The following is a 142,243-nucleotide window of genomic DNA, read 5'->3' on the forward strand; positions in this document are numbered from 1 at the left end:
GACCAACAAAGTCAAGCTAATTGTTGAATGTTGCTTTACTTGCAACAAATATTAAAATGAAGGTACTGAAAAAGAGAGGCTGTTGTTTTTAGCAGTGCTACCACACTCAGTGTTTAAAATAAATAATGCGTCTGAGAGAATGATGTTTCGGGTTAAGGGTTAATAATGCTGTCTGTTTTTCATTCAACACTTGAGCAATACCACCTTATTTTACAGACTATAAGGTACACCTTAATTTTTTTTAAATAACATTTTTACCATTTGTATTATTAGACTGCAAAGCCAGGCTTTAAAAAAAATCTTAGTTCATAAAACTGAACTGACCCTCAAAATCCCTGAAAATCGTCATCTGAACCTCCTTCTTCATATACCTTTTATTTCTTTCCATTACAAAATTAGCTACTAACAAAAATATTGTACTGTTACTGATATCACAAATCACTTTCAAACTTTCAATTCAAGTTCAGTGTCACCATAGACTGCAGTGATGCATCATAAGCTAAGACAGTGTTTTGGGTTTGTGATGGTGGGGTGGGAGGGAGACAGTGTTAGCAAACTTGTGAATCACCACAACTCATGTTCATTGCATCAGTGCACTGCTGCTGCCAGTTGAATCCAGTGTGGCCAGGTAGAGATAGGCTTCCTGTGGCAGCAAATATATGGTCATTTTTTAGGACTGGTGGGAATTTTAAATCAAACACTGGACATTTTTAAATTAATTTTGGGTATAAGACACACCTGAATTTTGGAGGCAATTTTTTGGAGAAAAGAGGGCATCTTATAGTCTGTAAAATACAGTATATACAGCAGTATTGTAAACACCTAAATTTGGACTTAGGGCTAGGTGATAGCCTTTTTTTCTCAAAATACTGAAAAGTAATTATCTTTTACCAGTATAGTTAGTAGATAGTGCACCTAGTATATTAGACATCCTAGACTGCACTGTATAAATTAAAACAAATGACATACGTTTACATTTTCTGCTCCAGTGGCTTCACACATATCAAATGAAGAAGGAACAAAACAGGAAGAATTTCTCAGCAACAAAATGTTTATTTTTAAAATATTTCTTTGGGATGGAAATACAAGTACTGTTCTCATAACAAAATTAGGCATCTTGACATACACAATATTTAGCACACTCAAATACAAAACTGCTTAGCTGCTTTTCTTGCAATGTGTCCAACACAAAACAACCAAATAACAATACTTATACCACCATCAATGCCAGATGGCCATGAGAGAAATGCACCGAAAGGTTTCATCCAATTTGGTGGAAAAGTTGCAACAGGTACATGCTTATACATCCAGACAAAGCAGCAGGTAATGATGCCCTGTAAGTTAACAAGGCATTACTAAAGGAAACATATGGATAAATAAGTCGGAATATATGACAAAGATCTTGTTTCATTGTATCAAAGGAAAATTCCATTGAGAAAACTGCTGAATTACGAGACAGAATTGCTCGCCAGCACTTACTTTTAGGAGGCAACATACGGAATACTGCCTATCCAACACATGTAAAAGTGATACACTACCTATCTGTGGAACTAACAGTTCCTTCCTCAGAGAGGAGAGCGGGATAGATTGGAGAAGATTACAAGGTATGGGCAGGTGACTCAGACTATAGGATGAGAGGAACCCACCTACGTTGAGGACGCGGGTACTGGAAGTAATCAGTTCATAAATACACAATGTACTTTCGTTACAAATTCCTAGGTTACACATTATTGTCAAATATTTAAGTAGTCTAATCTTCTAGAACATATTGTCATGCCTGCTAAGGAGTACATCATTATGATAAGTGTTGTTCATACCAAGATTTATAAGTGATAGCAATAGAAACTCAAAATAATATGAGATACACACTCAGAACTAAAGTTTCTGTAACTTTCACACAGTGTTGCCAATATGTATTTTGATCATACCAGTCCACAGAATTTAACACACTCCCCCCCCCCGCTCTCTCTCTCTCTCTCTCTCTCTCTCTCTCTCTCTCTCTTGCCCTGTCTACAGAGTAGCATTGCCACGCTGACACAAAAAAGCGCATCCCAAAGTGAACTATAGTGAAACTCCTTGATAGTTTCAAAGCACATGCTGGGCTATCTCTGAAACCTGGACCCTTGCCTTTCACAGCCAATTTTCTTACTGACTGAATACCAATATACAAATTACATATATAATTATTCTACATGTTTTATGTTTCAAAGTTTCTTATTCAAACTCACCAACACCAATTGTGCAGCATATAAAACAGCAATTTTGGTTTTTGCTTGTGATTCCAGTCGTGAAGCAGCTGTAACAGAGGGGAAAAAATCGTAAGAATTATAGTGCACACACACAGAGCTCACTGATACCAGGGTTATAGTTCATAGTATTAGGTTTTTACACACACACACACACACACACACACACACACACACACACCCCCAGGGGGTCCACAACTCTTTTGTGGACACGTGCGTAGCGAGCACGGGACCCCGAGCTAATGTGGCCCTCCTTCCTTTCCGGGCTGCATACCTTCCCTTCCCTTTCCGCATCCCTCCCCGTCCCCCATCTTGGCCCCCCCCCCCCCTCACCACTGTCTCTTTCCTTCCCTTTCTCCCCCTCTGGGAGTATGGTTTGTGCCTACGTCCGGAGACGGACGCTTGAAACTGTTCCAAATTCCTTGCTTTTACACTTGCAAGTCCTCGTCCTTCCTCTGTCCTTCTCTTTTCCTTCCCTCTTCTCCTTGCCCTTTTCTCCGCTGCCGCGTTTGAGACCCCCTTTTCTTTCCTTTCCCTTTCTCTTTTTTCCTCCCTGTGCGTGTCTGAAGGCCGACCCACGCACTTCCATGCGTAGCCGGTGACGGGGTAACGCGTAATTCCCCGCCCCGGGTAGACAGGTAGGACACGTACGTACCCCCTGGTAACGGCCAGGCCCAGGGAGGGGTGATTACCCGAGCTGATACCTTCCGAAAGTGCCGATCGGTCCCTCCGTCCGTTTGTCGGGAGGTGTGACCTGAGGTGTGAACAATCACCTAAGGCGGGTGTGCCCTCGGTGAGGGCCCCCACAAGGGAGGAGCGCGCCATCGGAGACGCCGGTAATCATGGGGGATTCTTCCGCAATGGTTTCCTCACCTTCCACTATGTCTGCTCACAAACGTAAGTTCACTGAGTCTCAGCCACAGACGGTTCTTCCATCGTTGCCACAGTTCCTTGTTGTTTCTCGGTCTGACGAAGGTCACGACTTTTCCACGGTCAACCCTTTCATTATTCAGAAAGGTGTCGACGCAATTGCGGGTCCTGTAAAGTCTTGTTCCAGATTACGGAATGGTACCCTGTTGTTAGAAACACACAGTGCCCTCCAGGCTCAAAAATTGCTGCATACTTCTCTGCTCCACACCTTCCCTGTCCGGGTGGAACCGCACCGTACCTTAAATTCCTCGCGTGGAGTCGTTTATACACGCTCCCTCGATGGATTGTCTGACGAAGAAATTCAGCACTACCTGTCTGACCAGGGCGTCACCGCTGTTCATCGGGTTATGAAAAGGGTTGACTCGAACATCATTCCAACCCGCACTGTCTTCTTGACATTTGACAAAGTTCAACTCCCATCAAAAATCAAAGCAGGCTATGAGATAATTTCCGTTCGCCCTTATGTCCCAAACCCTACGCATTGCTATCGATGTCAGCGGTTCAATCACACCAGCCAGTCCTGTTCCAATCCGGCCAAATGTGTTACGTGTGGCAAGGATGCCCATGAGGGTGCTTGTCCACCTCCATCCCCTCACTGCATCAACTGTATGGGTGACCACGCTGCTTCCTCTCGAGATTGCCCCGTTTTTAAGGATGAAAAGCTCATCCAGGAAATAAGAGTGAAGGAAAAGGTGTCGACCTTTGCTGCTCGAAAGTTACTCGCCAGTCGACAGCCCACCGTGCCTCAGAAAGGAAAATACAGCACTGTCCTTGCTTCTCCTCGGCCAACAAAGGAGGCGGCCACGCAGACTTGCGACCTCACATTTAGTACCACGGTCGTCAGATCGGCCAGCGCAAAGATCGCCCGTTCAACCTCACCACTTTCGCCTGCCCACTCTATGGCTCACCCTTCGTCGGGTTCTGCTAAATCTCGAGCCCAAAAGTCAGACGCCAAGTCTTTGAAAAAAGAGCATTCTCGTGAAGAGTTTTTACGTACTGCAACTTCACAACCAACGGTTCCTCCTTCATCTAAACATCATACCTCCAAGAAGGCTACGAAGAAACACAGTTCCTCTCCTTCTCCGCCAAGGCGTGTCCCAACTACAGCACCACCTGGCGGAAATCGCCCTCGGCCATCTTCTGTGTCGCCGAGGCGCACTGCTGGTGGCCGGTCAACTGGCCGATCGTTGGTGGCAGGAGCTGCTCCTGACCAACCTATGGATCAGGATCTTCTGCCTTCGACTGAATGCCATTCCATGCTGTCGGTCGCAAGCTCTGAGCAGTCGTTGAGTTGACAGCACCCTTGGTCACGTTTCTCCATTTTCTGTTCACCCTATGTCCATTATCCACTGGAATATCCGCGGCATTCGAGCCAATCGGGATGAATTGTCGATCCTCTTACGATCCTACTCGCCGGTCATCTTCTGTCTTCAGGAAACAAAGCTGCGTCCCCATGACCGCTTTGTTCTCCCTCATTTTCAGACCGTCCGATATGACCTCCCCTCCGTTGAAGGCACTCCAGCCCATGGAGGACTCATGATTCTGCTCCATGATACTCTCCATTATCACCCAATCCCCTTAAACAGTTCCTTCCAAGCTGTCGCTGTCCGTCTTTCCCTTTCTGGATACACGTTCTCTCTATGTACGGTATACATTCCATCGTCTACACCACTGGCACGAGCTGATCTCCTTCATCTTCTTGATCAGCTTCCACCCCCCTATTTGCTGGTTGGGGACTTCAATGCCCACCACCCGCTTTGGGGATCTCCACATCCTTGTCCACGTGGCTCACTATTGCTAGACGTCTTCCACCAAGCGGATCTAGTCTGCCTCAACACTGGGGTCCCCACATTTTTGTCTGCCTCCACGGCAAATTTATCTCATTTGGACCTTGCGGTCGGTACTGTTCCGCTAGCTCGGCGCTTCGAATGGTTCGCCCTTGATGATACACACTCGAGTGACCACTTTCCATGTGTTCTTCGACTGCAGCCTCAACTGCCATATATGCGCTCGCGACGCTGGAAGTTTGCCCAAGCCGATTGGACACTTTTTTCGTCTCTAGCGACATTCGATGACCGTCGCTTTCCCAGCGTCGACGATGAGGTCACACATTTTACCGACGTTATTCTCACAGCTGCGGAACGTTCAATACCACGCACCTCCGAATTGCCCCGGCGCCCCCCAGTTCCTTGGTGGAACGAGGCATGCCGTGACGCAATACGTGAGCGGCGACGTGCTCTTCGCATTTTCCGTCACCATCCAACTTTGGCCAACTGTATCCGATATAAGCAGCTTCGTGCGCGATGCCGTCGCGTCATCCGCGATAGCAAGAAGGCAAGCTGGAAATTCTTTATTAGCTCATTTAACACCTTCACTCCCTCCTCGGAAGTTTGGAGTCGGCTTCGACGGTTCTCAGGCGCGCCTAGTTTCTCCCCGGTCTCTGGGCTCACTGTCGCGCATGATACCTTAGTGGACCCCGTCGCAATTTCTAACTCATTGGGTCAGCACTTTGCTGAGATTTCGAGCTCTTCAAATTACCCGCCAGCGTTTCTCCCGAAGAAACGTGCAGCGGAAGTGCGACATCTTGCTTTCTCCTCTCAAAATCGCGAAAGCTACAATACTGTTTTCTCCATGCGCGAACTCCAACATGCACTCTCTTCTTCTCGCTCCTCCGCCCCAGGACCGGATGGTATCCATGTCCAAATGTTGCTGCATTTATCAACCCATAGCCTGCGTTACCTCCTTCGCCTTTATAATCGAATTTGGACCGACAGTACCTTTCCCAGGCGATGGCGGGAAGCTATTGTCGTTCCCGTTCCGAAACCTGGAAAGGACAAACATCTCCCCTCTAGCTATCGCCCCATTTCTCTCACGAGTAGTGTCTGTAAGGTTTTGGAGCGTATGGTGAATTACCGTTTAGCTTGGTGGCTGGAATCCCGCAGTCTTTTAACACCAGCCCAATGCGGATTCCGACAACATCGTTCAGCCGTTGACCATCTTGTTGCTCTCTCCACTTATATCATGAACAATTTTCTCCGAAAACGCCAAACGGTAGCAATATTTTTTGATCTGGAGAGAGCATACGATACCTGTTGGAGGACAGGCATCCTTCGCACACTGTTCTCTTGGGGCTTTCGAGGCCGGCTGCCCCTTTTTCTTCGCGAATTTATAGCAGAGCGCACATTTAGGGTGCGGGTGAACACTACTCTCTCCCGTACTTTCTCCCAAGAAAACGGGGTACCCCAGGGCTCCGTGCTGAGTGTTGTACTGTTTGCCATCGCCATTAATCCAATTATGGATTGTCTCCTTCCTGATGTCTCGGGCTCCCTCTTTGTGGACGATTTTGCGATCTACTACAGCTCTCAACGGACCAGCCTTCTTGAACGACGTCTTCAAGGATGTCTCGATCGCCTCCACTCGTGGAGCATCGAAACCGGCTTCCGTTTCTCACCCAGTAAGACCGTTTGTGTTAATTTTTGGCGACGTAAGGAGTTTCTTCCGCCCTCCTTACATCTAGGTCCCGTCAACCTTCCGTTTTCCGACGTCGCTAAATTCTTGGGTCTTATGTTTGACAGAAAACTGTGCTGGTCCTCCCACGTTTCCTATCTTTCGGCTCGCTGTCTGCGTTCCCTTAACACCCTCCGTGTCCTGAATGGCACCTCTTGGGGAGCGGACCGAGTGGTCCTTCTCCGCCTCTATCGCGCCTTAGTGCGCTCGAAATTGGATTATGGAAGCATAGTCTACTCCTCTGCTCGGCCGTCTATTCTTCGGCGTCTCGACTCTCTCCACCACCGTGGATTACGTTTAGTGTCTGGAGCTTTTTACACCAGCCCTGTGGAAAGCCTTTATGCTGAGACTGCTGAACCTCCGCTATCCAATCGGCGGGCAGTCCTTCTGAGTCGTTATGCTAGCCATCTGTCTTCCATGCCTGCTAATCCAGCCCATGACCTTTTTTTTGACGCCTCCTTTGATGTCGGGTATGCAGGCCGCTCCTCCTCCCTACTACCCCCGGGAGTCCGCTTCCGTCAACTGCTCCATTCTCTTTCCTTCCGCTTTCCTAAAACCTTCTTGACAACTTGGGGTACAGCACCGCCTTGGCTCCGTCCCCGGATCGACTTGCTCAGAGACCTATGTCACTTTCCCAAGGATGGTACCCCTACACTTGCTTACCGTCGGGCATTTGCTGCTCTATGTGCACAAATGACGGAAGCCACATTTATTTACACCGATGGCTCGAAAACATCGTTAGGTGTAGGGAGTGCCTATATTGTTGGCGACACCCCAAATCACTTTCGGCTTCCCGACCAGTGTTCGGTTTATACTGCGGAGCTTTACGCTATTCTCCAAGCTGTCCACTACATCCGCAGCCATCGGCGGATACAGTACGTAATCTGCTCAGATTCTCTCAGCTCTCTCCTCAGTCTCAAAGCTCTTTACCCTGTGTACCCTCTGGTCCACCGGATTCAGGACTGTCTGCGCTTGCTCCACCTGGGGGGCGTCTCAGTGGCGTTCCTCTGGCTCCCGGGACACGCTGGTATCTGTGGAAATGAGGCGGCCGATATAGCGGCCAAGGCTGCAGTCTCTCTTCCTCGGCCAGCTATTCAGTCTCTTCCGTTTACCGATCTACGGAGCGGTTTATGTCGCCAAGTTGCTCATTTATGGCATGCGCATTGGTCAACACTTCCCCATAATAAATTGCGGGAAGTGAAAGCCCTTCCTTGCGCATGGACCTCTTCCTCCCGAACGCGTCGTCGGGAGGAGGTAATTTTAGCTAGACTCCGGATAGGGCACTGTCTTTTTAGTCATCGACATCTTTTAAGCGGTGATCCTCCCCCACTCTGTCCCCACTGCTCTCAGCCGTGGACGGTCAGACACCTTTTAATTGAATGCCCCTATTTTAATCCGTTACGCTCCCGTCTACAGCTATCGCCTGATCTATCGTCGATTTTAGCAGATGACACGCGCTCAGCTGATCGCGTTCTACAGTTTATTAGTGACAGTGAAATGACGTCAAGTCATTTGAACCCTTTTTTTTTGGGGGACGACCAACCCCTTTCTATAGTGGATTTTTAAGCATTCCTTCTGCCTTTAGTTTCTCAAATTTTATGACTTTGTTCCCATTGCTGCTGATTTTAAATTTCGTTTTTTTCCTGTTTTCTACGTCACGGGCTGGGCGCTAATGACCATAGAAGTTTTGCGCCCTAAAACCACAAAAAAAAAAAAAAAAAAACACACACACACACACACACACACACACACACACACACACACACACACACTTTTAGCAGAAATATCCAACCAAATATGAAAATGAGAATCATGTAATCATATTTAAATGTTCATATGCAGTCACAAACATTTATTATTATTATTATTATTATTATTACTACTGCTACTACTACTACTACTACTACTACTATTACTATCATTACTACTGTTACTATAATTGTATAATACCAGAAAATCCTGGATGGACACAAATGTTGCAACTCAACTTATGGAATTGTATTGTTATTCAGAGCGCACAGATTTGTCAGCTATATTTTCCACGGGGCCATACACTATGTGGAGATGGTGTAACTGCTATTATGTCAAAGACTGTTTATGTGCCTATCCAATGTGATGAAGGAACATTTATGATAGATGTGGTTTCAACGGTTCCCATTAATCTACTCTAAAAGATATACCGCAATCTCAGGTTACTTTGGCCCTTTGCGGGTAACTTTCGTTCCCTGGTCAGAAAAAGTTTTATTTTTTCCCCTGCTAAAATTATGCCCTTAGCATGGAGTAAACAAGGTAGTATGCATTTACAGTGTATGAAGATAGATCTACAACAGTTGCAGTCAATCTGGGCTTCATCACCCACTACTGTGCAATTTAGTTTTCGTCGTCAGCAGTAGGTAGTTGAAAGTTAATGATATATTCTTTGCAACAATATTATGAAAAGGAAGGTTGCTATTCACAATAAAGCGGAGATTCTGAGTTGCAGATAGATAGGCACAATAAAAAGACTGTCATAAATAAAGCTTTCGGCCAGTAAGGCCTTCGTCAAAATTAGACCGCACACACACAGACACACACAGACACACACACACACACACACACACACACACACACACACACACACACACACCTGCACTCTCAGGCAACTGAAGCCACACTGCAAGCAGCAGCACAAGTGCGTGATGGGAATGGCGACTGGGTGGGGTAAGGAGGAGGTTGGGGTGTGAAGATGGGGGGATAGTAGGGTAGGGGTAACAGACAGCGAAGTTCTGGAGGTTAGACGGAAGGCAGGCAAGAGATGGGGGAGGGAGGAGGTAGAGGAAAAGGAGAGAAGTAAAAAGACTAACTGGAATGTTGGAATGAGGTTAGTGTAGTGCCGGAATGGGAACAGGGAAGGGGCTGGATGGGTGAGCACCATGACTAACAAAGGTTGAGGCCAGAAGGATTGCAGTCATCCAAATGGAGGATGTCATGTTTTGCAGTGTGTTCAGCAACAGAGTGGTCGACTTGTTTCTTGGTCACAGTTTGACCGTGGCCATTCGTGCACACACACAGCTAGTTGGTTGTCATGCCCACATAGAATGCAGCACAGTGGTTGCACAGCTTAGTTTATAGATTACATTACTTGTTTCACAGGTAGCCCTGCCTTTGATGGGATAAGTGATGTTTGTGACTGGACTGGTGTAGGAGGTGGTGGTGGAGGATGTATAGGGCATGTCTTACATCTAGGTCTATTACAGGGTTATGACCCCTGAGGTAAGGGAGTGGGAGCAGGGGTTGTGTAGGGATGGACAAATATATTGTGAAGTTTTGGTGGTGGACAGAATGCCACTGTGGTAGGGGTGGGAAGGATAGTGGGCAGGACATTTCTCATTTCAAGGCACAACAAGAGCTAGTCAAAACCCTGGTGGAGAATGTAATTTAGTTGCTCCAGTACTGGGTGGTAGTGAGACACGAAGGGAATGCTCCTCTCTGGTGGGATGGTGGGACTCTGGGAGGTGGTGGGGGACTGGAAAGATAAGGCAAGGGAGATATGTTTTTGTACAAGGTTGGGAGGATAATTACAGTCTGTGAAGGCTTCAGTGAGACCCTCAGTACGTTGTGAGAGGAATCGCTCGTTACTGCAGATGTGGGCTTGGTTGATGTGGTTTTACAGGAGTGTGTGTGTGTGTGCGTGTGTGTGTGCGTGTGTGTGTGTGTGTAGTTCAAAATAGGCCTGAAGCTTATGTGTTCAGTAGTCCTTTTGTTGTGCCTCTCTGCAACTCAACAATTCCGCTACATGGTGAGTAGCAATCTTTTCTTTTCATAATTAGGTTTATGTTACGTTGCTGACAGGTCACTGCATTCAGTCATGTTGTTTTAAGCAGTTCCCAACTTCCTGCTAGTATTTCTTTGGCATGAATGACCCAGTAGAGCTAAGAACAGGTGGATGGGACATGAGGGGGAATATATCTACAATTTTAATAAAATAGCATCAGTGCTGAGGAAAATAGATTTACAGTGACAAAAAAATTAAATGCCATCAGCTATTCAAGCATTAAGCTGATCCTGTCTTGTCCTAAAACTTAATAGCAACACATTAAACAGAAATATAAAACATTGGCATTAAGTGGAAAGCAGGCATAATGCACAGAATACTACCAAGAAACTGAAAGATCAACTGGTATATCTGCAAATGTGTTATGCTTTTCAGAATATTAATAAACTAAGCCTATAGACCATGGTGGTTGCAAATTATGAACATACTGCTTGAGAATGAGCAAAAGGAAAGTGGAGTTAGCAACAAGCACAAAACCAGAATTTCTTATCTTCATGAGTGGTGTGTTCAAAAGCTCTTTGCATCCTGTGACACATCACAGTATTTTGAACACAAAAGGTAGTTGTTGGCAGACTGAAAAGTGAAACCAAACCTTCTGATTTGCACATTCATGCACTGCCAGCAACAGGCAAGGTTTGGTTCCAAACATTGGTACGATACACATTTTTTTCCCTTCTGGGATTTTTTGAATGGTTTTAAGTGCATCCCAAGACTGGAGAGAGCATTAATATCTAGTATGAATAATTGGAAATACTTATGAATGTCATATTACTGAAAGCCTCTGGACTTTTGCCATTGTTAACTCCAAATAAACTAGTCATGTAACTCATGTTATGTAGAACCTCATTTTACTATTACATCTTCAGGAAATTCTCCATAGCTGGCTCTAGTACATTTAATGAAGAATTAATGTTCAGCAGACTCACCTAAATTTCTTCAAATTATGATATAATAATTCAGGCTCTGTGAAGTGAAACATCATCACGGTAGTAGAGAAAAGACTTGTTGCCTCAGAAATAAAAAAAAAAAAAGTAATCATCTAAATTTTTTTGCAAACAACTGGATGTTTTGAATATTGATCAGAATTAATTAACAGAGCCTAACAAGGGAAAACAGTCCCAGATTTGCATACCATCATCCTAGAATTTCAATGTGGTCAGTAAATGACAGAAAATCATTACAGAAGTCAGCCACTATTCGCACTGTTGATTGTAATTTTCCATCTTGATCATGTTTTAATGTTGTTTAAACTATAAGCATTTACGAGTGTTAGATATTCAAAAAAGTTGTAAAGGCAGCAAAACAAATGGCAAACAATAAGTTTATTTTACAACATAACAGTAAGACAAAGGCAGTGTGGTCTGTTGTCAAATCTGAGTTAGATGTTAAAGTCAGTAGTAATGAAATAACTAAAATTAAAGTAGATGATAATGTTGTTGTAAACCCAGCTCAAATATCAGAGTGTTTAAATGAATTCTTCATAAATTTAGCAAAGTCAGAAGTTGATGTAGCAAGATATCAGAGTAAAGTAAATGCCTTTGGACTCGACCAAGAAGCTGAGTATCTCACAGATTTAAAAAAAAGTCACAATAAAGGATGTTAAAAATGTTATATTGTCATTAAAAAATAAAAATTCTGCTGGGTGGGATGGGACACCAAGTAAAGTGATTAAAGCAGTATATGACATAATAGCACCCCCGCTAGCTAAAATAATCAACCAATCTTTTGAACAGGGGTGCTTTCCTGATGTGTTAAAATATGTCAAAGTGAGACTCCTGTTCAAGAAAGGGTTGAGGGAAGATAGGGGAAACTATCGCCCTATTTCTATTCTCCCAATCCTGCCAAAAGTGTTGGAAAAAGTAGCTGCAAATCAGATAAAAAAATTTATCGTAAAACATGATATTATTGTCAGTAACCAATTTGGATTCCAACAAGGAAAAAACACACTGGATGCAGTAAATAACTTTATTGAGAAGATATGCAAATCATTGGATCAGAGGAGTAAAGTCGCAGGTATCTTCTGCGATCTTTCAAAAGCATTTTTGACTTGGTGAACCATGACTTGCTTATCTACAAATTAAACAAATATGGGATTAAGGACAAACCTCTGAAATGGCTCACATCATACTTGCACAACACAAAGCAAAGGGTAAGTGTCACATCAAATGCAGTGAATTATTATTCTAAATGGAGTACAGTATCACAAGGTGTGCCTCAAGGCTCTATTTTGGGGCCAATTCTGTTCCTATTCTATGTAAATGACTTGCCCATAAATATAAATTCCCCATCAGTTCTGTTTGCGGATGACACTTCTGTTGTAATTGAAGATGATGCAGAAAAAATTCAGAGCTCCATTGTGAGCACAATGGGTACTCTAGAAAACTGGTTCCAGTTAAATGGCTTGAAGCTGAATATTGCAAAAACCAATATGGTACATTTCAAAACCGAACATTTGAAATGTGTGGATCTTAAAATACATCATCACAATCATCCTATGGAAGAAGTTAACACAGTCAAATTCCTTGGACTAAATGTGGACAACAACTTAAACTGGAGTACACATAATGAGTTCCTATCAAATAAACTAAGCAGCTTTGCATTTGCAATGCAAATACTAGCAAACTCTACTGACATGAGTACACTAAAAATAGCATATCATAGTTATTTTGAATCTGTCATTAGGCATGGTATCATTTTCTGGGGAAATTCAAGTAGTATATCTCGAATACTGAAACTGCAAAAGAAAATAATAAGATACATGTGTAGTGCACAACAAACAGAATCTTGTCACCCATTATTTCGGAACCTGCAAATCCTAACAGTTCCCTCCATATACATTTATGAAATTATAATCTTTGTGCACAGCAGACAAAAGTTATTTGAGGAAAATCATTTTAACCACACATAAAACACAAGAAATAAAAATAATTTTATGTTACCCACACACCATTTGAAATTATATGCACGAACTCCACAGTATATGGGGATGACAATATATAACAAGCTAATGGGCAAAAATATATTTAATATGAAGCCAGAGAGTCTAAAAATAAGGCTACAGCAGATTCTGCGGGAGAAATGCTACTATTCAGTAGAGGAATTCATAGAGGATGACATGATAATTTGAGCAAGGGGTAATTAATTGTTAGTCTTTTATTGTATGTGTATTGTATTATTATTATGATACCATTTGTTAAAATCAACTGTTGTAATTAATTGTTAGTTTTTTATTGTACATGTATTTTTATATTGTATTATTGTTATGGTACCATTTGTTAAAATTAGGTGTTGTATGTATATGGTAAAACTTCCAAAATTTTGACGTGTCTCCTGTACCTGAATCAAATGATTTAGATTATGTACGTTATGAGACTAATAAACCACAATTCACAATGTCAATCTTCATCAGAAACACATGACAAGAATATTGATACAATTTCCATTTATAACCGTATCACGGAATAGAATATAATGCAACTATCACTGGAAATATGTTTATAAATCTATCTATTTTTGATGAATTACATTTTCACCAATAATAAATGGCTCTTTACATCACAACTGTGAAACAATAGCAGCAAACTGTCCTGCTCAATTTGGTAGAAGTACCTAGAATTTTCTGTCATTACCATATATAATTACGTCGACTGTGTAGATAAGAATTACAGGATACACTGTGCGAATGGCCTACAACCCAGCATTATAGGCAATAAGTTTAATACTTTGTTTTGCATATTATTCCACCATTTTTAATTTACTTTTCCAATAAGGCCTCGTCACCACCACCATTAATGCCAGTTGTCATGCTCATTGCTGTGCACACTGACCCCATAAACCAAGTGACTTGATCCCAGATGTTTACCATCTTCCCTCAAAGCCTGCTGAAGATTTAGACTGGAGATGATCTTGATTTGATGTGTCTATCTGCTTGGTGCTCTTCCCCTTAGTCTCTTGCCCTCAATCTTTCCTTCCGTGACTATTTTCTCTAGATTTTCTCCATGTCTTCTCACACTATAGCCAAAGAACTGGAGAATTTTTGGTTGACATGAGAATACCTATCTACCTATATCATAATCTGCAAGCAACCTAATAGTGTGAGGCAGAGGGTACTTTTTGTACCACCTCCAACCTCTTTCCACTCGCAAATAGTGCATGGAAGGAATGATTATTGGTACACCTCTGTATTGGTCCCAATTTCTCAAATTTTCTCCTTATCATCACTACACAAGATGTGTGTGTGGGGAAGTAATATATTGTCTGACTCTTCCAAGAAAGTGTTCTCTGGACATTTCAATAGTAAATCTCTCCATGATGCACAACGTCTCTTTGTAACATCTGCCAATGGAGTTTGTTGAGCATCTCTGTAACACTCTCACACTGGCTACACAATCCCTTGATGAAATTGGACCTTCTCTATCTCTTCTATCACACCTATCTGGTAGGGATCCCAGATAGATAAACAACACTGAAGAATCAGTTGAACAAGTGCCTTATAAGCCACTTCCTTCATGGATGAGTTACATTTCCTTAACATTCTTGCTATGAATCTGAGTTTGGCATCTACTATTTCCACTATTTGTTCTATTCCACTTAAGGTCGCTCTGGACAGTTACTAATAGATATTTTATGGTAGATACTGTTTCCAGCAGTCTGTCATCAATAGTGTAGCTGTGCAGTAGTGGACCTCTTTTCCTATGTATATGTTAAATTTATTTATGTTCAGTATCAACTACCAGAGCCTGTGCCATTCATCAATTCTCTGGAGATCATTCTGCAAATCATAACTATCTTCTGGCGTTGCTATTTTGTTACAGACAATAGCATCATCTGCAAAAGTCTTAAAGAGCATACAACACTTTCTACTAGATCATTTATATATATTGTAAACAGTAACAGTCCTGTCACACTTCCTTGAGGTACTCCGGAAGTTACCTTTACACCTGTCCATTTTGTTCCATTAAGACTGATGTATTGAGTGCTAACTGCAAGGAAGTCTTGAATCCAGCCGTAAATTTGGATAGATGAAAGAATGCGTGACTTTCAGTTCTTTTAATTGACTTGCAAGTTGAACCTGTGCTCTTCAATCAGTTAGCACAAGTTTTGACTCGCTGAGGCTGGTGTCTAATTCATATGGTAAACCAATGTACTTTATTTTTCTTAGTTTCTCAGAAAGTTAATCATCACTGCTGACTAAAGCACAGTGTCATCACCAAATCAGAGATTGTTAATAGTTCTACCACCAACTGATATGCCTTTAGTCCAACCATTGTGGACATTCCTAGTGACATAGGTTCCGCACTGATGTCATACAGTTGGAGGAATAGAACACAATCCTGTTTGACAACTTTTGCTTCCCTGAAGAAATCAGACATGCCAGAACTTGTCTGTGTTTTCCTAGAAAACACAATCAAAAGTTTCTCCTTTTCCTTCATTAAAATGTGTGGATATGTGAGGCTGAATGTACGGCTTGAAATGCTGGTTCAAGATGTAGAGCAAAATGTTGTTTGCATGGGATATGAGAGCAATAGTTCATTTGTTGGAGCAGTTCCTGATTGACACTTTCTTGTATATGGGGTGGAAGAGAGAGTGCGACCAGTCTTCTGGCCACTCCACAGCTTCCCATAATGTTGCACACAATGAATGCAGCATATTAATCCCTTCTTGCCCCATTTCTTTACTCATCTCCCCAGATATAATTTCCACACCAGGGGATTTACACTTATTCAAATGTTGAATTGCATTCTCTATTTTTCTGTGTAAGATTGTAGGTTCCAATGTAAGTTGCTCAACTGCTTGACCATCCACTCTGTTGTTAATTCCAGAATACAATTTTTCACAGTACTGATTCCACCTCAAAACAGCAATGTCCTTGTCTCTGATAGGGTAGGCATTCTCATCGGCTGCCTCCCACATACAAAAATTAAATTCACTGGCTCTGATGCTATTAAGTTTTTTGAAGAGATCACATACTTGATTTGTTTGTGATGTTATTCTATTTCATCACAGATACTGCTACTGAAGTGGATCTGTCTTTTCTACAATTCCATTGTATTTCCCAGCACAGGTTCTTATACCTGCCTTGATCCTGGGTATTGTGGATACCAGTTTTCCTCAGACTGCTTCTCTCCTCAGTTGCCTATAGTGAAAACTTTGATATCCCAAGAATGTTTTGGACTTTGTGGTCATTCTGATGTCGGAAGTGACAAGGAAACAAACTTCTCCATTTAGTCCCATATTTTTAATACTGGTGCTTCCTTATCAAGACTGATCTTTCGGAGTTTGGTCTTACAAGATCACCAAATTCCCAAAGTGCTTCCTTATCCACTCTTCTTGGTGAATTCGAGGTTAATCCTCATTTTTATGGACAGCAAATTGTGATCATTTCCACAGTCTTGGCTTAAGCGTGTATGACCCCAGTTCCACCCCTCCCCCTAAAATAATGTTCATGGCAATAAAATGTATGAGTTACTTTCTATTTTTAATTACACAAAAACACATTTCCAAACAACAAAGGATGACTTGACACAAAGTAACTTCAGAGATGAACTTTATATCAGTGGTAACAAACACTACAGTCCATTCTGTATTGATTAGACACACACAGCCTTCTCCTCCCAAACCCCATTCCTCCCCCCCCCCCCCCCCCCAATAATGTGAGTCACCTGAAATGTAAGGAAATTTGAACTTTATTTGCCAGATGGGTTTTGTCTGGTCTGTTGACACAACAATGGTGCAGCTGCTGGGTGGTGGAAGAGGCTGATAACAACCGGTGATGTCTGCATGGGTGTCTCCAGTGTGGTGAGACTAATGACGTCAACATGGTAAGGATGTAGGTAGGACTTATGCTGGCTTGACTCATTAGATCTTTGTGATTTTGACATTTTAACGATCTCCATGGTATTGGAGTCCTAGTCACATCAGAAAGTGATCAGTCTGTGTAGTAGGAGCAGCAATCTGATTAGATCTGTGTTGAGTGGAATATGAGTACTGTAATCCAAAGCTTTCTGGATGAAAATAGGAGTTTGGCATGGCGTGAAGCAGGTAGGTGTTGGATCTTAGCCTTGTGGTCTCAGCTATACTGCACCAGATGTGGTAGTTCTGCTGTGGATGGCAGCAGTGCACATGTCAGATCATCTTCCAGAATGCATAACTGCTCCCCGTACACTATTTCTGCTAGTGATGCCTCCATCTCCAGCTTTTACACTGTGCAAAGGCCTAAAAGGACCAATGAAAGGGGGTTTTCCATTTCTCAAGGTAGCACACGATGGCTGTGTCTGATGTCACTTTTCTACCATCCTGCTGATGGCAGGATGGTAGTTTGTCATATGATGATGTTGGGAGCCACACAACTTTGACAATTATTAGAACGAAACGGTTTGGAATTCCCAACTCTATTAGGTAGATATGTGGAGGGGGGCAATCAAATCATACTAACGAGGTGGCAATTATAGTCTTTGCTGTTGTCTCGACAGAAACTTCTGTGAGGGTGTAGCTTCTGCCCACTGAGTACACCCGTCAACTGCTGTGGAATGTATCAGTAGCTGTCCAATGCTGAAAGGGAGTCTGCAAGATGAACGGGGACATGGCTTAGAACCTTGAAACTGCCCAATGTCAGCTCATATGTGCCATTTCATTTTGCATAGTTGATGTTGAATATACGAATGAGCCCAAGCACCAAGCATCTTTTTTAATTGATGGACAAACAAAACTGTGTGTCAGTAACTTGATGATCGTGTTTGCTCCTGGATGTAACAGATTGTGAGCAATGCCAAAAGCAGCTTTGTGAAATTTTGGCAAAATGTAGAGCCTTTGATTCTGCTAGGAGATGTAACACAATAGTGACAATCTGATGCCTCGCACTGAGATTTGGGTGAGTCACAGTCCTGTGGAAGGGTCAGAAATAAATGCCGTAGTTGTGAATCTGTAATCTGAGTGCTGGCGAGTTCTTGTAGTCCACGGCATTTGCCAAACTACCAGCATCCAAAAAGTAATCAGCACCAACATTACCTGCTCCTTTTATGTGATGCACATCCATTGTAAACTGGCTGACAAACTCTATACATCTGAACTGCCAAGAGGAGCACTCATCACTGGTGTGCTGTGCTGGTTGCTACTTTTGAAAGAAAATTTAACGGTTGCCAATGTTGGTCGATCCACTGCACATATTGCTGTTTGGTTAACATCAATGAATATTGCTAGGAGCACAAATGGCACTCGGTGAGCAAAGATCACTGCACTAGTTAGGCTCACCTGAAGATCACAGGTAACAGTAATGAATAACTGCCATTAGTTGAAATCATATGTCCTAGGAAGGTGAGGTTGCTTTGCCAATGACACACTTCTCTCCATTCAGTACTATGCCACAGTCTCACAACTGCCATTGTGTTTCCTACGCATGTTGTTCGTGTAGCCATACATTTGGTGAGAACACTAGAATGTCATCAAGGTATGGGAAGGAAAATGGAAGTACCTTTAACACTTCATTCATAGAACTTTGTGATGTCTGTGTGGCATTTTTGAGACCAAATGGCATAAATAAAAATTAAAATTTGTCGAAGAGCACAACTACCACCATCTTCAGGAGTTCACAAAGTGGCACAAGTATTTGGCTGTACGCTTTGTGACAATCTATAATGCAGTAAAATTTTCCACCAGCTAAAGTACATGTAAAACCTTGAATGTTTTGCATAAGGTACCTGTTTGGAACTATCTAGGTGTTTAAAGTGCAGTAATCCCCACAGAGACACCACAAGCCATCTTTATTGCGAACGAGAAGCAAAGGTGAAAATCAAGGGCTGTTGGAATGACGGGTTTTCTGCTTGGAGCATTTCTTCAAATATGTGCTTTTTTCGAAGAGTTCTCGGGCTTCCAGCCGGGTGGCGGTGTCTTCAAACTGCAGTTTGAAGACACCGCCACCCGGCTGGAAGCCCGAGAATTCTTCGAAAGCTGTATACGCCGGGAAAGCATACATTCACATGTGCTTTTTTATGTTATATGCTGAAGTATCCTTTGATTGAGGAGATAGCGTTTAACAAAACTTGAAAGTTTACTTGCAGCTTGCAAAGTTCCAGAAAAATGGCTATGTTAACAAAAGTTTGCATTTATTGCACTTTTGTATGCAGTACTACCTAAACGGGACTCCCAAACTTAATAACAGAAACACTACCACGATACTTTACTTGTGTGGTCTCAAGTCTGGAACACGGCACTTGTTCAGAAAAAAACAATCTTGGAAAATTAGCACAGTGCCACACTGCACTTGACTAAAGTCGTCAAATCACAATCACCTGACAACCAAACAAGGAAACAGTGAGTAAAAGAATAACATTGTCCTAAGTATCACATCGCCTAGCAAAGTCAAGTACTAGGAGCGAGTGCCGTGACAATATTCTTTACAGGTGATGGCACGTAGAGTGTGAGCCCCTCACTGAAGAAGTACTAATGTACTCAGCACCTGGCTCAGTCCACTCACTCTGACGGAAGTGGCTAACTGTGGGTAGTGTGTCAGCTTAAACACTTACTGAGTGGCAGGATATGTGGCAAACTATTTGCAGCACGTGTCTGGTGGGAGAAAATAGTTCTGTGCGGCCAGCGACATATCTGAGCACCACTAGTGCCACCTGCTAGCCTGGAATTGGTGCCAAAACCACCACCTTGTGGTGGATGCAATCTTCTGCAGGACTTTGCTGTCAAATGTTCTGCTGATGGAAGACAAGCCATAATTCGTGCTGTGTGATGGTTGCACTGGTTGCTGACTATGCTGGCATCCATTGGCATGAAAGCAAATGTTTTGCGAGAATTCTGTGGACAAGTTGCAAAATGGGTTGGTCACATGCACGGACATTGTGTACATTGTTGTGTTTGACACTGCAATGCTGAGCTAGTATCCATAAATCAATCAGGAGACTTCACTTCCTGAACCTCCAGGGTTCTCACAAGTTTCCCCAAGTGAAATTCCCTGACATTTCTCTGCCTTCCAAACACATTTTAGCATTTTTCCCTGTCAAATTTTGAGACTGATTGATTGATTAATTTCTGGGGCCAAATGGTGAGGTCATCAGTCCCACGAATCCAAAGTTACTCACAGAGGAAAGAGGGTCAGCTAAAAGTGGATGGATCCAGTCAGGGGAGTCAAACTACAAGACAAGGAAGTTAAAACATACACAGTAAAAGGCATAAAAGGTTAGACCAAATCCAAAAACTGGAAAAAAATTTTACAAGGGGAGGGGTTATGGGGACCCGCACTGAGAAAACGTGAAGAGAGGCCCCAACCCAACCACCCTGCCTCTGCTCCAGGAGTAGAGAAAAACCTTATATTTGGAAATAACCACTTTCACAGAGGAAAGTGAGGACCAGTTCAACCATATGTGAATTGTCTACTAATAATAAAATTAAGGAAGACTATACTTAGCACGAAGGAGACATTCTTTCAGTATGTGAGATATTGTCAGTCTGGTTTCACAACTACACTGTGGCAGTGGTTCGTTACACAGGAGGGCACAATGGGTGAGCCTGGTATAACCAATGTATAGATGGCATAAAGCAGTGGATTCCTTCTGAGAGGAGTGGAAGGTAGAGCACTGAACTGCAGCAGTGGACTCCTTCCAAGAGGAGCAAAAGGAAGAGCATCAAAGTGCAGCAGTCTCCTTGATTGTGCGGAGTTTATTACTGAGAGCAGTAGCACACCAAATGTCATTCCACTTTTGGGCAAAGAGAGATCTGACAAAGATCTGCATATCCGCAGTTGGAGTCATGAAAGGGAAGGGAGATTGAGTATCAGCTTATCTAGCCAAACAGTCAGCCCGTTCATTCCCTGGGGTACCCACATGACTTGGGACTCAGAGAAAGACAAATGAGCGGATGTCACAGCCAAGGAAGGAGAAGTGGTCATGGACTGCAGAGACCAAAGGATGACAAGAGTAGCAGGATGCTCAATGAGTCAGTACATATTAACACACTGTGGAGGGAGGCCCAAGTAACAAAATGGAGGGTCCTGGTAACACCTAGCAGCTCTGCTGTGAACAACTACACGATTCCGGCAATAAATGGTGTTCTAAGCCAGGAGGAGACGTGAAAGTGTAACCTGCCTTGTCTGTTATCTTAGAACCATCAGTGTAGAAAATGGTAGCACCCTGGAACTCTTTCAGGATGCAATGTACAAGATGCCGGAAGACCATAGGGGCGACAGAGACCTTAGGACCCTTCAATAGGCTGGTCCTAATCTGTGGTCTAGGCACCATTCAAGAGGGGGTGTGAGGGGGAAATACACAGGGCACATTTCAGTGAATCGAGATGGAGATCCCAACAGAGGGAAGTGAGACACATTCCAACCGGCAATCCCACCCATGGGCAGTGATCAGGAGTAAGACATCCTACACTTCCAAATAGGCCAGGATACATGGAATGGTCAGGGAATCTGCGAATGATGATTGTGTAAGAAACTAGGAGTTGGCTTCATCATATTTGTAGAGGGGGAATCCCGCTTCCGGGAGGAAACTGTTAACAGAACTAGTGCGAAAGGCATCAATAGCCAGACACACCCCACAATGGTGAACAGGATCAAGTATTTTCAGAGCGGGAGGAGCCACTGAGCCATAAACCTGACTTCCATAACCTAGTCTGAACAAGACCAGAGCACTGTAAAGATAGAGAAGAGTAGCATGGTCTGCACCCCAAGATGTGTGAGCCAGGAGGCAGAGAGCATTAAGCTTCCGCGTGCATTTCATCTTCAGGCGGCAAATATGGGGCACCCATGTCAGCTTTTCATAAAAAAAAAGGGCCCAAGAAACAGGATTGTGCTGTAACATCTACGGTATGGTCACCTACATAAAGTTCTGGATCAGGGTGTACTATGAATTGATGACAAAAATGCATAATCCATGTTTTGGAGCGAGAAAATTGGAAGCCATGGGAGACAGCCCATGCAGAGGTCTGTCGGACAGCCCCTTGAAACCAGCACCCAGCAGACACTACCAAGTGGGATCTGCACTAGATGCAAAAATTGTCAACATACAACGCGGGGTAACCTGAGGGCCAACAGAGGTTACAATCCCATTGATGGCTATGAGGAAGAGTGTGACACTTAATACAGAACCCTATGGGATACCATTCTCCTGAATATGAAGGGTGCTGAGTGAAGTGCCAACTGGAACCCAGAAGAGCCGGTGGGATAAAAAAAATCATGAATAAAAATTGGAAGGGGGCTGCGAAAGCCCCTGTCGTGGGAGAGGGGTAACTGAAATACGATGGTGCCAAGCCATGTCATATGCCTTGTGTGTGTCAAAGAAGATGGTGACAAGGCGCCTACAGTTAATAAATTCCAGTCAGACTGCAGTTTCAAATCTGAGTAAATTGTCAGTGTTGAAGATCATCCTTCCCAGAAGCTACACTGATATGGAGACAAAAGGCCCCAAAATTCGAGTACCCAGCATAATCGGAAACTAACCATCCTCTCAAGCAGTTTACAAAGTATGTTCATTGAGCTAACTGGGCAGTAGCTGTCGTTGGGTTCTTCCCAGGCTTAAGGATGGGGATAACTATACTGCCACACTGTTGTGAGGCGAAGGCACATGTGACCCAAATGTGGTTAAAGATCCTGAGTAGATATTGTGTTTGTGTAATGTGCAAGTGTTGGATCATCTGGTTGTGGATGGAATCTGAGCTTGGGGCCGTGTCATGTGAAGCGGTAAGTCTGCAAGAATTCCCATTAGTGAAGGGTTCATTATAGGGTTCAGCTTGGTGAGGGTTGAAACAGCCCTGAGTTTCTGCTGGAGAAAGGTGGCAGTATAGGAAGAGAATACTGACGCTGTCGAAAAGTGTGTCGCGAGGTGTTCTGCAAGGACCAACGGATCAGTAGACAGAGCACCTCGGAGGATAAGCCACTGGACAGCTGCCTGTCGCTGGTGGCCCAGAAGGCTACAGAGGTTGAACCAAACCTGCGATGAAGAGCCATACGCCCCAGGGAGGAAACATAGCGAGCATTCCTTTTTAGTCTGCTTAATAAGGTAACAAGCCTTAGCACAGAGATGCTTAAAAGCGAGGAGGTTGGTCTGTGAAGGATGTCATTTAAATCATTGCGGCACCTGTTGGCAGTCCTGGACAGCGACTGTTATGTCCTTGGTCCACCATGGTACTGGTCGATGATTAGGGGGACCTGTAGATAGGGGGACAGCAGTACCAGCAGCATGAAGAATAGTGGCAGAAATACCTTGCACAACCACATCAATGCAGTTCGTGAGAGAGGTGTCGAAGTGCACAGCAGACGTATATAAAGGCCAATTGGCCCTGCGGATTGCCCAGCATGGAGGGCCTATCTGCCTGGCGGTGGCAGGGGAATGACAGAATCACTGGAAAGTGGTCACTGTCACAAAGATCATCACGGGGTGACCAATGTAGGCAAGCCATGAGAGCAGAGGAGGAGACTGAAATCGACAGCAATAAAGGTTCCATGAGTGCCACTGAAGTGGGTAGGGGAACCATCATTGAGGAGACACTAATCAAAGTCTGTAGTAAGTTGGTCAAGTAGAAGACCCCTGCTGAATGCAGTGGCACTCCCCCACAGAGGGATGGTGTGCATTGAAGTACCCAAGGAGGAAATACGGGGGTGGGAGTTGCTGTATTAAGGTAAACAGTTCAACACAAGGAAGCGACCTACCTGGAGGGAGGTAGACGTTGCAAATGGTGATTGCCACAGTCATCTGCACTCTAACTGCTATTGCTTCCAGGTTGGTATGAAGGGGGATCCAGTCACTAATGACATTGGTGCAAACCCACATGCAGACCCCTCCAGACGCTATCCCAGGGCAGGCACAGTTCCAAGAGAATGCTCAATAACACAAAACTTTAGCAAGTGATCACCACAAAAGTGAGTTTCTTGAAGAGCAAGACAGAATGAATAGTAGGAGGAAACAAGGCATTGTATTTCTGGGAGGTGGCGATAATATCTGTTGCAATTCCACTGGATTACCGTGTGGTGAGAGTCCAGGAGAGTCATAAAGAAGTTGAGGGAAGGTCAAGTCACTTGGTCGGTGGTCTTCACCAATGAGGATGGTGTAACATCCATAAAAACTGGGCCTTGATTCAGTATGAGGTGAAGAGATTCAAGCCCCCCAGAAAGCTGCGGAAGCTTCAACTTTTGACTTGTTCTGCTTCTTCTTCTTCCTCAGAGAGAATAGATGGTGGTGATATCGGGATGGATCTGACAGAGAGCGAGTGGCCTTGGGGCCCTCAGAGCGCGTGTCTCTCCTCTAGCCTGAACGCAAGCTTCCTGTCCTGAGAACACCAGGGAGGGGTATTCTGAGATGGAGCCCCATCCCTAGCAGAAGCCAGAGAAGAGGATGTCTTCCATGTCGGAGGAGGAGGAGGAGGAGGAGGAGCGGTTCCTGGAGGGAAAGGGATGGGAGCTGCCGAGGGTGAGGAAACTGAAGGGGGGCAGGATGGGGGTAAGGGTGAGGGGTGAGGAGGGGAAGGCATAACTAAGGCATACATAGATGAGAGATTTACAGGGTGAAATCTGTCAAATTTCTTCCAGACTTCGAAGAAGCTGTGAAGGTCAAGGGTCTTTATTTCCTGAATTCTTTTTTCCTTCATGTACACTGGACACTCCGGTGAGTGGGAAGAATGGAGACCAGATCAATTTACACAGTTAGGCAGTAGGGTGCAAGGGCTCCCCACATGAAGAGGGTAGCCACATTCACCACAGATGGGTGTGTCATCGCATCGCGAGGACATGGGGCCAAACTTGATACAATGGAAGTAATGCATGGGAGGTGGAATGTAGGGTTTGACATCGCATCTGTACATCATTACCCTGACCTTCTCAGGCAGGCTATGCCCCTCAAATGCCATGATGAGAGCACCAGTGTCTACGCAATGGTCCTTAGGGCCTTTCTGGACATGCAAGACAAAATGAATGCCATGTTGTTCCAGATTTGCCATAAGTTCATCATCGAACTCAAGGAGAAGGTCCCTATGGAACATTACATCCTGTGTCATACTGAGAGACTTGTGAGGAGCAATAGCCATGAGGTTGTCTCCTAAACGGTTGCAGGCACAGAGGGATGTTGGCTGACTGGCAGAAGTTGTCTTTATAAGGAGAGAGCCAGAGCTCATCTTGCTTAATGACTCGAACTTCGCCGAACTTGTCCTCACTATGTTCCACAAAGAAAAGGGGTTTGGTGGTGGCAAAAGTCCCCCTGTCAGTCCTGTTACAGACCAGGAACCATGGAAAAGGCCTCACTCCAAGTCGGCATGTGTGGCCCTCCTCCCAGGTTGGAAAGGCAGAAACAGGAACTGAGACAGAACTACGTTAAGGAAGAGACACAGCCGCAGTAGAGCAGCCAGAGTGTTTAACACATTTCATGTGCCAAACGTCCACCCTGGCAATACCCACTCCGAACAGGTGCTCACCTTGTGGGCGCCACCCAGCCACAGCAATGGCCGCCTAGTGGGCCAGTTATTGCCACGAGTTACAATGCCCCGAAAAGATTGGCAACCACTCCTAGGCTTGCACAAGGTGTTCACTGCGCAGGTACTGGCAGTGTGACTCCTGTGGTATCAGAGGCTTAGCCAGATGGGTACATAACAGGTTCACCACATGGAATGGCTACCTAGCTGGTGACCTAGCATGGGGGCAAAAGGGCTTTGGCGGGGAGGGAGGGGAAGGGGTAAAAGGGAGAGGGAGAGGGAGAGGGAGAGGGAGAGGGAGAGGAGGAGGAGAGAAATCCAAGCCAAAGACACTAGGAAGGAGTTCTTTCCCATCTGGCTCACCCTACAGATTTCAGAGATGGAGGTCAAACACCTGAGGGGGACCAAAAAATAAAAGCCAAAAAGGAGGAGGGAAAGCAACCAACATCACAAGATGAAGCAAAGTCATGAGAATAGTCAGGCTGACATAAAGAAGAACACCAAGAGAAGGAACGGCAGGGGCAAAGGGAAAGGAAGATGGTCAGCTAAGGAGAAGGAAGGGGAAGGGAAAGCAGCCCAGAAAAGAATAAAGGCTGCAGTAGCTAAGGGACCCATGAGCGCCACCCATATACCCACCAAAGAGTTGTTGGCCCCCTGGGGGGACAAATTTTGAGATCTCAAGGCATAAGTTGACAAAAGAATGTAAGGGCTTCTGTATTTCTAAATATGTGAGCAAAAATCTTATGTACTAAAATCAACACCTTTTACTATGAACTGTTTTTAGATTGAGAAAGCAAGTCAAATGTAATTAATGTATATTTCATTAACACCGGAGATGTTATTTTATTTCAATAAAACAAAACACATTTGGTGAGAAAAATATGTATGTCATTGGAATCGCAAGACAGATTTAAAATATCTTCACTGATTTGAGAAATAACCTGAGAAGAAAGTAGGCCTCTTGAAAGTAATGTATAAGGCAGGGAAGAGTTGTGTAAACCAATACTATAGGTGACTGCCAATAAAATGTTGGTTCTACTACGTTTGTTATTGTTGGTTATTGCCCACTGTGATATGTCTATTATTTTACAGGTATTGTGTGGTTTTTCTTTCACAAAACATATGAGTACGTAGTGTACAAACTGCCAGTGACTGCCACTATTTTGTTTCTCTTATCAACCATACTTTCTAATATACATTTTGGCACTGTTGGTCCAGATTGTCCCACTCGTCAATGGCGATTCGGCATAGATCCTTCAGAGTGTTTGGTGGGATACGTCGTCCATAAACAGCCCTTTTCAATCTATCGTGGCATGTTCAATAGGGTTCACGTCTAGAGAACAAGCTAGCCACTGTAGTCAATCGATGTCGTTATCCTGAAGGAAGTCATTCGCGAGAGGCCGTCGTTGGATAAGCAGCTGCAGCAGCAAGTCGTATACTCCTAGCTCACTCATTTGCTACATAGTTTAGTTCTTAATTTCTTTGCATGTTTTTGGTACTTGCATTGTCTAATTCATAAATTTCTGGCGTATTATAGTATTTGAGAGTTGTAGCATTGCGTTTTAGTACCTGGATAGTGTAAATTCGCGTAGTCGTTTGTCTTCTGTTTTTGTTTTGAACGGCCAGCGTCGGTTGGTCACAGTCAGTGTGCTCCCTGCCGCCGTTGGATAAGCAGCTGCAGCAGCAAGTCGTATGCTCCTAGCTCACTCATTTGTTACATAGTTTAATTCTTAATTTCTTTACGTGTTTTTGGTACTTGCATTGTCTAATTCATAAATTTCTGGCGTATTATACACTCCTGGAAATGGAAAAAAGAACACATTGACACCGGTGTGTCAGACCCACCATACTTGCTCCGAACACTGCGAGAGGGCTGTACAAGCAATCATCACACGCACGGCACAGCGGACACACCAGGAACCGCGGTGTTGGCCGTCGAATGGCGCTAGCTGCGCAGCATTTGTGCACCGCCGCCGTCAGTGTCAGCCAGTTTGCCGTGGCATACGGAGCTCCATCGCAGTCTTTAACACTGGTAGCATGCCGCGACAGCGTGGACGTGAACCGTATGTGCAGTTGACGGACTTTGAGCGAGGGCGTATAGTGGGCATGCGGGAGGCCGGGTGGACGTACCACCGAATTGCTCAACACGTGGGGCGTGAGGTCTCCACAGTACATCGATGTTGTCGCCAGTGGTCGGCGGAAGGTGCATGTGCCCGTCGACCTGGGACCGGACCGCAGCGACGCACGGATGCACGCCAAGACCGTAGGATCCTACGCAGTGCCGTAGGGGACAGCACCGCCACTTCCCAGCAAATTAGGGACACTGTTGCTCCTGGGGTATCGGCGAGGACCATTCGTAACCGTCTCCATGAAGCTAGGCTACGGTCCCGCACACCGTTAGGCCGTCTTCCGCTCACGCCCCAACATTGTGCAGCCCGCCTCCAGTGGTGTCGCGACAGGCGTGAATGGAGGGACGAATGGAGACGTGTCGTCTTCAGCGATGAGAGTCGCTTCTGCCTTGGTGCCAATGATGGTCGTGTGCGTGTTTGGCGCCGTGCAGGTGAGCGCCACAATCAGGACTGCATACGACCGAGGCACACAGGGCCAACACCCGGCATCATGGTGTGGGGAGCGATCTCCTACACTGGCCGTACACCACTGGTGATCGTCGAGGGGACACTGAATAGTGCACGGTACATCCAAACCGTCATCGAACCCATCGTTCTACCATTCCTAGACCGGCAAGGGAACTTGCTGTTCCAACAGGACAATGCACGTCCGCATGTATCCCGTGCCACCCAACGTGCTCTAGAAGGTGTAAGTCAACTACCCTGGCCAGCAAGATCTCCGGATCTGTCCCCCATTGAGCATGTTTGGGACTGGATGAAGCGTCGTCTCACGTGGTGTGCACGTCCAGCACGAACGCTGGTCCAACTGAGGCGCCAGGTGGAAATGGCATGGCAAGCCGTTCCACAGGACTACATCCAGCATCTCTACGATCGTCTCCATGGGAGAATAGCAGCCTGCATTGCTGTGAAAGGTGGATATACACTGTACTAGTGCCGACATTGTGCATGCTCTGTTGCCTGTGTCTATGTGCCTGTGGTTCTGTCAGTGTGATCATGTGATGTATCTGACCCCAGGAATGTGTCAATAAAGTTTCCCCTTCCTGGGACAATGAATTCACGGTGTTCTTATTTCAATTTCCAGGAGTGTAGTATTTGAGAGTTGTAGCATCGCGTTTTAGTACCTGGATAGTGTAAATTCGCGTAGTCGTTTGTCTTCTGTTTTTGTTTTGAACGGCCAGTGTTGGTTGGTCACAGTCAGTGTGCTCCCTGCCGCCGTTGGACAAGCAGCTGCAGCAGCAAGTCGTATACTCCTAGCTCACTCATTTGTTACATAGTTTAATTCTTAATTTCTTTGCGTGTTTCTGGTACTTGCATTGTTTAATTCATAAATTTCGGGCGTTTTATAGTATTTGAGAGTTGTAGCATCGCGTTTTAGTACCTGAATAGTGTAAAATCGCGTAGTCTCCTTCCGTCGCCGAGCAGTGTGTCCGCAGTGCGCAAATAGCAGCATTACTGCATTTACTAGGCAATCTTGTATTTTAATAACCGTTTAAATTTTGTGTCGATTTGTTTGCGCTCTCTGTAGATTAGTTCAGATGTTCTTTGCACAACAGTTTTTAGCATGGATACGGACTGCAGCTGCTGTGTTCGGATGCAGGCTGAGTTGGCATCCCTTCACTCCCAGCTTCAGGCAGTGTTGGCTTCGGTCACACAGCTTGAGGCTGTTGCCAATGGGCATCACTGTGGGGTTCCGGATGGGGGTTTGTCGGGGACGGCCAGCTCGTCCCACGCATCCCCCGATCAGACTACGACTGTGGTTGCCCATGATACTGCCCGCATTGAGGCTGATCCCTCACCTATGGTAGAGTGGGAGGTCGTCTCAAGGTGTGGCAGGGGGCGAAAGACATTCCGGAGGGCTGAACGGAAGGCCTCTCCCGTTTGTCTGATGAACCAGTTTCAGGCTCTGTCTCAGGCTGGTACAGATCTTCGGCCTGACATGGCTGCTTGTCCTGTTCCAGAGGTTGCCCCTCAGTCTGCAAGATCCGGGCGGTCGCAGAGGGTGGGCTTACTGGTAGTTGGGAGCTCCAACGTCAGGCGCGTAATGGGGCCCCTTAGGGATAGGGCAGCAAGAGAGGGGAAGAAAACCAATGTGCACTCCGTGTGCATTCCGGGGGGAGTCATTCCAGATGTGGAAAGGGTCCTTCCGGATGCCATGAAGGGTACAGGGTGCACCCATCTGCAGGTGGTCACTCATGTCGGCACCAATGATGTGTGTCGCTATGGATCCGAGGAAATCCTCTCTGGCTTCCGGCGGCTATCTGATTTGGTGAAGACTGCCAGTCTTGCTAGCGGGATGAAAGCAGAGCTCACCATCTGCAGCATCGTCGACAGGGCTGACTGCGGACCTTTGGTACAGAGCCGAGTGGAGGGTCTGAATCAGAGGCTGAGACGGTTCTGCGACCGTGTGGGCTGCAGATTCCTCGACTTGCGCCATAGGGTGGTGGGGTTTCGGGTTCCGCTGGATAGGTCAGGAGTCCACTACACGCAACAAGCGGCTACACGGGTAGCAGGGGTTGTGTGGCGTGGGCTGGGCTGTTTTTTAGGTTAGATGGCCTTGGGCAAGTACAGAAAGGGCAACAGCCTCAACGGGTGCAGGGCAAAGTCAGGACATGCGGGGACCAAGCAGCAATCGGTATTGTAGTCGTAAACTGTCGAAGCTGCATTGGTAAAGTACCAGAACTTCAAGCGCTGATAGAAAGCACCGAATCCGAAATCATTATAGGTACAGAAAGCTGGTTGAAGCCAGAGATAAATTCTGCCAAAATTTTTACAAAGGTACAGACGGTGTTTAGAAAGGATAGATTGCATGCAACCGGTGGTGGAGTGTTCGTTGCTGTTAGTAGTAGTTTATCCTGTAGTGAAATAGAAGTGGATAGTTCCTGTGAATTATTATGGGTGGAGGTTACACTCCGAGCTAGGTTAATAATTGGCTCCTTTTACCGACCTCCCGACTCAGCAGAATTAGTGGCATAACAACTGAGAGAAAATTTGGAATACATTTCACATAAATTTTCTCAGCATGTTATAGTCTTAGGTGGAGATTTCTATTTACCAGATATAGACTGGGACACTCAGATGTTTAGGACGGGTGGTAGGGACAGAGCATCGAGTGACATTATACTGAGTGCACTATCCGAAAATTACCTCGAGCAATTAAACAGAGAACCGACTCGTGGAGATAACATCTTGGACCTACTGATAACAAACAGACCCGAACTTTTCGACTCTGTATGTACAGAACAGGGAATCAGTGATCATAAGGCCGTTGCAGCATCCCTGAATATGGAAGTTAGTAGGTATATAAAAAAAGGGAGGAAGGTTTATCTGTTTAGCAAGAGTAATAGAAGGCAAATTTCAGACTACCTAACAGATCAAAACGAAAATTTCTGTTCCGACATTGACAATGTTGAGTGTTTATGGAAAAAGTTCAAGGCAATCGTAAAATGCGTTTTAGACAGGTACGTGCCGAGTAAAACTGTGAGGGACAGGAAAAACCCACCGTGGTACAACAACAAAGTTAGGAAACTACTGCGAAAGCAAAGAGAGCTTCACTCTAAGTTTAAACGCAGCCAAAACCTCTCAGACAAACAGAAGCTAAACAATGTCAAAGTTAGCGTAAGGAGGGCTATGTGTGAAGCGTTCAGTGAATTCGAAAGTAAAATTCTATGTACCAACTTGACAGAAAATCCTAGGAAGTTCTGGTCTTACGTTAAATCAGTAAGTGGCTCGAAACAGCATACCCAGACACTCCGGAATGATGATGGCATTGAAACAGAGGATGACATGCATAAAGCTGAAATACTAAACACCTTTTTCCAAAGCTGTTTCACAGAGGAAGACCGCACTGCAGTTCCTTCTCTAAATCCTTGCACAAACGAAAAAATGGCTGACATCGAAATAAGTGTCCAAGGAATAGAAAAGCAACTGGAATCACTCAACAGAGGAAAGTCCACTGGACCTGACGGGATACCAATTCGATTCTACACAGAGTACGCGAAAGAACTTGCCCCCCTTCTAACAGCCGTGTACCGCAAGTCTCTAGAGGAATGGAAGGTTCCAAATGAGTGGAAAAGAGCACAGGTAGTCCCAGTCTTCAAGAAGGGTCGTCGAGCAGATGCGGAAAACTATAGACCTATATCTCTGACGTCGATCTGTTGTAGAATTTTAGAACATGTTTTTTGCTCGAGTATCACGTCGTTTTTGGAAACCCAGAATCTAGTAAGTAGGAATCAACATGGATTCTGGAAACAGCGATCGTGTGAGACCCAACTCGCTTTATTTGTTCATGAGACCCAGAAAATATTAGATACAGGCTCCCAGGTAGACGCTATTTTTCTTGACTTCCGGAAGGCGTTCGATACAGTTCCGCACTGTCGCCTGATAAACAAAGTAAGAGCCTACGGAATATCAGACCAGCTGTGTGGCTGGATTGAAGAGCTTTTAGCAAACAGAACACAGCATGTTGTTATCAATGGAGAGACATATACAGACGTTAAAGTAACCTCTGGCGTGCCACAGGGGAGTGTTATGGGGCCACTGCTTTTCACAATATATATAAATGACCTAGCAGATAGTGTCGGAAGTCCCATGCAGCTTTTCGCGGATGATTCTGTAGTATACAGAGAAGTTGCAGCATTAGAAAATTGTAGCGAAATGCAGGAAGATCTGCAGCGGATAGGCACTTGGTGCAGGGAGTGGCAACTGACCCTTAACATAGAAAAATGTAATGTATTGCGAATACATAGATAGAAGGAGCCTTTATTGTATGATTACATGATAGCGGAACAAACACTGGTAGCAGTTACTTCTGTAAAATATCTGGGAGTATGCGTGCGGAAAGATTTGAAGTGGAATGATCAAATAAAATTAATTGTTGGTAAGGCGGGTACCAGGTTGAGATTCATTGGGAGAGTCCTTAGAAAATGTAGTCCATCAACAAAGGAGGTGGCTTACAAAACACTCGTTCGACCTATACTTGAGTATTGCTCATCAGTGTGGGATCCGTACCAGATCGGGTTGACGGAGGAGATAGAGAAGATCCAAAGAAGAGCGGCGCGTTTCGTCACAGGGTTATTTGGTAACCGTGATAGCGTTACGGAGATGTTTAACAAACTCAAGTGGCAGATTCTGCAAGAGAGCCGCTCTGCATCGCAGTGTAGCTTGCTCGCCAGGTTTCGAGAGGGTGCGTTTCCGGATGAGGTATCGAATATATTGCTTCCCCCTACTTATACCTCCCGAGGAGATCACGAATGTAAAATTAGAGAGATTAGAGCGCGTACGGAGGCTTTAGACAGTCGTTCTTCCCGCAAACCATACGCGACTGGAACAGGAAAGGGAGGTAATGACAGTGGCATGTAAAGTGCCCTCCGCCACACACCGTTGGGTGGCTTGCGGAGTATAAATGTAGATGTAGATGTAGATGGGGGCGCGAACTGTTGTCCATGAACATGAATGCCTCGCCAATACAGTTGCACTAACGGTCGGAGGATGGCTTTCACATATTGTACAGCCATTATGGTGCTGTCCATGACCACCAATGGCATACGTCAGCCCCACATAATGGCACCCCAAAACAGCAGGGAATCTCCACCTTGCTGCACTCACTGGACAGTGTGTCTAAGGCGTTCATCCTAGCTGGATTGCCTCCAAACATGTCTCCGATGATTATCTGGTTGAAGGCATATGCGAAACTCATCAGTAAAGAGAACGTGATGCCAATCCTGAGTGGTCCATTCAGCATGTTATTGGGCCCATCTGTACCACGCTGCATGGTGTCGTGGTTGCAAAGATGGACCTTGCCATGGACGTCGGGAGTGTAGTTGCGCATCATGCAGCCTATTGCAAACAGTTTGAGTCGTAACATGACATCCTGTGGCTGCATAAAAAGCGTTATTCAACATGGTGGCACTGCTGTCAGGGTTCCTCCGAGCCATAATCCATAGGTAGCGGTCATCCACTGCATCCTTGGGTGGCCTGAGTGAGGCATATCATCGACAGTTCCTGTCTCTCTGTATCTCCTCGATGTCCAAACAACATCGTTTTGGTTCACTCCAAGATGCCTGGACACTTCCCTTGCTGAGAGCCCTTCCTGGCAGAAAGTAATAATGCAGATGTGATCGAACCTTGGTATTGACCGTCTAGGCATGGTTGAACTACAGACAACACGAGCCGTGTACCCCTTCCTGGTGGAATGATTGGAACTTATTGGCTGTTACACCCCCTCCATTTCATAGATGGTTGTTTACACCTTGGGGAAGGTTTAGTGACATCTCTAAACAGTCAAAGGGACTGTGTCTGTGATACAATATCCAACTCTTATCTTCAGGAGTTCTGGGAACCGGGTTGATGCAATACTTTTTTTGATGTGTGTATAATCTACTTTCAAAGTGCCAAAATGTACTAGAATAAATAAAATGTCTATAAAATGCCACACTGTACAATGTTCTTGCGGTGAGACAGCTGCAATTCCTGAAATGCATTACATGTGGCCTCTGGCCTGCCGAGGAGGACCGCAGTCCTGAGTCCACGGATAAACCACGAAAATCTGGCACATTACACCACACACAAATAGACCTGGGCTGCAGTCAGATTGTTGAGATTAGATCTGATGGGCAGGGCCTGCACATTAGTGGGAAATTTGGGGCTTCAGATTGGCAGGCCCGATCTGATAGAGATACCCGCAGAAATGGCCTGCTATTTTGGCCTGTCATAGAAGACCACTGATGTGGCCAGCTACTTACATGTCACAGACACCATGTTGACAAAATGATACTGAAGTGATCAATCCATGCAATAGATAACTTGTGTGAATACTCTGAAAATCGATACTAATGAGGATTGGTTGCAACTCACCGTAAAGATGATTACTGAGCTGCAGACAGGCACATGAAAAGACAGTCACACTCTCACAACTAAATTTTTGGCCATAGCCTTTGTCAGAAAATGAGAGCACACACACATTCACACAATCATTCAGACACAACTCATGCACACATGACCGCTGTCTCTGGCCGCTGCATCAACAGTCTCTGAGAATCATATCCAAACAAACCTCTCCTGACACCTCCCTGCCTCTCATCCGCAGTTGCCAGGCTAGCAGCAAGAAGTGGTGGCAGCACTGACTGAAAGCTGAGGGGAGTGGCAGAAAGGGAAGAAGCAATAAGAATGAGGGATTCGGGAAGTGGCTCACATACTCAGCTGCGCCCAGCCAGTGACTATGCATGACATCTCACTAAACAAACCATTTCATCTACTGAGATAAAAACTAGATTTTTCCAATGTTTTTTTTTTTTTCAAATTTTCCTGATATTTCAATGATTTCCCTTAAATTCCCTTATTTCCAGAACTTGTGGCAACCCTGACCTCACATGATTTTCAGAGATAAGCCCTTCCCCTTTGAAATTTTTCTATTTCCATTTTAACAGTTCCAATTCCCTTTCCGTGGAAGACATTGTTAAATCTTGGTTTTTACCTTGTACTGGCTCCTTTTCTTTTTTCCAACTTCATACTTCTTTTCGTGGCATTTAGAGTAGATTTACTACCATGGCAATTATTCTTTAACTATGGAAGATCTTCTAGATTACATGCTGGAGGTTCAGGTTTCACCACAAGCACGTTTAGCTTCTATGTATTTGTAACAGCTCGGATGAAGTCACAATGTTTTCTTTGTTGCTGCTCTTAACTGATGGTTGTTGTGGGTTGACATATGTGTTCGTTGTGTCTATCTCTGTACGCTGCTATAAGCAGAGCATGCCCGTAGGTCAGTTACTGTGTTTTTCAAGACTACAAACCAGATTTGTGGTTGGTCAGGCATAAACAATGGGGCCTGTAACTGCAAACACAGTGCAGAAGGACTGCTTGAGCCAAGGACAGACAGTCTGTTGCCACTGAGAGCAGCTGTGAGTAGCTTGATTATATATTTAATACTTACTCAGAATTAAGTGTAGAAACATTTGACAAAAGTGTTTAAGCTCAAGGAAATAACACTGCAACTGCTTATTTGTTTGTTTTAAAGCCTTAGTTATTTATTGCAGAAATACATTACAGCTTTAACAACCAGTCCCCTACAAAAATTTCAGATTTATAGATCACTTCCAGCATTGTGGAAAGTGAAATCCAATGAGTGCATGAACAGTATCTTTTCTGTGCATAGATGGTGTAACAAAGTTCACCAATTTGATGGAAGATTTCTCTTTCATCCTTAAAAAATTCCAACAGTCATCTGGCTGTGTTGCAATTTCTTTTAGTGTGGTAGTATGGCCATATGTAGAACACTTTCCATGCCACTTTTTTGCCTATAGCTGCTCCCTCCTGCTTTTCTTTTTGCAGCATGTAGTGACAGCAATGACAATACATGTGAATCGTACATAATCAAGTGCTGATATGTTCGCTACAAAGGAAGTATTGTAACTGACTCTTCCCAGGCATAATTATTGCGCCATTCTTGGCCTTGCACTTTTGCATTTGGTCTTGCACTTTTGCACAGTATATCAATACAATATTATAGTGAAATAAATATTGAGCATGTGACATTAAAAGAGAGTAATAGAGAAGTACAAATAATGTCCAACTGAGAAAAGAAATAATATTTTTAATGTTCAATGAGATTCAGAACTTTTCCTCTCCTGCATATATTGCCTACCGGCTAACAACGAACAGCTTAAGACTTATTCTTACTAAAATCCACCTCGTATAAATGCACAGTAAACACAGAGGTCAAAGGTCCCAGAAATAAAGATTTTCTTAGTCACCAGATGATACTTCACCAGACAGACAATTTGCATGTGTAAAATTTCTTAGTGTAAAGATAGACAACAAATCAAAATGGAACAACCAAACTGAATGCTGGCCATTAAAACCCAGTTCAATGTGTTTTGACTATAGAATCATCTCTCACCACTGTGGAAAAAATACTAGCTTCCTTTGAGTACTATCACTATCTAATTAACTTTATACGAGAATCGCATGGAGCAATGAACCTAAGGTCAACAAGGTATTCATTAAACAAAAATGAGCTATAATTGCATAAGGACTCATCACTGGAATAAATTATGTTCATTATAACTTTGTCTCCATACAAACAGAAAGAAATAGGTACCAGTGTACACTCTTTGAAATTCTGAAGATAGCAGGCACAAAATGTAGGCAGCAAAACGTTATTTACATTTTGTACAGAAATTAGACTGCAGCTATAAGAGCCTAAGAGCATGAAAGGGAAGCAGATTTGTAGCCTATCCGGTACATTATTAAACCTGTATACTGAGCAAGTAGTAAAGAAAACCAAGAAAAAACATAAAATAGAAAATTGAAGTTCTGTGAGAAAAAGTAAAATCTTTGGGGTTTGCCAATAACATTGTAATTCTTCCAAAGATAGCAAAGGGGTAGAGTCTTGAAAAGAGGTTATAAGATAAATGGAATGTTGTTGTTGTTGTTGTGGTCTTCAGTCCTGAGACTGGTTTGATGCAGCTCTCCATGCTACTCTATCCTGTGCAAGCTTCTTCATCTCCCAGTACCTACTGCAACCAACATCCTTCTGAATCTGCTTAGTGTATTCATCTCTTGGTCTCCCTCTACGATTTTTACCCTCCACGCTGCCCTCGAATACTAAATTGGTGATCCCTTGATGCCTCAGAACATGTCCTACCAACCGATCCCTTCTTCTGGTCAAGTTGTGCCACAAACTTCTCTTCTCCCCAATCCTATTCAATACCTCCTCATTAGTTATGTGATCTACCCTTCTAATCTTCAGCATTCTTCTGCAGCACCACATTTCGAAAGCTTCTATTCTCTTCCTGTCCGAACTATTTATCGTCCATGTTTCACTTTCATACAAGGCCACACTCCATACAAATACTTTCAGAAACGACTTCCTGACACTTAAATCTATACTCGATGTTAACAAATTTCTCTTCTTCAGAAATGCTTTCCTTGCCATTGCCAGTCTACATTTTATATCCTCTCTACTTCGACCATCATCAGTTATTTTGCTCCCCAAATAGCAAAACTCCTTTACTACTTTAAGTGTCTCATTTCCTAATCTAATTCTCTCAGCATCACCCGACTTAATTCGACTACATTCCATTATCCTTGTTTTGCTTTTGTTGATGTTCATCTTATATTCTCCTTTCAAGACGCTATCCATTCCATTCAACTGCTCTTCCAAGTCCTTTGCTGTCTCTGACAGAATTACAATGTCATCAGCGAACCTCAAAGTTTTTATTTCTTCTCCATGGATTTTAATACCTACTCCGAATTTTTCTTTTGTTTCCTTTACTGCTTGCTCAATATACAGATTGAATAACATCGGGGAGAAGCTACAACCCTGTCTTACTCCCTTCCCAACAACTGCTTCCCTTCCATGTCCCTCGACTCTTATAACTGCCATCTGGTTTCTGTACAAATTATAAATAGCCTTTCGCTCCCTGTGTTTTACCCCTGCCACCTTTACAGTTTGAAAGAGAGTATTCCACTCAACATTGTCAAAAGCTTTCTCTAAGTCTACAAATGCTAGAAACGTAGGTTTGCCTCTCCTTAATCCTTCTTCTAAGATAAGTCGTAAGGTCAGTATTGCCTCACGTGTTCCAGTATTTCTACAGAATCCAAACTGATCTTCCCCGAGGTCGGCTTCTACTAGTTTTTCCATTCGTCTGTAAAGAATTCGTGTTAGTATTTTGCAGCTGTGGCTTATTAAACTGATTGTCCGGTAATTTTCACGTAAGTCAACAACTGCTTTCTTTGGGATTGGAATTATTATATTCTTCTTGAAGTCTGAGGGTATTTCGCCTGTTTCATACATCTTGCTCACCAGATGGTAGAGTTTTGTCAGGACTGGCTCTCCCAAGGCTGTCAGTAGTTCCAATGGAATGTTGTCTACTCCTGGGGCCTTGTTTCGACTCAGGTCTTTCAGTGCTCTGTCAAACTCTTCAGGCAGTATTGTATCTCCCATTTCATCTTCATCTACATCCTCTTCCATTTCCATAATATTGTCCTCAAGTACATCGCCCTTGTATAGACCTTCTATATACTCCTTCCACCTTTCTGCTTTCCCTTCTTTGCTTAGAACTGGGTTTCAATCTGAGCTCTTGATGTTCATACAAGTGATTCTCTTATCTCCAAAGGTCTCTTTAATTTTCCTGTAGGCAGTATCTATCTTACCCCTAGTAAGATAAGCCTCTACATCCTTACATTTGTCCTCTAGCCATCCCTGCTTAGCCATTTTGCACTTCCTGTCGATCTCATTTTTGAGGCGTTTGTATTCCTTTTTGCCTGCATCATTTACTGCATTTTTATATTTTCTCCTTTCATCAAATAAATTCAATATTTCTTCTGTTACCCAAGGATTTCTTCTAGCCCTCGTCTTTTTACCTCCTTGATCCTCTGCTGCCTTCACTACTTCATCCCTCAAAGCTACCCATTCTTCTTCTACTGTATTTCTTTCCCCCATTCCTGTCAATTGTTCCCTTATGCTCTCCCTGAAACTCTATACAACCTCTGGTTATCCAGGTCCCATCTCCTTAAATTCCCACCTTTTTGCAGTTTCTTCAGTTTTAATCTACAGGTCATAACCAATAGATTGTGGTCAGAGTCCACATCTGCCCCTGGAAATGTCTTACAATTTAAAACCTGGTTCCTAAATCTCTGTCTTACCATTATATAATCTATCTGATACCTTTTAGTATCTCCCGGGTTCTTCCATGTATACAACCTTCTTTCATGATTCTTAAACCAAGTGTTAGCTATGATTAAGTTGTGCTCTGTGCAAAATTCTACCAGGCAGCTTCCTCTTTCATTTCTTAGCCTCAATCCATATTCACCTACTACGTTTCCTTCTCTCCCTTTTCCTACTACCGAATTCCAGTCACCCATGACTATTAAATTTTCGTCACCCTTCACTATCTGAATAATTTCTTTTATTTCATCATACATTTCTTCAATTTCTTTGTCATCTGCAGAGCTAGTTGGCATATAAACATGTACTACTGTAGTAGATGTGGGCTTCGTATCTATCTTGGCCACAATAATGCATTCACTATGCTGTTTGTAGTAGCTTACCCGCATTCCTATTTTCCTATTCATTATTAAACCTACTCCTGCATTACCCCTACTTGATTGTGTGTTTATAGCCCTGTAGGCACCTGACCAGAAGTCTTGTTCCTCCTGCCACCGAACTTCACTAATTCCTACTATATCTAACTTTAACCTATCCATTTCCCTTTTTAAATTTTCTAACCTACCTGCCCGATTAAGTGGTCTGACATTCCACGCTCCGATCCGTAGTACGCCAGTTTTCTTTCTCCTGATAGCAACATCCTCGAGTAGTCCCTGCCCGGAGATCCGAATGGGGGACTATTTTACCTCTGGAATATTTTACGCAAGAGGACGCCATCATCATTTAATCATACAGTAAAGCTGCGTGCCCTCGGGAAAAATTACGGCCGTAGTTTCCCCTTGCTTTCAGCCATTCGCAGTACCAGCACAGCAAGGCCGTTTTGGTTATTGTTACAAGGCCAGATCAGTGAATCATCCAGACTGTTGCCCTTGCAACTACTGAAAAGGCTGCTGCCCCTCTTCAGGAACCACACGTTTGTCTGGCCTCTCAACAGATACCCCTCCGTTGTGGTTGCGCCTATGGTACAGCTATCTGTATCGCTGAGGCACACAAGCCTCCCCACCAACGGCAAGGTCCATGGTTCATGGGGGGAAATGGAATGTTGTCAAATTGAATGAGGTGATGGCGAGGAATTAAATTTTACAGGGAGACCAAGACTTGGATACACTAATCACCTTCAAATTATTGTAGATTGCAATAGCTATGCAAAGATAAGAGGCTTGCATAAGATAAACTAGTCTGAACATCTGTGTCAAACTAATCTTTGGACTGAAGGTATCAGCATATTCATATAATTGTTATGTTTATAGCAATAAATGAGCAACAACTATATATTGTAACTGGAAAATCAGCTGCTCATTTTTCCATCTCCAAAGTAAAGGCTGTCGTTCTAAATATGAAAGGCAAAAGTTTGTGATCTTTTTAGGTTTAAATAAGAGTATAACCATTGTCCTTAATATATAATATAAGCTACTTGTCATCAATGAATCATCACTGCTGCAGTCTACGGAGGCAGTTTCTAATAGCTGTGTCTTAGTGACAAACTATATCTTGACTCATTCCACATATATAAGGATTCCTCACATGATGTGATTTACCACACACAAAGTTTTAATTAAAAACAACAGTATTATTCTAAAGTTTCTTTTTAACTTTTTATGGGAGCTGTCTCAAGTGGAGACAGATACAATACATACCTCTATCAATATTGTGAAGTGTATTGAAATATTGCAGTATTTCGCCTTAAGGCTATAATTATTATATGACTTAGTTTGCTAATTGACAATTTTCTCAAGCACAGAAAGAAATATGTTAATAAGAAGTACATTCCCTTTGGGAGTAGGGAAAAAGAACTGCTATACTGAGTAGAACGTCTCAAATAATATCCTTCTTCTTAATACACAGAAAATAGAGACAAGTATTCTTTATATATTGAACACTTACCTACAGTTTTCAATTCATTCTGAATTTTGTTAAGTTTACGTTGCATTCGAGCATATTTCGCAAATTCATCAATCATTGAGATTGTTGCTAACTCTGCTTTTACATGTGCTTCTTCAGTCTTGAGTTCCCGTTCATGTGCTGATGCAACACATATACAGGACAACAGCTGTTAAATGAAATGATTATTAATGAGGCTGATGATATGAGGAATATAGTAATGTCCTGTAAAGCTCATTGTTATTGTTATAGTTGTAAAATGTAAGTACTGAATAAAAAAGATTAAATATTTATCTATTGTGGTATATGAATACATGTTAAAGTATGCCTCAATTAAAGTACACCCTAGACAAAACAGGCATGAATCACCAAACTAGTAAGGTTCTTTATCATAAATCATGTTCTTTATTGCACAAGTATTTGAACAAGTGTTGAATACAGACAGATAGGTTTCACAAAAAATAAGTGTTTTTGAATTCTATTCACGTAGTCATTGATACTTACCCACTTCCTCATCTGAACATCAGATCAAGAATAAAGCAGTCTTTGACACCAGCAGAACAAACCAACTAGTCAGCTGATATCCTGCTGTGTCTTGCCATCTTATAATGCTAATTAACTAGAATGCAAATTAACTAGAAACACACACTAGCAAATTCAGTATCAATATTTTCAAAGGCGAAAGTTCCACAGATTTGTTTTTTATCTGTCATGCCCTGATTCTTTTGAGCTTCATACAACATCAACAAGCCCTCGCTGCCACACAATGTGCAGCAGTTATCAAAATTTTGGTGTAGAGCTAATGTAATGTCACAGCAACTATAGAATGCAGATTCAAACACAGAACCTAGAAGAAATGGATATGATCTTTTTTGACAATTCTATATTATCCAGGCAGTGATAAGCCCAATCAACTGTAAATAGTGCTTCTAACTCACAACAACATGATTAAGTTCCACAACAGTACAAATGCAGGGGCTATATTGCTAAATGAAGAAGCTTAGAACCCATACAGTTATCTCAAACAAACAACAAATTTGAACTGTTTGATTACCAGAGCATGCCAATCATGCACGGACTTCAATGCGAGATGCCTTTAATAGGTTCCACAACAAAACATTGTTCAAAATTTGGTAGGAAATCCGAAGAAATTCTGGTCGTATGTAAAGTACACAAGCGGCAAGACGCAGTCAATACCTTCGCTGCACAGTGCCGATGGTACTGTTACCAATGACTGTACCGCTAAAGCGGAGTTATTGAACGCAGTTTTCCGAAATTCCTTCCCCAGGAAGATGAATGGAATATTTCAGAATTTGAAACACGAATAGCTGTTAGCATGAGTTTCTTAGAAGTAGATACCTTAGTGGTTGCGAAACAACTCAAATCGCTTGATATGGGCAAGTCTTCAGGTCCAGATTGTATACCGATTAGGTTCCTTTCAGATTACGCTGATACAATAGCTCCCTACTTAGCAATCATATACAACCGCTCGCTCACCGATAGATCTGTACCTACAGATTGGAAAATTGCGCAAGTCGCACCAGTGTTTAAGAAGGGTAGTAGGAGTAATCCATCGAACTACAGACCTATATCATTGACGTCGGTTTGCAGTACGGTTTTGGAGCATATACTGTATTAAAAAAACATTATGAATCACCTCGATGGGAACGATCTATTGATACATAATCAGTATGGTTTCAGAAAACATCGTTCTTGTGCAACGCAGCTAGCTCTTTATTCGCATGAAGTAATGGCCGCTATCGACAGGGGATCTCAAGTTGATTCCGTATTTCTAGATTTCCGGAAAGCTTTTGACACCGTTCCTCACAAGCGACTTCTAATCAAGCCTATGGGGTATCGTCTCAGTTGTGCAACTGAATTCGTGATTTCCTGTCAGGAAGGTCGCAGTTCGTGCTAATAGACGGCAAATCATCGAGTAAAACTGAAGTGATATCAGGTGTTCCCCAGGGAAGCGTCCTGGGGCCTCTGCTGTTCCTGATCTATATAAATGACCTGGGTGACAATCTGAGCAGTTCTCTTAGGTTGTTCGCAGATGATGCTGTAATTTACCGTCCAGTAAGGTCATCCGAAGACCAGTATCAGTTGCAAAGCGATTTAGAAAAGATTGCTGTATGGTGTGGCAGGTGGCAGTTGACGCTAAATAATGAAAAGTGTGAGGTGATCCACATGAGTTCCAAAAGAAATCCGTTGGTATTTGATTACTCGATAAATAGTACAATTCTCAAGGCTGTCAATTCAACTAAGTACCTGGGTGTTAAAATTACGAGCAACTTCAGTTGGAAAGACCACATAGATAATACTGTGGGGAAGGCGAGCCAAAGGTTGCGTTTAATAGGCAGGACACTTAGAAGATGCAACAAGTCCACTAAAGAGACAGCTTACACTACACTCGTTCGTCCTCTGTTAGGATATTGCTGCGCAGTGTGAGATCCTTACCAGGTGGGATTGACGGAGGACATCGAAAGGGTGCAAAAAAGGGCAGCTCGTTTTGTATTGTCACGTAATAGTGGAGAGAGTATGACAGATATGATACGCGTTTTGGGTTGGAAGTCATTAAAGCAAAGACGTTTTTCGTCACGGTGAGATCTATTTACGAAATTTCAGTCACCAACTTTCTCTTCCGAATGCGAAAATATTTTGTTGAGCCCAACCTACATAGGTAGGAATGATCATCAAAATAAAATAAGAGAAATCAGAGCTCGAACAGAAAGGTTTAGGTGTTCGTTTTTCCCGCGCGCTGTTCGGGAGTGGAATGGTAGAGAGATAGTATGATTGTGGTTCGATGAATCCTCTGCCAAGCACTTAAATGTGAATTGCAGAGTAGTCATGTAGATGTAGAGGTAGATGTAGATCAAATGGAAATTTTCTACGGTAGCTAAAAAACAAAAAAGTATCATGTTAATCAACTATTGTTCTCATAACATGGCCACAAGCCACAAATACTTTTTGCAGCTTTTCAGTTTAAGGCCCAAATTTTATACTGATGGCAACTCCTATAGTCTTTGAGACAAAACAAAATGGGTCCTTAAGGTTACATGATTAAAGTTTATGGCACAAGCTCATTACATTACTGACATTTATTTTGAAGCACTGCATGGTAGATGCTAGAAGTGGGTTCACAATTGTATAATCCAAGTTGTGTAATCAATTTTGTAATGGACAGTAAGCACTAAATCAATGCTGTGTGTGTATATTAAAAATGTATGTATTTTTGTACCTTTTATTATTGACATAATAATATTTCCTTCCTCGCACAATATTGATAGCAGAAACACGATTTTCCAAAACTGGTCTTCAAAAAATGTAGCTGTTTGGTGGCCCTTCATTCTTTACAAAACATTACTGACACCTACCTCATTTCCCATACAAAACAACTACTTTCCAAGCAAGCTCGCAGAAAAAAATTTTCAAAAATTTGATCGAAAGATGCACATTTGTAATTCTAATTGGATGACAAATGTAAATTAATGGTACTAGTCAACACATCATTATGTTTACAATAATACAAAAACCACTAGTTGAGGTAGAGAGTGCACCCATTATCTTTCAGAAGTCCTTACCGCATTTAACACATTACTCTAATTACCTGGCCAATATAAGTTGCCACAGGCACTCATTAGCAGAACCCATCATTGAATCTAAGGACTATGTCTGCTCATTACAAGCTAGATTAAAGTGCAATTGTATTATGTGTATGTTTTTCCACAGCCAAACTAAATATGTAAGTCACATTCTCAGTGTAAAAGATATGTGACTGACAGAATTATGTTTGGTTACAGCCAACATGATGACTCCGCTAAATGAGCTACAGCTGGGATACCATTCCAAAGATCACCCGTGTGTGACAAAACATTTGCTTCTCTCCAGCAAAATGTAAATGTAGCCACAACCCCAATACTGGGTAACTCATATAGTAGGTAAAACTCTGGTCCTTCCTGCTATTGACTTTCAGGCAGGCTATGACAAAGATGTGACAAATTAGGCCCAAAACAAAGTATTCAAAATTAAAGACAAGGCTCTACAAATCAGATACATAATATTTTGTAGTCAAGACACTCCATGTGGATCTCAGTGGGACCAAGTGCCTTTTGGTGACTTATAAGCCTTAGTGAGCATTTTTAGACTCCAAAACAATCTAAAAAGTTATTGGTGCAAAGCCCACAGTATTGAGAGCTTTTTTCCTCAGTTCGTATCACTGTGACATATACTGCAATCAACAATATGCCATGCTAATTCAGGAACATTCTCACATCTACAAATTAATCCAGAATATTTTTTGAGCAATGATAGGTTGTATGTAAGATGATCCCTGAATGGATAAATAAATAAATACACTTCCTCAGGGAATACCACCTTAATATAGCACTGTTTGTGTGGGCGAGGAGGTTTGCGTGCTCCATATCTGGAGTGCTACGCCAGCGGTAGCATAGCTACCAGCAGGATCACCCAAGCCAGACAGGCCAAAGGGGAGGAGCCAGACAAAGTGTGTCTCACAACGACCTATCAGTGCCGTTCTCTATCCCAAACCTGTCCTCAGCATATCACTTTCCTGTCATTCCCTGATATATGTACAAAACGGCAAAAAGATCTCAGGCATGGAGAAGCCAATCTTTCTACAGGAGGAAACCCCAAATGAAAAACCCTGGTCCTCCAGGTTGCGGGTTGGCGATGAGCTACCAACCTGTCCTACTCTCATATGTAAATTGTCATGCCCCAAACGAAGAAAGCAATGACAACAAAAAAGATATTTTCTATGAGGAATTAGAAACAGTTTTAGACAATGTACCAAGTGAACATTACAAAACTAATGCAAAAATAGGGAAAGAAGTAGCCTTCACGAGGACCATCAGAAAGCACAGTTTACATGATGAGAGCAGTAATAACGGCACTAGGCTGGTTAGCTTTGGGACTGCAAAAGGCTTGTTTATATGTAGTACTGATTTCGACAGGAAGAGAATAAATGAAGAAACCTGGGTTTCTCCAGATGGGAAGACAGTGAAACAAATAGACCATCTAATTGTAGAGACGAGAATAAAGAAGTGGATACAAAATGTCAAAAGGGCAAGAGGCGCAGAACGTGGATCAGACCACTTCCTTGTCAGGGGAACGATGAAAACAATATGGAGAGCCAGGAAGTACAAAAGAATGCAAACAGTCACTTGATGTTACCAGGAGAGTATGATTAAAGATAATATAAGAAGAACTTTCAAGATGGCACTGACAAACTGTTTTGAGGCTTTGAATGATGAGGAAGGATATACTGTGGAAGATCAGAACTGGAAGGCGATTGCAGAGACCATTAAAGAAACAGTCCAAGAAGTAATCCCTAAGTGAACTAAGGGAAAAAAGAGTGTGGTTTGATGAGGAGTGTGAGGAAGCCATCAGGGAGAGACAATGGGCCAAATTACTGTGGATACAAAGTACAGGGTTATTACAAATGATTGAAGCGATTTCACAGCTCTACAATAACTTTATTATTTGAGATATTTTCACAATGCTCTGCACACACATACAAAAACTCAAAAAGTTTTTTTAGGCATTCACAAATGTTCGATATGTGCCCCTTCAGTGATTCCGCAGACGTCAAGCCGATAATCAAGTTCCTCCCACACTCGGCGCAGCATGTTCCCATCAATGAGTTCGAAAGCATCGTTGATGCAAGCTCGCAGTTCTGGCACATTTCTTGGTAGAGGAGGTTTAAACACTTCACCATTAAGAAAAAATGTTGCTTCATCACTGGAAACAAGTTTCCATGAGCTGTTGCAACCGCGCCGAAAATTCAAAGCGTTTGACTTTGTCATCGGGTGTCAGGGCTTGTAGCAATTGTAAACGGTAAGGCTTCTGCTTTAGCCTTTTCCATAAGATTTTCCAAACCGTCGGCTGTGGTACGTTTAGCTCCCTGCTTGCTTTATTCGTTGACTTCCGCGGGCTACGCGTGAAACTTGCCCGCACGCGTTCAACCGTTTCTTCGCTCACTGCAGGCCGACCCGTTGATTTCCCCTTACAGAGGCATCCAGAAGCTTTAAACTGCGCATACCATCGCCGAATGGAGTTAGCAGTTGGTGGATCTTTGTTGAACTTCGTCCTGAAGTGTCGTTGCACTGTTATGACTGACTGATGTGAGTGCATTTCAAGCACGGCATACGCTTTCTCGGCTCCTGTCGCCATTTTGTCTCACTGCACTCTCGAGCGCTCTGGCGGCAGAAACCTGAAGTGCGGCTTCAGCCGAACAAAACTTTATGAGTTTTTCTACGTATCTGTAGTGTGTCGTGACCATATGTCAATGAATGGAGCTACAGTGAATTTATGAAATCGCTTCAATCATTTGTAATAGCCCTGTAATATGCAGGAAGAATAAAAATCAAAGATCGAAGAAATACAACAGCAGACACAAGCCACCATGAGGAAAGCAAGGAGAAAATATGTAAAAAGCATCATGGAGGAAGCTCAACAAGACTTTCATGGAAATAGGTATAAAGAGCTTTATAGAAAAGTGAAAAGTTTTAAAGGAAGGACATACCATCAACACGAACTCATAAAAGATGCCCATGGAAGAATGTTAACAGAAGATCAAAACATTGGGGGAAGATGGGTGGAATACTTCAGAGAATTATTAAACTCTGATGAGCTGACCGAACTACTCGAGTTTGATGACCCAGTAACAGTAGACTCAGAATATCCTCCACCCATCATTGAAGAGATAAGGAACCAAATAAAAAACCTTAAGAATGGTAAAAGTCCAGGAGAGGACGGAATTTCCGTTGAGCTTCTCAAGGCTGGAGACAAAATCCTCTGTTTCAAAATCCACAAGCTAATCGAGCAAATTTAGGCAAAACATGAAATACCAAAGGAATGGAAGGTAGCTGTGATATGCCCCATATACAAAAAGAAAGACAAATCATTATGTGACAACTATAGAGGCATGCGCTACTCAACATCTGTTATAAGATCTTCTCCAACTGCCTATTAGATCAAATAAAACCTCTAGCAACAGACATAATTGGAGGTTTTCAAGCATGCAATCAACCACGAACCAGATTTTTGTCCTAAAACAAGTCCGTGAAAAAATGAACGAATACAGCCGAGAGATACAGCTCCTGTTTGTAGAGTTGAAGAAGGCAGGAAGTATACATAGACCTAGCCTGATTAGAACTATGACAGAGCTTGGTATGCCAAAGAAATTGGTCAAACTGGTAGAGGTATGCCTAAATGACACAAAACTTAAAGTTAAGGTGCACAAGAAAAAGACAAAGCTTCCAAGTTGCAACAGGACTACACCAAAGTGATGGGCTATTATCACCTGTCCTCTTCAACCTGGCCCTTGAGAAAGAAATGTGGGATTTTAACAAAGAAAACTTCCAGGGCATTCAAATTGGCAATGAACACATTACATATCTGGCCTATGCAGACAACATTGCACCATTAGCATGCATTCAAGAAGATCTGAAAAAAAGTATCCAGACCTTGGAGTTGATGGCAGCTAGCATTGGTCTACAAATTAGCTCTGAAAAGACTGAGTATATAACCATAGGAAGAAAGATTCAAAACTCTCAAGATTTAATTGTGAACCACACCAGGTATAAGCATGTGAAAGGTTCAAATATCTCGGATCAATTTTTACAGAAGTAACATCAACTGAAACAGAGACAAAAGCATGACTGCAGGTGAGAAACAGATGCTATCACTCTCTAGACATGTAGAAGTGTCTCTCAACAACTAAAGCTATGGTTGTATAAGACATTAATAATGCCAGTAGTACTTTATGGTTCTCAAACCTGGAACATTCAAAACCAAAACCTTAACCGAGGGCTTACATTTGAAAGGAAGGTCCTCAGGAAAATATTTGGAACAGTCCGAGATCAGATTACTGGAGAATGGAGAAGATGCCATAACACAGAATTAGAAGAGTTGTACAAGCAGTCTAACATCTTGGGAGTGATGAAAAGCAAAAGACTGCAATGGGCTGAACATGAAGTTAGAATGAAGGCAACAAGGTGGCCCAAAACTGCAATGGACTGGATCCCGTCAAACAGCAGACCAGTGGGAAGACCTAGAACGAGGTGGACTGATGGAGTGAAAGAAGACTTGTTGTGGCTGGAAGTCATGGAAAACAGGAGACAGATAGCAGAAGACAGAGACAGATGGAGAGCTCTAACCGTGGTGGCGCGCAGACCACTGGGCCTGATCGCGTGAATCAATGAATGAATGAACATATAAATAAATGTTTTACACTGAACAAAGTGAGTGAGTGAATGGTAGAGAGATTTCCAATCCTATCAAGACTGATAGTTTGAGCAACCAAAGAAGACCTACCGGCAAAAGCAATGGCACTGACACAGAGACTCATCAGGGTTGCCACAGGTTTCCCCAAGTGAAATTCCCTGATTTCCAGACATGTTTTAGCATTTTTCCCTGACAAACTCTGAGATCTCAAGGGTAAATGAAGACATAAATAGACAAAAAAAATAAGGACTTCCGTATTTCTCTCCAGTTCAGTTTTGTTTTGTTTTAGGGCACAAAAACAACTAGGGTCGTATGTGCCAGGGACTTGGAGAAAGGTTTATAAAATACTTAATAGAGAAATAGAGATCCAGAACTAAAAATTAAATGGCCTTCGCCGTATTGCTACAATGGATAAAAAGTGAAATGCGGTCGGCAGCCCGCTCGTTGTTCACTAAAACAGCTGATATCTCAGATGACAAATTCAAACAGGAACATAACTGGTAAAAAAAAGGCATTCCATCAGGAAATGTGGACAGTTAAAAGTTGGGCACAATGTGCACAAAGTGTTGGGGGAGCACGACTTAACAAATGGTGATGGCTAAAAAGACAGTGCCCAAAACGCAATGTAGTTAAAATGACCTCAAGGTAGGAGGGGCAAAAGGTGGTCATCCAAGACGCTGAGAGAGGCTTAATAACCCAGAGCTTATTCCCATGACGGGAGGAACAGTGGCGATGCCAAAGTCACACCATCTCTTGACAGATGGCAACACAGAGATAGATAATCAATGGGAATGTAAGAACTAGTGGGCTGAGGTATGAGGACTGCAGCCTTGGCAGCAGCATCAGCATCCTTGTTTCCTGTCAGACCGACATGACCAGGAACCCACATAAACATCACAGGGGCTCCATCAAGAGTGAGCAGGTGCAAGCTTTGCTGGACCCGCTGCACTAATAGGTGGACAGTGCACTGTGTACAGAGGCTTTGAAGGGTGTTGAGAGTGTCTGAGCAGATGACACAATTGAAAAGCCTGGGTCATCGGATGTACTCCGTGGCCTGATAAAGGGCAAAGAGCTCTGCTGTAAATACTGAGCAGTGTGCCAGAAGCCAATACCAAAAAAATGTCAGCACCAACAACGAAGGCACGCCCGACGCCGTGATCGGTGTACGTAAAGGTAATACTGTGAAATTCCAAGTGAAAGTTGTGAAACTGAAGGCGACAGAGCAAGGCTGGTGTATTGTCCTTAGGCAGTGAATGAAGGCCAAGGTGTACATGGGCCGCCACATGAAGCCAAGGTGGAGAAGGGTCCACACCCACCAGGAAAGTTGCAGGGAGTGTGAAGTTAATCTGCTGGAGAAAGAGCCAAAAGCGAACTACAGGAGGTAACAGAGAAGAGGGATGCGCCCCATACTGGCGATCAAAGGAGTCATCAAAGAAGGAGGCATAGGATGGGTGGCCATGCATGGCAGACAAATGGCATGAATATCTGCTGAGGAGGAAGTCACAGCAGTAGTTCAGCAGCTTCTGCATACGGACTCTCAACCAGACTAGTGCAAAAGGTGCCAGTGGGCAAATGGATGCCACAATGGTGGATAGTACTGAGAGAGCATAAGAGGGACAGACATGCAGATGCATAAACAAAGCACCCATAGTCTATAGTTTTGAATGGAGAAGGGACAAGTACAAAAGGTGGAGGATGGTTCGATCTGTACCCCAGGAGGTACCATTGAAGACACAGGGGATTGAAGGACTGAGTACAGCGGGCTGCCAAGTAAGACATGTGGGAAGACCAAGAGAGTTTCCTATCGAGCATGAGACCCAGGAATTTCAAAGTTTCAGCCAATGGAAGAGTAACAGGCCCACGATGTAAAGGTGGTGGGAGAAACCAACTGTGCTCCCAGAAGTTCATACAAACGGTTTTGGCATAGGAAAAATGAAAGCCATTGTGAAAGCTCCATGAGTAAAGACAATCAAGACATTGCTGAAGATGCCACTCAATGAGACAGGTCTATGAACAACTGCAATAGTGTGCAAAATTGCCAACAAAAAGGGAGCCGGAGATGCCCAGCAGGAGACAGGGCATTATAGGGTTAATGACGATAGCAAAGACAACATTTGCTCAGGGGGGGGGAACACTGAGGCACATCGTTTTCCTGGATAAAGGTGTCCGACAAGGCAGAACCCACGCATACTTTGAAACTTGGTCTTTTAAAAATTCCTCAAGGAAACGGGGTAGGCAGCCACAGAAGCCCCATGTGTAGAGAGTACGAAGGATACTAGTCTTCCAGCAGGTGTCGTACGCTTTCTTCAAATTGAAAAACATGTGCACAGTCTGGGATTTCTGCAGAAAACCATTCATGACAAGGGTGGACAAAGTGAAAAGATGGTCAACTACAGAATGGCGTGCTCTAAATCCTCACTGTACAGTGTCTGGGAAACTTGCCCTCTGCCCAGATGCGGTTGTACCTATTAAGTAGAAAGTGCTTGCCTGCAAGAGAAAGGTGCTGCAACATCCGAATGTGAATAGTGTTTGGCCCTGGGGCAAACGAACTGGATGAAGTGAGAGCATGATCTAGCACCCCCATAGTAAATGTGGCATTGTAACACTCACGATTCTGAGAAGAGAAGGGTATCGCCTGAGCCTCCTCCACTCGTTTCCAATGGCGGAAGGCAGGGTGATAGTGGGAGGAGCTTGAAATTTCCGTAAAATGGTTGCCCAAGGTGTTGGAGATAGCAATAGGGTTGATGATGGCATTGCCTGCTATTGTCAGGCCGGAAACTGGGGAATGGACCTTGGTCCCAGTGAGCTATCGGAGGTTGGCCCACATGACGGAAGAGGGGGTGGGACTGTTAAAAGAACTAGTGAATGAAACCCAGCTGGCTTTTTTGCTATCCCAAGAAACAGGACAACACTGTGCACACATCTGGATATCGTGAATGCAGTTTGCTGCCATAGCATGACAGTTAAAAACACAGAGAGCACATCTCTGTGCGCGAATTGTGTCGCGGCACGCTTAAGTCCATCAAGGGACCAAGATATGGTGTAGTAAAGAGGAAGGCTGAGGAATAGAACGTTCTGCAGCAGTTAAGTTAATGTTTGTAAGATATTCCACCTGGTCAATAAACTGGAGAAATCGTGTTCGTCAAAGGTCACCAGGGGGGAGTACAGCCTCCAGTCGGCCTTAGTAATCTGCGATTTGGGTGTGCAGGAGTCAGCAAATAGACAGCACATGGGAAAAGGTCGCTCGAGTAGGTGACAGAAAGAACAGACCACTCAAAACAATGGGCAAGATGGTCAGTGCAGAAGGATAGGTCCATATAGGAATAGGTGTATGAGGAGTCTTAAAGGAACGTGGGAGTTCCTGTGTTAAGGCAGAAAAGGTTAAGTTGATTAAGAATGTCAGCCAAGAGGGCACCTCTCAGACAGGTTCTGGGAGAACCCCAAATGGGATGGTGGGCAGCAGAAATGGGTGAGGTAGCTGCCCAATAAGCTGGAGGAAGATGGCACTGGCGACATCGAATAATGGAGGGATGTAAATGATACAAGGGGAAAGGTCAAGTGAGGAAGGAAAAGGCAAACTGCAACAGCTTCAAGCTGGGTAGTCAGGAAGATTGGTTGACTATGAACGTCATTCCATATGATCAGCATGACTCCCCCATGAAATGGAATCCTTGGGCGGAAGGTCAAAATGGACAGGAAGAAATGCGAAAGCTCAAAGTCGTCAAGAGGACACAATTTTGTTTCCTGAAGGCAGAGTACAAGTGGATACTGCAGTTCTAAAAGCAGCCACAAATCCCCTTTGTTGGATTGAAAGCCAGGAACATACCGCTAGAAGAGTGTCATGATGAGGAAAAAATGGATTGGTGTCCCTTGGCAGCTGCCGAGTGCTAGCCTGTGAAGACTCGCTGCTACAGGACACTAAGGCACGAGGATCCTGCTCCATGAGGTCCACAGAAGTGTCAGCTTTCTTCTGCTTTTGGCCTGTGGAGTCCTACGCAGAAAAACGGTTGGGGGTGCGCACCGGCAACATGGAGGCAGGCCGGGCAAAGGTATCACATGGCAACACTGCCGAAAAGGATCTTCGAGTCGGCGAAGGAGAAGACCGTTTGCGTTTGTAGGACTTCTTCGAGCCTTTCTGGTTGGCAGAGGAAGACTCAGGTGTTGGCCGGTTGTGTAGCTGAGAGGCGAGAGTTTGATAGCTTGTTGCACAGCTGGATGAGGAGACTGCAATGCTACCATGACACAGGGTGATTTCACAACCTCAGAGCCGAATTTGGTTATTATGTCTGCGTGTGGCTATGTCCTCCAGGAGTGAGATGTAGCATGAACAGTACTATAAGTGCCAGACTGTAAAACGCAGGGTTTGCAACTAGCCAATAACTCGCGAGCAACTGGGTAAGGAAATTTTTTCCTTTACCGGGATCTCCTGGACAGCCCGCTCATCGAGGTACACAGGACAATCTCAAGAGGAAGTGGCATGGTTGCCATTGCAGCTGATACAGCAGGGAGAGGGAGGTGGACAGTCACCCTCATGCGCATTCCTACCACAGGTTACACATTTGGCCGTGTGTCGGCAAGACATTCGAGTATGGTTGAAATAATGACATTGGTAGTAGAGCATCAGGTTCAGAATGTATGGTTAGACCATGAGAACCTCACAGCCTGTTTGATCTTGGATGGAAACACCACTCTATCAAAGGTGAGAAAAAGAGTGCGTGTGGGCACTAAGGAAGCATCTACCTTTTTTATCACCTGATGGACGGCAATGGCATCCTGATCAGAGAGGTATGTTTGGATTTCGGCCTCAGTCAGACCGTCGAGCAGCTTTGTGTAAATAACACCACGGGAAGAATTCAGTATTTGATGGGCCTCGATACGAACAGTATAGCCATGGAGAAGTGAAGCAGCAAGCAGTTGTTGTGCTTGAGAACCAGGAGTAGTCTCCAAAAGTAAAGTGCCATTCCGTAAAAAAAGAGCAAGATTTCACAGGTCTGGCAACTGCATCAATACCTTTCTGAATAATAAATGGATTTACCATTGTGAAGGATTGACTGTTTTCAGTACGTGAAACAAGGAGGAACTGTGGTGCGGCTGGGAGAGTCTTTGAATCATTAGCCTCATTCCGCTTATGTTTTGTAGATGTAGGTTGTGAAGATGATCGGCTCATCGCAAGATTGCCAGAGTCTCCAAAGGCATGCTCCTTCCAACTGGGGTCCACTTTCACAAGTGGGTGCACCTGCCTTAAGTGGTTGTTCACACCTCAGGTTACACATCCCGAACACCTGACGGAGGGACCAATTGGCAATTTGGGAAGGTAGCAGCTCAAGCAATCACCCCTCTCTGGGCCTGGCCTGTACCACGCGGTATGTGCCAAACCTACCTGTCGACCCAGGGCTGGGAATTACGTGTAACCCAGTCACCTGTTATGTGTCAGACACATGGGGCTGCCTTCAGGAGTGCACAGAGAGGAAGAAGAAGAAAGAGGAGCCTCAAATGCTGAAGTGGAGGAAGGATAGGAGAAGGTGAACAAAAAAAGGAACAAGGAATGAAAAACAGTGGTGAGACTGTTCTTATGTCAGCTATGGACAGTGCAGAACATTCACAAAAACACTCCTAACATGTTCCCCAAGGGAGGGGAAAAAGAACAGCAAGAGGATAGACATGCGGCATGGAAGGGAAAAGATGCTGCAAAGACTGGGGCCCTGTGCTAGATTTCTCTCCCGTGTGATCAAAAATTTTAAGTACTAACAGCAACATCTTCTGTAATAAACTGTTTTTAGATGGAGAATGCAAGGCAAATGGCATACGTGTTCCATTAAGATCTCTGTTGTTTTTTTTATTTCAATAAAACGAAACACATCTGTCACAAAAATACGCATTTCCTTGGAATTTCAAACCAGATTTAAAATACCTTCAGTGATTTCAGGAATAACTCAGAAAAAAGATAATCTCTTGAAAGAAGTGTATAAGGCAGGGAAGAGTTGTGTAAACCAAAACTATCTGTGACCACCAATGAAATGTTGGTTCTACTATTTTCATTATTGTCAGTTATTAGTCACAGTGTTATTTTGCAGGTATTGTGTGATTTTTCTTTCAAGAAATGTGCGAGTACATAGCATACAAACCGTCAGCGACTGCCACACTTTTCTTGTTCTTATTATCCATACTTTCTAATATATAAATTATTTTCGAAATGTACTAGAATAAATAAAATATCTATAAAATGCCACACTATACAATGTACTTGTGGTGAGATGGTTTCAATTCCTGAAACCCATGCCCATGGCCTCTGGTCTGCCGAGGAGTACTGCAGTCCTGGGACCTTGGATAAACCACGAAAAACTGCCGCATTATGCCACACACAAACAGACCCAGACTGCAGGTGAGACTAGATCTGATGAGCAGGGCTCACATATTAGTGGGAAATGATGGGCTTCAGATCAGGAGGCCCATTCGTTACAGATATTCCACAGAAATTGCCTGTGATTTGGCCCATCGTGGAAGTCCACTTGTGTGACCAGTTATGCATGTGTCACAGACAACATGTTGATGAAATGAGACCAATGATATTTTTCCAGTGTGGTCCCCCCCCTCCCCCTCCCCCCCTGATATTTCCCCAATTTCCATGACATGTTTGAAATTCCCTGATTTCCAGAATTTGTAGCAACCCTGGCCATCATTCTGCAATCTTTAATAACCCATATTCTCACCCTCTTTCATAGCAATCACTGCAGAGCGACCAGAAAAAAAGAAACATTACACAATATTGCATACACAGAAGTATTTATCTTATGAAACCATGCACTTTAATTCCCTTCTGCCAGCACTGCATGCAGAACAAGGCAGCTATGCACAGTATTTACATGATGGCCAAAACTGATATAGCTATGGGAGTGTCTACAGTAAAAATGGGTCAAATGTAAGAAGTTGTGGTCTTATGTAGGGTCAGTAAATGGACTGAAATCAATTATTCAGTCACTCAATTATCATATCGACAGTGAAACAGCAGATGACAGAGAGAAGGTCAAAATATAGAATTTGGTCTTCCGGAGCTGTTTCATTGCTGAAGATCATAATACAGGTTATCCATAAAAGAATGTTGCAGTAACTTAATTAAAGCGTAATTCCAACAGTTTTAGATAACTGCATGTGCAAGTACTGTTTTGTTATTTCCGTACTTCCAGTGCCATATACACAAAACTGCAACTCCTGAGTGTAAAACATTTTGTGTTCTGTGGTTTGCTGAGAGTGATTCTGCAATTTCAGTTCAACATGTGTTTCATTTAAAGTTAACTGCAATCCCCCACGTGGCAAAAACATTTACCAATGGTATAGTCAATTTGAAACAACCAGACTTGTGTGTAAAGGGAAAAGCACAGGATGACCAAAAGTGTCTGAAGAGGATATTGACCATGTCAGAGCTTCTCAACTTCATTATGCTAAAAAGTATGTTTAAAAACCAAGTCTTAAACTTCAGTTGCCAAAGACAACAATGTGAACGGTTTTAAGAAAATATTTACACATGTATCCATACTGATTGTAGTTGGTACATGCTTTAAAGCCAGATGATTATAGTGTACATTATAACTTTGCAAGTGAAATGCTGCAGTGGTAGATGACTTCCTTAAATGTAAGGTGTTCAGTGATGAGGCAACTTTTCATCGAAGTGGGAATGTAAATACCCATAATGTTTGTATCCAGAGGTCAGGGCATTTCCATGAACCTGAACAATTTCAGAGAGACCCCCTGAAATTAAACATTTTCTGCACTGTTTCCGAACAGCAAGTGTATGGACAATTTTTTCTTTTTTTTCCACTGAAGCTACCGTAACAAGTGTTGCTTATCTGGATATGTTGCACGAACAGCTCTTCCCCAATTAGAAGATAAACCTAAAAACTTTAATTGGCAACAAGTCGGAGCCTCTTACCATTGCCATCTCTTTGTATGAAAGTGGATTAATGTCGAAGTCCCTGACCGCTGAATTGGTCATAATGGTCAATACGACAGTGCTGTTTTCCGCTGACTTCCATGTGCACCTCACCTCAGGTCATGCGATTCTTTCCTTTGGGGCTTTATAAAAGATTGTGTCTGCATTCTGCCTATGATTTGCCAGAGCCAAAATACAGAACTGAAGAGGTTACTGCTTCCATTATTCTAGACTTGCTATCCAAAGTTTGGGAAGAATTTTATTTTAAGTTGGACATTTGTCTTATAACTAAAGGTGCACACACTGAACATTTTTAATAAAAATTAGATTAGTTTTACTTCAATTTGATGTATGATTTGTTTAAATAGTCCAAATTACACTGGGACATTCTTTTATGGACATCCTGTATCACCAGTCCTTTCTATCATAACATAAACAATGAAATGGCAGATACTGAGACAAATTGTAGTGGAGAAGAAAGTCAACATACCTCAACAATCGAATGGCATCTGGAGCATATGAGACATCTGTGAGCTTCTGCAGAGATTATGTGATAGAATGTGCATTCTTTCAAGCACAAATTTATAAAGGTCTCTAGAGCAATAAAGGGTACCATGTGACTGGAAAAAAGCACAACTTGTTCTTGTTATCAAACTGGTTCTTGCCAGACTGATTGACATAATTATAGGCCTATATTATTTACATCTGTGTGTTGTAGAATTATGACTTTTTGGAGATCAAAAATCTCCTCTATAAAAATCAACACAGATTCTGCAAACTGAGATCTTGCAAAACTCAGCGCACTTTGTTCATCCAAAAGAGCAATTGTGCCGTAAACAACAGTATCGAAAAGGCATTTGATACAGTTATGCAGTCGATTAGTGAAAAAATAATGAGCATCGGTTCAGATTTGTGACTGGATTTAGAATGTTCTACCACAGGGGTGGCCAAGAATTCAACTCGTGAACTGTGTCCTGGCATGATTGCCACAGCGCTCAGCCTGGCTGGCACAGTTCCCAACTGCCAACCACACTGTCTGAGTCCGGGGCCAGGGAAAGCGTGAATGCACTCCATTTAAATGGCAATACAGTTGCACCACATATGACATTGTTTTATATTTCACATTTCTCAACAACAGATATAAGAAACAAAACATTTTCATTATTATTTAATTATTTTTTGGACATTGAAGACATAATATAATTTTTATCTGGTACAAACTGTCAGCATACTGACAGATGCAGACAATTTCACAGATTTTTACGATCAGGTTGTCGCATAATTGTGACATATAACTCTGTCTGTAATTCTTTGAAGGCCACAATAAATTCTTCAAACCTCACTTTTTCTTTAATTCCAGTGAGCTTAGGGAACTGGACTGTGTTTGTCAGAATGTGTCCCTTCTAAAATGCAATTTTCTTTTTAAATTATTTTTTGGACATTGAAGACATAATATAATTTTTATCTGGTACAAACTGTCAGCATACTGACAGATGCAGACAATTTCACAGATTTTTACGATCAGGTTGTCGCATAATTGTGACATATAACTCTGTCTGTAATTCTTTGAAGGCCACAATAAATTCTTCAAACCTCACTTTTTCTTTAATTCCAGTGAGCTTAGGGAACTGGACTGTGTTTGTCAGAATGTGTCCCTTCTAAAATGCAATTTTCTTTTTAAATGCATCCCTACCAAATCGTAAAGAAGCTGTTTCTCAACTTGCTATGTCTTACTGATGGCAGGGTGCAGTCAAGCCCACTTAAAATGTGAGGGCTGCAAGCCATTCCAGATGTCTTAATTTTTATTCCTGCACTCCTTTTCCCTTCATAAATGCAACAATAGCATTAAACATAGCATTAAAAAAAATCGTTCCAGGCATGTCCCTTGACTTAACCAATGTACTTTTCAGCAATATATAAAGTCTCCATACTCTTCGTTCTGTTCTATCAAAAACTATTGTGACTGACAGTGGAATAATGCATGCAACTTCAGATATTTTACTATTTGTATCACCAATTTCCTCATGTGCTCCATGCCTGCAAATTTTGCAGAAAGTGCTTCTTGATGTACAAAATAATGAATCCTGTCTGTCAATCATTGTATTTTTTTTCCCTTCCATTGTCAACCAAAGCTTTAAATTATTTCTGCATGATACTGTGATGTTTCATAGCAAAGTTTCAGTACCCATCGCTTATGTGACTGCATAATATGTAATGAGAAATTCTCATCCTTCTCTTCTGTCATTCCCATTCATTTTTTAAAGGCTTGTGAACATAGATCACTCTTTTGCACAAATAATTACTGGAGATGTAAACATCCTTCATATAATGAGCAAATGATGAAGGGTAAACATAGGGGACACCACGAGTCTGCCAAACCGAAGAGAGTTGTGCCAACCAAAAAGTGCCACACTGCAGCACTCAATGAAATGTTGGACAGTTCCAAGTACTTCCAAGAAGGACTGAGCGAACCCGAGACAAGCCAAGCCTTGGCCTGTATGCAGCCCACACACCGTGCAAGCAAGAAGTTTAGCATGCTGCGACCAGCCCTGACCAATAGCATTTCTGGCAGGCAGCAAACTGTGTTGCTCTTGTCTTCTTGTAGTCATTTACACATGGTAAAACAGAAAACGCAACCACTCTTGGACCCCAGTGTTTTGTCTTTCACTGATCTCTGTGCTCTGTTCACTGGGTACTATGACCATCAATCTACTTAGCTATGGCTAGGCTACAGTTCAGTCAGAGTCATAAACAACATGATGGACAATCTTGTGAATGGCTCTGAGCACTATGGGACTCAACTGCTGTGGTCATAAGTCCCCTAGAACTTAGAACTACTTAAACCTAACTAACCTAAGGACATCACACACATCCATGCCTGAGGCAGGATTCGAACCTGCGACCGTAGCGGTCGTGCAGTTCCAGACTGTAGCGCCTTTAACCGCTCGGCCACTCGCGCCGGCGACAATCTTGTGAACATGGGACTGCCAACTTGTAGGGTCTTACACACAAGTGCAATTTCATATGTCAGGACTGTAAAGTATTGTATGCAAAATCATTGATTCAGGATGTATTGTGCATCTCACCCTCAACAAGGAAGTCTCAGTGTAAGCTTTGGCCATGCCTGACATCATAGTCTTGGTGATGTGCATAAAACTGCTACATCTTTCAAGGTTACCTCAGAAGCTCAGCATGTTTTCACAAACAAAAATCAAGTATCAACAGTAGTTCATCACTGTCATGACCACCAGCTGACTGATGATTTCACCTTATCATCATCGTTTGTACCTCTAAGTCTCACTTGAGTTCTGGGCATCTGGATCACTGGTGTCCCATGAGAGACTTCAGTATATCGATCATTCTGCTCCCACTTCAACAGTGAGAAACCTTTTTTGTAATGTTAAGAAACTTCACTCCTTCCCTGCCCGCAGAAGCCAGCATTCCAGAACCAGCTGGCCTCAGCATGCGGAAGACTATTTGGAATGTGGCAGTCAAGACCCCCTCACAGCAGTGCCTCAGCAAGTGGCCCACTAGCCGCACACTCAGTTATGGCATGGGGACAACACATCAGCCTGCACCATCACAGCTGCAAAGCAGGTGGCTCCCTTGTGTCTAAAGCAGAAGCTTATGTAGGACCTTACTCTTTCCAGCCAGTACATGAAACTCTAGCTGGATACTAGCACTGCCGTGTCAATAATCAATGACAACACATATTGGTGGTTCGGCTCTCCTTCACTGGTAAGGGTGCAGCACAGAGCCGTAAATTACTGCTTCAAAACCATTCCTCTCCTCAGAGAACTTTAGCTGGCAGCTAAGTACAACAACGTTTAACGTGTGCTAACCTTCTCTGTTGTGCACTTCCCTGGAGTCACTAACATTTTCGGCTTAGACACCTTTACTACTTTTGGTTTTAAAGCATGAAAAAAGTCAATTTAGTGTCTGAAATGGTGCCTTCTTCTGTTCTTGATGGACTGTGCAATTTGAAGAAGATTTTTGAACCAACACTCAGGAGTGCACTTAATGTTAATGTTCATATCCCTATGTAGCCTTTGTTGGTGCCAAAATTTTGTAGAGCTCACCTGTTACCATTTGAAGTTACACAAGCTGTTGGAGAGAAAGTCGCACAGCTTCAGGGCAACTCTGTCATTTCCCTAGTTTCAACCAGTCCATGAGCAATGCATATAGTTGCCCTTAAAGAATCTAACTGGTCTTTAGGCAGTTATGGTGATTTTAGTACAGGGCGTTTCAAAATGAATATACTGGTTTGAAGACATTATAGCATTTATTACATTCAACTTACAATCATAAGTAATACATCAAACGAAAGAGCAACTCAAACAGTTTTGTTTATATGACTGTGCGTGAAGGGAAGAGTGTGGAACAAACAAGAATGACTGAAGAACATGTTGAACTAGTGAGAGTCTTCCAAGCGTAGAACCAAGAGATCATTTTGGAAGCTTTTCATCGGGATATGGCACAAAAAACTTCAAATTTGTTGGAATCTCGAAACAAATGTACCGTCTTGTGGGGATTTCCTGAAACCCAGATGCGCATATTACCAGTATGTGTGTTCAAGTTTCCACTTAGATGAAATTTCGATTCATCTCTAAAGACAACACAATCCAGAAAATCATTGTCGTTTTGCAGCAACATTTTTTTTGCAAAGCCAGCATGTAAAATGTAGTCTGTAGGATTTCGATGCTGTAACAGCTGCAAATGATAAGGACTAGTCTGTAAATGTCTCCTATCAAGGCTCCACACAGAGGTCAATGGAATTGTTAATCCTCAAACAGCCTTTCAAAATGATCTCTTGGCACTACACTTGGAAGACTCTTACTCATTCAACATGCTCTTCAGTCATTCTTGTTCGTTCCATACTCTTCTCTTCGTGCAAAGGTATACAAACAAAATTGTTTGATTTATCTTTCACTGGATGTATTACTTATGATTGTAAGTTGAATGTAATAAATGCTACAAAGTCTTAAAACCAGCACATTCATTTTGAACGCCCTGTACTATGAATGCCCACTCCAACAATGATACCTATCCCATGCCTTGCTTGGAGGATTTGTTGGCTAAATTGACTGCGGGCCATTATTTTTCAGAGATAGATCAAAACGATACGTATCTACAACTGCCAGTCTACGATGCATCACATCAGCTGCTAGTCTTTAAATACGTCGTTTAGCTTATACAGGTGCAACTGCTTATCTTTTGCAATTGATAGTGCACTCACCATTTTTCAAAAGTACTTATAACAAATGACTCAAGGTACTCTGTCCTCTGTTAATTATTGAGATGATATGATTGTTATTGGATCAACACATGCAGAACTCTGCAGGAACCTTGAATTCCTTTTCAAAAGGTTCCAGAAAAATGACTTGCCCTGTCATTTGGAAAAATTCAGTTTCTTCAACCATAGTGTCAGATAACTGGTACACACTCTTAGTTGCAAGGAAATCATGCCTACATGTCACCACATCAATGCCATCAGTAATATGCCAACCCCTACTACCTTCAAACACATTCAGGCATTCGTGGATAATAGTTTATCCCCAAAGTGGCAGAAATCACACGCCCTCCAAACCATCTATGCAAGAAGGGCATCAAATTTGTGTGCCTGGCCACCTGTCAACAGACTTCTCAGCATCTTAACGGCAGTGTCAATGTAGTACCATGCCATGCCTGATGCCATATGCCATATATGCTGGGCATAGTTACAAGACAAGTTCTTGTACAGTATTGCTGTGGTTTTGTCCCATATGTTGTTGGATGGCTCCAAATGACCAATCACCTTTGCTACCAAATTGTTGACTGTGGTGCAGCTCAACTACTCACAACTGAGAAGAAAGCTTAAGTGATCATTTATGTCCTCAAGAAATTTCATGTGTATTTGTATGGCAGCAAATCCCACCTGCTGACAGAACAAAAACCATCAATTTTGGCATTTGGACTTCGTTCTAAGCTACTGGAAAAGACAGCACAGCATTTGCAGTGCTGAGCATTGTTTTTGAGCAGGTATCACTATGAAATCCACTTTCATTCCACTGCCCAACTCACTAATGCAAATCTGGACCAACTTCTATTATGAACCCTGCACAAATTCCTGTTGATTGGGTGCAACATAACTGTGGCATCATCCTGTGACACCATCGTGGGGAATGTTTTGTCCCAGTAGCACATAAAGTGTGGCCAGGGGATGTTTCCAGTCAAGACGACCCCAGCTTAGGGAATTATTTCGCATTGTGCTACAGGCTCAGTGCCACAAAGGGCATTTTAATGTTGCCCAAAGAGGACTCTGAATGCCAGGTTATCATTCTGCATCCACATGCTCCAGCTCCTTCATGCTTTGCTTTGCGAGATGATGCACATTAAGATGTTGGCCTGGCAGCACACTTACTGGTCCAGCTCAATGCCAACTCTGAATGTGTATTTCTGTTATGCCTATTCTTTGAATCAGGTGGCCCCTGCATAATGTTTCTCACCACCCTGACCACCTATGGGGGAGTGTGTATGTTGATTTTGCAAGGCTGTTTCAGGAAGCTAAGTAGCTGCTGGTCGAGGACACCCTCTCGAACCTCCCTTATGCAGCATGGATGCTATCCACTACCACCCCTACTACCATCCATGCCCACTCGATGATATTCACCGTACACCCTGGTGTCGGATAAAAAGGTCCCATTTTACACCGACACAATTCCATGCCTCCTGTACTGTAATGGCATCAAACACCTGCCCCCTTTCACCCCAAATCAAACAGAGGGGCTGAGCAGATGACTCATACAGTCAAAGTACATATATTGAAGGCCTTGCCAACATCATCTATTGAGGAAGCTTTGCACAGTTTCCTCATGACATTCCAGCCCACCCCCCACGAACTGGGTCAGTCTGGCCTAAATACTGCCCAGGCATTGACATCGCACACTCTCAGACGTTGTGCATTCCATGCAGCATGCCCAGATTGTGTACAGGCCTGTCTACATGTAGGGAACCTGTGTTTGGGCATGCACATTCAGCCAGGATTTGGGGTGCACCCGAGGGGTCATTGTAGGCCTCAGTTCTTAGAAGTCGGATGGGCACATCTGTCTGACTTATCACCACATCCAGTTCCAGCTGTGACTCCAGTCACAATTGGCATCCCCTGCATCTGTCTTTGACACATGGGCTGGACACCAAGCTCTTCACCAGCCGTGCCTCGCACCCTCACTCTGCATCCCAGTACGACCTCCACCCTGTGCTCCCACTTGGCACAGTGCTGGTTCAGGGATAACAGTGTGGGAGCCTACGGAGGTGGAACAGCTCCCTCTGCCCCAGTCTTCCCTCATCCCTGTAATACTAATACAGTCTGCTGCCTCCGGGGCACAGCTGCCTTTGCAGTCTTCAGCTGGGCCTATGGTTCTGGATCTGTTGGTAGGTTGTTTATTTGTCACCCTATACTAACATATGCCATTCACTGAACATTTCTCATGCTGCTCTCTGTATACTCATTTTAGCTTTTTTTAGCACTGTTTGTCAACAAGGTTTTTACTTCATTCAAACCTGTGATGAAGTTCTTTTTGCTTTCACAGCAACTTTCTAACATATCTACTGTTATTACTCTAACAAGGGGAGGCCGCCAATTGTGAAATTCAGATTCGATTCATACTGCGCATAATAAAAGCTCATGGCCAGAGGTGTAATGTGGCAAAGCACCAAGATGCACTTCTCAGCCGTTGTCGAGAAATTTGACAGTTAAAAGAAACCGTTGCGGTGAAATACTCTCTACGATTAATAATTTTCTGCAGCGTCGTGGCACAGCGGTAAGCGCTCGGGTTCGTAATCCGAAGGTCACCGGTTCGAATCTCGCGCCATACAACTTTTTTTTATTATTTGTCATTTATTATTTGTTTTTTTGTAATTCAAATATATATATAATTCCCGGCAATCAGTTGCAACAATTATGCATATAATAAGTTGTTGAAAGTCGTTTGTCGTGGAAAAATAATGCTTGAAATAAAACACAATATCACAAATAGTATTCAAGTGGATACAATTTATTCAAAAGTTCGGTATACAATCGCACATAATTAAGAATTAGTGACCAGAAGTAGCTGGAGTATCACACGAACCAGAGTGATAGTTATCATAGAAACAGGGAAAGCAGAAAACAGCACGACATCGAGCACATCTGACAAATGATGCGTTTTTACAAGAACAATTGTTTTTTAAATTATATGTTGGGAAAAACAGCTGACTGACATTCTGAAAAAATTGTTCTGTTGTTCGTCAGGTTTGATGCATACCACGCGTATCGTATCATATCGGCAAAAATCGGAGAAAATTGGTGGTGGACGATATATAGTGTGTGTGTATATATTTTAATTACAAAAAAAAAAATTTAAAAAAAGTTACATGGCGCGAGATACGATCCGGTGACCGTATTACTAACCCGAGCGCTTACCGCTGCGCCACGACGCTGCAGAAAATTATTAATCGTAGAGAGTTTTCACCGCAACGGTTTCTTTTAACTGTTGATTTTCTCGACAACGGCTGAGAAGTGCATCTTGGTGCTTTGCCACATTACACCTCTGGCCATGAGCTTTTATTATGCACAGTATAAATCGAATCTGAATTTCACAATTGGCGGCCTCCCCTTGTAAGACATAATGTTAAATGCTTTAGAATTTTATCCAGTTGGATCCACATATTCAGTGTCATGGTTGAATAATTGATGTTGACTAGTTACATACCTGTATGTGACATTACAGGCATACCTGCAATTTGTTTCCTGTCACTCTTGCTACGCACAACTATTTTTCTACATTTCTTAACATTCTGCTAACACATGTGGACGCTGATGCTATAACAGCCTTAGGGTTTCAGACAGGACAACTGGGTGGTACCGGTACTGCTCTAAGACAACAAAAAGGCATCTTCCCACAACCCTGCTGATTAAACAGTTGATCAATGCACTGTCTTAGGCACCCTTCCTCTCTCTGCTCAGGCCATGGCAATGTCAGCATTATTTGCCTTTTTAGCACCTCTGGATGCACTGATCATGGAAGAGAAGTGCAAAGAAGACTAGTTCATCAGCCAAATCTTGTCACCACTGGCTGTAGTGATTTTTGAAGGGATGGCATGCTGCTCACATCACTATGCACACGCTAAAGTATTCATGTTATCACTCAGCCGTGTGTAAATTTTAGTACTTTTCCTGGACTCTATTCAGTACTGCTTAGCATGTATTTAACAGCAGTCTCATTGCACAGTATACTTATTTTCCATGTGCTTTAATAAAATTTGGCGGTCACAAATATAAAAGTTATTTTCTTAGTAAGCAGAATATTTTAATCACAGCTTTTACTGCTTACGAGTCACAGTCTCACTGTCTGTCAGTGAGTATCCTGCCTCAGATGTTCTTCAACCTTCTTCTTATGCATCAAAATTTCCAAGAAGCTGAAATGTCTTCTCTAAGAGTCTCTTCAAAGACTATTCTTTCCATTCTTTGTCACATCTTATTTAGATAATACTTTTTTTGAGTACTTAACTTACTTAAGTCTCATACTGGATATAATTGTGTTACTACAGCTCAAACAGATTCCGGTGGATGGCAGAATTGCTGGCATGCTGCTAATAGCTGGTGGTTTGCTCCTATCACTCTGACACAATGAAAAGGCAATTACAATGTTATTTTAATTTATGTGCACAACATACCGGAAGGATGACAGTTGATCACATAACAAAGATGCAACCATAGTTTAGGTGTCTTGTATCGACCCCCAACCTCCCACCCACCAAAAAAAGAAAATATCGAGGTGAACAATGAGATGGTTCTTACTAATAAATTGTGGCCAGTACCATTCCCTTTCCTTGATCCTTATTAAGATATGTAGAACCAAGTAAATTCTTATATTGTATGTCTGCTATTTACAAGGTCTGATCAAAAAATCCCGGAACTTTACCTACAAAATTTTTCTACAGTTACCATTTATTTATTGTGTGTGGTCTCCTTCAAAATACTCTCTTCCACAATTGATACACACCTCTCAATGCCATTTCCCCTTCTGGAAGCTGCCTTGGTATGCCTCTTGCTGAACTGTATAAAGTGCTGTCTGCAAATTTTCTTTTATCTCATCAATCATTGCAAATTTTAGTCCTTTCAATGGGGTTTTCAACATTGGAAGCAAAAAAAAGTTCATAGGGGCCAGGTCTGGAGAGTACGGAAGATGAGGCAGCACAGTGATTCTGGTTTTTGTGCAATAGTCACGCACCAACAGGGATGAATGTGTGGGTGTGTTATCGTGTTGCAAGAGCCATGAATTGTCTCACCACATTTAAAACTGTTCCTGCACACACTTTTTCATAGGCATAGCAACACGTTCCGATAGTACGATGGATTAACAGTTTGTCCCTGTGGCATGAATTCATGATGAAGTAATTCTTAAAAGTCAGAGACAACTATCAGTGTGGCTTTGACATTTGACCTTATCTGACAAGTTTTTTCTGGTCTTGGAGAACCTTTCACAACCCATTGTGAAGACTGCACTTTGGTCTCAACATCATGACCGTAGATCCACATCTCATCATCAATTATGATTCTCTTAAGGATCCATTTGCGCGATCCACAAGCTCTTCACAGATAGTGAGGCGTAGGTCTTTCTGGTTGGAACTCATGAGCTGTGGGACGAACCTGGTGGCAACACAATGCATTCCAAGATGCTGTGTCAGTATTTCATGACACAGTCTGACTGAAATGTTACATTCTTCTGCAATCTCTTGGAGAGTCTCTCTTCGATTGACATGCATGATTTCATTCATGTTCCTGACATGTGTATTGTTAATAGATGTCGAAGTGCAACCTGAATAAGGCTCATCTTTAACTTCTGTCTAGCAATTTTGAAACCACATGAACTATTCATAACACTGAGTACAGCTTAAGCACTCATCACCGTAGGCTTCTGGCATCATTTGGCATGTCTCTGTAAAGATTTTCTTGAGTTTCACGCAAAATCTGATACAGACAAATTGCTCCTCTAGCTCCGCCATCTCTAAGTTTGCAAACTGTGCGACACAATGTTCCTCTCAATGCAGTACTGAACAATAACTAACAGAAATACAACAATGAAACTTCTGGCAGCTACACATTAAATGCAGGCATGTGCAGGGATACCAACTGCATTTTGCACCAACACACCACTGGCACAAAATTATGAATGTTCTGGAGTTTTTGAATGGACCTCATATTATCAGCATTAGAACTGTATCAAGAAAAAAACTCTGTAGCGAATATTTTGTATCTCTTCATCCTGATCACCAGGTGGGTCCTTCTCATCCTGGGATCTGAGAGCCCTGCACTTTTTTCTAACTTGAACTATTCTAGCCCTCTTTCTTCCACGAGGCTGTAATTATTAGTTTCAAAAGCTATGACAGTGTACACACTTTCACATGTGTCTTCTGGGAGTATTGACATTTTTCCTGAAGTACTGGCCAGTAAAAAAAAAGCAGAAGTGTTGAGTTGTCAATAGGCACACACAAATGAGAGAAAACTTGCTACCATTCAGAGTTATCCTTTGATGAGCTAGAGTAAAATACATGTAGCAAACACATTTGCACATACACATGCCTCTGCCCCTACAAGGTGTCAGCTGGACTTACAGTGCAACTGCTTTGTTTCTTGGCAGGTGAACTATATGTGTGAGGATAGTGTCAGGTGGGGTGGGTCGAGTGAGAGGGAGACTGAAGGAAGGGTAAGGGTCTTTGGGTGGGTGAATAGCAGCTCGGAGGGATGCAGTTGGTTTGCCTGTTAAGAATGAGGGAGGGAGAGGTGGTAGGTTTATGACCTTGGCATGTAATCCATGACTGTAAGGGCCAGTGGGGAATGGTACATGTTGAAGGTAACAAGGGGACGTGAATTGGGTGGGACTGACAGGACAGAGAAGGAGAAACTGTTCAGTGGAAGGTGACAGGACAAATGTTAACCCAAGATTGAGACCAGGATTATTACAGGAGTGGAGGATATGTTATAAGGATAACTCCCATTTGTGCAGTTCAGAGAAGCTGGTGGTGAAGGGAAGGAATCAGATGACCCTAGTTGTGAAGTAGCCATTGAAATTGTGCACACTGTACTTAGCCACATGTTGTGGCACTGAGTGGTCAACTTTGTTTCTTGGCAACAGTTTAGCAGTGGCCATTCATCCTGGTGGGCAAATGCTTGGCAGTGATACCATCAAAAGCTGTGCAGTGTTTACAGCAGAGTGTTTACTGGCCTTTGATGAGGTACAACAACTTGTGACAGGACTGGATTAAGAGGTGCTGGGGAGGTGGCTTGGGCATGTCTTGAACCTTGGTCTGACACAGAGATGTGATCACTGTGGCAAAGGTTTGAGAGTGGGAGTGACACAGAGATGGACTAGAATGGTGCATAGGTTGGGTGGGTGATGGAATGCCACTTTAAGAGGGGTAGGGAGGATCTTGGGTAGGACGTGTCTTATTTCGAGGCATGATGTGAGATAATCAAGGCCCTTGTGAAGTCCATGGTGATACTGGATGATGGGGAAGGTGCTCCTTAGTAGCTGATTCTTGGGGTGGTGGGAGGATATGGTATGGGAAATCTGTTTGTGAACTAAGTTCGGGGGGTATTGCCGATCTGTGAAAGCCTTCATGAAGTCTTCAGCATACTGGGAAAGGGAGTTGTTGTCACTGCTGATACATCATCCAAGAGTAACATGACTGTATGGGAGGTGGTTTTTGACGTGGAAAGGATGGCAGCAGTCAAAATGCAGGAATTGTTGGGGGTTAGTGGGTTTAATGTGGGCAATGGTGTACACGGAGCCCTCAGACAGGTGGAGGTGAACGTCCAGGAAAGTGGAATGTTAGGTGCAGCAGGACCAGGGAAGTGAATGGACTTGTGAAGGAAAGTGGGTAGGATGTCTTGGCCCTGAGACCGGATCATGAAGATATCATCAGTGAATCTGAATCGACTAGTGGTTGTGAGCTTTGGGAGGTTAGGATTCCCGTGGCTGTGCCGTGGTTTTGTTTGTATACCTTCCATTCAAAGCAAAAGTAGTTGCTGGTCAGGATGTAGTTGGTATAGTGCATTTGGTAAGCTGTATAAGGATGAGGTGGTGAATCTGGAGTCTGAAGGACACAGGGAAGGGTACAGTTCTATTCATCCACTCTTTCACACCGACTTTCACCTTTTCAAATTCTGCCACCTATAGCTCACAAGCCTGGTACTGCAGAAACACCCCTCCATGACACAAGCATCCCAGAACCACCTCTACTCTCTTGACAAGCTGCTATTAATGTGCAATCCTGACTGCATGCACAACATCTCCGAAACAGAAACCTTGCAATCCAACATCTGGAGGAGCATTCCAGACACCATCTCCATAAACTGTCCCATCAGTTGACATACTACTCCTACCTCGGGGTACCACAATCTACCAACATACATCCATCCTACTCAAGGTGCACCCCTTCGTCGACCCCTCTTTATCACCTTGACCCTGTCAGCTGACCACTTCAATTTAGCACTTCCTCCAAAAATCCTTCCCAACACCCCAAAAAACCCAAAACACTGATGTTAACCTTTCCACCAAAAACCTTAGTCCCATAGAAGTTTCAGTTCAATCCAAAGGCCTCAACTTCAACTCTATGCCCAATTTTAACCTTGTTGGACTTAGCAAAGACCTACTCTCCTCCCAATCCCAACAGTGAAAACACTTCTTTGCCACCAAAATCAACCTAATTCCAACTTTGAACCTTGTCTCTCCCAATTCATACCACCAGCTAACCATGACCTGCCTCCCCTCCCACATTATGACCCCTTGGTCACCATCCAGGACTTCCTTACTTCCAACTTCACCTCACCGCCCTTCCCCAGGTCCCTTCCTAACAATGTTAATCTTTCAGCAGAAGAAAGAACAACCACACACAACCTTAAAAAAAATGCTGACCTAATCATCCTGCCAGCAGACAAAGGTTCCATCACTGTCGTGATGAGTCACAGTGACTACCTGACAGATGGCCTCTGCCAATTGTCCAACTGCCCCACTTTCAACCTATGCCATAACGATCTCATCTTAGAAGTCCAACATAGCCTCAAATCCCTACTGAAATCCACAGGCCCTTCCCAGAACCACTCCCCTGAGCCCATATCCCTTCTCACCCCTACAACATCCTGCATACCCACCTTCTACTTGCTAACCAAAGTCCACAATCCTGGAGGCCCCATAGTTGCTGGCTATCACAGTATCACCAAAAGAATTTCCACTCTTGTCAACCGTTACCACTAACCAGTTACCCAAAACCTAGCCTCCCACATCAAAGACACTAACCACTTCCGTCACCATCTTTCCACCATCCCCAGCCCTTGACCTCCTGGGTCCCTGCTCATCACTGTTGGTGCCACCTTCCAATACACCAACACCTCTCATGCTCATGGTCTTGATGCTATCAAACACTATCTCTCACAACATCCTTCAGACTAAAAACCCACCATCTCATTCCTTATAGACATTGCCAACTATATCCTTAGCCACAATATAACTACATTTAAGGGAAGGTATGCAAACATATACGCAAATAGCCATGGGCCCCTGGATGGCACCTTCTTATGCCAACCTGTCTATGGATCATCTAGAGGAAACCTTCCTAGCTTCCCAACTGCTAGTCTGGTTCGGGTTCACTGATGATACCTTCATGATCTGGACTCAGGGCCACAACATGATCTGGACTCAGGACCCGGACATACTACACAAATTGATTCACAACCTCAACACCTTTTCTCCCATCCACTTTAATCATCCTTCTCTACCAAATGCATCACCTTCCTGGACTCTCAGTTCCACATTTCTGATGGAGCCATCCACACCATTGTGCACATTAAACCCACCAACAGTGCCTGCATTTTGACAGCTGTCAACCTTTCCACACCAAAAAATCCCACCCATATAGCCTTGACACTCGTGGACAACATATCTGCAGTGACAAGAACTCTGTTGGCCATTGTGCTTAAGGCATAATAAGGCCCTCACACACCTGTAATATTCCCCAAACCTAGTCCACAAACAGATTTCCCATGCAATATCCTCACATACCTCCAAACCTCAAACCACCCCCAAGAATCAGCTACAAAAGAGTGCCCCCTTCGTCACACGATATAACCCTGTATTCTAGTCCAGTCCTGTGCCACTCCTACTCCCAACCCATTGCCTCATGGATCACATCCCTGTGGCAGACTGAGGTGCCAGACCAGCACACTCCACCCACCCAGCACCTCTTCCTCCAGTTCTGTCAAGGGCCTACCCTACCCCACCAGAGGCTGGGCCACACATGAAAGCAGCCATGACATATACAGACTCTGCTGCAAACACCGCACAGTTTTTTACGTTGGTATGACTACCAACCAGCTGTGCACCAGATTGAATAGCCACTGCCAAACTGTTGCCAAGAACAAAGTTGACCACATGGTGGCATAATATGCTCAGTTCCAATGGCTGCTTCATAACCCATGCCGACTTGATGTTTCCTTCCACCTCTAGCTTCTCTGAACTATGCAGATGAGAGTTATTCTTCACATCTAGACGTAGACGTAAATCTACATCTACATCTAAATCTATAAGATTCCTCTGGAATTCACAATTAAGTGCCTGTCAGAGGGTTCATTGAATCACCTTCAAGCTATTTCTCTACATCTCCACCCTCGAAAAGTGTGCAGGAAAAACAAACACTTAAATCTTTCTGTGCGAGTTCTGATTTCTCTTATTTTATTACAATGATCATTTCCCTTTATGTACGTGAGTGACAACAAAACACTTTCACTCTCTAAGGAGAAAGTTAGTATTGAAATTTCATGAGAAGATCCTGCCACAATGAAGAACACCTTTGTTTTAATGACTGGCATCCCTATTTGCATATCATATCTATATCTACATCTACATTTATACTCTGCAAACCATTGTGAAGTGCATGTCAGAGGGAATGCTCCATTGTACTGGTTATTAGGATTTCTTACCATTCCATTTACGTATGGAGTGTAGGAAGAATGATTGTCTGAATGTCTCTGTGTGTGCAGTAGTTATTCTAGTCTTGTCCCTATGTGTGCGATATGTATGATGTTATAGTATACTCCTGGGGTCATCATATAAAGCCAGTTCTTGAAACTTCTTGGGACATTTTACATCTATCTTCAAAAGTCCGCCAGTTCAGTTCTTTCAGCATGTCAGTGATACTCTCCCATGGGGTCAAACAAACCTGTGACCATTTGTGCTACCCTCCTCTGTATATGTTCAATATCCCTGTTAGTACTATTTGGTACAGGTCCCACACACTTGAGCAGTATTCTAAAACTGGTCACACAAGCAGTTAGTAACCAATCTCCTTTGTAGACTGACTGCACTTCCCCAGTATTCTACCAATAAACCAAAGTCTACCACCCACTTTACCCACAACTGGGCCTATGTGATCATTCCATTTTATATCCCCACAGAGTGTTACACTCAAGTATTCATAATAAGAGTTGGGCAATTCCAGCAGTGACTCAGTAATATTATAGCCACTTTGTGAAGTGCACAATTTTACATTTTTGAACATTTAAAGCAAGTTGCCAATATTTGCACCACTATGAAATCTTGTCAAGATCTGACTGACTATTTATGCAGCTTCTTTCAGACAGTACTTCATTATAGATAACTGCTCTCATCTGCAAAAAGTCTGAGGTTACTATTAATATTGTCTACACAGTCATTGATATGCAACATGAACAGCAAGGGTCCCAACACATTTGTCTGGGGCACATCCAAAGTTACTTCTACATATGACAATGATGCTCCAGCTGAGATAACATGCTGCATACTCCCTACCAAAAAGTCCTCAATCCACTCACATATTTCACTTGATACTCCATATGGCACTCCCTCCTCTGTTTCACAACAATACAAAATGAGCTGCCCTTTTTTGAACTTTTTCAGTGTCTTCCATCAATCCTAATTGATGCAGATCCCACACCACACTGCAGTACTACAAAGAGGGTGGCCAGGTTTATGTAAGCTGTCTCTTTAGTAATCCTGTTGTCTTTTCTAAGTGGTCTGCCAATAAATTGCAGCCTTTGATTTGCTTTTCTCAAAACATTACCATGTGATCATTCCAGTTTAAGTTACCTGTAATTATAACCCCTAAGTATTTAATTGAACTGACAGCCTTTAGATATGTGTCATTTATCGTGTAACCAAAATTTAGTGGATTCCTTCTGGTACTCATATGGATAATTTCACACTTTTCATTATTTAGAGCCAAATGTCACTTTTTGCACCATACAGATATCTTGTCTAAATCAGTTTGCAGTAGGTTTTGATCATCTGATGACTTCACAAGATGGTAAATGACAGCATCATCTGCAGACAATCTAAGTGGACTGCTCAGATTGTCTTCTACATTGTTAATGTGGGTCTATAACACTTCCTTGGGAATGCCAGACATAACTTTTGTTTTACTCTATACTTTCCATCATTTACTAAGAACTGTGAACTTTATGGCAGGAAATGAAGAATCCAGTCATACAACTGAGACAATACTCCATAAGCACCCAATTTTCACTTGTGAGGAATGGTGTCAAAAGTCTTCTGTAAATATGGAATCAATTTGATGACCCCTGCAATAGCACTCATTACTTCATAAGAATGATATTTCCTGAATCTGTGTTGGCTGCTTGCCAATAAAACCTTTTCTTCGAGGTAATTCATAATGTTCGAGCACACTGTATGTTCCAAAACCTACTGTAAATTGACGTTAGCAATATGGGTATGTAATTCAGCAAATTACTCCTACTTCCTTCTTTGGGTATTGGTGTGACTTATGCAATTTTGCAGGCTTTAGGTATGGATCTGTCAACAGGTGAGCTGCTGTATGTGGTTGCTAAGTATGAAGCTATTGTATCAGCATACTTTGAAAGGAACATAACTGGTATACAATCTGGATTAGTGGATTTTCTGCCAGGTTTCGAGACACAGTTTTATTGTGGAAACTGTTAAAAGCATCTCGCACTGAAATTAATGCTTAATTTCTAGCTTCTGTAAACTTCATCGATTTTGAGGGTATTCTGTTCTTTTCAGTTTTACAAACTTTTTTGTTGCTTCTGCAACAGTGTTCTGATCCGTTTTGTGTACCATGGGAGATCAGTACCGCCTCTTCTTAACTTTTTTGATATTTATCTCTCAATTACTGTTGATACTATTTACCTGAATTTAAACTATGTCTGGTCTATGTTTACATAGTCAGACTAGAAGGAGTGGAGACTGTCTCTTAGGAAGGCATCGTGTAAATTTTTATCTGCTTTTTTAAACTGGTGAATTTTGCATTTATTTTTGATGGGTTTGGATGTTAAGGCAATCAGTCTTGCTACAACAACCTTGTGGTCATTAATCCCTGTATCCATCATGATATTCCCTATTTGCTCAGCATTACTTGCTGCTAATATGTCAAGTAAATTTTCACAGACACTTATATTTAGAGTGGGCTCCTGAACTAATAGATCAAAATAATTTTCTGAGTACACATTCATTATGATTTTGGACAATGTTTTATGCCTACCACCAACATTAAATTTATATTTTTGCCAACGTATTGTGGGTAGCTTATGGTCACCACCAACTATAGTTGGATGAGTGGCAAATCTATCTGAATTGGGACTCAAGTGTTTTTGGAAATGTTCAGCAGGTGTATCACCTGAGGCAGGAAGAAGGGGGCGAGGGGGTCAGCAAAAGGAACCAGTTATTAATTTTTTCTGATTGTCAAGTATAATCTCCACCCATACTAACTCACAGAAACTATCTACTTCAATTTCATTGCAAGGTAAACTACTTCTGACAACAATAAATACTTCACCACTATGGTGAGGACATCTGTGGACTTCAGCTGACCTTATTTCCACCTTTAGCCAGCTTTCCATGAGTACAACAAGTTGAGCTTCAGTGCTTTCTAGAATGAGATTTTCACTCTGCAGCAGAGTGTGCGCTGATATGAAACTTCCTGGCAGATTAAAACTGTGTGCCGGACCGAGATTCGAACTCAGGACCTATGCCTTTCGCGGGCAAGTGCTCTAACGACTGAGCTACCCAAGCACGACTCACGCCCCGTCCTCACAGCTTTACTTTCGCCAGTAAATCGTCTCCTACCTTCCAAACTTTACAGAAGCTCTGCTGCAAACCTTGCAGGACTAGCACTCCTGAAAGAAAGGAGTTCGAGTCTCGGTCCAGCACACAGTTTTAATCTGCCAGGAAGTTTCATTTCAGTGCTTTCTATTGGCACCTGGAGCTCCAGTTATTTTCCAACACAGCTACAACCATTCAGAACTACAATACCCGTTGTGCCCAGGTCTAGCTTTTGCTGCACCCTTTTAGAATGATGCCCTTTCTGTATTTTCCCGAGACCTTCTGGCATAACAACCTGCCCAGTCCCCTCCACACAGCACCCCCACTACCCATCTAGCCACTTGCTGTGTGTAGTGGACCCCTGATCTATTAAGCAGAATTCTCACAACACATCCTCCACTCCTGTAGTCATCCTGAGCAAACTCTGTCCCCGCACACTCCATCCAACAGTTTACCCTTCCTCCTTCCTGTCACCCCCTCTCAATTCAAGCCCCCACATTGTCTTCAGTGTGCATTCCTCACTGGCCTCTTCAATCGTTGATTACATGCGTAGCTTATAACTCTCCAGCCCTCCCTGCTGCACTCCTAGCCAGCAAACCATTGCTTCCTTTCAAGCTGCTATCCAACCACCTGCAGTCCCTCTCCCAGCATCCTGCCTCCCTTTCCCCCTACCAACCCCACTTGGCACAACCGATACCACAACCAATCCATATCCTGAGGAACAAAGCATTGGCACTGTTAGTCCAGCCAGCACCATGTGGGGCAGAGCGGAGAGTGTATATGTGTGTGTGTGTGTGTGTGTGTGTGTGTGTGTGTGTGTGTGTGTGTGTGTGTGTGTGTTTACTCTAATTTGCCAAAGGATAACTCTGAAAGAAAATTTTCCTCCTTTTGTGTGTGTCTATCAACAACTCAATGCTTCTGCTTTTCAATGAGTGGTCTCCTTTAATTCATGAGTTCTAAAAGAACTTTTCTACAGCATTAATATTTGTATTTTCCGAGATACTTTTATTCTGAGGGTTCTTGTTTAGTTATCCTATTCTGTTTCTTTAAATACATTTTGTGCATGCTATGGCATGCTTTATGGTGTTATCTAACTGACAAAAATGTGAAACTGAATAATAATTTCATAAGCAAAGTAAAAGTAGAACATAATCTACAGAGACAAAGCAACATTTTGGATGATAACAACTGGGTCACTAAGTTGCATGTAGACCTCTTGGAATCCAGTTTAATTTACTTTACATGTCTCACTTTCCAAAAGACGTATTTTATTACAAAGGTGTGTCTTTTATTATAGGGGTGTCTATTGCCTTAGAAGTTAAACCTGCAGTCACAGGACTTGTCAGTTCATAGAAAGCTTTTGGCAATGTTGAATGGAAAATTCTCTCAATATAGCAAAGATAATACACAGTGAGCATGTTTATCTACAACTTGTACAGAAGCACACTGCAGTTATAAGAATCAATGGATATGAAAGGGAAGCAGTAGTTCGCAGATTGCTGAGGTTCTGCAAAGATTAACGGGCTTGTAGGGAACAGACTAGCAAGGACATATGCATCAAACCAGTCTTCAGACTAAATACTATAACATCATCATAACATCTAGCAAGCAATATCTTTATATTATGTAAAGTGTGAATCATTTTCATTACTATCATTCATACATCCTCACAAGCAAATGGGTTAGGGCCCAGTTTTCTAAGCGGGATGAAATACAGGGTGTCCTATGAGGAATTGTTCAAGGATATAACAGGAACGATCATTCGAAGCAAAAAATTTGATATGGAAATATGCCTGTCATGAATGGTTTCCAAGTAGAACACTTTTATTGTAGTACACTGTGTTTTATTATCTGTATTATTCAAACATTCCCAGGTTTATAAATGTAAAAGAGTTAGTGAACATTACAACATGCATTTTACAAAGTACCAATTGAAAAATACATATTCTAACACTTTCAGCTCTGGGCATTATTGTATATGCCACATTACAATAAGTGTTTGAATATTCCGCTGTGAGCTTCAATGCATTTGTGCGCTTGAGAAAATGTGTTGGTTGTCTTTTTAGCTCTGCATGTTCCCTAATGAGGGCAGCACAATGTCCATGAAGTGACCAAGCAGTTCATCCAGCTTATTCACCTTTCACTTGTACGCTTCAGATTTCATCCAACTCTAATCTAATGGCATAAGATCTGGCAATCGTGGTGGCCAGTTAATTGTACTAAAATGACAAGTCCACTAAATAGGGTAAATGCAGTTGAGATATTCCCTCAAACGTCTCATAAAATGTGGAGTGGGCCTCATCATGCTGAAAGTACATTTCAATCCACGTGACCAAAGGAACATCCTCAAGGAATTCAACAAATGAATTTTCCAAAAACAGCAAGTAACTCTGTTACATCATTCACTCTTCTAAAATGACTGGACTTAAAAAAAGAGGGACAATTATTTAAATGCATGAAAAGAAACGTAAAATAGTTAAAACTTTGGTGTGCACACACTTTATTCACCACGTAAACGTTACTACAGATATTCGGACTTAGCTTACGGCATGTTCAATATGCTTGCAATCATTGACAATGATGTGGCACAGTCGAACAGCGAAATTCTGCATGTCTTGCTGAAGTGTCGGAACATCAATGCTGTCGATAACCTCCTGAATGGCTGTTTTAAGCTCAGCAATAGGTTTGGGGTTCTTGATGTATACCTTGTCTTTAACTTAGCCCCACAAAAAGTAGTTGCAAGTGTTCAGCTCCAGAGAATATGGTGGCAAATCAAGGCCCACGTCAGTGGCCTCTGGGTATCCCAGAGCCAGAATGTGGTCCCCAGAGTGCTCCCCCAGAACATCAAATCTCTCTTGCTTTGATGGGTCGAGTTTGTCTTGCATGAACCACATTTTGTCAAACTCACAGAAATCATCTTCCAAAACCTTCAAGTACTATTCAGTAGTTATTGTGGCATCAAGGAATATCACATTAATTATTCCGTGACTGGACACTGCACATCACACAGTCACCCATTAAGAGTGAAGAGACTTCTCGATCATGAAATGCAGATTCTCAGTACCCCAAAAATGCCAATTTCGCTTATTGACAAACCCATTCAAATGAAAGTGGGCTTCATCACTAAACCAAACCATACATGAGCACACTAATTTCCATCATGCCCCACAGCCAACTGTGCAGTTTGAATGTCCTAACACAAACCATTTGGAAGTTATGACAATTTTATTTCATATAGCTCAATAATTGTCACCTGCATCAACAAGTTACCTATCATGCCACAACAAACACTGATCAAAAACTGAACTAGGTAAATGGTTTCAAATGTAGCATGTGGTTTTCCTGTGACCATCTATGATTATTATGTGTGTTGTTGATTCTATTCCATGTAAACATGACTCCACTAGTGAACAGTATTAATGGAAGTAAATGACGACTGTCATTTAACCAGCAACATAATTGAAGTTGTAAGGCACTGTCAGCAGTGTGAAGATTATGACATAATTTCACCATACATGTGTTCGTGGGACATTGATATGTGCAGAAAGTCTGTGTGTGTTGGTAGTAGAACTAAGCTGCACCATTTCCACAACATGTTGCTGTTCTTGCACTTTGTTGTTGAACTATGCACTCAGAAGAAATATGGGAACTTGGAAAAAAACTTTTCATGCAATGTGCTGAAAACTCTGGTATGGTAAACACCCTACAATCAGGAATTCGAAAGCACTAACGGTATTCTTCGACAGCAGTAGGAGCACAACCAGTACAAAACCCAAACGTACACCATATAAGCATATTCTCCATTAGTGCAGACACGTGGCATTTCATCCAGCACATGTACAAACACACTTAACCAATGCTTTTCTCTGATACACTCTCAAGTTCCTTGCATCACTTCATTCACAATACACCATGAACAATTGCACGTTAAACAGGCTAGTTTAATGGCAGAAAAACATCCTGAGTAAAGAGACTGGGCTATAATAAAACATTAAAGATGTTGGGTGTGAAACACACATATGTGTGCACCACTAGCCCAAACACAAATGTTGTTAAATGTGTTCAACATGGAGAAAAGTATTTAAACCGACAAACTCTGGGAGGTTGTAGGGGACATCAAAACAAATATTTTTCCCTAATGTCATTTTTACCTATGAGGAGTATTTAAACCAGTAGAGGAAGATTTCTCTGGCTGCAAATTAATTAAACCAACAAACACTTTTCCATTTTTTTATGAACAAGAAACAACACATTAACACAAACCAATTTCAATTACAGAACATTTTCAAAAATGCCTCCATTGACATGTAAACAAAGGTTACACCGTCAGATCATGTTCTGTCTGACACAGGCAAAAACCCCAGGAGTATCCTGAATTGTTCCTGCTGCTGCTACTATCCGGGCCACCAGGTCCTCTTCTGATGCAACAGGAGTTGCATAAACAAGGTTGTGCATCTCTCCCCACACAAAAAAATCCAGAGGGGACATATCTGGGGATCGAGCAGGCCATGGTACAGGACCACCTCTGCCAATCCACGTTTCTGGGAACCGTTGGTCCAAGAATTGACGCACACGATGACTGAAATGTGCCAGCGCCCCATCATGTTGGAATAACATGCATTCTCTTGTAGGGAGCGGGACGTCTTCCAGCAATTCCGGCAACGCTGTGGCGAGAAAATTGTAATAGTGCTTGCTATTTAATGGCCTAGGCAGCAGATACTGCCCAATTAAACAGTCCCCAACAGCACCGACCACACATTAACGAAGAACCGCAGTTGGTGAGCACTAGTAACTGTGGCATGTGTGGTGGTGGTGGTTAGCATTTAACATCCTGGCGACAACGAGGTCATTAGAGACGGAGTGCAAGCTCGGGTTAGGGAAGGATTGGGAAGGAAATTGGCCATGCCCTTTCAAAGGAACCATCCCGGCATTTGCCTGAAACAATTTAGGGAAATCACGGAAAACCTAAATCAGGATGGCTGGAGACGGGATTGAACCGTCGTCCTCCCGTATGCGAGTCCAGTGTGCTAACCATTGCGCCACCTAGCTCGGTGTGTGGCATGTGTGTTATCCTCACTCCATATACACGAATTGTGCATGTCGAAGACTCCATCATGCCTGAACGTTGCTTCATTGGTAAACAACACAGAGGATGGAAATGTAGGATGCATTTCACACTGTCCCACGTACTACTGCGAAATCAGTGCTCTGGGTGGATAATCAACTGGTTCCAGGTTGTGAACACGCTGCAGGTGAAATGGACGTGACAGTTGCACTTGAAGGACTGTTCTTAAATTCGTCTGATAAGTCCCCATGTTATGTGCAATTGCACAAGTGCTGACTGAAGGATCCCACTTCACATGCTACAAGATAGCTTCCTCAAATTGCAGCGTTCTTACCGTGCGACGGCGTCCCTATCCAGGTAATCTGCTAAATGACCCGGTCTCATGCAGACGTTGGTACGCAGTAGCAAAGGTCGTATGATGTGGGATACGGCGATTATGATATTGTTGTTGATAAACCTGCTGTGCAGCTCGTCCGTTGTGGTGCGCTACGTAGTACGCACCAACCATATCAGTGTACTCACTCCAGGTGTATCACTCCATTAGTAAACAGAGACAATGCACTACTACACTAGTGGACAGCAGTTGCCTACAACTGAAGAGCATAATATGCCCTCTAACAACTGAAGAGCGTAACACGGCTTCCACCGGTTTGAATATAATAATAATGACATTAGGGAAAAATATTTGTTTTTATGTCCCCTACAACCTTCCAGAGTTTGTCGGGTTAAATACTTTTCACCCTGCATATCTGGGAAACCTTTGGAATAGGACACATGTCCGTATGAAGTATTTGCTTCTATATCTTGCAAGGGTTCTATCCTTCTTGAAGCAATCTTCTTAATTGTTTTGGAGGAACCTCACCTTCCACCAGACTGTTCCTATGAAATTACACAGCAACAGATGATGGTAGGTTCACAAACAGGATTTATTATCCCAATTACAAATTGGTTTAATTTCTGATTGGCAGTAACTTCATACAATCAACGAACAACAAGAACAGACTCTCATTATGGTTCTGGGTCAAATTCAGTTCTCCCCAGTTACCAAGTCCCACGATCACAGTACTTCACACTGGATAGAGCTATGAATACTCTAGAGCCCCTGCCTGCTTTGATGTCATGAGCAGCCATCTGGTGCCTCCAGAATATCTCCAAAACAAATCACCATACCAAACTGAACAGGACATAATTTTTTTCATCTATAACTGTTATTACTTAAACATAGTCTTCTGTGGTTCAACACTCAGCCTTATATATATTTCTATGAACACCACAACACAAACCATTTTGCAATCTCAATTCAGCAGTAAGGGTACATATCACCAACTCCCGTTCACCACCATGTGAATTTGCACCCTTACAATCTACATCATGATCCATATTTCACAAGCTACGAGTGAAGGCTACCCTGTACCACTACCAGTCGTTACATTACCTGCTCCATTCGCAGATGGAGTGAGGGAAAAATGACTGTCTTTGTGCCTCCGTAAGAGTCCTAAATTCTCGTATCTTATCTTCATGGTCTTTATCCAGCAGTAGGATCATTCTGCAGTCAGCTTCAAATGCAGGTTCTCTTCATTTTCTCAGTAGTGTTCCGTGAAAAGAATGTTACCTTCCCTCCATGGATTACCATTTCAGTTCCTGAAGCATCTCCATCTCCAGAACATTTCATATTGTTCGAACGTACTGCTTCAGTGTCTCCCTTTAACTAGTTCTGGTGTGAATCACAAACACTATAACATTATTCAAGAATAGGTCACACTAGCAAACTATGTGTGGTTTCCTTTACAGATGAGCCACATTTTCCTAGAATTCTCCCAATAAGCCAAAGTTGATCATTTGCCTTTCCTACTACAAGCCTCACATTCCCATTCTATTTCATATCAGTCTGCAACATTACACTCAGATATTTAAACAATGTGACTGTCTCAAGCAGAATACTACTAATGCTGTATCTGACAATTAAGAGTTTGTTTTTCCTACTCAAACACATTAACTTACATTTTTCTACATTTAAACGTAGCTGCCATTCATTAAACCAACTACAAATTTTGCCTAAGCCATTTTGTATCATCCTACCTTCAACATCTTCCCATACCTTGTCCACCAGATTACTTATTTATATAGAAAATAACAGCAGTCCTACCACACTTCTCTGGGGCATGCATAACAATACCATTGTCTCTGATGAACACTCGCCGTCAAGAACAATGTACTGTGTTCCATTACTTAAAAAGTCTTTCAGCCACTCATACACCTGGGAACTTATACTGCAGCTCATACCTTCGTTAACAGTATGCACCTGGAGTACCATGTCAAATGCTTTTTGGAAATCTAGAAATATGGAATCTGCCTGTTGCCCTTCGACAGTTCACAGAAAAGGGTAAGCTGAGATCCACATAAGCAATGCTTTCTAAAACCATGTTGATTTGTGAACATCACTTTTTGGTCTCAAGGAAATGTATTATATTCAAACTCAGAATATGTTTTGGAATTCTGCAGCAAACCAATGTCAAGAATATTGGTCTGTAATTTTGTGTGTCTGTTCTTTGATCCTCCGTATATAATCCTGCATTTTTTTGCAGTCACTTGGGACTTCGGGCTGGGTGAGAGATTCACAATAAATGCAAGCTAAGTAAGAGGCCAATGCCATAGAGTACTTTTTATAAAACCAAACTGGGATTCCATCTGGACCTGGTGACTTATTTGTTTCCAACTCTTATGGTTGTTTCTCTACGCCAGTGATACTTATTACCAGGGTTAGGATTTTTAGGTGGGCACTATTTTTCTTAGGGTTGATTAAAACTGTTTTTAAATACAACGCAGCATAACATTTTAATTCTAGTTGTGGAAAGAGGCATTTTTTCACATACATTTTTCTCTTTTTGGGGCCTTTATCCTTTTTCCCCCAAACCGTGCCCATAATCCCCTTTTTTTCTTTTAAGTTTCATTCCAATTTATTCTATAAGGTTTCTAAGCAATATAAAGTATTCAAGTTTCAATTAACATCTCCTCAGGTTGCTGTGTTTGTGCGAATAGTAAGCCTACTTCTTTCAGTATATGCTGTGTGGGAGTTGAAGGCACACCAACAACAATTGGAAATAATTGTGTGTTCAACAAAACTTCTTTCTCTCACTTTACTGCTAAACACTATAAAGTAGCTTGCAATAATGCAATTGACAATGAGTGAATCTGTCCCACCAGAATCAGAAGCCTGCTGTTTGTGAATGAGAGTTTGTTACTGTGAGAGACGTCATCAGTCTGCATGGAGGGGGGGGGGGGGGGGGGCGGTTACTATGATTGGAAGTGGGAATCATTGTGGATGAAACCATAGACTCAATGGAATGATATGTTTTGAGCATTTTAGTTTTCCCCTTAGCAGGAAAGAAAGTTAAGCCCATGTTGTTATAAATGTATGAGCTGCAGAAAGTAAATGCCTGTAAAGTAATGCAATCAGTTATGGAATCCTGCCCAAAAACTCAGGTCTACTGGTATCGAGTTTGAAAAACTTCTTCTTGTGGTTACAGACCACGTTTCATGCACTGTTTCAGCTGTTAACCAATTTAAACCTTTATTTCCTAAGTTGAAGCATGTGACATGCTTGGTTCATCCACTTCACAGGATTTGTGAATCCATAAGGAACAAATATGACATCACAAATCAATTTATCTCTGCCCTGAATAAGATTCTACTGAAAGCTCTGAGTAGTGTTGTTGAGTCTTGTTGTTGCCTACAGGAAAACCACTGGCCTGCCCCTTCCAAATTTCCCGGTCATTACTTGTTGGGGATCTTGGAGTGAGTGTACTGCTATGGTGTGTGAGAATTTTGACAAAACTGGAGAGGTTGTGCTTTCTTTGGATCCAGCCAACGCAGGTACAATTTCCAAGGCACAGCAACTTCTATTCCCAGAGAAAATACATAATTTGCATACAGAACTATATTGTGTCCATAGTTACAAGTACCTAACTGCAGCTATTGAATGATTAGAACAACAAGGTCTGCAAAAGGAAAAACAATGTGATATTTCTACTTCCATGAGGGAGATGAAGAAATAGAGAAAGTATATGAGAATATTGCCCCCCCCCCCCCCCCTCATGAACCATGGACCTTGCCATTGGTGGGGAGGCTTGTGTGCCTCAGCGATACAGGTAGCCATACCAAAGGTGCAACCACAACAGAGGGGTATCTGTTGAGAGGCTAGACAAACGTGTGGTTAGGAACCAGGTTTTAAACTGTAAGACATTTCCAGGGACAGATGTGGACTCTGACCACAATCTATTGGTTATGAACTGTAGATTAAAACTGAAGAAACTGCAAAAAAGGTAGGAATTTAAGGAGATGGGACCTGGATAAACTGACACAACCAGAGATTGTACAGAGTTTCAGGGAGAGCATTAGGAAATTATTGACAAGAATGGGAGAAAGAAATACAGTAGAAGAAGAATGGGTAGCTTTGAGAGATGAAATAGTGAAGGGAGCAGAGGATCAAGTAGGTAAAAAGACGAGGGATAATAGAAATTCTTGGGTAACAGAAGAGATATTGAATTTAATTGATGAAAGGAGAAAATACGAAAATGCAGTAAATGAAGCAAGCAAAAAGGAAAACAAATGTCTCAAAAATGAGATCAACAGGAAGTGCAAAATGGCTAAGCAGGGATGGCTAGAGGACAAATGTAAAGATGTAGAAGCATATATCACTAGGAGTAAGATAGATACTGCCTACAGGAAAATTAAAGAGACCTATGGAGAAGAGACAACCACTTCCATGAATATCAAGAGCTCAGATGGAAACCCAGTTCTAAGCAAAGAAGGGCAAGCAGAAAGGTCAAAGGAGTATATAGAGGGTCTATACAAGGGCAATGTTCTTCAGGACAATATTATGGAAGAGGATGTAGATGAAGATGAAGTGGGAGATATGATACTATGTGAAGAGTGTGACAGAGTACTGAAAGACCTGAGTCGAAACAAGGCCCCGGGAGTAGACAACATTCCATTAGAGCTACTGATAGCCTTGGGAGAGCCAGCCTTGACAAAACTCTTCCATCTGGTGAGCAAGATGTATGAGACAGGCGAAATACCATCAGACTTCAAGAAGAATATAATAATTCGAATCCCAAAGAAAGCAGGTGTTGACAGATGTGAAAATTACCAAACTATCAGTTTAATAAGCCACAGCTGCAAAATACTAGCATGAATTCTTTACAGACAAATGGAAAAACTGGTAGAAGCCGACCTCGGGGAAGATCAGTTTGGATTCCATAGAAATGTTGGTACACGTGAGGCAATACTGACCCTACGACTGATCTTAGAAAATAGATTAAGGAAAGGCAAACCTATGTTTCTAGAATTTGTAGACTTAGAGAAAGCTTTTGACAATGTTGACTGGAATACTCTCTTTCAAATTCTGAAGGTGGCAGGGGTAAAATACAGGGAGTGAAAGGTTATTTACAATTTTTACATAAACCAGATGGCAGTTATAAGAGTCGAGGGACATGAATGGGAAGGAGTGGTTGGGAAGGGAGTAAGACAGGGTTGTAGCCTCTCCCCGATGTTATTCAATCTGTATATTGAGCAAGCAGTAAAGGAAACAAAAGAAAAATTTGGAGTTGGAATTAAAATCCATGAAGAAGAAATAAATATTTGAGGTTCGCCAATGACATTGTAATTCTGTCAGAGACAGCAAAGGACCTGGAAGAGCAGCTGAACGAAATGGACAGTGTGTTGAAAGGAGGATATACGATGAACATCAACAAAAGCAAAACGAGGATAATGGAATGGAGTCGAATTAAATCGGGTGATGCTGAGAGAATTAGATTAGGAAATGAGACACTTAAAGTAGTGAAGGAGTTTTGCTATTTGGGGACCAAAATAACTGATGTTGGTCGAAGTAGAGAAGATATAAAATGTAGACTGGCAATGGCAAGGAAAGCGTTTCTGAAGACGAGAAATTTGTTAAAATCGAGTATAGATTTAAGTGTCAGGAAGTTGTTTTTGAAAGTATTTGTATGGAGTGTAGCCATGTATGGAAAAAAAAGTGGACAGTAAATAGTTTAGATAAGAAGAGAATAGAAACTTTTGAAATGTGGTGCTACAGAAGAATGCTGAAGATTGGATGGATAGATCACATAACTAATGAGGAGGTATTGAATAGAATTGGGGAGAAGAGAAATTTGTGGCACAACTTGACTAGCAGAAGGGATCGCTTGGTAGGACATATTCTGAGGCATCAAGGGATCACCAATTTAATACTGGAGGGCAGCGTGGAGGGTAAAAATCATGGAGGGAGACCAAGAGATGAATACACTAAACAGATTCAGAAGGATGTAGGTTGCAGTAGGTACTGGGAGATGAAGAAGCTTGCACAGGATAGAGTAGCATGGAGAGCTGCATCAAACCAGTCTCTGGACTGAAGACCACAACAACAAAACATGAGGATATTGAAAGTGTAATACAGCACATACAAAGAGATGAGAACATAACAATCATGGGGACCTGGAATGCAGTTGTAGGGGAAGGAGTAGAAGAAAGGGTTTACAGGAGAATATGGGCACAAGACACGGAATGAGAGAGGTGAAAGACTAACTGAGTTCTGTAACAAATTTCAGCTAGTAATAGCGAATACTCTGTTCGAGAATCACACGAGGAGGAGGTATACTTGGAAAAGGCAGGGTGATATGGGAAGAATCTAATCTAATCTAATACAGAAGAATTCATGAAGAAAAGGAAAGAGGCAGACAGGATTTTCAGAAGAAAAAAACGAGAATTAGAGAGGAGATGGATTACGGAGTTAGAAGAAGAGTATAATGATCAAGAAGTAAGAAAATTCTACAAGAGAGTTCAGGAACTGAAGAAAGGCTTCCAACCACGTACAGTATTCTGCAGAGATAAAGAAGGAAATTTTATAGGAGGAGAAGAACACGTTCTAGACCGATGGACTGAATATTTCAGTGAGCTGCTGAATGTCACTACAGAAAGAGAAGTTCTGGAAGGAAATGAAACACAGGGTGACTAACCATGGCAGAATGAAAGACCTGTACCTATAACAACAACAAAGAAAGTTAGGAAGGCAATTAAAAGCCTAAGAAATAATAAGGCTCCAGGTAATGACAACATTTCAGCAGTGATGATCAAGGGTGGAGGTGAACATCTAAGAAGATTGGTACATCAACTGATAGTGGAAATATGGGAAAAGGAAGGGATGGCAGACAAGTGAAACATGGGCATTATATGACCGATTCATAAGGACAAAGCAAACTGTGAAAAATTTCGTGGTATTGCTTTAGTCAGCGTGGTGTACAAAGTGTTAGCCAAAGTCATTGCTATGAGACTTGTACCAATTACAGAAGAAGTACTCTGAGACTACCAGTGCAGTTTTCGATGGGGCAGATCAACAACTGACCAGATCTTCATTATAAGGCAAATAAAGGAAAAGTGTTATGAATATAATGTGGATGTACACCAGCTTTTTGCAGACTTTAAAACAGGACTATGATAGTGTTAAAAGGAAATAGTTATATGACACCTTAATGGAGATGGAATTCCAAGTAAACTTATCAGATTGGTACAAATGACCCTCACCACCACAAAATGCCAGGTAAAAGTACAAGGAAAACTTTCTAAAGAATTTGAGGTCAACCAAGGGTTAATACAGGGTGATGTATTATCCACACTACTCTTCAACATAGTGTTGGAGAAGTGATGCAAAGGATGGAGATTGATAACCGAGGTAGCACTCTGTTTAACTGTATGCACCAAAATCTAGCTTATGCCGATGATGTGTGTATGCTGTCTAGAAGTTTGAAAGAAATGGAAGAAGGATTTGGCAGACTGGAAAAGGAGGCAGAACAGATGGTATTTAGAGTAAACAACACAAAAACACAGTATCTCTTTGCTTCCAAGAAAAATGCTGTTGTTAAAGAGAAATATATTACATTGAACAGAGGCAATTATGAGAGATGTGAGAAGTTCCAATACCTGGGAGGGCTGGTTACAGAGGAGAGCAGAATAAGAGAAGAAATAAAATCTAGGATTGCTGCAGGAAACGGAGCTTACTGGGCCCTGATCATGGTCCTTCAGTCACGTAGCCTGGGCAAAAAATCGAGGGAGATTGTCTACGAACAGTCATAAGACCAGTGGTAATGTATGGCTCAGAAACATGGACAATGACTGTAGCAGAAGAAGAGCTCTTGAGAAGATTGGAGAGGAAAAGATGAAGAAAGATTTTTGGAGCTGTGTATGAGGTGGGGCAATGGAGGATAAGGAGAAACAATGAATTGGAAGAACTGTATAGAAATCCTGAGTTGGTGACTGAAATTAAGTGTAACAGATTGAGATGGCTGGGCCACGTAGAGTGAATGTCGGAGGCTCAAGCTGTCAAAAAGGTTTACACAGGAAATCCGTGTGGCAAAAAGAGCAAAGGGAGACCCTGGAAACAACGGCTGGGGGATGTGGAAAATGATTTGAGAAAGATTGGCGTCAGGAGAAGGAGGAAACAAGCAGAAAATCATCACGATTGGGCTGTGATCATCAGAAAGTCCAAGGCTCTACATGGGCTGTAGCGCCAAGGAGTAAGTAAGTAGGTAAGTAAGATATGGGAAGAATTCAGTTAGATTACACCATGGTCAGACAAACCAGATAGTGGATTGTAAGATGTATCCAGGAGCAGATACAGACTCGAATCACGATGTATTAGTCATGAAGAGTAGGCTGAAGTTTAAGAGATTACTCAGGAAGAATCAATGTGCAAAGAACTGTGATACGGAAATACTTAAGGGATGACGAGATACACTTGGAGTTCTCTAAGGCTATAGATACAGCAATAAGGAGCAGCTCAGTGGGCAGTACAGTTGAAGAGGAGTGCACATCTCTAAAAAGGGCAATCACAGAAGTTGGAAAGAAAACCATAGGTACAAAGAAAGTAACTGTGAAGAAACCATGGGTAACAGAAGAAATAGTTCAGCTGTTCGATGAAAGAAGGAAGTACAAAAGTATCTAGGGAAATACAGAAATATAAGTTGCTGAGGAATGGGATAAAAAGGATGTGCAGGGAAGCTGAGATGAAATGGCTGCACAAAAAATGGGAAGAAATTGAAAAAGAAATGATCATCGGAAGAACTGACTCAGCGTATGGGAAACTTAAAACAACCTTCGGTGAAATTAAAAGCAGTTTGCATTACAAGTGCAACGGGAATTCCACTGATAAATGCAGAGAAGAGAGCATAGGTGAAGGCCTCTATGAGGGGCAAGATTTGTCTGATGTGATAGAGGAAGAAACAGGAGTCAATTTAGAAGAGATAGGGGATCCAGAATTACAATAAGAATTTAAGAGAGCTTTGGAGCATAGATAAGATCAAATAAGGCAGAAGGGATAGATAACATTCCACCAGAATTTCTAAAATCATTTGGGGAATTGGCAACAAAATGACTACTCGTTTTGGTGTGTACAATGTATGATTCTGGGGACATACCACCTGACTTTCGGAAAAATATCATCCACACAATTCCAAATTCTGCAAGAACTGACAAGTGTGAGAATTATCACACAATCAGTTTAACAGCTCATGCATCTAAGTTGCTGACAAGAATAATATACAGAAAATGGAAAAGAAAATTGAGGATGTGTTAGATGACAATCAGTTTGGCTTTAGGAAAGGCAAAGGCACTAGAGAGGCAATTCTGGCGGTGTGGTTGACAATGGAAGCAAGACTGAAGAAAAATCAAGACATGTCGATGGGATTTGTCAGCTTGGAAAAAGCGTTCGACAAGGTAAAATGGTGCAAGATGTTCGAAATTCTGAGAAAAATGGGGGTAAGCTACAGGGAGAGATTGGTAATATACAATATGTACAGAGCCAAGAGGGGATGACCAAGAACGAAGTGCTCAAATTAAAAAGGGTGTAAGACACGGATGTAAACTTTTGCCTCTACTGTTCAATCTCTACATCGAAGAAGCAGTGGTGGAAATGCAAAAAAGGTTCAGAAGTGAAATTAAAATTCAAGGTGAGAGGATATCAATGATACAGTTCACTGGTGACATTGCTATCCTTAGTGAAAGTGAAGATGAACTACATGAATTGCTGAATAGAATGAACAGTCTAATGAATACAGAATATGGACTGTGAATAAATTGAAGAAAGACAAAAGTATGAGCAGTGGCAGAAATGAGAACAGCAAGAAACTTAACATCAGGATTGATGGTCATAAAGTAAATGAAGTTAAGGAATTCTACTATCTAGGCAGCAAAATAATCAAAGATGGATGGAGCAAGGAGGACATCAAAAGCAGACTAGCACTGTCAAAAAATGCATTCCTGGCTAAGAGAAGTCTACTAGTATCTAACATAAGCATTGTATGGTAGTGAAACATGGACTGCGGGAAAAATGGAAATGGAAATTTGTAGTAAGGACTAGGGGACCAAACTGCGGAGGTCATCGGTCCCTAGGCTTACACATTAACTAATCTAACTTAACTTAACTTACACCCATGCCAGAGGAAGGACTCGAACCTCCGACGGAGGGAGCCATGTGAACCGTGAGAAGACGCCTCAGACTGCGCGGGAGAAAAATGGAACAGAAGATAACTGAAGCATTTGAGGTGTGGTGTTACAGATGAATGTTGAAAATCAGGTGGGTTGATAAGGTAAGGAATGACAAGGTTCTGTGCAGAAATGGAGAAGAAAGGAATATGTGGAAAACGCTGACAAAGAGAGGGGACAGGATCTGTTAAGACATCATGGAATGATTTCCATTGTACTAGAGGGCAAAACTGTAGAGGAAGATAGAGATTGGAATACAGCCAGCAAATAAGTGAGGACATAGGAGCTGCAAGTGCTACTCTGTTTGGCACAGGAGAGTAATTCCTGGTGGGCCACATCAAACCCAACAGAAGACTGATGACTCAAAAAAAAAGAGGGAGTTGTTATATGGTTTTGCCAAACACAAACTTGAGTCTTGTCTTCAGGAGGCTAAAGACTTCAAAGAATTTGCCACATGTGCCATTCTGAGTGAATACAAAGTTCACCCCATTGGTTTCTGTGGATGGCAAAAAAAGCTTTAGCATCTACAAAGACATTCTATCTCCTACCAGAAAAAGACTGACTTTCAAAAATGTAGAGATCCTTAATGTACTAAAGTACAACAGCTTCATGTTCTTTCCTTCTTTTGAGGAGTGATAATTTGATGTACTTGCTTGTATTCCAATAAACTAGAATAGAGGAAAGAGAAATCGTTGAATTAGTTGATAACTCGCACTTTTTGTACCTTTTTTACTTTATTTGAGCACCTTTTCCCTTCCTTTTTCCATCTGAAATTTGCACCACTAAATTCTAGCCCATCTTTTTACTACGCCATTCATACATGACTCTGTGCAATTATCAAATGACAGTATGTTTGTACTATTCTCCAGTGTGAACGATTTCTTAAACACAGAATTTAAAACTTCAGCTTTTGTTTTGCTCTTAAATACAGAATTTAAAACTTAACTTTGGCTTTTGTTTTACAATCTTCAACTACCACACAAGACCTGTCAATGAGTGACTGGATGAAAGCCATAGATCCACTGAGGGATTTTACATGGGACAACAATTTTTTCGGGTTCTTGGCCAGATCTTTTGCTAAGGTGTGCTGTGGTAGTTATTTTATGCTTCCTGCATAAATCTTCCCCCCCCCCCCCCCAACTGCTTCCTCAGCATTCCCCCCCCCCCCCCCCCCCAACCACAGTGGGTATTTTCCGTCCTTAATCCACTTACTAGGCACATATTTGTCCAGAACACGATTTACAATCTATTTAAACTATGCCTATAATTCCTCCAGATCCATAACACAGGAATTAAATGATTGCAGTTCACTGTCTAAGAGAGATGCTAACAACTGCTTATCTTCTCTTTCTAGCAAAACACCCTCCTAGACTTCTAGGCAGATTTATTAATTTTCATAACCATAGTCACGCTCACTAATCCCCATCTATATAATGATGCCATTCATACGGTCCAGCCTGTTCATGGCTACAAGGTCTAAGGTATGTCCACTAAATATGGGCTGACGAACTAGCTGCTTCAAATGTGTGTTCCTGTCATATCCCTGAATATTGACCATTCCTCCTAGAACATCCTGTAAGAGTTCCTTGACAAAGTCTTCTGACTGACATCCCATAATAATGTATGCTAAGAAAGTTTTCTAACAAACAGAGAGCAGAATGTCGTCCTGAATGGGGAGACTTCAACAGAAACAAGCGCAACATCAGGTGTGCCCCAGTGAAACGTAATAGGTCTGCTGCTTTTTACGATTCACATAAACGATCTGGTTGATGGTATTGACAGTGGCATTAGGCTGTTTGCTGATGATGCTGTAGCCTACAGGAAAGTAGTATCACACGAAAGTTGTGAACAAATCAAAGAGGATTTGTAGAAAATATACGCACCGTGTAATGACTGGCAGTTGTCTCTCAATATTAGTAAGTAAAACCTACTGAATATAACACAGCAAACATCCTCATTAATGTATGAGTACAAAATAAATGCCCAGTCTTTGGAAGCGGTAACATCAATCAAGTAGCTGGGTGTGACTATTTGAAATGAACTCAAATGGAACAATCAGATTACACAAGTAACGGGTAAGGCAAACTCTAGACTGTGGTTCATTGGTATAATCCTGAAGCAATGCAGTCCTACAACAAAGGAAATTGCTTACAATACTTTAGTTCGTCCGGACCAAAGAAGGGCGGCAAGATTCGAGACTGGTATATTTAGCCACCACGAGAGCATTACAAATCTCATAGAAAGTTTGAAGTGGGACACACTTGCAAATAGAGAATGTGCTAAACAGAAGGGGATGCTCACTAAATTCCAAAATCCGATCTTCACCAAGGATGTAGAGCATACATTATTGCCACCAACTTTCATATCACGCAATGGTCATCATTCAATGATAAGGGAAATTAGAGCTTGTACTGAGGTGTTCAGACAGTCATTTTTCCCTTGCACGACCTGCGAGTGGAACAGAGGTGGGGAGGGAGGGGGGAGGTATGACTTTGGCGTGAATAGTGCCCTGTGCCACACACCACTTGGTGGCTAGCAGAATGTAGATGTAGAAATGTGGCAGTTCAAGGGGAGCTACTACTACTGGTCACGTAATTCACCATATGTAGCAACCAAGCATGGGGGTGCAGTGGTAAGCACACTGCACTCACACTTGGGAGGACAATGGTTCAAACCCGTATTCAGTCATCATTATTTAGGTTTTCCATGATTTCCCTAAATCGCTTCAGGCAAATGCCGGGATGGTTCCTCTGAAAGGGCATGGCAGACTTCCTTCCCCATCCTTCCCTAATCCAGTGACCTCTCTGTTTGGTCCCCTACCCCAAATCAACCAACCAATCATATGTAGCGGGTGCCACCAGGGCTGTACATTCCATGCTAGGGAAGCATTAACACTTAATAGGGTCATGATATTAACAGGGTGGGACTGATGCAGGATTGGTCACAGGTGTTGCCTGGATCAAGTCTTATATCAAGAAAGACACAGCAAAGAGCAATTACTATTATGAAATACTGTAAGCACTTGTGCATTTAGAAAAGAAATAAATATTTTTTGCAATAGAATCAAACATAAGCTCTGATGGCACCAGTGATAGACAGAATGATGTGTGAGGATAAGATGGTGCACAATACTATTTGAGAATATCAATATTTTTTCTTTTTTTCTATTTCATGTCTGAAAATAATCAAATCTTCACAATTTTTAGTCCAAAACTAGTTACACTGATAATATATTTGATTACTCTCTACAGATCTTCAAAGATGCTTTGGAACAAAGAAGTGGGGTATTCCAAACTAAGCTAATGTCATGGACCTGAGCAGAATCACAAAGGACGAACCTTCTTCCCTTATCTCGCTAGGTTGATCTTCAGCAGCACCACAACTATTTGTAAATAACTGAGCATTCTCCAGATCATTCACAAAAAGATTAATTTCAGTAGACTCATCCTCTTAAAGTGAGTATCAGCTTGGAAGTTCTAAAATAACATATGACAGACAATCTTCTTGATTTTAGTCATTCTGTTACACCAAATGTGTACTCACCTTCACAAAAAAAAGAAAAATAGCCTCCTCTAAAGAGTCTACCTCAATTTCTCAATCATGAGCTGCTCATCACTTTGTTGAAGTTATTTGCTCAAGTGAACTATACAAGGGGGGACCCAAAAATAACCAGAATTTCTTTCTAGAAAGCATATACTTTATTGTTTTCAAATACAACCTTAATCTCCTTCGAAGTACTCTCCATTAACATTAATACACTTGCCCAAACGTTCATTCCAGCGTTCGAAGCACCTTTTAAATTTGTCCTCTTTGATACCTGCAAGCACTTTCATGACATTGCATTTTACATCTTCCACATCCGCAAAATGATTCCCCTCAAGTCTCTTTTCATCCTCGGGAATAGGAAGAAGTCCGAGGGTGCTAAATCCGGCAAATAGGGCGCCGTGGGTCAAGATAGTCGTTGAGGCCAAAAGCTGACAAACGCTGAGAGCTGTGTGCGCGGGAGCATTGTCGTGATGCAGGAACCACACGCCGGAATCCCACAAAGCCAGACGTTTTCGCAACAAACTTCTGCGAAGCCGTTTCATAACCTCCAAATAGAATTGTTGGTTTACTGATTGGTTTTCAGGGACAAATTCAAAGTGTACGATCCTTTTGATGTCAAAAAAACAGATCAACATTGTTTTCACATTTGATTTCACTTGTCGAGCTTTTTTTTGGTCGAGGTGAGCCAAGTGACTTCCATTGTGATGACTGTTGTTTACTTTCTGGATTGTACCCATAGCACCATGACTCGTCACCTGTAACGATTTTGTTGAAAAAATGTGGATCATCTTCGAACATGTCCTTCATTTCGAAACAGGCTTGAATGGACGATCCCTTTGATCTCCGATAAGAAGCTTCGGCACAAATTTTGCTGCCACTCTTCGCATCCCCAAATCAATAGTCAAGATGCGCTGAATTGAGCTCCAGGAAAACCCAGACAAGTTCTCGAGTTGGTCGATTGTCCTGTGTCGATCATCAGTGATGAGATCACGGATTTTGCTGATGTTGTCTTTGCTTCAAGCAGTTGAAGGTTGACGGGAACGGGGGCTGATCTTCAACCACCATTTCTCCCTTTTTAAACTGAGAAAATCATTCATACACTTGCATTTTACTAAGAGCATGGTCTTCGTAGGCTGTCTGAATCATCGTAACAGTTTCTGCTGCGTTCTTGCCGAGCAAGAAACAAAACTCCACTGCTGCACGTTGTTCGTAAGAACTAGCCATTTCCTCGTGTCATGTCTGCACTGTACGCACACTCAAAGAACTGCCAAAGAAACTACACTTCTCACTGTTGGGTGACGCCGCATGGCAGAATAACTCAGCAGAGCTCCTACTACAATCCTCTGGCAGCGCAACCTGCTACTACAAGTACACGATGTGCAGCATTACGATTCCAGTTACTTTTGGGTCCCCCCCTCGTTTATGTTGTGGTTATGAGACGTCAGCTGTGATTTCAACTATTTATCATCACCACTGGCACTAATATCATTACCACTCATTTTAGGAGTGGACGGAGAATTAAATTGGAGCAGTACTCCTGTATCTCCTTCGCAAAGACATATTTGGAAATGTAGCTCAGCATTTCTGTTTTTGAACTGCTACTCTCAATTTTGGTTCCTGTGTTATGTATGAGGCTCCAGACACTATCTTTGACAGCCTTAATACTGCGAGCCTTTACACATGACCCAATTTCTTAGATTTTGTAGAAGATCCTTCGATAAGACATTGGTACGAGAATAGCTGATGTCTTCACACAATACTCTTTTGAAAGCCATACCTATTTCATTCATTGTCCCTCTATCCGTATCCCTATGTTTTCGTTTTACTTCTATTGTGCAGTAGTTGCTGTTTCTTTAGAAGTTTCTTCACAGAGACTGTATTTCATGGACAGCCCCTCAATCACTAACTGTTTCTACTAGGTACACGTCTATCCAGCACTTAGTAAACTATTCTTGCAAAGCCAAAGTTCCTCTGCATCCTCCTGCAGAGAGATAAATATTTCAAGTTCCTTCTTGGGATGTGAAGAGCTAAATGTTTCATGTTCCTTCTTGGGATATGGCACTACTACTTTTTTTAATTACTTTAATCAATATATAAATCTTTCTGCTTGTTTTAGTTGCTCTTTGTATTTTAGTAATCACTGTTGTTGCGTAAGTTTTATGACCACTGATATCAGTTTCAACATGACATCCTGAAAGAGACCATTAATTTTCGTTGCCAATAGATCAACTACATTTCTGTCATGATTGTATTTCCAAACTATCTGTTCTAAACAATAATCAGAAAACTATTTAGTATTGTTTGGCGCAGTGTTTTGGCACAACCACCAATTACTTTGTGTTTTAGCACAACCACCAATTACTTTATAGTAATTACCATTTACTACTAAACTAAATGATCTTGTTAAATTCAAGTTTCTTGCCTATTCTGACAAGGACACCACTTCTACTTCCCATTTCACTATGTTTTCAATAAACTTATAGATTTATCCCAAATACCCTCAATGTTATCAATTTTGTATTTCAGCTGGATTTCTGCACCTAGTATTACATGAGCTCCACTCCTTTTATGAATACTTCAAACTTCATGATTTTGTTCTTGTAGGAAGTACGGTACTCAGGATAGATTAAAATAGATTTACTATCATTCCAACTGATCTATAGTGAGGTGGTCCTCCAGGATGTAGAACATGTCAGAAAAACAATAATACATGACAAATATTTACAACTAAAAGAAATAAGCTAATGTACCTTCCACAGGTCCCAAGTGGAATGATTGTTTCTTTTTTCTTTAACACTACATGAAACGATCATTTTACAACACTCATTTACTACGATCGCATTAATGCACTGAATTTAAAATTAAAAAAAAAAAATTATTCATAAGGTAATAACATATAATAGAACTACTACAATACTTATTTAGAATGAACACATTACTGCACTGAAATGGTGAATGGAAAATCTCATATAAAGATGTGAAACAAATACTAACAAAGAGATAGAGGGGCTGGCCAGTACTTACCTCAGCTCAGTACAGCCGATAGTTACACAAAACAGAACAGAAAATTTACATTCCTAGCTTTCAGAACTTTGTTCCTTCATCAGGGAGGGGAGATGGGAAAAAAAGGAAAGAAGAGAAAGTGGATTCAGTTACTCACAACCCAGATTATGAAGCAACAGGGAAAGGTAAACAGGGAGGGTAGCAAGGATGGAGGCATGGCTGTCAGAGGGAAGCCAAAGATATTCTACTAAAAAGTACTGTGCCAGCTTCAAACCAAAGACGATGCATACAGAAGTAAAGAGGTATATAGTATTAAGATAAACACAACTATGTACGATGAAAAGAAGCGTGAATGGCTAAAGAGGAGAGGGAAAAAGGAGAACACTGAAGAGTAAATGGGAGTGAGGTTGATTAACGTAGGTTCAGTCCAGGGGGATGGCGGGATGAAAGGATGTGTTGGACTGCAAGTTCCCATCTCCGCAGTTCCGAGGGACTTTTGTTGGGTGGGAGAAGCCAAATGGCAGGTTCCTAGGTTCCTAGAATTATGCTGGACGGCATGCTCTGCTACTGGGTATTGAACATCTCCTAGGCGGACAGTTCGTCTGTGCCCGTTCATGCGCTCAGCCAGTTTAGTTGTTGTCATACCGATGTAAAACGCTGTGCAGTGCAGGCATGTCAGCTGATAAATGACGTGTTGTTTCACATGTGGCCCTGCCTTGAATTGTGTATGTTTTACCAGTAGCAGCGCTGGAGTAGGTGGTTGTGGGGGGATGCATGGGGCAGGTTTTGCAGCGGGGTCGGTTACAGGGGTAGGAACCGCTGGGTAGAGAAGGTGGTCTGGGAATATTGTAGGGTTTGACAAGGATGTTACGGAGGTTAGGGGGGCGACGAAAGGCAACTCTGGGTGGTGTGGGGAGAATATTGTCAAGGGATGATCTCATTTCAGGGCTTGACTTGAGAAAGTCATATCCCTGGTGGAGTAATTTGTTGATGTAATCGAGGCCAGGATAATACTGTGTGACAAGGGGGATGCTTCTGTGTGGTCTGGGGGTAGGAACATTGTTGTTGGACAGGGAGGAATGTATTGCTCGGGAGATCTGTTTGTGGACAAGGTCTGCAGGATAGTTGCAGGAGAGGAAAGCACTGGTCAGGTTATTGGTGTAGTTGTTGAGGGATTCGTCACTGGAGCAGATACGTTTGCCACGAATACCTAGGCTGTAGGGAAGGGAGCGTTTGATGTGGAATGGATGGCAGCTATCAAAGTGAAGGTACTGTTGTTTGTTTGTGGGTTTGATGTGGACAGAGGTGTGGATGTGAGCTTCAACAAGATGAAGGTCAACATCCAGGAACATGGCTTGGGTTTTGGAGAAGGACCAGGTGAAATTCAGATTCGAAAAGGAGTTGAGGTTATGGAGGAAATTAAGGAGTGTTTCTTCACCATGAGTCCAGACCACAAAGATGTCATCTATAAACCTATACCAGGCCAGGGGAAGCAGCTGTTGGGTCTTCAGGAAAGCCTCCTCCATGCGCCCCATGAAGAGGTTGGCATAGAATGGAGCCATCCTGGTTCCCATGGCTGTTCCCCTGATTTGTTTGTAGGTCTGGCCTTCAAAAGTGAAGTAATTATGGGTGAGAATGATAAGAAACGAGGTTTTTGGAAGATCTTCGGGTGGGCGTTGGGAGAGGTAGTGGTTTGAAGCTGGCACAGCACTTAACAGTAGAATATCTTTGGCTTCCCTCTGACAGCCATGCCTCCATCCTTGCTACCCTCCCTGTTTACCTTTCCCTGTTGCTTCATAACCTGGGTTGTGAGTAACTGAATCCACTTTCCCTTCTTCCCTTTTTTCCCATCTCTCCTCACACACACACACACACACACACACACACACACACACACACACACACACACAGGGAGGTTCATTGATCGTGACCGGGCCAAATATCACACGAAACAAGCATCAAATGAAAAAACTACAAAGAATTAAACTTGTCCACCTTGAAGGGGGAAATCAGATGGCACTATGGTTGGCCCGCTAGATGGCGCTGCCATAGGTCAAACGGATATCAACTGCGTTTTTTTAAATAGGAACCCCCATTTTTTATTACATATTCGTGTAGTACGTAAAGAAATATTAATGTTTTAGTTGGACCAATTTTTTCGCTTTGTGATAGATGGCGCTGTAATAGTCACAAACATATCGCTCACAATTTTAGACAAACAGCTGGTAACAGGTAGGTTTTTTAAATTAAAATACAGAACATTTTATTTCAGTTGTTCCAATGTGGTACATGTACCTTTGTGAACTTATCATTTCTGAGAATGCATGCTGTTACAGCGTGATTACCTGTAAATACCACATTAATGCAATAAATGCTCAAAATGATGTTCGTCAACCTCAATGCATTTGGCAATACGTGTAACGACATTCCTCTCAACAGCGAGTAGCTCGCCTTCCATAATGTTCGCACATGCATGACAATGCGCTGATGTATGTTGTCAGGCATTGTTGGTGGATCACGATAGTAAATATCCTTCAACTTTCCCCACGGAAAGAAATCTGGGGACGTCAGATCCGGTGAACGTGCAGGCCATGGTATGGTGCTTCGATGACCAATCCACCTGTCATGAAATATGTGATTCAATATCGCTTCAACCGCACGCGAGCTATGTGCCGGACATCCATCATGTTGGAAGTACATCGCCATTATGTCATGCAGTGAAACATCTTGTAGTAACATCAGTAGAACATTACGTAGGAAATCAGCATACATTGCACCACATAGATTGCCATCGATAAAATGGGGGCCAATTATCCTTCCTCCCATAATGCCGCACCATACAGTAACCCACTAAGGTCCTGATGTTCCACTTGTCACAGCCATTATGGATATTCTGTTGCCCAATAGTGCATATTACGCCGGTTTACGTTACCACTGTTGGTGAATGAAGCTAAATAGAACGCGTGCAAAAAATCCGTCATCGTCCCGTAATTTCTCTTGTGCCCAGTGGCAGAACTGTACACAAAGTTCAAAGTCATTGCCGTGCAATTCCTGGTGCCAAGAAATATGGTACGGGTGCAATCAATGTTGATGTAGCATTCTCAGTGCCAACGTTTTTGAGATTCCCGATTCTCGCGCAATTTGTCTGCTACTGATGTGCGGAATAGCCATGACAGCAGCTAAAACACCTACTTGGGCATCATCATTTGTTGCAGGTCGTGGTTGACGTTTCACATGTGGCTGAACACTTCCTGCTTCCTTAAATAATGTAACTATCTGGCGAGCTGTCCGGACATTTGGTCGATGTCGTCCAGGATACCAGAGCAGCATACATAGCACACGCCCGTTGGGCATTTTGATCACAATAGCCATACATCAACATGATATCAACCTTTTCTGCAATTGGTAAACAGTCCATTTTAACACAGATAATGTATCACGAAGCAAATACTGTCCGCACTGGTGGAATGTTACGTGATACCACGTACTTATACGTTTGTGACTATTACAGCGCCATCTATCACAAAGCGAAAAAAGTGGTCCAACTAAAACATTCATATTTCTTTATGTACTACATGAAAATGTAATAAAAAATGAGGGTTCCTATTTTAAAAAATGCAGTTGATATCCATTTGACCTATGGCAGCGCCATCTAGTGGGCCAACCATAGCGCCATCTGGTTTTCCCCTTCAAGCTAGACGAGTTTTGTTCTTTGCAGTTTTTTCGTTTGATGCTTATTTCGTGAGATATTTATTTCCTTGGTTGTTAAGCTTTTGTGGCTGCTGGCAAGTTACTGAAAATGTGTGTTCCTGAATAATGCACACATTTTTGTACAAGAGTAAGTGACATTAAATACTTGTGAAGACTATTCTTATTTCTAGTATTGACTACATGAACTGAGCTGTTGGTAGAAGTTCATACAACAACAACAACAACAACAACAACTACTAATAGGTTATACGATTCAATACAAATACATTTTATTGTCCTACAAATACAAGGCATGTTGTCACAAACATTGATCAGAGCAAACTAACTGTAGGTCCAGAGAGGTCAGTTGAGCTACCTCAGGGCAGCAATATTGTTCCAGGTGACTCCACACAGTTACATCCCCAGATTCTCAATGCTTTGCCAACTGAACACTATCATTTGTTTCATCTGCAAAGGTAATTTCCTTGGACGCTAGTCTTCAGCCACTCACCCATTACCATTATCTGGACTGTATTATTATTTACTTATTAATAATTAATCTATTTACTGCTTTGATAACTAACTTATTTCATACGAAGGTATTCTTCTTCTCTGCCCCTTCCCTCTCACCCAATTCTGTCCCAGATTTCTTCAACTCCGGTTACACACTGAGCAATTAATGAAGGAAATACAAATTCCTGATATGAGTCTTCACTTGTGATGAACTTTATGAATGGTGTAGTAAAGATAGCTTACACATTTTTTTTAAATTAATTTATGCCCTACTTCGGTTAACATTTTTAGGCTCTTAGCATTTTCAGATCCAAAACCCAATTGTCACTGTTTTGTAATTAGATTTTGTGTATATTCCGAACGAACTTTATTTCAACAGTTCTATGCTTAAGTCTGAAAGTGACAGACACTTAAACACGGTATACAAAATTATATGATTAAAAAATATTACACAATCTAGATATCTACATCTACATCTATACTCTGAAAACCACCATGAGGTGCATAGTGGAGGGTACATCCCATTGTACCAGTTATTAGGGCTTTTTCATTTTCCATTCACATACAGAGCAGCACAGGAAGAACGATTGATTGAATACCTCTATGCATGCAGTAATTATTCTAGTCTTATCCTCATGATCCCTATGTGAGGGAAGCATAGGGGGTTGTAGTATAGATACCACTATTTGTATAATGTATGATAATAACACACAACTGGGTACTACAGACTATGCAGAGGGAAACACACACATACATTTTGCATGTAACACACAGTGATATTCATTCAAATTTAAAATAATTTAGACAGTAATTTTCTTTGGCATTGCCAGTGCATGATTCTGCCATTTATATCACTGTAAATTAAGTCCAAAAATATCCAAAGTAAAATGTGGTACATCAACCACTAAATTCAAAACTAATTGCTACAGTACTGACTTATGTAATATAATTATTTCTATAAATTTATTGGAACTACTTTAAATTCATGATGGAGAACAGATATAAAACAATAATTCCAGTACTATCAGACTATGTATTTATTAAGATTACTACGGTAAACACCATAGAACATTAGCTGCCCAGTTATAATGAAATACTGAAAACTATATTTAGTTTCCAGTTTACTGTTTGATTAACTGGAAGAAGGTACGGTGTAGTGTTTAAACGACACCTCATAACTACACTGCCCCAAAAAAGTAATGAAGCACTCATGAGACAGGGTCGGATGTCAAAGTAACTTCACACACATACACATCACTGGCCGGTATATAAATGATTAGAGCTGCAACTCTCTGTGACAGATAGACTACTTGAGTGCATCAGTGTTCTTTATGTTTAGTGTCATTATCAGGCCTGGTAGCATATGTAAGGGGCACAAACACCATCAGAGTTATCTCTTCGAAGGACACGGAGATGAGACATGTTCGTATGAGACAGCATTGTCAGCATCTGACGGAGTTTGAAAGCGGACTCATTGTGGATCTGCATTTGGCCAGCTGGTCAAATCGTGCAATATGCAGATATGTGGGGTCATTGGGTGGAGCAGTGGTCCAAGGCTGGACTGCAAAGGAACATGAGTGCAGGCATACTCATTGTCAAGGTTCCAGTCAACCATGTCTGACTACTACCAGGGAGGATTGTCATACTGTTCACCAAGCACACCATAACTCCTTTACATCTGTGTCTGCCGTATGAGAACAATGAATGGATCTGTGAAACATTCTGTGTCATCTCACACCATTAATAAAAGTAAAGCAGCAGCCAGACTAGGGAATTACCATCCTATGCTTAGGCTGCCAATAACACCACAAAACAAAGAGCTGCTTTTGGAGTGGTGCATGACCTGAACACATGGTCTGCTGATGTATAGCACTGCATCACATTCATTGATGAATTGTAGTTCCGCATATCCCCACATGACCATCGTCAGCGAACATGGTGGTGACCTTGGAATGGTTCCCATTCTTACAATACAGAGGAACCTCACATAGCGAACATAATTTGTTCAAGAATCTTACTCATAGTATGAATTACTCATTAAGCAAAACCAGTTATCCCATATACATTATTGTAAAATACCATAATGTGTTCCATGCAGAAAAGGTGCTAAAAGTTTTATCTTATTCATGCCATTTATTCAAAGAAAATTTTATGTGCAGAATTGTGTACTTTATTATTCATGGCACATAACTAATTCTTTTTTACTAGGAAGTTATCTATAGTCACCTGCAGACACTTCAACACTTGGCAAAAATGTGACACAGCATTATTGTGAAATAAATTTGTAGCGCACATAGCCACTACTTTATTGGGGGGATGATTTTCAATGTACACTGCAACCGATTCCCATGCTTCCAGCATTTGTCATATTGGGCCAGAAGATTGCTGCTGTCTCCTCCTCCTCTGAAGTTCAACTCTCCACAACTTCCTGCTGTGAAACACACTGCAACTCCATAAGCTCTTCCATGGTCATTTCTTGGCGGTGATCTTTCGTAAGCTCATTTATGGCATTGTTATCCACTTCTAGTCCCATGCTCTTGGCTAAAGATACAATCTCACTGACTACAGGCTTCACAGGTAATGATTCATTGATTCATATGCCTCAGAGTCACATTCGACGATGCACTTCTGCCAAAGCTTCTTCCAAGCAGAAGTGAGAATTCTTGCAGACAACGATGTTGAAGTGATATTTCCAAAACTCTCTGAGAGTGAGTTGGTAGCTTCAGTCAACTAAAAGCAATTCTTGAAGAGTGCTTTAGTGTAGAGCCTCTAAAGTTAGAAATAATCTGTTGGTCCATAGGATGGAGTAATGGAGTGGTGCAGGAAGGCTGAAACTGGATCTTCATGAATTGAAATTCTTCCTGGAGGTGGTCTTGTGGGCCTGGAGAATGGGCAGGAGTGTTGTCCATAACAAGCAAGACATGGAGTGGCAGATTCATCTCAAGCAAAAATTTTTTCACCGAAGGACCAAACACATCATTGATCCAATCAGAAGGAACGTCATTTGCCACCCAAGCCTCATTGTTGGACCTCCACATCACATTTAACCTGCCCTTCAGGATTTTACACTTCTTGAAGGCTTGTGGAGTTTCTGAATGGTCAACAAGCAGCAGTTCAATTTTCAAATCGCCACTTGCATTGGCACAGAATAACAGTGTGAGACAGTCTTTCACTGGCTTGTGACCGGGCAATGCATTCTCCTCTGCTGTTATAAAGGTACACTTCAGCATCGTTTTCCCGAATAGACCTGTCTGATCACAATTAAAAACCTGTTGTAGCAGATAACTCTCAGAATCTATGAACATCTTGAAGCTGATGAAGAAGCTTTTGCTGCCTTTGTGTTGAAGCTGGCTGCTTCCACATGCCTTACAATGCTGGGGATGCGTTTTCCTCTTAAACTTCTTGAACCACCTGTGGCTCCCTTAAACACTTCTTTGGCCACTGATGATACTGGTGTCTTCTAAATGAGCTCAGCAAAAATCATTCTCACCTTCTCACAAGTGATGTTCTCATTAGTAGTGTTGCCTCGCAATTGCTATCCATTTATCCATATAAGCAGCAACCTTCCCACATCACCCAGAATACGAAACTGTTGTTTAGATACTCTTGTCATTCCCTTTGAAGCCTCTATCTCCTTAATCTTACCCTTGCTCTGATGATAGTGCAAATAGTTGATGCAGACCAATCGTATGCGCATGCTAAACCAGCAACACTCACATCACCTTCACATTTTTCAATGATTTTATGTTTCATTTCCAAGGTCATTTATGTTCTCTTATCGTCATCTTCTTATGGCTTTATCTTCAGTGACATTTCCACAAGAGCTATTAAACTTGCACACAAAAAGATACTGTGTGAACACAAGTTTAGAAAAATGTTTGATCGCAAGCTGCACTAAGATGGTAGCAGAAAGAGCACTAAACCCAGACAGCAGTATGTACTAAAGGCATTGTTCATATGTCACTGCCAAGAACGACAAGTGTTCAAATCACTGAACTTTTAACCCTCCGCACGGCTGTTGGTGATGTCACACTACATCATCATCACTCATTACAATAAGGATTGCTCAATAAGTGAGTCTTTTTTTACAATTTATTTTGCTCATTATGCAAATTGCACATTATGGGAGGTGCTTGTTAAGTGAGGTTCCACTGTATTTTGGAGAGGCACAGCAATGTTACTATTGGGCTCAGGGGAGTCATCATGTATAGCTTCAGGTCATGGCTGGTAATGACAGAGAACCCACAGAACAACAGCATGTCATGGACATCCCGTTCCCTCTCAAGCAACAATATTGTGGTGCCATTTCTCAACAGGATGGTGCTTATCCACACATGACGTATCTCTCTATGAAATGTCTGTGTACTGTTGACTTACTCCCATGGCCAGCAAGATTCCCAGATCTGTCCCCAATTGAATGTGCATGGGATGAGCTTAGATGACAATCCAGAGTCCATTTCCAGAATATCAGGACCAGCTGTGGGACAGCTTGCCTCAGATGAGGATGCAACGGCTTTATAACACATTTCCCAACCGAATCAGTGCACACATCAAGGCCATAGGGGCACTGTATTTCACTGATAACTGGGCTCATACTTCCAAGTTCTTTGTAAATTTGACTTGATTTTTTAAACACTGTAACAATATTTTATACCCACTCAATCTGTCAAGCTTCAGTTTGGTTCCTCCTCCCCTTCTGGATGATTCACATTTTTTTTTTTTTTTTTTTTTTTGTCAAGATGTGCAACTGGATACGGTATACAATAAGATGGCCTATAGAATGATGTTCTTGAACATACTGATATGTTCTGTGTCTTTGTTATGATAATGTTTTCACTATGCTGTGTATAGCAGTTCAGGTGCTCTGCTATTTACTTATTTATTATTAGACTATTTATCCATTGATTTTGTGCTGACAACCCTGTACTTACCTGACTAAAAACCCTGTTCTTCCTGCCACCACACTTCACAAAATTTCACAATATTTAACTTCAATTCACTCATTTCGCTTTTGAAATTCTTTATTTTATTCTTTCTGCATGATTAAGGGATCTAACATTCCACACTCCACCCTTATAAGTCCAAATTCGTTCTTCCCTGGTGAAAACATTCTCCTGGGTAGTTCCTGCCCCATGATCCAAATGGGTATACGTTTTACCTATAGAATATTTTACATGAACAGATGCTATCTTCATTTAACCACACAGTAGAGTGACTTGTTCTTTGTAAAAATAAAATATGTTGTTTCCCCTTGCTTTCAGTCATGCCACAGCCTCAACTTAGCAAGGCCATGTCGGATAATGTTACAAAACCGCATCAGTCACTCATGCTGATTGTTGCCCTTGCTTTCTGTCATGCCACAGCCTCAACTTAGCAAGGCCGTGTCGGATAATGTTACAAAACCGCATCAGACACTCATGCTGATTGTTGCCCCTTCAACTACTGAAATGGTTGCAGCCATTCTTTAGGAACATTTTGTAAGTGTGCCTCCCCACAGATACAAATCCAATGTGGTTCCACCTGTCATACAGCTATCCATATTGCTGAGACACGCAAGCCACCCCAGGGCAGGGCAGGTCAATAGTTTTGGGGGGGATGAATGGCCAAATAACACTGTTCTACAAAAAAAAACCTTTTTTTCTATTTCTGATAAAAAATATTGTGATCCTAGTTGTATTTTGAGTTCTGAATTGAAAACTGTTTTTGGTTTTTTTCTGTCAGGGATAGTTTACGAGTAATCACAATTTTATTTCTCTTTTCAGTTTCTGATATAGTGCAGCAAACGTGAGGTGAAATTCGACAAACAAATGCACATCTGTATGATGTTATAAGTTCATCACATTAATGGAGGGTGGGATCTAACATATAACACAGTAACCTTTGTGTATACACTTTGAAGCATTTATTTGACATGAGAAATTACAGAAAATTGACAAACAATGAGCCACTGCCTTGTAATGCACATCACTTTTTTCTCTTGTATTGTGAATCTTTCTTCTCTCGAATGATATTCCAGCAATGATCTGCTAACATAGAAGGTACCCACTTCCCTTCATAGCACCTTTCTATGGTAGAAATGTCTTTATGGAATCGTTCCCCATGTTCATCCGATACGTCACTACAACTCTCTGTGAAGTAGTCCAGATGAGAGTCCATCATATGTGCCTTCAAGGACATATTGCACCCCAAATCCTGATATGCTTTGATCATATCCTTCACCATTGCTTTGTAGTTAGTAGCTCTTCTTCTTCCGAGGAAGTTTTTCGACACCATCTTGAAACAGTCCCATGCGGTGTTTTCTTTATCAGTTAAACATGCTTCAAAATTTGCATATCTCTGCTGCTCCCTGATTTGTGGGCCCACAAATACACCTTCCTTTATGTTTGCAGCTGAAAGATGGGGGAATTTGGTAGCTAGATATGCAAACCCACAGCCTGTTGGATCCATGGCCTTCACGAATTGTTTCATCAGGCCAAGTTTGATGTGAAGCGGTGGAAGTAGTATATATTCAGGAGCTACCAGACTTTCACGTTGTACATTCTTTTCGCCAATATTCCATCTTCGCCTATGCCATTTCTTTTTCACGTAGTGAGAATTTCGGTCTCAACTATCCCACTCGCAAAGAAAACAGGCATACTTTGTGTAGCCTTGTTGCATTCCCAGTACCATAGCAATTACCTTGAAATCTTCACATATTTTCCATTTGTGTTCATTGTATTTTAATGAATTTAGCATCCTTAATACGAATTCGTAATTCTCTTTTGTCAAACTAGCGTGAGCTACTGGAACAGAGGGTATTTTATTTCCGTTATGGAGCAAAACACCCTTCAAACTTGTTTTCGATGCATCTATGAAAAGTCTCCACTCCTGTGACATATAAGTGAAGTTCAGCACTTTAATGAGGCCAGCAACGTCATTGCAAAATGTCAGGGCTTCGTCAGTTGAAAAATAAGAAATAAAGGCATGTTCTCTGTGCCTGAACACACTGATTTTAGTACTTTGGTGCAGTAGATTATACTCTTGTAATCTTGAACGAAGCAGCTGCGCCTTTTGTTTACTTAGTCCTAGATCACGTACTAAATCATTTAAATCTGTCTGTGTCAACAAATGTGGCGACGACTCACTTGGCCGGCCGCGGTGGACAAGCGGTCCTAGGCGCTTCAGTCTGGAACCGCGCGACTGCTACGGTCGCAGGTTCGAATCCCGCCTCGGGCATGGATGTGTGTGATGTCCTTAGGTTAGTTAGGTTTAATTAGTTCTAAGTTCTAGGGGACTGATGACCTCAGATGTTAAGTCCCATAGTGCTCAGAGCCATTTGAACCATTTGACTCGCTTGTGCAGTGATATAAAGAATCATCATCTGTGATTTCTTCAGTACTACTTATTCCACTGTCACTCGGAATTTGACCTCGAGCTCTTGAAGGTACTGGAAGGTTGTCCGAATGCTGCACTGCCATTCTCGCTGAAGGCAGATCTGGGTAAACAATGTGCCTCTTCGACTTTTTGTTTGTAAAACCCTTAATTTTTGTTAGAAATAACAATCAGTAACATGGTCCTTAGGCTCCCTCCACACCATGGGAACAGCAAACAACGCCACATTCTCTTTACCTTTCCACCACTGAATTAGTTTGCAGTAACATGTAGCACAACATAAATGTGGTGCCCATTCTTTATCTTGGTCTCCTACCTCTACTCCAAAGTAATGTTTGTATGCTTTCTTTATCACTGAAGAAATTTTCTTCCTATTTCTGGCAAAAGTGAACTTCCCACAGATCTAGCAGAAGTTGTCTGGCTTATATCGACATCCACGACGACGTGGCATTTCTGCAAATTTAAAAATACCACTTTGGTAATACACCCGTATTAAATTAATAGTAGGCAACTAGAGGAACACTGATGTGTAAAAACAAGCAGTCGTTTTACCTTCAGCAGCAGGCTCTATCAGTTTACACACAGGAACTAAAAAATTCAACCGTGCTCGGAAATATGACAGACAGTTACTTGTCAGCCAAAACACCCACTCGTTAAGATTGACACAAATTGCGGCTAACACCACTGTTGTAAACTCGATGCACCTGCTCCTAGGATGCGTGAAGCTTTACTGCCGAGGCAGCGATCGGCTGTCGCCGTTCGAGTTAATGAGATGTTTCAGGTGGTCATAATGACTTAGGTGTGGCGGGGGATAAACAAATGATGTCTGATTCTTCCCACCTGCTGTTGCACAAGAAACTATCACGTTCAATCACTACAGGATGCGGCAACATACCCGTATTTCTCTATAACATCTCTGTGTTTGCCATGAATTGTGAATATACATATATATACGTATTACATAAAAAGTATCCCTGACAACGATATTTTGTTTACATATTTGAATTTCCCACGATAAAATGGTCTAGAAGCACATACTTCAATATCAGAAATAGAACCCATGTCGAACAGTGTTATAAAGGTTTACATTATGTCTTAACTAAAACACAGAACTACAGTGATCACTTACTGCAGTTGTACTCCAATTTATTCAATCTTGATGTTAACAATGACTTTCTATGACTGGTTTTAGTAGTTAATTAGCCACTTTCAGAGGATAGCTGAAAACCGTCACAAAAAGCTGATAAATTCAACGAAGACCATGAATAAATTGGGTACATAAGGACACAGATAAACTGAAAGAAGTTACTGAGTAAAACACACAATGCACAGTTGTTGTAGCAAAGTGGGCACATGATTTCTACCAGTAACTGTCGATAGTGTTTGTGTAGATTAATGGGCTAAGTAGGTCTGCTTTTGGTATATAAGATCACAAAAATAAACCAAGATGTGGCAAAAATTTCTTGGACAATTTAATGAACTGTCTCGAATAGAATGGATGTGGATTTCTGTAGATGTCCTGCTCCATTTGTAAGCATTGACATTTATCTCCCAGAAGGTAGCTTTACATGCCGTTGCACATTATGAGCTCATCGACAATATCTAAATTGTGAGAGTTGGCATTCTTGTTCCTTCTCCTACGGTCTTCCCATCTGTATTAAATATATCAGTTCTGATACCGATCTTCCACACAGGCTTACAGCTTCATTTTTCGTTACTAATTATGAAGTGTAGTTCAAAAACAGGTTTTTTTCTGGTGTTTCAACCATCTATTTTATGCACAATATTTCAGTTACTTCAAGTACTGAGAGTTGTGCTGCTATGTGTACTTGCTGCCTGACTCCAACCAGACTGTGAACTGCTGTTGGTCTCAAAGCTCTATTTATAGCTGAGTTTTACTCTTGACATGTAATACACTCTTTGATGCTCTATATTTCAGAGGTCTCACTAACATTTTATGAAATTCACATTCTCTCAATGTTTACTAACTCTGTTGGATGGGAATGGTTGATGAAATCTTAATAAATTGAGTGTTGGATCACAATCCTAATTTAAAATGAAATATCCATCCCAGTTAATTCTGTCTGGTGACATCTCCATTTCAACAGACTTCAGCATTACGCTGTTCCAGAAACTTAGCATCTGACCACAATATGTGTATCATCTTATTTCACTTCATGATTATATCAGAGGCAGTGCTTGGTGACACCTGATTCGTATGGTTGTATTCGTCAAGTGTGTCACTGATGCTCCTTGAATCTCTCCTCAACTGTCGTGATAGTCTCTCCCACATAAGACATGCCACATTTGCGCAGAATGTAGTGTACAGTCGGATTTTGGAGAGACAGATCATCTTTATTAATACAAAAAGACTTTTTATCTTCAGTGACGAGAGCAAAATATGTTATGCACTAGAAGCTGCCCAGCTTAAATCAACATGTTTCTACTAATATGTGTACAAAATGTATTATGGTATGGCCACATGGAATAAAAAAACTTCAAGGCAACTTGAGGCATAAGTTATTCAGCAGTCCACTTAAAAGATGCATTTTAAAAAACAAAAGAATGAATTAATATTATTTTTTGACAATAAAATAAAAATTGATTTCAAATTGTTGATATTATAAATGGAGCACACTAGCTCAATATGACAGAGACAAAAAAGAAAGTGCCCATTGGTTTCTTGGTGGAAATAGTTGGCAGTCACATGGAACGATGTGGAGAAGTCATGTAAAGTGTCAGTCAAATGAATATCAATTTTTATCCATTGGGATGATGTTGGGAAACCGGAGTTGATCTAGGGACAAAATTGCTTACAAAACAGTTGTGCAGCTCAGTCTATAATATTGCTGTGAACCCATATCAGATCAGGCTAACAGGACCACCATGTTGCCAACATACACTGCCGGGGGGGGGGGGGGGGGGGGGGGAGGGGGGGGGGGGGACATAGTGCACATGGAAAGACAATGTCAATCTTGATCTGGTAATGGCACATGCCATCTAGGGTATAGGAGATGTACTGATAATAGTTTCAATGTCATCTGCCAATAGATAGCATACTGGCACAGCTACCAGAGTGCCACCTGTGCCAACCCTTTCAACATGCTCTGCAGGATGTGCAGCAACTACATCTACATCTACATACATACTCCGCAATCAACAATACGGTGCATGGCGGAGGGTACCTTGTACCACAACTAGCATCTTCTCTCCCTGTTCCACTCCCAAACAGAACGAGGGACAAATGACTGTCTATATGCCTCTGTACGAGCCCTAATCTCTCTTATCTTATCTTTGTGGTCTTTCCGCTAAATGTAAGTTGGCGGCAGTAAAATTGTACTGCAGTCAGCCTCAAATGCTGGTTCTCTAAATTTCCTCAGTGGTGATTCACAAAAAGAACGCCTCCTTTCCTCTAGAGACTCCCACCGGAGTTCCTGAAGCATTTCTGTAACACTCGCATGATGATCAAACCTACCAGTAACAAATCTAGCAGCCCGCCTCTTGACTTGCTTCTATGTCCTCCCTCAATCCGACCTGATAGGGATCCCAAACGCTCGAGCAGTACTCAGGAATAGGTCGTATTAGTGTTTTATAAGCGGTCTCCTTTACAGATTAACCACATCTTCCCAAAATTCTACCAATGAACCGAAGACGACTATACGCCTTCCCCGCAACTGCCATTACATGCTTGTCCCACTTCATATCGCTCTGCAATGTTACGCCCAAATATTTAATCGGCGTGACTGTGTCAAGCGCTACACTACTAATGGAGTATTCAAACATTACAGGATTCTTTTTCCTATTCATCTGCATTAATTTACATTTATCTATATTTAGAGTTAGCTGCCATTCTTTACATCAATCACAAATCCTGTCCAAGTCATCTTGTATCCTCCTAAAGTCACTCAACGATGACACCTTCCCGTACACCACAGCATCATCAGCAAACAGCCGCACATTACTATACACCGTATCCAAAAGATCACTTATGTAGATAGAAAACAACACACTTCCCTGGGGCACTCCAGATGATACCCTCACCTCGGATGAACACTCACCATCGAGGACAACGTACTGGGTTCTATAACCTGGCCAGCATGATCTCCTGACTCGCGTTCAACTGAGCACACGTGGGGTATCATGGGACAAGAAGTGGCTCGTGCAACTCATCAACCAACAACTCTTAGAGAAGTAAGTGAACAGGGTGAGCAGGCTTGGCATAAAATATCCCAGGATAGTATTCACCATCTGTACAACTGACTGGATGACACGAGTCAGCACTTGCATTGCCATCTGTGGAGGCTACATCACACATGAATGTGGGTGTTCCAGCATGGGTCGATACCTGGTACCTCAGAATCACTTGTGCTGTTATCTGTAAATGTATTCATTTCATTTACTCCATATACAGTATTGCAACAATAACTTTTGAGTGAACTGGAAACCTCTAAAAGGGTGTACTAATTTTTTTTTCCAGCAGCGTATTAAGCAGGACATCACAAATGGTCACCAGGCTTGTCTGACTAGCTGATAGTATAATAAAATTGTTGAAAAACATAAGCTGGCAAATCCTCAAATGGTAGATGCTAAACATCTCTCGTAAATCAATATATTCATTGACCTGGTTTTGAGGAATGAAATAACAAATATTCTTAATTCCTTTACCTTAAATAATTATGACTCCCTTGAGGTGAGTATCAGTATAATTTGATTAACAACATTACACAGAATGGCATACATGCAAATATTTTTCCAATATTCCATCCATGAAAAGAATATGAACAAAACTAAATGTCTCACAGAACAAAAAGTGTCCTCTGCTATTCACTTTATACTGACTCAAAAGTGTAAAGATGCGAATGTAAAAACAGATAATCAAATGGTAATTCAGCATAGACAAGCATAAAACCAGTACCTTAATCACTGTACTACCGATCTCAATCGTCCCGCACAGTCACAGACTATAAAAGAGCAATCCTAAAAATATAAATCCAGTATTTATTACTGCGCTGCCTCTCACAGTCACTATACAGCCATTACCTCTAGGACAAAACATGACAAAGCAAGAAGACAAGTAAATCAATCAATACATTCAAAATGAAGACTGCAGTTCTGAAGGGGCAGGGACAACACAGGCATTATGCAAAAATGAAATATTATTGATAGAGAAACCACGTGGAATGCAGGTCTTCTGCGAGTATGTAGCCCAACTAAAGTGAATGAAAAATATATAAACAGCAGAAGAAATAGGAAAGAAGGAAAATTGGGGTTCAACATCCATAGCAACATGATTACTAGAAATGAAGCAGTAGTATGGTTGGACATGGAAACAACATTGGTTGTTGAAACCTAAACGCGAATAATCAGATTTGAATTTGATCCTTGTTCTTCCAGATTATGATTCCAGTGTCATGCACTGTGGAATTTCATTCAAAAGATAGGAAGGACGAAGTTGAGGAAAAAGAGATGCTAAAGAATATAGAGGTAGGTTGCACTGCAGGTGATTAGACTACGAGTCAAATACATAGGTGGTTGTGATCAGTTGTACTGTACATACAACAATCTGCAAATACGTTTATTATTTTCAGTGGTGTATTAAATGATATAAAAAGGAATATTATTGTTGAGGAAGAGCTTCAGAAACAACCGTGAGAACGGGGAGAAACTTTGAGAGATAAGTACCAGATTCACAATCAGTATTAAATACAGAGCATTACAATATTACCACTCTCTTGCTGCACAAATCGCTTCCTTCTAATTCAGATTTTTGTTTTCTCATTTCTCCATGAGTAAACTATCAAGAATCTGCACGGCTAGGTGTCTGAATGACATTTCCGAAACAATAGTGCTTTATAAAAGCATCGTACTTCGTCACGTCGCTGAAATTTATGCGAATGGCTAGTGCTTCTCTTCATTAATTGACAAAACAGTACTCACACTTCTGACAATAACTGGAAGAAAGGCGTTGATAAAGCAGATACATGTCGTTGACAGTAAAATATACATCGCCGGTTCAATAGTTTATTTACTTTACGTATGTAAACAATACCAAAGATCTTTCATAAAAAACCAAGGAGGAGTAAGGAGTGAGATTTCTTAGATGGGGCAGAAAACATATCCACGCTTGAAGAAAGAGATAATTTTTTTATCTGTTTCAAAGTTAGCAGTGACTGAAACGGAGATTTCAAGTCTGTATAGTGTATTCAGAACATAGATAAATGTTTCGAAAAAAAATACGGTGACAGGATGTTGTGAATATTCTACGTTATGTTGGAATGCTGCCTATTTAGATCGCGAAACACGTTTTCCGTCTACAGCAAACCGATACAACCCGGAGCTGTTATGATCATACATTGTTATGAAAAAAATTGTGGAGAAATTTTTTATTCGCTCAACGGTGTACATAGCACATACTACGTAGAGATCAATTTGTTTCCTTGTCATAACCGTGTGAAAAATGGCACGACAGATGATATTTATTTAAACAACGTAATTAATGTGTAATTACAGTGATATTGAGAGCGAATTTACCGAATTCCTTCCTGTAGCTTGCGATGCACACGATGTAGGTTTGAATTTGGACTGAATGTTAATTTTTGGTAGATAGCTTTTTAGCCTCTTGATAAAGAAAAATACTGCTAAAGTGCTAATACGCCAAAGGCGCAGTGTATTGTGGAGAACAACAGTCGAAAGAAACAGGATGGCAATTTCTTAGTTGGTACAGTAGTACCTCGTATTAAGGACTAGTCTGATCCACGCGCCCGGTTATGCAGTACATTGTATATTAATAATGTTGCGGTTTTCGTTGTTGTGTTATGTTTAATAACGTAGTAATTTAAAATTGAGCCCCGCAGATTACAAGCCATTTTCACCAGAATTTGTGAATTAGCCTACAATCATGAAATCTGACTAATTTTGAAACGAAATTTTTCAAGATGACTCCAACTGTTTTTATGAACACTAGAAATATTACTTCACTGTGTGCCAAAACAGTCGTCACACCTTTTGCATTGTGTACTTCAGGGAATGTCTTCTTCGTGGTTCTCATAATTATCTTTATAAGCACGTAGCTCTAGCTTTTGGTATGGAGGATAAAGGCTATCCTCAATTTTTCTTTCATGCGTTTGTGTTAACAATTTTTTTATTTATTTTACTAAGGATTTCGAAGTAACAAAATAAAAATATGACCAAAACAACAATAAGCACAGTTGAGAGGAAGGAAAACGTTTAAAGAATACCCATTTCCCCTTATAACAAAATGTTTAAAAACTGATGCCCCCAGTTCCCAGCATTACAGAACCAACAAGACATAGCGGGTAAGTGAGTGACGTGAAGTCATTAGCTCATCGTGTGAGTCCACATAAATTTTTACGTGTGAGAGCGACACAAAATTTGTTATGAGTGGATGTGTCAAATGTGCATAATAATAGGTGGCTTGCGAAAATGAACAAAGCCCGAAACTAATCAGCCAGCACCTTTGGTGTGAAATTAAAAAAATGTCTTTTCTTAGATATTTGTGAGCTGCAAAATGTGACATACTGAAAGCTTTTAAATGTATACTAAGTTATCCGGTAATTTCTATAGGCATAATATTGTCCCACAGGAGTCAGCTGCATACTGCTACAACTGGCAGATGAGAGGATTACCAGATGTTAAATATCCCCTGACCCAGCATTCTGGGCGACTTTACCAAACTCTCCCCATTTTCTAAACCTCGCCAGTCCTTTTCCTGCACCTCCCCCCCTCTTCCTTCCCCTTCAGCCAGGAGCAGCAGCCCCTGGACCCAAAAGCTCGCAAATTTTAAGATTAGATTTACTTTCATTCCAATAGATCCATAGTGAGGAGGACGTCTAGGATGTAGAACATGTCAGAAATACATTTATTTGTGTGTCCTCCTGCCATTGCTTTGTGAGTTGATTTTTTTATCTATCCAATTACAACAATCAATTTGGGTAATTACAATTTAATAAGTGGTAGTTGTGAGAAGACACATTGCCAAGCAATACTAAATGGTTTTCTAATTACTGCTAAGAACAGATGGTTCAGAAGCCCACTCATGATGGAATTATAGTAGATCTAGTGGAAAGAAATAGACTTGATCTCTTTGAGCACATCCATATCAAAACTAATGTCAGTGACCAAAAAAACAGTGACTGCTACATTAATGGCAAAAGTACAAAGCACAAGTAAAACATGTAGGAAGATGTACATGTTCAGTAAATTAGTTAAAGAAGAGGTAGTGTCAATTCCGAGAAGCAACTTGAAACATTTAGCCCAGTGCATGAGCATGTAGAGGAACCATGGCTCAATTTTAGAATAGTTGACCAAAAGCTGGATATGTATCTAGAAGAACAGATCATGATTGAAAAAGATCATCTATAGAATACAGTCTCCGTGAAGGCATAACAGGTATAAAACGAAGCATAGGGATAACAGATAGAGGGACAATGAATGAAACTGGTTTGGCTTTCAAAAGGGCAGTGCACGAACCCTTCAACTACTACACTAGTGCCTCATCGAAACATCCAACAAAACTAGAAGCAGTTCTGGTAATGTGTATGAGCTATCAGTATAAAAACTGTCGAAGACATTGTCCAGACCCTCATAGAAATCAGGAACTGAAGTTGAGTGTAGCATAGTGAAAACAGAAAATCTTAGTTTTATTTTCAAATATTTGTTTGTGAAGACGGTAAGGGAGTACAGCCCAGCTTAATTCACAGCCCACTGCTATAGAGTGAGTGATACTGATATTAATGCCAGTACTGGTTGTTAGAAAGCATGTGTCATAGTTGTCTGCAAGAAGAATAACACAGAAATCCTTAAAACTTCCATTCATTATAATTGGCATTCACATGTTGTAGAATTCTAGAAAAGATTTTGAGCTCAAATGTAGTGAGGGGTCTTGAATGGAATGATCCCCTCTGTACATCCAATGTGGACTCCAAAAACAACAGTCATCAGAAACTTAAGTTGCACTTTTCTCACATGACATCCTGAAAGTTATGGATCAAGGCAGTCTGGTATGTAGATTCTTGACCTCCAAAAAAGCATTTGACTCAGTACTATACTAACATTTAAAATTAAAGAAACTATGGCCATATGAGCTATCAAAAAAAAATGTGTCTTGAGTGAAGGTTTCTGGTAAGGAGAATGTAGCATGTTATTTTTGATGGAGAGTCTCTTAGGCAAAAGGCATAGTGGGCATTGGAAATCAAACTCAGTTATAAATAGCAGTGTGAGACCAACAATACTTCACAGTGTGTTTGGAGTCCAAGCAGCAAGTACATATAACAGCAAAACTTGCAGCAGCTTTAGAAAATGAATGGGACAGTTGTCGAAATATTGTGCATAAAATGGAAACAGCTGGGCAGAACATCCAGAAGCACACTATGAATCAATTGCAACAAGAAAACTTGAGAGATTAATATTACTTCGCTGGGTGGATTATCCTGCCCTTGCATTGATTATTTTTAAAATTTGGTCTTATGTAGACAAATGTCAGACTTTTGTAAGAATCTCTCTGTGATATGAAGCTATATGCATATTCATTAACAGAAGTAAACAAGGAGTTTCATGCATAATAAACTGTTTTCCATGTGGACTAGTTTTTTTTAAAAAAATAGCAACAGGCATGTTTCAATAAGGAAACTGCATTACAGTAACATGCAGATGGGTAAAACACTTATAGTCATTTCATTTTACTTGTGTTCATCTAATAATTATTTGGTTCAATTGTGTTCAGAGATTGTATGTAGTTTTTATTTAGACTTTTAAACTTTGGTTTTAGTGACACAACTTGAACCAAATATGCGGGTAGAGAGGTGAAAAAATAAAGCACTCATGAATAATTTCCATAAAGCCAAGAAAAGACAAGAGTTTGGTGCATACTGATTTCATTTTAACTTCCTATCCAGCTGGACTCCAAGGAATACTACTGTTGCTAGCAATTCATTGCTGATTTTTGAAGTTTCACAATGTGAGTTTTTGGCAGAATAAGACGTAAACTATTTGCTGTGAACTAGCTGTAGACCAGTTCAGCAATAATTTAATCTTTGTCTGGTGACTTGTGTCATTAGCAAACATTACAGTTTTTTAATCACCCATTAAAGTCATTAGAAGCTCATTTATGTACATTAAGAGCAATGTCAGACCCAAAAACAATTCTTGCGCCCCCCCCCCCCCCCCCTCCCCCATGTATTATGTTTCCCCATTCTGTGGCTAGCTTGGTGGTGGAGTGTTTCCTGGTGAAGGAGTTCCTGTGAGGTAGCATAGCTAGAAGTTATTCCTGACAACCAGAATAAATTATTAACTGGTTGCTTTTGCCAACCCCCAACTCAGATGACACTGTTTCTGAACACTTCAAAGAAAATTTGAGCCTCACTTCAAACAGATATGCCGCTCATCCAGTTAAAATTGGTGGTGACTGCAAGCTACCCTCAATATGTTGGCAAAAACATATGTTTAGCATCGGTGGTAGGCAAAAACATTGAAATCATACTGAATGCATACTCAGAAAATTGTTTTGAACAATTAGTTCAGGAACCCACTTGATGTGTAAATGGTTGCGTAAACATACTGTTAGCAACAAATAACCATGAGCCAACAGGGAACATCATGACAGATACAAGGATTAGTTACCACCACATTGTTGTAGCAAGACTGAATACTGTAAGATCGAAACCCCACAAAAATAAAAGCAGATAAAAATTATCCCGACACCTTCCTAAGAAACAGTCTCCACTCCTTCCAGTCTGACTGAGTAAGAGTACACCAGATGTGGTTTAACTTCAAAGAAATAGTGTCAAAGGCAGTTGAGAGATATATGCCAAATAAATTAATGAGATGATACTGGTCCCTCATGCTACGCAAAACAGGACAGAACGATGTTGCAGAAGCAATGAAGAAAGCGTGCCAAACATAAAAGAACAAAAAATCTCCAAAATTGGTGAAGTTTTACTAAAGTTCTAACCTTAGCACGGACTTCAATGTGAGATACTTTTGATAATTTCTGCAGGGAAACTCTGTCCCAAAATCTGGAGAAAATCCAAATAGGCTCTGGTCATATGTAAAGTATGCCAGTGGCAAGACACAATCTATACTTTCACTGTGTGACAGCAATGGTTATGTCACTGATGACAGTGTCACTAAAGCATAGTTACTGAATACAGTTTTCCAAAATTCCTTCACCAAAGAAGGTGAAGGAAATATTCTAAAATTCAAATCAAGAACAACTGCCAACATGAGTAACTTAGAAGTAGATATCCTTGGTGCAGTGAAGCAGCTTAAATAACGTAATAAAGGCAAAGCCTCTGGTCCAAATATTATATCAGTTAGTTTCCTTTGAGAGTATGTTGATATAGCTTCATATTTAGCAGTCATATGCAATTGCTCACTCGACAAAATATCCGACGTAAAAAAAAACGAATGGAAAGTAGCCCAAGTCACACCAGTGGCCAAGAAATAAAATAGAAGAAATCTGCTGAATTACAAGGCCATATCACTAACGTCGATTTGCAGTAAGATTTTAGGGACCGATGACCATCGTAGTCTGGTCCCTTTGATGTCCCAAACCAACCAGTAAGATTTTGAAACATATGCATACTGTGTTTGAACATTACGAATTACCTCAAAATAGTCAAGTATATCCAGAAAAAATTATTCTTGTCAAACACAAATTCACATGAATTAACAAGTGCTATCAATGGAGCATCTCCGATTGATTCCATATCTTTAGATTTCCAGAAGGCTTTTGGCACCATTCCTGACAAGCACCTGCTAATCGAATTAAGCTTATTCATTAATTCTGTGCCTGCAGAGTATCATCTCAATTGTACAACAGAATTCGTGATTTCCTGTCAGAAAGACCACAGTTTGTAGTAACTGATGGAAAGTCATCGAGTAAAATAGAAATGATGTCTGACATTTCCCACAGAAATCTTATAGGCACTTTGCTGTTCCAGGTCTATATAAACAATCTGCGAGACAATTTGTGCAGTCATCTAGATTGTTTGCAGATGATGCTGTTGTTTACTGTCTCATAAAGTCATCAGTTGATCAAACTGAGTTGAAAAATGATTCAGATAAGATACCTATATGGTGCAAAAAGAGACAGTTGACTCAAAATAATGAAATGTGTGGTTATCGACATGAGTACTATCAGGAATCCCCAAAATTTCGGTTACTAGTATATGTTAAATCATACAAAGCCACACACACACACAGCATTAGGCACACTCTGATTGCAGTTGTCAGACAGGGTTAAGGAGTTGTCTTTGACAGTGTGAGGGAAGTGAATATAGATAGAGGTTGAGGGGTAGGTCTGAGCTGTTAAGTGATGGTTTTGGCATATTCAACACTGGGATGACTGGACAGGCAGTCTTTGTAGAGAGAAACTACTAAGGCAAGAGCACAGACATTAGATATTAGCATAGGTTGGGAAGCAGCTATTGAAATTCACCAGATTGTAATGAGTGAAGTACCTTTGAAATAAGTGATAAGATTTATCTTTGGCCAGGTTTCATATTGAGAGGAGACAGCAGGGGGGGGGCGGGGGGGGGGGGTGATGAACAAATGGTGTAGAAACTACCAGAAGTTTGTCAAAAGTTAGAAATCAGTGTTGAAAAGGTCAGCCACCAACAACAAATTAAGAACCCTGTTGTGTCGTGCTTCATTTGGAAAATGCTAGAAGCAACAAAAATTCATATAGATGTTAGTATAAGCAGTTAGAGCATGAACAGTACTTACATGTAGCGATGGTACAGTGTAGGTATCTCACAACTCCATATTTTATTAATAAACAGAAATTTTGAATCTGAATGTTTGACTAAGGAACACCTGGTTTACCATCTCCAACCAGCCTTAGTGTCTCCAAATTACCTTGAGGACTACAACAGAGGACAATTATACTGGCAGCTGCTGTCATCTCCAAAGGACAACTGGTGAAAATGGCCAACATCTAAGGGGAATGCCAAGTCGGTGCGAACAGTAAATAGCAGCAGTACTTCCAATGCATTGTGTCCAAAGTCTTAAGCCATTGGCAGTGTTGTGTTTTGTGGCATGAAGGAACTATACATGTTGACTGTTTGAATGCAAGTTTAATAGTGAAGATTACAGCTGAGCTTACAAAAAAGGTAGAAATAGGCAGTGATTAAAAATAAAAAGCCAGTAATTGTATGAAATGTTTATCAGATGTAAGGAAATTACTTAAAATGAGAATTTCAGGAAAGAGTGAAATATTTACAGACGGTGAATGAATTGTCAACATAGAGAAAATATTCAGCAGCAGAAGTACATTGCCTGAAGGAAAATAAAACTATTGAAGGCACAAAGAAGTAAATCACTCAGCTCAAATCAGTGTGAAAATCTGTTAATACCATGAAAAGGAGGGTCAAGGCTCTGGAAGATACACTAACTACAAAGAGTACTGAAGTACGAGTAATGATACTGCAACACCTGTAGATTCTGTTAAGAGTTGCAACATGTAATGAGGACTTCATAAAAAATGTGAGGCACTGTTGATGGACATAAAAAATAGCTGATTGTTTCATAAACCTGAAGTTGATAAACTACCCTAGTGTATGTTGGTTTGACTCTTTCAAACAATTGCATAACATTTACCTGTAGCATGTGTTAAACTGTGTGTACTACTTTTAAAAGAGCTAGTGTGAATGCTGTTTTCTGTTCTATGTTTCTGTGCTCAACTCATCAGTACACTATAGGTGAGTGGTATTCCCTTATTTTATGTTATGCTCCATCCAGGAATTTACATTATTGTTATCCATCTGGATATTGTTATTTTCTTGGGTAGATGTCAACATCATTTGCACTACCACTTTGTTGACCTGCAGATGGAATTGCTAGTGTACTTTTATTCAGTACTTATCTGTGGGGAAAGTTGACAATCATACATCTAGCAGATATATCTTTAGGGACTTATATTATTACACTTGTGTACCAATACATTAATTCCCTAGTGGTATTTGCAGTTGTTAATAATAATAATAATAATAATAATAATAGTGAAGGAAACAAAAGAAAAATTCGGAGTGGCTATTAAAGTCCATGGAGAAGAAATAAAAACTTTGAGTTTCGCCGATGGACATTGTAATTCTGTCAGAGACAGCAAAGGACTTGGAAGAGCAGTTGAACGGAATGGACAGTGTCTTGAAAGGAGGATATAAGATTAACATCAACAAAAGCAAAACGAGGATAATGGAATGCAGTCGAATTAAGTCGGGTGATGCTGAGGGAATTAGATTAGGAAATGAGGCACTTAAAGTAGTAACGGAGTTTTGCTATTTGGGGAGCAAAATAACTGATGATGGTCGAAGTAGAGAAGATATAAAACGTAGACTGGCAATGGCAAGGAAAGCGTTTCTGAAGAAGAGAAATTTGTTAACATCGAGTATAGATTTAAGTGTCAGGAAGTCGTTTCTGAAAGTATTTGTATGGAGTGTAGACATGTATGGAAGTGAAACATGGACGATAAATAGTTTGGACAAGAAGAGAATAGAAGCTTTCGAAATGTGGTGCTACAGAAGAATGCTGAAGATTGGACGGGTAGATCACATAACTAATGAGGAGGTATTGAATAGAATTGGGGAGAAGAGGAGTTTGTGGCACAACTTGACTAGAAGAAGGGATCGGTTGGTAGGACATGTTCTGAGGCATCAAGGGATCACAAATTTAGCATTGGAGGGCAGCGTGGAGGGTAAAAATCGTAGAGGGAGACCAAGAGATGAATACACTAAGCAGATTCAGAAGGATGTAGGTTGCAGTAGGTACTGGGAGATGAAGAAGCTTGCACAGGATAGAGTAGCATGGAGAGCTACATCAAACCAGTCTCAGGACTGAAGACAGCAACAATAGTGAATACAGGCTGGACTTTGAACTTCACAACCACAGTACTATAAGTAAAATAATTTCCATGTAAACCACACATTCAAGTCTAGGTTTCAGACTGGAGGTTTACTTTCTGGTGCTAAAGTTCATATGAAGTTGCTGGTGGACGTCACACAGAGAACTGAAAAGCCCCTGATATTAAAAACAAAGTAAATGAGTACTCTGTTAGTCACATCATCTTCTAGAATACGTAAGAATGTTTGGACTCTGTAGTGTAAATTCAGCTTAACTTTAATGTTTATATTAAACAGGTTTTGACATCACCAATACATAAATAGCAAATATTATTGTGTGTATAGTTACATAAATACTTAGTTTTATAGTATTAAATAAAACAGCTGAATAGTGTAAGAGGAGGAGCAGTGCCAATTGCTTGTTTTGAAGTAGCTGTTTTTCTCCTAATATTATGAAAAGGATAGACTGCTACTCATCATATACAGGAGATGTTGAGTTGCAGGTGGGCACAACAAAAATACTCCTAAACATGTGAGCTTTCAGCCAAAAGGTCTTCTTCTAACATAGAAAACACATACATTCAAGCAAGCACAACTATGTTAGAAGAAGGCCTTTCGGCTGAAAGCTCATATGTTTAGCAGTATTTTTGTTGTGCCCACCTGCAACTCAACATGTGGTATGGTAAGTAGCAATGTATCCTTTACATTACTGTCACTATTCCATTCTGGGGTTTCCATTTTTTTATTTGGTTTTTCTTCTAATATACATACTCACACTCATAAAAAGTCTAATGTAGAAGTAATTCCTATGAGTATGAAGAAAGACTTTGTTCTGTCATGCTGTGTTTTAAAATTGTACTTAATTAAGCTTAATAAAGTACAATAATATCTTAACACACCGTGGTGGAATGATGTATTTCTTTAAATTTATCAAGCTTTGGTGGTCACCCATAAGAAACTGATTATTGAGTTATTTCAGGTATTCAGCTGTTCATTTCACTACATGTAAACATTTCAATGACCCAAAAACATACCATTAGTAATACTCAACAATCATAAATAGATAGCATTAGTCATAATTTGTTGTTGGTATATTTCACACAAAAGTAGCGTACAGTGGCTGCTTCTACTTATAACTTGACTCATTCTACATCCCTGAAGGTTTTCCCATATCATGAGATTTATGGAACACAATGTGTGAATGAATAAATGATGAGTGACCTTTATGGCTCTGATAGTTAATTTACACATACTAATCAACCAGAGCCATGATTACTTCACTCCACTAAGAGACACAACATATTCAGTTCTGCACATTTAGTGGTACAAAGTGGTGAGAAAATAATGAATAGGATGGAAACGGTAAAATTCTTAGGCGTTCATATTGATGAGAATTGAAATCAGAAAAAGCACATTTTGGAATTCCTGAAACAGTTTAATTCAGCCACATTTTCACTTAGAATTATTGCAAATCTTGGGGAGAGACACATCACTAAGCTGGCATTTGATAATTTCATATGGAATAATGTTCTGGGGTAACTCATCTTTAAGAAAAGAAGTCTTCAGTGTTCAAAAATGTGCTGTAAGAATATTATGTGGTGCCCATTGACGATCATCTTGTAGACATCCATTTAAGGAGTTGGGTATTCTGAGTACTGCTATGCAGTATATTTATTCCGTCATGAAGTTTGTTGTAAATAATTCACTACAGTTCAAAAGGAACAATGATGTACGTAATTGCAAAACCAGAAGGAAAAATGAATTCATTACTTCACATTAAGGCTATCTTTAACACAAAAGGGGTGCACAATGTTGCAACTAAAATTTTTGATCACTTACCGAGTGATATAAAATGTCTGACAGACAACAAAGTAAAATTTGAGAACAAACTGAAAAAGTTTCTCCTCAACAACTCCTATTTTGTAAAAGAATTTCTATTATTGTAATGTGTAAAAGGTACTGGGTAGGAATTAAAAACTCACATATGTACACCTATTTGAAAAAAAAAAAAAAATTATAAACAAACTCAAATGTTCAGCATGTTTACATAATTTGCAATGTGAATGAAAAATGACTTGTCCCACATCATTGTCATTTGTCATGGAGAATGGCCCATGGAACATGAAACTACAGTGATCTGCCTTTTACATATGTTATAGCTGTAATTCATTGTTGCATGGTAAGGTTTAATTCTTTGGTCATTGTCTGTAGCTGAATGGCACCAATTATCCACTGAGAAAGATGATGCAATGTCTGTACAAGTCGGGTTTGAACCTCAGTGATAACCCAGCGTGTCAATACGGTCGATATTTGGAACAGATTATGGCAAAAATCTGGATAATGTGACCACTGTGGCTCCTGATATTTGACTACTGATTCTGAACACTCCAAAAAATGATGTGGCGTGCCCGCATGTTGTTCATAACAAGTGTGTGGACTGTTCTATTCTGCTATATTTTCATCACTTCTTTAAAACTCCACATTTGCACTTTATAGGGAAGACTTTATGCCAGCACAGCAACTTCTGTGTGTGACTGCAAGTACTTCACATGGTAACATTGTTTCATACAAATGTGAAGGTTTTTTGCCAAATACTTCACTTATTACTTGAAGATCCGCCAATTTTAATTGCCTATAACAGTCTCATTTCTTCAGGGACTTGTCCTGCTGCATTATATACCTTTGTTAATCTTCTGATATTGATTGCACACAAGTGCACAGTTTCACAGATAAATGACTTCAACGGTAAACACACAACATCCATATTTTAAAATCATTTTTATTCGGATTTAGCTGTTCAAGTTGGGATACCCCTCATGTCAGCTGTTCAAATACAGCTTTCTCTGCAGATTAAGTCGAGGAATGCCTGAAATGTCCTCAGCACAGTAAGTGGCTGGATTTTCCCGTGTGTATTACTTACCTTGATTGATTCTTTGCGAACATTATTGTAATTCTGTGTGCTTGATTGGAACAGGGAGGAGGACTGAATAGATATATATAAAGTAAAAAGGAAAAAAAATATTTGTATTAGAATAACACTCAATACAAATACAAAACTGATTATATTTTATTAAAAAAATAATGTAAACAGACTATACTGTATCACAGCCTTTATATCACAGCAGTTTTTTTTTAATTGTCTCTAAACAAACTTCAAATAACATTATCATCATAAACAAAACCAAAGATCAGCTTTGCTAATAATTGACAGTCTTCAGTAATACCATACTGCATCTTATTTCAATCAACATTATATGAAACTTACGTACAATGTGTATCACCATTCATTTGATATTAGTGACTATTACTTGTTTTCTCAAAATTTCCCTGGAAGTTGTGGGAAATGTTGTCATTATCTTTTTTATTTTCGTATATTCTCAAAACTGTAAGTCTTAAAAAATTGCAAAAATATTTAAGTTTTAAAGAATAGTAAGAATATTGTATGGAGTGTCATGAACAACACTAGAATTGCTGAATGATAAATCTTCACAATGCACATAATAGTTCATATTAATTAACTTTATAGTTTCAGCCTGAAATAAATGCAGTTTTAATGAACAGGTTTAAAACATAGGTTGTATTCATAAAATATGATAGTATCACAAGTTATTAACATTACAGTAAAGTCTAAAAGCTAGACATTTTAATATCGTGTGCATTCTACGTAAGTTCACAATGTTCACATGATTATGTATGAGAACAGGACTAGCATAGGAAGTTCTGTATTCCATAAATATTTCAAAATTTGTTATATATTTTACCATTTACAATAGCTCCATATAGCCAGTTGAAAAATTATTATTAGGCAAATACAAGTGTGTTTAACAAAATTGAATGGAAACCACAAGGACTGCTTTACATTAACCAAATATACATCACTAAGGATTAGCAGTTCCAGAAATACATTGGTATTGTATATATGGTAGCTTATCACTTTCATGATTTTTACCCACTGATTATAACTTAGTTTTGTTGAGTATTTATATTTAAAAATTATACAGTGTCATGCAACGTCATCTTAATTGTAATGGTAATTAATAAAAATCTCCCTTGATATCGCACTGCAACATTACTAAAACATTAAATTACTGCCCCTATTTAAACAGAAATCACAAAATGAAAGAAAAACACACCTAACGAAATTGTAAGTAAAAATATGCTGCCTTTACTGGAATCTGGCCTCACAGTTAATGAAGTAGCATTTTTGTAACATTCATGTATCCATATCTAAAGACAAAAATAGACCAAGGAGTACGTCAATGCTACACTGAAACAGAAGGAAAGACTACCACCGTCCGATGAGATAAGCTGTAATGTCTGTTAAAAGACCTTAAGCAACAAAGGTACACAAAAAAAATTAATTTTAGAAAATTTTAAGGCTTATACCCAAAAAATGGATGGGAGCAGGAGGCTGGAAAAACAATTCAGGTTCAAGGATATCCCTTGAAATACAACGTACGAATATCAGTGCATGTGGAAATTTGAATGCCCTGATCATCACTAGTTTTCCTTGTTTCAGCATTTCGTCTTTAAGTGTTGTGACCTGTCCTTTGAACAATTATTTCCATTTCAGATGACAAGTATATTAAAAGAACTGGATCTTATTCTCTCTGCTACTACATTCTCCTACTCCTTTGTATCATGTTTCAAAGCCCTTTGTCTTATGTTTGGAGTTTACATGGATTTCAGTTTGAATTACTTTTACTACTGAAAAAAATCATAAATAGACCTCATGTTAAACAGTCACTCTCTCTTGTTATATCCTGAAGATGGCCAAGAAAATGAGTTACATAATCAGGTAGCATACATATGATATATCTGAGAGGGATTATGGAGGAAATTCACAATATGTAGAATCAGATGACTTTATCCTGTAGTGGTCTCAGCATTGTATCAGTTCACCATTCAGTTTACTATGATTTTGCAGTGTCTGTGTTGTTCAGAAGTACGATGCAATGTTCCTTCAGACAGGCATCAACAACAAAGGCAAGGCAAAATTGTATTTAGCTGTCGGTACTGGACAAGCGACTTTCAATTATGTCTCCCCTGTACAGGAGTACACATAGAGGATGTACAAGTGCAGGTTTTAGACAGGAAGTGTGCTCAGATAGCCTAATGGTAAGGCAACTGCTTGTGATATGCAGGAAATAACGGGTTCAAGACCTGGTCTGGCACAAAGTTTCATTGTCGTCACTCTGGTCTGGCACAAAGTTTCATTGTCGTCGCTCCATTATACACCTGATGGTTACCCTAATTTGCAATTATGAATACATATCAGGTACTCAATTTACTCCTCTTCTACATCTTACTGTTGGATATGGTAAAGTTTAGGAGGAGGGATATTTTTGGTGATAAATTAGTAGTGCTGTGGGGTATGGTTAAGTTTAAGAGGAGGGATTTTTTGTGATAAATCAACAACGCAAGTCTTGTTGAGTCTTAATGGGGAAAAGCCTACAGCCTTTATAAATATACAGTCACTGCCACTACAAACTACCACTGTTTCATTTTACATAACTAAAAGTACATTTTTTTCATGCGAGTATAATTGTTCCATTTAAAATCCACAAAGTTAATAAAACAATGTGGATGATACTGTCTAAACAGGCCAAAGATTATTTAGTGAAGCCGGAAACATCTGCAAACAAACTAACCTACTGTGTAGAAATAAGGCACTGTTTATATAAGTGAATAGCATTATAAAAAAGGCTGGTTGCGGTTTCCTTCTTTGCAAGAATCGACCTGTATTTTTTATACAGCCACAGTCTCAGTATGTCAGTTTTCAACAAAGTAGCAATAACATAGACCTTTCCCATTGTAAATGTACTGAATGGGTATCCAGTTGATATTACATTTGCATTCCTCAGTCGCTGCTTAGATTTATTAAATGAAACATCACTATGCCTACGATCCATGAAGGCAGCAAACAGAAAGATTTGTAAATGAACATGAAAGTGAAGTTTCAATATTCATTTTTTTTGTACCAGTTATGACACATTTTCATCTTCCAGTGCGTGTAGCAATTATTGGAAATTATTTTTTATTGCAATAAAAATAATTGTATGAGAATATACCAATATTCCGGTGATGTAGCAAACAAAAGAATGAATGGACTGAAATGAAGAACATTTGGGTCTAATCAATGTCTTGTAGTCCAAGTTGAAACATTTCCTACTATCTTTCCCTAGCTACCCCCTCTCCCCACATATACCTTTAATGTCATTATCTCTTTGGTGCCTGTGGTAATAAATTATAAATAATCACCCTTTACATTATCATTTCCTGGAATTTAAGTATCCCTCATTTCACAACTGTAACAGACCTTTACAAGAGAGTTAAACTCTCAAAACAATAATTCTGCTTTCAAAAGATCAGATTTCAAAGTACTTAGAGGCTCTGGATTCTGTAGAATTTTCTTTAAAAAAAAAAATAAAAAAAAGAGCTGCATTGAGATAACAAAGTCAAGATTAAAAACTACTTTTTTAGGGAGCAGTGGCAACAATAAAATGTGCACACTATGAAAAATGAGAAGAATGCTGAAGATTAGATGGGTAGATCACATAATTAATGAGGAGGTATTGAACAGAATTGGGGAGAAGAGGAGTTTGAGGCACAACTTGACTAGAAGAAGGGATCAGTTGGCAGGACATGTTCTGAGGCATCAAGGGATCACCAATTTAGTATTGGAGGGAGCGTGGAGGGTAAAAATCGTAGAAGGAGACCAAGAGATGAATACACTAAGCAGATTCAGAAGGATGTAGGTTGCAGTAGGTACTGGGAGGTGATGAAGGATGCTGCATCAAACCAGTCTCTGGACTGAAGACCATAACAACAACAACATGAAGAATGAAATGATTTGTTTTGTTGTAGACGAGGAACCTGCTGTATGCATGTCTTCAATCACTAACTACAAACATTTTGTTTTGTAAGAGGATGGTGTTAACAACTTTGGCTACCACATACATGTACAAGGTCAAGAAAATACAAATTGACAATTGCACAACTATTAAAGGAGCACAAATACATATATACACACCTTATAAAGAAGTCATTACTTCTAGAACAAACTCCAAAGATCAACATACCTGTCAAAGGATTATTTATTGTGAAGCAACCCATGTGTCTACACATGCTATGTAAGACTGCACACCACTGTTGATGCATAGTACTTTTGTCCCTTCAAAAGCACAACTTGTAGACTGAATTTTATTTGTACAAAGACAAATCACACCTTTCTTCTTTGCTCTCCCAATTGTATAAGCATGTATCAACACCAAATTTTGACTGACCCAGATAGTCATGCATGTTAAAGCATTGTTTCCGGGACAGGGAGGTAAGTGGCTGTGGATTGAATCCACCCAGCTTCTACGCGCAAGCCAGCCTAGATGGGGATTTTAGGCAGTGTCCACATCCCATTAGGTGAATACTAGTCTGGTACCCAAATGACTCACAAACATTTCGAAAATGTTTGCTCACTTTCACATGAATAACACACTATGTAGACAAATTTGGATACACATATTCCATCCTGGGGAGGTAATGGGGTGGCAACAGGAAGGCCATATGGCTATGACATAAGCATTGGCGAATCTGTTAATAATCCTGTTGACCGATGCTGATGCAGAACAAAGGCACAAAATAAGATCACCACCATCAAGCTTTGGCTGTGATGTGTCATCAAACGAATAAAACTCTATTTCTTTCTGTATAGGCAGCAAAAACTTGTATCTGCTGGCATAGCATATGTAAGAGAGAAACTGGTTCTGCAAATGTGCAAACTCTTGAACAAAATTAACACAAACAGTAAAGGCGTAAAGTAATCTGACAATCACTGCAAAACCAGTGAAAAGGAGTCGGGTCCTGTGTAGGTAGTCTCAATAACTGATGAACTGCCTGCAAAGAGTGCTTCAAGAATAAGTATGTATTGCAGTCTACTTAGTGTGTCACCTGAGAGCTACATTTCCATCACTGTAGTGTGATTGCTTAAATGAAATCTTTCATGGTTGAATGCTAATTTTGAAATGTAATAGCCACTCATGCCTAGCATCAAGTCCAGTAGAGCATAGTGGTAAAAGCAGCTGCATTCAAATTTCCATCCATATCTCTCGACAGAAAGAAGATTACATTTTGAAGATGGTGTTGATGACAGGGTGATTCCTGGGATTTGGAAAGGATGTTGGTTGTCGCCTTTTCAAGGGAGCCTGTTTGGCATTTACCTGAAGTTATCTAAGAAAATCAAGGAAAAACCTAAACCTGAGTGGCAATTCATGGATTTGAACTCTACTCATCTCTAATGAGAGTCCAGTGCACTGCACCACCACACACTGTTATGATATGGAATATGATTATTGAAATCATAACACAATCTCTGATAATTATATCTTCCCTTTCACCACAAATTCCCCCCCCCCCCCCCCCCCCCCACACACACACACACTACTTCTCCCTATCTCTCACCTGTCTAAAAGAACACCAACACACAAGACCTACAAAAGTACAACCAATTTATATCACTTACATCATATGGCTCAGTAGGTATGTCTAGGGTTACAAAATCCAGAGGCCCAGGTCCAGTCCTCAGTTGGTTCTAGGATTTTTTCTCTCAATTAAAACTATTCTAACATCTGGTAATTACATATTAATTTCACAAATGGCATATTTCACCATTGTTCGGAATCCACCTTAAATTGTAGGCCCCTCCATGAATGGCTGGTAGCACACTTCGAGATCAGAGGCATCAAAGGCGTACCACCTACAATAAGACCATGCCTCATAAAGCACAGTGATGTTCAAGCAAACATTCAGGTTGATGACAGCTTTACTTGCAATAGACTGTGGAATTCACAATATTATCACCTTGTAAAGAGGTAATGTATATGGAAGACACCCTGATGCACAGATTTTTACAGTTACGTGAACTGGACGTCATTGAAGACAATGGTAATGCACTTCCATCTTGAACAAGTTCCAATTGCCCTCAATCAGTGTCAGGGACTTCTCAAAGAATATCTACCAATAATGATGAGATAAATAACTGCATAGAAAAGCATAGCAGGTGACTGGACTTGATATCACATGAAAGAACCGTAGAACATTACAGGCCACTGAGAATGATTTTAATTATCTTGTTGGTCTCTTCAAAGACCTTAAACAAAAAGTTTGAAAGAAACTAACATATTTCTGCACCCATTACAGTACCAGGTGGTAGTCTGAAGTATCACCAAATAGAATATGTTTCAGTTAGATGCATCATAATCTCATGCAGGAAAAAGCAGTGTGTTTTCATACAGTATTTATATTCTGTATGCATCAAACAACTGATGTTTCTTACCGAGTGACAACTAGAATCTGCTACAAGAGCAATGTGCACAAAAAGTAAAAATCATACATCCCAGAAAGGATGTAGTGCGGCAGTATGAAAGGAGAGATGTAATGTGATGATATTAATGGACACACAGGTCCAAATTTAAGTTATTTTGTTGCCAACACTAGCAGTGAGGTGCAATGGTATAGTGTGTACACGCTATTCTTCCTCTCTTTAGTTCAGTAATTTTTACTTAACTAGCTTTACACAGTTTCTAAGAACCTTTTTTTGCAAATGTCCACATACGTTTTGTTTTGTTTTGTTACAGCTGAAAGTCCAAACACTTCTCCCTTTACCTCATAAACCAAAGATAATTTTATTTGAATGTACTGTACGTGGTCCTTTTATGACAAGACTTGTTTGTTTTTCATTATCTGTAACCTAAATGTGTGTTAGTTATCTCCAGGTGAGGTGATCCATACAGACGGAAGATGCACACAGGAAAATGGTGAACTTAAGATTACAGGACTATTTGTGAAGCGCTTTATTTGCAAGGACTCCCAAGGGCTATCATTGAAATACTTAACACACTACAAATTACAACCTTTCCAACATTTGAAAGAGTGAAAGAAAAATATACTAAAACAACATATTTTTACATTTGAAATTCACCAACCACATCAAATATTAAAGGTTAGGGCTCTCATCAAGTAAAGCATCCAGAAGAAAAAGACATAGTCAGCAAGTGAGAGTAAACTACAGCTCTATTCCTATTTACAGCAAAATTTAAAAATGGGAACTATATATGGGCGTAAGAGGCCTATGTTATTGAAAAGAGCAATGTGTGAGATAAGTTTAGTATGTTGTTATTATAAGCCACACATGAAGGTGAACTCGGCAAACTGAAGTCAAAAGCACCACAACACATAAACCATATAGTAAAATTAGTGACATTTTGAAAAGACAGACATGTACAGTCTGCAGTTTAAGTACCGGTGTCATGAATAACCTTCATACAGCGAGTCAAGATTGGAAACAGAAAACCCATCAAATGAGCAAAAAGGATGAATATATCTTTGTCACTACTGATGATTAATTTCTGAAACTTAAGAACTGGAGGTAGCAATTTCATGTGCACTGTCAAACAGATTAAAATTATATACTGTCTTGTACGCCCCAGATAGCATTTTCACAGAATTAGTTATTGCTTAGAGCAAAACATATTGGGAATAATTTGTTGTTATTTAGTGAGAACACACATTACAATCATTAACAGAGAAACCAATATGATATAAAACTGCATACTGACAATATTGTCCCTCAATACTCCTGTTCTGTGCAAAACTTGAGTCTATTTAGTGTGGCTCATTATAATCATAAAAGAAAATAAACAATAGGAAATCAAGAGACTTTTAATCTAAGGGGACTTTCTTGTTCATTGCCATGACCAATAGCATCCTCTTCTCTCCCCCCTCCCCCCTCCCTCACCCCTTACAGTTAATCTCTTCATAATGGGAATTGTTTTTCACAAAGGTCCAACACAATTCAAAATTACATTTTGTTGAAGGAATTGTGTATGGTGATCTACTGTGTGTACTTCACCAGTCCAGTAAAATCATTACTTTTTTTCTTTAATGATCTTGGCACAAGGCAGTCATTAACTTTTTGTACCACATTCGAAAGTGAAACTTCTTGAACTTGGATGTCGGTTTTTAAGCAGTGTTACATAACTATTCTCATGTAGTTTCGCCTACAACAGCATAACACTACCAAAATGAGATATGATAACAAAAACAACGTTCAAAGTCAGAAGCAGCTCCATTTAAATCACATACTTGTACGAGACAAAACTGAAGCTAACAACTATTTTCATTTCCAATACTCCATCTCATATCTCAGTTTTCAAGACTGCCTCAAAATAAGGCACATTCTTCATAACCAAATGGCACTGGCTCACCAACATTTCATGTTTACAATGTCCAAGCAATCCAGAAAGAAGGCATTTAGGATGACACTTGATATTAAGCTCTTAATTCAAATAACATGAGAGAAGCTCACTTCATAGTTTGCTACTCCTTCCAATGTTAAGTAATTAGATCCCCCCCCTCCCAAATGGCACTTAATTTAATGCAATCGATTTCTTTAACATTCTATGGATATTTTGCCTAATCACTTGTAATACTAATATTAATACTTCATAAACTGCAAGACAGCTACCCACGAATTTAGGCACTAACTGCAACGAACACATTCAGCACCACTGGTGACAAGTTTTCGGCATATTATACGATTATGATGCCCAAGCAATGAAGTACAAATGGATGAGCAGTCTGTGCCAGATGACAAAATAAAATGTTTTCAGCTTCTGGCTAATGTTATAATTTGTGTTGTTCGTTTCTTGCTCTATCATGGCATAAACTTAGCTGACTTTGACCTATCCTCCACAGTCCCCCCTCCTCCCCTCCCAGGCCTAGACCCACCCTTTTCATTCCTCTCCGTAAATCAGTTTTAGTTTAGATAAAGAGTGCAGTTCATAAGCTCTATCCAATTTGTTTCCTTCAACATCTGCAATTTTACCTTTACAGCACATGAAGAATGCTGCTATCTTACTGCTGAAAGTGTTTTCAATTTTTACTTACAAGGAGTGGTGGATCAGCTTTTTGAAACATACAGTGATATAGGTTAAGATCTCAGCTATCAAATTCTGTAGCCATTCATCCAGTAGGCCCTTTGCGTGACAATCAGTACCATAAAATAAGTATTATCATATTTACTGGTTGCATGGTGTAATGGAATGGACAAGGTAAGGCCTTGACTTGCAGTAGGTTGTGGAGTCTTATCTCGCCAAGTATTTTAATTTTCTTTTATTTATATATTTTAATCGAAATTACCTTGATCATTATTTTATTCAATTAATTGGTTTAAATTGATTTTTTTATTTCTATTCCTTCGTCACATTTTAATCATCATATCAGTTCTTCATTTGCTCTCATTGTTCTTCCCATCACTCTTTTTCTGCATGAAATTTCTGATTGCGTGATTTTAATTAATTTTGATTTTATTTCTTTTGTTTTATCACCCTCTTTTTTGCCCCATGTTATTACATTCATTATTTCTACTCCTCATTTTGCTGGAACCTAGTTTTACTTATAATCCCTTTTAAGGAAAAAAAACCCTTCATCTGCATTATTTTGTCCATAGTGTAATAGGAATTTAGGCTATATTTTAAATGTTAGTATGATGATTACAAAACAAAAAACTAAATGCATAGATTGTAATGAAAAATACATTTTTGGCGCCACTGCACAGTCAATATAAATAGATTTTGTCTTTTGTTATTAGACCAATAGAGTAGCATTTTCAAATATTTAAATATTATAATTAAATTCACATTCACAGAAATTCTGATCAAAAAAAGAATGATAAAAAGAAAAACTGAAAAAAATTCACATGATGATTAAAATGCTGTGACAAAGCAACAGAAATACAAGATTATATTTAAACCAATTATTTGAATAAAAATAATGGTCATAGGCATTTCTAAAAAGATTTTAAAATAAAAAAAATTTAGCACCTGACGAGATTCAAACCCATGCCCTTCAGTATGTATAGGCCTTATCCTAGCCATCACATCACACAACCAGTGTACATAATTCTTCTGTTTTAATACTACTGAGCATCGTGTAAAATTCCAAATTTTTGTCGTCAATTACGCGCAAACGTAAGTCCACCAGGGTGAATAGCTGTGGGGTGTGATACCCGAATTCTTAACCTACTTCACCATATAGATGGTTTCAGAAAGTCAATCCCATTGCTGGGGACCTAATTTTGTTGGTGATTATGGGAAGCCATAAGAGATAATCGTCATTCACGTCACTAATAATAAATGTGAGAGAAAGCACGCAAAAATGTCAGGGACAACGAAAAAATACTAATATACTAATCAGTCTTTAAAATTTTAAATTACTAAATAATTTTAAAAATAATAAAATATCTCCTGTCCTTACCCCAATATTTATTAGATAAGCTAGTTACCACAAAAAACATCTACTCTTCATGACACCTAAAATATTGTGCTGCCCCCGCCTCTCCTTACTAAGAAGAACAATTCTCCTCCATCTTAAGAGACAAACCTGAATTTCCTGCTTTGCACAAGTAGTCGCCTTACCATAAATTATCCTAGTCATGCCTCTTGTCCAAACGAAAAGTCTGCAATTCACACAATGTTGCTGTACCATCCATGCCCCCCACCCCACCCCCACCTGTGACACAGGACTGCCATAGATTGTTACCCATTACTGTTCATTTTTGTCACTTATCTCGTACTTCATAAAATACGGAAAGAAATATGTATTCTGGAAAAACGTCATTTCTGACCTTAGCATTTTATAATAAACTGGAGGATGTTGGGGGAAAGGTAATTGTCAGACCCAGCAAAAGATGGAAATATTAATTGTTAGTTTTTCCACATTTGGAGAAATTTGCATTATTCCTTTTTTTTAAATGTATTTTGTGTATCTCCCAGAATCTGTGGAAGTCTTGCATGTGAGTAGTCATGTGATAAATGGACTTTCAGGGGTCCTAAGAAAATGTCATACATTTTGATTTGAGAAACAGCAAAAACCAGCAGTCTCAAAAAAATGGATACAAAGTAAGATACAGTAAATCTGCAGAGCTGCAGAAGATCAATCCCATTTGTTCACCATGTGCTACAGCTACTTCAGGATGTCACATTATCTGAAGCATTTCACATCAGATGCCTAAAATGTAATACACAATTGTCCTTCTATCAAACGAGTGGCTGAGATATTTACAATTTTTTAATCAAGTACGCTGTCTTTAATACACATTTCAGTCCCAGTAAAGAAAAGAGATACAGTGTTACTATTGAATGAAATAATTTTTCATACTTTTAAATTTGACAGTCTTGTTCACTCTTGCACACCATTAATCAGTTGCAGAAAAAATAGTGGTGTTGCACTGAAGTAACGGAAGTAGTAAGTAGATGAATTGCTCACAATCAAACAGCACCATAGAGGAATGAAGATTCATCATATGCAATGGAAAGTAGTAGCAATTAAAAGTGCTATCCTGCTCATGGTGGTACATTGAATGATCACATTTCCATAACTTGAAAATATTTTTTGTGAGAAAAATCAGCGTAAAAATGAATGGCTCTCATTGAAGTCAAAATTCTGGAAACGTCAATGGCCATAACAGGACTATTCATGGAAACACAAAGTTTTGTGTTAAATGTTACATGTGCACAAAATCCTACTGACTAGGCAATTTGAATGGCACCAGCTTATCAAGGATAGAATTACATCTACTGACCCACACAGAAAGAAAATACTAAATTTCCTTCCATCAAAAACATAAAAAAAAGGCAACACATCACAATTGCCCTGAAGTCTCATGTGCTGCTACTGTATTATGAAAAGGGTACTTGCTGCTCACCATATAGCAGAGATGCTGAGTCGCAGATAGGCACAAGAAAAAGACTGTCACAAAATAAGCTTTCAGCCAATAACGCCTTTGTCAAAAGCAGATTACAAGACACACACACTTGTGCAAACAAAACTCTCATACAAGACATGACATGACAAGTCGTGTATGAGTTGCATTTGCACGAGTTTGTGTCTGTCGTCTATTTTTGGCAAAGGCCTTGTTGGCCGAAAGCTTATTTTGTGACAGTCTTTTTGTTGTGCCGATCTGCAACTCGGCATCTCCGCTACATGGTGAGTAGCAACTATCCTTTTCATTATACTGTTACATTCCATCCTGGATTTTCCATTGTTTGCTTTCTGCTGCTACTATAATTGCATTAATAACCTAGTTTTGATTCCACAGCCACTTATGTGGTCACTGAACTGTTTCTACCCACTGCTCTGCCCTGAATATTATTATTATTATTATTATTATTATTATTATTATTATCATCTGAAAATACATGTAGTATATACTGGTATATCTGCATGATTTACAAATTTCATGAATATGTCGAATATTCAATCCCCTGTTTCAAATTAAAACACATGTACTTCACAAAAAAGGTATGCTTTATCCAGTAAAAAGGTAAGCATTCTTTCTGTATCAGTATTTCCTTGCTGTAATATTAATGACATTACACTATCATATCATTTGAAAAGTGAGCAGGATGTCTGGCAAAGAAGTGCTGCACAAAAAGCGTGTGTAAATCGTCATATTATCTTCTTGTTCCAACCAATAACAGTGGTTTGAAAACTACCAGTAATCATTACTTTTTGTGTACCTGTACAACAAACAATATTTATTGTTAAAGATGAGATATTGCCTGTTCTCAATTATTATTTTTCATTCCATTGGGGAATTTCTATTATTGCAGTAATGACACTTTAATGCTTGTTATAACTCAAGGACTGCTTGATGTGTAATACTATTGACAGCAAAGAAGGGAGGGGGGTGAGTTACACACAGGACCTAAATCCAATGTCCAAGAAAATAATATATGTAGCACTCCAACAGAAAAGGAAAAAACTGTTTTATCTGATAAGCAGTCTACAAACATAGACAACTTGTAAAAACCTTTCACACGAATATAGTGCAAATCATGATGATGCAATCCATCACTCTGGGTTTAAAAAATAGCACCTATCAATAACAATTATTATATGTGATGCACGTCAGTTTCACTATAATCTGAACCCATGTGCTGATTGATTTCATACTGTCCTTTTCTATAAATCCAAATCATTTGAATACTGGAATTAGATCAAAGGGCTAAGAAGAAATGCAATGGGGTCATCTATAATGTTCTTCATGGGATCTTAAAACAGAATTTTAATTATGAATGACTAGTCAGACTACGGTTTTGTCTAACAGGACTGGCCCATTAGCAGAACGTAAATATGGATCTTAAAAATAACAACTTAAGATTGTGAGAACTCTCTCTCCAGTAGAATTCTAACAAAATGCAAACGAGCATAGGACAACCTTGTATTTACCACATCCTGGAAACACTCCTTTCCATCACAGAGCAGTGGTCCTCAAAAACAATGTGAAGTCTTATTATGCGATATTAAATACAAACTTTGAAATCTCAGATAGAAACTGATTTTGGAATATCAGTTAACTGTCAAGACATTCACTCTCCAACAATAAAACTTTGCTGACAGACTTCTCTTCTTTACTTTCAGTTTTCAGAAAGTAAAATTGCATCTAGAAGACCAGGCATAAATAGCAGGTAACACACATGCTCACCCCAGCCAACAAGTTTCCTGAGCACTTGCACAAGAAAGGCTTTCTTGTCTATTTAAACCAGCTTCACTAATATGTGTATTTCGTCACACTGATTTAAAATATATTTAAAAAAATCTTTATGGACTTAAAAAGGAGAACTGTACTATGAAATAATTTTAGCTATAGTAAGAAAAACAACAAAAAAGAGCACAAAAAAATGTAAAATTATAAAGAAAAGAGAAGACTTCACTATACACATCAATAATA

At 41.0% G+C, this 142,243-nt stretch overlaps 1 protein-coding gene across 1 annotated transcript; it reads right to left on the bottom strand.

The window, feature by feature from the left end:
• Positions 1-1,033: 1,033 nt before the first annotated feature.
• Positions 1,034-116,663, bottom strand: LOC124545160 (guided entry of tail-anchored proteins factor 1-like). The gene is made up of 4 exons (XM_047123994.1): positions 116,540-116,663; positions 41,584-41,749; positions 2,229-2,296; positions 1,034-1,334 (listed from the first exon to the last, which is right to left on the bottom strand). The coding sequence occupies exons 1-4, from the start codon at positions 116,606-116,608 to the stop codon at positions 1,143-1,145; spliced, it is 495 nt and encodes a 164-aa protein (XP_046979950.1). The 5' UTR covers positions 116,609-116,663; the 3' UTR covers positions 1,034-1,142.
• Between the last annotated feature and the right edge of the window lie 25,580 nt (positions 116,664-142,243).

The sequence above is a fragment of the Schistocerca americana genome, chromosome 8 (genome assembly GCF_021461395.2).
Source record: "Schistocerca americana isolate TAMUIC-IGC-003095 chromosome 8, iqSchAmer2.1, whole genome shotgun sequence".
Taxonomy (NCBI): domain Eukaryota; kingdom Metazoa; phylum Arthropoda; class Insecta; order Orthoptera; family Acrididae; genus Schistocerca; species Schistocerca americana.

Excerpts from the sequence above, each read along its gene's own strand:
- LOC124545160 (XM_047123994.1), bottom strand. The coding sequence starts at position 116,608 with ATGTATATTTTACTGTCAACGACATGTATCTGCTTTATCAACGCCTTT. Across the intron at positions 2,297-41,583 it reads GAATGAATTGAAAACTGTAG|CTGCTTCACGACTGGAATCA; the intron begins GTAAGTGTTCAA and ends CCTCTGTTACAG. Across the intron at positions 1,335-2,228 it reads ATGCTGCACAATTGGTGTTG|GGCATCATTACCTGCTGCTT; the intron begins GTGAGTTTGAAT and ends GTTAACTTACAG.